Source organism: Leptodactylus fuscus, chromosome 7, assembly GCF_031893055.1.
Source record: "Leptodactylus fuscus isolate aLepFus1 chromosome 7, aLepFus1.hap2, whole genome shotgun sequence".
NCBI lineage: Eukaryota > Metazoa > Chordata > Amphibia > Anura > Leptodactylidae > Leptodactylus > Leptodactylus fuscus.
In genome coordinates this window covers 8831775-8945214 of record NC_134271.1, presented here as the reverse complement: position 1 = coordinate 8945214, position 113440 = coordinate 8831775, and the positions used below count along the sequence as shown (strand labels likewise).

The 113440-nt window shown below is 42.0% G+C and overlaps 2 protein-coding genes across 3 annotated transcripts; both read left to right on the top strand.

Moving 5' to 3' along the window:
• Positions 1 to 7751: 7751 nt before the first annotated feature.
• Positions 7752 to 40883, top strand: LOC142212856 (uncharacterized). The gene is made up of 12 exons (XM_075280932.1): positions 7752 to 7891; positions 17599 to 17937; positions 23116 to 23448; positions 24538 to 24645; positions 26360 to 26854; positions 28613 to 28972; positions 32165 to 32473; positions 33236 to 33547; positions 34050 to 34358; positions 37669 to 37983; positions 39149 to 39202; positions 40100 to 40883. Exons 1-12 carry the CDS (start codon positions 7837 to 7839, stop codon positions 40405 to 40407), a joined length of 3297 nt encoding a protein of 1098 aa, XP_075137033.1. The 5' UTR covers positions 7752 to 7836; the 3' UTR covers positions 40408 to 40883.
• Positions 40884 to 51239: 10356 nt separating this feature from the next.
• LOC142212857 (uncharacterized) lies at positions 51240 to 110828 on the top strand. Of its 2 annotated transcripts, none has more exons than XM_075280935.1 (12): positions 51240 to 51329; positions 54068 to 54406; positions 94996 to 95328; positions 98577 to 98684; positions 98853 to 99356; positions 100762 to 101121; positions 102305 to 102613; positions 105566 to 105862; positions 106326 to 106634; positions 108065 to 108379; positions 108571 to 108624; positions 109884 to 110828. In XM_075280935.1, the coding sequence occupies exons 1-12, from the start codon at positions 51275 to 51277 to the stop codon at positions 110189 to 110191; spliced, it is 3291 nt and encodes a 1096-aa protein (XP_075137036.1). In that variant the 5' UTR covers positions 51240 to 51274; the 3' UTR covers positions 110192 to 110828. The 2 variants fall into 2 exon arrangements, with proteins under 2 accessions (XP_075137036.1, XP_075137035.1); XM_075280934.1 differs by lacking the exons at positions 51240 to 51329; positions 54068 to 54406 and adding exons at positions 87278 to 87374; positions 92404 to 92742.
• Positions 110829 to 113440: the final 2612 nt, after the last annotated feature.

The following is a 113440-nucleotide window of genomic DNA, read 5'->3' as shown; positions in this document are numbered from 1 at the left end:
CGAGTATAATGACCAGCGGATCGGGAGAGGTAATAAACATAAAAAAATTGTTAGGGTGCATGCACACTGAGTAACGCCGGGCGTGTATGAGAGCCGTACACGCCGGCATTACAGCAGACTGCCGAACACTTCCCAATCACTTCAATGGGAGCGCTCGTAAACGCCGCTGTTACGAGCGCTCCCATTGAAGTGAATGGGAAGTGTTCGGCAGTCTGCTGTAATGCCGGCGTGTACGGCTCTCATACACGCCCGGCGTTACGTAGTGTGCATGCACCCTTACTTACCTGTCCGCGATCCTGCCAGGCCTCCGTCCTACTGTTGTCTGACGTCACATGAACCCGGCATGCTTCCCAGGTCATGTGACGTCGTACGTCATTAATGAAGGACGCGAGCGGTGGTCAGCACAGGAGGACAGCACAGAACAGGAGCCGGGGAACAGGTAAGAAACAACAGTGGTTTTTTTTTTTTAATGTTTTTATTCCCCGGGTCTCCGATTATTATACTCTGGGGTCTGAAAAGACCCCAGAGTATAATAATTGTTTATGGGTGTCCACAGAGGGACACTATTGGGGTTAATACTGTGTGCAGGGGCCACTATTGGGGTTAATACTGTGTGCAGGGGCCACTATTGGGGTTAATACTGTGTGCAGGGGCCACTATTGGGGTTAATACTGTGTGCAGGGGCCACTATTGGGGTTAATACTGTGTGCAGGGGCCACTATTGGGGTTAATACTGTGTGCAGGAGCCACTATTGGGGTTAATACTGTGTGCAGGGGCCAGTAAGGGACATAATAGAGTGCGGAGGAGGGGGTCGGTCGAGGTCTTCGGCGTCAGTTGGGATGGGGGGGGGGGCCCCCATGTCAAAAGTTTGCCACGGGGCCCCGCCATTCCTAGTTACGCCACTGGTAAGCACAGACTCTTTGATGTCAATCATACAGAAGTAAATGATAGCAAACGTTGACTTATTGATGTCTACAGACCTGAGGTAAATGAGAACACGCACCGATTCATCGATGTGTATGGTTTTGGGATAAAAGGCAGTGAGCACTTTAGTTTCCAGACAGAAATATATATATATATATATATATATATATATATATATATATACTCATATAACATAACTACTGGTATTTAGGTGATGTGTACCTTGCAACAAGAATGGACGAATGACAGCTGGCCAAAGATGAACTCGGGTAAAGGTAAACATTTAATAGCTGGATGCCAGCGCTTAGTTGAAAAATGGCGACTTTTACATCCACCCCCCTCCCCTATCCCTAGGAAACACAACTCTAAAGCTCAGACTGTGAGTGAAACTTGGGCATAGTTATTGATGGGGAATTGTCTCTTCCACCTGCCGAACATTGTGAAATTCAAACACCTTATTCCAACAAAAGATCTCTCAATGCTGGTCAATCCCTTAATAACCTCACATCTGGACTACTGTGATGCCCAACACATAGGTCTTCCACATAAAGAAATACACCGCCTTCAGGTAGTCCAAAATGCTTCAGCAAGGTTAATAACCAAACAACCGCGACATGCTCCCATTACTTCCATCCTCCATGGAGAGTAACTTTTAAAGTCAGCTTAAACACCTTAAAATCCATTAACCAGTGGCGGATCCAGGGTTTGCGGGGCCCTGGGCAATTGACTTTGGCGGGGCCCTACGCGCAGCGCGCCGCAGCAAATTAGGCCCCGCCCACTTTTATGTTGACTCTGCCCATTCTCATTAATTTTTCATGTGATTCCACACAGTATAATCCTCCTACAGTCACCCGTAAATTATATGTCCCCCCTCCATCTCTCCCCATTTTCATATACACCCTTCATCTACCCCTAGTTTCATGTCCGCCCCCCTCTATCTCTGTCCCCAGTTTCATGCCATTCTCCCCCTTTATCTGCCCAGTTTCATGTCCCCCCCGTCTCTGCCCCAGTGTCATGCCATTCTCCCCCCCTTCATCTGCTCCAGTGTCATGCCATTCTCCCCCCCCTTCATCTGCCCCAGTGTCATGCCATCCCCCCCCTTCATCTGCCTCAGTGTCATGCCGTTCTCTCCCCCTTCATTTGCCCCAGTGTCATGCCGTTCTCGCCCCTTCATCTGCACCAGTGTCATGCTATTCTCCCCCCTTCATCTGCCTCAGTGTCATGCCGTTCTCCCCCCCTTCATTTGCCACAGTGTCATGCTGTTCTCCCCCCCTTCATCTGCCCCAGTGTCATGCCGTTCTCCCCCCCTTCATCTGCCCCAGTGTCATGCTGTTCTCCCCCTCCATCTGCCCCAGTGTCATGCCGTTCTCCCCCCTTCATCTGCCCCAGTGTCATGCTATTCTCCCCCCTTCATCTGCCTCAGTGTCATGCCGTTCTCCCCCCCCCTTCATTTGCCACACTGTCATGCTGTTCTCCCCCCCTCCATCTGCCCCAGTGTCATGCCGTTCTCCCCCCTCCATCTGCCCCAGTGTCATGCTGTTCTCTCCCCCTCTATCTGTCCCAATGCCATGCCGTTCTCCCCCTCCATCTGCCCCAGTGTCATGCTGTTCTCCCCCCCTCCATCTGCCCCAGTGTCATGCTGTTCTCCCCCCCTCCATCTGCCCCAGTGTCATGCCGTTCTCCCCCCTCCATCTGCCCCAGTGTCATGCTGTTCTCTCCCCCTCTATCTGTCCCAATGCCATGCCGTTCTCCCCCTCCATCTGCCCCAGTGTCATGCTGTTCTCCCCCCTCCATCTGCCCCAGTGTCATGCTGTTCTCTCCCCCTCTATCTGTCCCAATGCCATGCCGTTCTCCCCCTCCATCTGCCCCAGTGTCATGCCGTTCTCCCCCCCTCCATCTGCCCCAGTGTCATGCTGTTCTCCCCCCCTCCATCTGCCCCAGTGTCATGCTGTTCCCCCCTCCCCTTCATTTGCCCCCCAGTTTCTTTGGGCCCCCTCCATCTTTGTCCCCAGTTTCATGCCGTTCTCTCCCCACCCCCTTCATCTTCCCCAGTGTCATGCCGTTCCCCCCTCCCCTTCATTTGCCCCCCAGTTTCATGGGCCCCCTTCATTATGTTCCACCATAATATTTAATACAAAACAAACACTTACACTCACCTTCTATCACTCACCTTCCATCGTTCCCCCGACGCTCCTCTCTCCAGTCACATACGCAATGCAGGAGCTGTGACCTCAGCTCCTGCTTAGCTGCGGCCCGGCTTGCGTGTGTAAGCGTGATGTGATGACGTCATCGCGCCTACACACGCAAGCCGGGCCGGAGCTTTAAAGCAGGAGCTGATCTCACAGCTCCTGCTTTAATCGCGTATGTATTCCAGCTCATCGGCGGATGGATGCCAATGAGCTGAAATCGTGACAGGCAAGTGCCGGGGGGCCCCCAGAGGCTCTGTGGGCCCCGGCACTTGCCCGACTATGCCGAGGCTGACCGGGACCATTTTGTTAGGGCCGGGCCGCGGGGCCCCGCTAAGCGCAGGGCCCCGGGCGGTTGCCCGGCTCGCCGGGCCCTGGATCCGCCCCTGCCATTAACATCTTAATCCTGAACTACGTAAAAGAATTTCTGAAGCCCCATAATCCTTATCAACCTCTAAGATCAGCAGGCATAAAGAAACTGTCCATCCGCAGGATCCACCATAAACGATTTGCAGCCAGAGCCTTTTGGTAAACAGAACCCCAAGTCGTGACTTGGAGAACAGTCAGGTGCAGAGGGCCCAAGCTGAACTGTTGTACCAGGACCCATAAGCCTTCAGTTACACCTCTGCCCATACACCAGACAGGCTTGCAGGTCTCCCTCACCACAATATGGCTCATTTATATTATCCTAACTCATCTTCTGACCTGTCAACTCACCTGGGTGTTCTGGGAGCCTCTTGGTTTTGGGGTCCGCTCACTCTCCTTCATTTTCACTGCCGTCTCATTTGTATTCACTGTCCTGTGACATCACCTCAGTGTATTGACTATTATCTCCCCCCTCCAGGATGCCATTCATTGATGGTACCATGTAGTGCCAGCGTAATACAATGAACTTCCGTGTATCACATATCAGTGGTCAAAGGAGTATCCAGGCTTTTGTATTTTAAGAATTTATAGTTAATAATATAATGGAAAGTACCATAAAAAATGTATATAATATATATCACCATTATTCTGCGTTTAACAATTCAACACATTTTAGAGGTACAAAAAGACACCCCCGTCCTCAGAAGAAACAAGTAAACTCTGTGTATTTATACCTCATATATGTGAGTGTGGGGATGTCATTTCCCTCTCCTACATGTCAAAGAAGTTGTCGTCTTAGTCTCGATCAGGGGCAAGGAGGTAGAATGAACCGATCCTGGCAAATGAGTATCGGCAGTGATGTATCCACAGCCCCATTATATGGTAAATCTCATTAGTTTACATTGCATTATGGGATATGTATTCTCTATGGCAGATGTTACAGATTTCCATATCACACCACACTTACTAGATCCTCAGAAACAAGGAAAAGATCCAGCTAACTCCGGCTGTGGTCTCACTACAGTTCGGTGACCGTCCCCCCATTCTGCTTAAAATATGCAGAGAGAAAAATCCTGCCAACAAGGCTTATCTCTCTGCTGATTTCAGACACATGGCAGATCCCATTAAAGGGATCCTATCATTAAAACTCAATTTTTTGTTCTCCTACCTTTAGATGTCTCCTCCGGGCCGCTGTTCCATATAAATCCCGGTTTTCGTTGGTATGCAAATGAGTTCTCTCACAGCACTAGGGGCGGTCGTCAGTGCTCAAACAGCACTGGGGCGTCCCCAATGCTGCCAGAGAACTCTCCAGCGCCGCCTCCATCTTCTTCAGGAATGGGTCTTTTTCGCGTCTTCTTCCGGCGTTGGCTTCAAACTTCTAGGCCTCAAGCAGTCAACTGTGCATACCTGCCGGCCACAAGAAAATGGCTGCTTACAATACTGTGTAAGTGGCCTTTCTATTACAGCGGATGCGGGGTTTGTATTGGCGGCCGCTCTGCTGCAGAGCGGCTGCCATAGCAACCGGGCTTCCGCTACACGCGGAGGTCGGAAGCTAATGCCCGCAATCAGAATGCATTCTACTTGCGGGCGTTAAAACGGAACCCCCTCCGGGCCAATCCCCATCGGCCCCATGCCTGTAAAGTTGCAGACCAGCTCCTGAGTGGTGATATCGCAGGAGCAGACCTGTTCTGGTGACTGGCGGGACCCTACTGAAGGCTCCCAGGCCTGTCATCGCTATATTACTATTGCGGCTAGTCTATGACCTTCCGCAATAGTAATATACAACTGTATTGCCGTCTATGGGACTTGCAATCAAATGACTGCAGTTTCAAGCCCCCTAGGGAGGGGGGAGTAATAAAATAGTTAAAACAAAAAGCTTTAAAAATATATAATAAAAAAATAAAATAAGTTCTAAATCACCTCCTTTCCCTAGAATACATATAAAAGTATAAAATTACTGTGAAACACATACACATTAGGTATCCCTGTGTCCGAAAATGCCCGCTCTACTAATAGTTTTCCTGTACGGTGAACGTCAAAATCAAATGTGCCAAACCGCCGGGTTTTTTTCTCACCGTTTTGCCTCTGATTTAAATAAAAGGTGATCTAAGCAATAGACATTTCCCAAAATGGTATAACTAAAAAGTACATTTGGCCCTACAAAAAAATGGTCTATGCGTCCCCGTACAGCTGCAGGGTCACCTGTCAATGTGGTCTTGCAACTGTTGCAAAACTACAACTCCCATATATTAAATATTTTACCATTTTTTGCTTCAAAATTTTTTCCCCTATTTTCCTCCTCTAAAACCTAGTCTTATATTCCAGTGCGCCTTATAGTCCGAAAAATACGGTAAGTTTTCACTTTTTTATTCTTCTTCACTATGAGTGAAGGCCATAGTGCAAGAAAAAAATCTTTTCTTTTTTTTTTTTTTTTTTTTTTTTTTAATATTTAGGGAAGATTGTAGAGGTTTTCCAGGATTGGAGCAACCTGTGTGGGGGCTGGGGGAGGTGTAAAAAAAAAAATTAAAAAAGCATACTCTAAAGCACTGCAGCGGTATCCCTGCACCCCATGTGACTACTGAGATTAATCAGTGGCCTCATCAGCTAATAAAGAACCACTGACGTCCAGTCCTTCACTAGTGATATCACCGATTGGTCCCAGCGGTCACGTGCAGTGCAAGATTTTCAGCAACACTGGTGGCGGACAACAAAGCATGGGGGATAGGTGAGTATACTTTTTTTTAAAAAAAAAACAAAAACATTTTACACCTCCCTCAGCATCCACATAGGTTGCTCAAATTAATGGACAACCCCTTTAGAAGAGTGTTTATTTATATACATCCATAATGTCATGGAGGTTCAGCCTACTAGATTGCAGACCTATGGAAAGCATCAACTTTTCTCCCCATGGCTGGCCCATTGGTTTGGATATAAAGCTGATTTTCACACTTGAAATAGCTGTCGGTAGGAATGACAGACAAGGCCTCACTAATATGTGATCAAGGGTCTTGGATATAAGTGGATCATAGAATTGAAGAAACTGCTTCACTTTCTTTAACATAAAGAAATTTACCCTGTGAATAGAGGACGCCAAACCTAATAATATCAGAAGTTACTGAACGGGTTTACACAATTATGTTGTTTGGAAAGATTAATGCGGTTACAACTGATTTCTGGACACTCTTTGATTTTGTGTGGTTTCTCTGGATTGATAAATCGAACATCCAGAGTCTGGCCTACGATCACTGACCCCATATCACAGGAGACAATGTTTTCTTATTTCATAACTCTCATTCAAGCATGTTAATTACAGACATGTTTGCCGATATCACTGATATTTTTGTTTATTGTTATGTTTTTCTTGTTTTTGTGTATTCTAAGTTTAAGCTTTGTTATAATAACACTTCTTCATATTGCTAGCGTAACGTTTCCTTCCCTGTTATTTTATCATTCAATAAATGTCTATGAAACTCAAATGGATATATTTGTGTATCTGTATTACGCTAGGGTCACACGTCAGGGCATCGACCTCCGGATATAACAGGCCGCACAAACATTCCAGTACATAGATGACAAGTGTTGAAGTGCATGTAAGGAATCTGTTGATGGAGAAAGTCTCATCTGGTTACAGTTTCTTATTTGTGTTGTATAGTTCTGCAGCACTTGAACATGAGGAGTTGCAGCAAAAGTTTCCAGTGGTCTTGGGGATTTTAGTAGTGAGTTTGATGGAGTTTTTGCAACCTTTAACATCCATCAACTACTGGATGCTAGAAAATTCTTGAAGGTTTTGGCACATTTAAATGTGACTTCTGGCCAGTGGGGTAACATATTTTTTAGGAAGGAGTCATTTAGAAGGATGGATAATGTCGTGTTAGTATAGCTCTGATTTGACTGTTAGGCATTAAAGGTGGTAATAAAGATAAAAATCTAGAAAATTATAGTCTATGGGGTCCGTGTGGTTTCTGAGCTAACAGTTTTTAATATGTTCGGTATTCTGTTCAGGGGTTTCCCAAGCGGACTCCCCAAATAGAATACCAAACACAGATGTGAACTAGGCCTAAGAGTATAGTGCAGTGTGTGATATACAGTGTGTAATGTCAGTATATAAAGGATTAGCTTATCTTAAATAGTGCAGTGTGTGATATACAATGTGTAGTGTCTGTATAAAAAGTGCAATGTGTTGTATACAGTGTGTAGTGTCTGTATACAGTGCAGTATATATCATCTGTCCATAGAGGACAGACTTGTTTTTTCCTTTAGAGATGAAAGTGAAAGTAATGTCTATGAGGAATGTGAGACTGCGCCGCGGCCATTACAGGGTGTAGGACAAGAACCAGGAAATACAGAGCTGTGGAGAACATGAAGGAGCCGACACATCCCCTCTACTCACTGCTGATGTTACTGGTGACCGCAGGTAAGTGTCAGGGTCTGGGGGTGACTACATGTAAGTGTTAGTGTCTGGTGCTGGGGGTGACTACATGTAAGGGTCTGTGTCTGGTGGTGACTACATGTAAGTGTCAGGGTCTGGTGGTGGGGGTGACTACATGTAAGTGTCAGGGTCTGGTGGTGGGGGTGACTACATGTAAGTGTCAGGGTCTGGTGGTGGGTGTGACTACATGTAAGTGTCAAGGCCTGGTGGTGGGTGTGACTACATGTAAGTGTCAAGGCCTGGTGGTGGGTGTGACTACATGTAAGTGTCAGGGTCTGGTGGTGGGGGTGACTACATGTAATTGTCAGGGCCTGGTGGTGAGGGTCTGGTGGTGACCACATGTAAGTGTCTGTGGACGTGGTTGTTTAATATCAGTAAATCTATAGGTCGCTTACTTTTCTAGGTTTGTAATCTAGTCTTTCATAGGTTGTTACTTTTTTACCATTTCCAGCTTATAGGGAATGTTCAAGAATTGGAACCACTGTAGGGTGGCCAGGGAAGGTGTAAATGATAAAGGTTAGTATAGTCATCTGTCTCCAGGAACTCTGTTGTCTGCTGCTGGTGTCCATTTAGTCTGGTGCCATATTGCTTAAGTCATGAGCCTCAGGTAAGAATCAAGGCCAAGCTGTGATCTCAGCGGTCACTGGCGTCGTGCTGAAGGATGTTGCAGGCAGCAGATTGCTCTCCATGCCATCTCCAGACTCTGTCGCATCTGGAGATGCCGTGGAGAGCGAACTGCTGCCTGCATGACCGGTTTGGTAGTGGGTAATGGTGTGGGATGGCATTTCTTTGGAGGGCCGCACAGCCATTAGGTACCGAGATGAGATCCTCAGACCTCTTGTGAGACCATATGCCGGTGCGGTTGGCTCTGCTTTCCTCCTAATGCAGGACAATGTCAGACCTCATGTGGCTGGAGTGTGTCAGCAGTTCCTACAAGATGAAGGCATTGAAGCTATGGACTGACCCGCCCATTCCCCAGACCCGAATCCGATTGAGCACATCCAGGACAGCATGTTTCGCTCCATCCACCAACTTCACGTTGCACCACAGACTGTCCAGGAGTTGGCAGATTTTTTAGTCCTGGTCTGGGAGAAATCATCCGCAACCTCATCAGGCGTTGTAGGGAGGTCATACAGACACGTGGAGGCCAAACACACTACTCAGCCTCATTTTGACATGTTTTAAGGACATTACATCAAAGATGGATCAGCCTGTAGTGGGGGATTCCAATCCAGGCCTCCATTGGTTAATAAATTTGATTTCCATTGATGATTTTTGTGTGATTTTGTTGTCATCACATTCAACTTTGTACAGAACAAAGTATTCAATGAGAAGATTTCATTCATTCACATCCAGGAGGTGTTATTGGAGGGTTCCCTATATTTTTTGAGCAGTGTATATTTCACTTTGATACAGAATTGTATGAAGGTGCCTTTGTGTGAGAGCTAAGTGTCACTTTGACAATGTGCCAGGTGTCTATTTACAGAAAAGATATGGTTATGGTGGATTAGTATGATTTTTTTCTTATGTTATAATTCAGGTTTTATCTGTTGATGTCAAAAGTGTGAAAACTGTCCTGGTTACCAGAGGTGCAAAATGGTCAAGAACTCTCAGCAGCAAAAGGGTTAATGACCCAGAGGATTGCTATTGATCCTAAGTGGCACCGAAGTGGTTAAACATAATACACTGCTGACAGCCATTGTTTCAGCTCCTCAGCCTGGGCCATTACAGCCCTGTAGATGTCTGGTCGCTGTTCCCTAGCTATACCGTATAAATGGTGCGTGCGTGTCACTGCAGGGCTGTTTATTAAGACAACTTTGTTTCCTTGTGGTAGTTAAGGAAGATGGTAAACAAGCCAGGTCAGAATGTGACAATGACCCATAACAACAAACAGAACGCTATTGTCCTCTCTTCCTGATCTGTAATGACAGACCTAGGAGCCTTTCATGACAACTGATAGCCGCCCCCTTATGTTGGGGGGTTTGTAGAGAGCTGGGAATCAAGTCTAGGGTGGTGGCAGCCATGTGCTTCAATGACTTGGTTTCCGCAGTCTAGTTGGCATGACTTGTGTCTATGACTGGTGGATGGGCTGTGTATAGAGAGGGCTCAGCTCCTAAGCTCTCTCTATATCCCCCACCTGATATTATGACATACATAGGCTAGGCCTACACAGATTTTGATCATAACTCTGGTCCTGCAACCAAGGTTCGGCAGGTCACCTTGCTTTTCCTTCACTCATTCAGTGCTAGTGATTGGAGTCACCCTGCCACCACTGCAACTTCAAATTGAACATTGCTGTAATTTGTTGCGATTAGAAGTTGTGGTTGTGGCAAACTAGTGGTTACAAAACAACTCCATTCACTAATATTAGTGGATCCTTGGTAGTACGACAAGAGTTGCAGCCAGAATCACTGTATAACCCTGGCCTTAATCCCGGAGTAAGGATGCGCTCCTCTATATATTGTATCATCTGAATCGATGTTTTGTAAAATATTGTTGTCACTGGGTGCGGGGGGTTTTGTCGCAACACTTCCCCCTTTCCAACCTTGCATCATATCTTGCTGTTGACATTCTCGCTCAACAGCCCAATGTATGGATCAGAAGTTATTTTATCTATACAACACTATGTGATCCTCAGCGTTATAACTTTATTTATGACATTACTGTGAACCGCACAAAATCTGAAACACAAAAATGAGTCCTTAAAGGTGTCTCCCGATCGTATTACACAGAGCACATTACTGTGATATCTCCCATACCTCTGTTAGGAGTGTACATTTTTTAGAAAAACAGGTTTGAAGTCTTATGTAAATGCAGCAATAAGCCATATAATATGCCATTCTTTGAAGGAGATTTCTTTGCAGCAGTCCCTCACTTACAGCACACTGATGATCACAGCTATCATCTATATGTAGATAAGACATAGAATCCACATGTCACCACTTCTTATCTTGTCCCATCTGTGTAATGACCTCTGTACAGATCAGAGCATGTCTAGAAAATACTCCCACAGACGTTAATAAGGCCTCGTTTAGACCATTGTCCATCTCCAGGAACAGAGTATTTTGGGCCTAGTGCCAAGAATTAGAATGATAAGACTTTAGTCATTATTTCAATATAAATAATAACATGGAGAATAAAAAACACATCAAAAATTCTTAAAAAATATGTTTAACATGAAAACGTGATTAAAATAACAGATCATTTCTTGGTGACACGTTCTCTATAGGACCAGGGCTAGCTCCAGGGGGGGCTTTTTGAGTCAGTTTGGGTCGACTGTGTCAGCTAAGTGTACATTTTAACCCTATTTCTGAAAGACAATGTGTTCAGAAAGTTAAATATATCTTCCATAAACTTCAGTACTGGGCTGTAGGACATCCCCATGTATTGTCAGACTGCAGCTGGTCTCTGCTATAAATAATCCCGACACCCCTGACTCACTGAGCTAGATTGTGGTGATAACGTCTATCCTTAGGGAGAGACCACCTTCTCAGGTGTGTGGAGACTTATACAGCCATAGTTGCTCCACTGCAAGGGAACATGGGAAGAATATGCAAATCTGTCTCAAGTAAGCACCCTGAATAACATGCCCGACTTCCCAGAAGCCTTTACTGCCTTTACTTACTATTGATTTGGTTATAACCTCGCATCATGCAGTAAAGGCTTCTGGGAAGTCGGGCATGTTGTTCAGGGTGCTTGTTATAGAGGGCAGCATAACAGAGGCACTGTCTCCCTGTTTACATCTTGGGAGACAGATTTGCATATTCTTCCCATGTTCAATGAGCTAGGAATACCTAGAGCAGATCAGAGACCAGCAGTTGACTTTGCATTTGCCCAACCCTGCCGGAGGCTGATACTGTTCTTCAATAACCCTACCACTAGTGTCCCATTACCATAACTATAAGAAGCAGCTGCTACTGGGCCAGGACCTCTGTATGATATAATCACCATTCCCTTCCAATCCTATTACTTACATTTACCTTTGACCCCAGCTCTGAGTCTCCACTGTGAATATATCCTCATTACCTCTTGTGTACTGATATCTAGTGGACTTTGTTCTCCATTTGCATAAAGTGATTCTCATAGTGGCTCAATGCTAGCTCTCCATGTAACATTAATATATCTTTGGAAAGAGGCTGCTATTTACTGTACTTAGAAGTTTTAGATGTGTAGTCCTGTATAATCCAAGACTCTACCTTGTGGGGGACCCTTTATGGTTACTCTTAGAGCATAGATATAACAAACCAATTCTCAGGGCATTATTGGTTGCCAGGAAATCTACAGGTAATACTGACCCTACTCTGAGTGGAAAAGACTGAACGCAATGGTTATAAACTGAGGGGTCAGGAATCCAGTTTTCTAGGACTTTGGCATCCCTGGTTTAGTCAGAGGACACAGAATCTAGTTATATTTTGATTTTATTATATTCCTTGCTCTCATTGGAGAATATATGGTGAGTGGAGCACATTTATATATGACTAGCTGGTACCCGCGACTTCGTCTGCGGTGATTGTAGCAGTGGGTATATACAGGCGAGGGTAAGGTTTTCGTAGTGTGTATAAGGTATGGGATATGAAATGTAACTTTGTATCTTGTTTTTGCTGTAATTCAGAGAATACGTGAGACTTTTGTGTTGAAGTTACTTTGTATTTGAGCTGCTATATATACGGTGTTGTGAGAAACTTTACATAGTGACTTTGGGACAGAAGTATTTGAATTTAACCCTTTCCCGTCTATGGCATTTTTTGATTTTGGTTTTTCATTTTTGACTCCCCTCCTTCTAAACCCCATAACTTTTTTATTTCTCCGCTCCCAGAGCCATATGAGGTCTTAATTTTTCTTGGGACAAATTTTTCTTCATGATGCCACCATTATTTATTCTATATAATGTACTGGGAAGCAGGGAAAAAATTCTGAATGGGGTGGATTTGACAAAAAATGCATTTCTGCGACTTTCTTAGGGGCTTTGGTTTTACAGCGTTCACTGTGCAACCAAAATGACATGTCCCCTGTATTCTGTGTTTCGTTACGATTTCGGGGATACCAAATTTATATGGTTTTTTTTACATTTTGACCCCTTAAAAAATTCCAAAACTGTGTTAAAACATTTTTTTTTGAAAAGTCGGCATATTCCGACAGCCGTAACTTTTTTATACGTCCGTGTACGGGGATGTATAGGGCCTCTTTTTTTGCGGGGCCGGGTGTACTTTTTAGTTCTACCATTTTCGGGAAATGTTATTGCTTTGATCACTTTTTATTCAAATTTTTATCAGAATCAAAAGAGTGAAAAAAACGGCGGTTTGGCACTTTTGACCATTTTTCCCGCTACGGCGTTTACCGAACAGGAAAAATATATGTGTAGCTTTGTAGAGCGGGCAATTTCAGACGCAGGGATACCTAACATGTAGGTGTTTCACAGTTTTTAACTACTTTTATATGTGTTGTAGGGAAAGGGGGGTGATTTGAATTTTTAATCCTTTTTATTTGTTTTTATATTTTTTTTAACTTTTTTTTAACTTTTTTTTTTTGCATTTATTAGACCGCCTAGGGGTATTGACATGGGTGGGCGGTGTCGCGGATTGTCAGAGCGGTGGGGGTCGGCAAACATGGCTGCTCCGGAGCGTTAAAGAGAACCTCCTGGAGTATCGTTAAGGTGAGGGGCAAAGTGGTAAAGTATATGTATATGAGATTGTGTGGGGTTAGGGGCGAGGCTGCAGAGGGCAATATGAATTTTGGGGCTTGCTATGGTCCAAAGTGTGTGAGATTGCAGAGATGGTGGTGTGAGTTTGGGTTTTGTGGGGGTCCTGGCACAAACGTATGTGTGCTATTGTGACGAAAAGTAGCCTATTGCGCAATCGGGTGTATTAACTATGTTTGTGGAAACTTTCAGCCAAATCGGTCGAGCGGGTTTTGCGTGATTGAGGAACAAACATCCAAACACACAAACCCACAAACATCCAAACTCACAAACTTTCACATTTATAATATTAATAGGATAATGAGGAGACAGAAATACATTGATATACCAGTTAGCTCCTCTGCAGGGTGCTCTGGTGAAGTATATGCTTATGTATCACTCCCTCTGTAATAATGTAGCCATACTGCACCAGCCTGAGATCTGACATTTATCTGTATACACATTCCTGGTATTCATTGATACATAACATACTTCCTCTATCTTCCAGTCCTCTGTTTTCACTGTCAGCAGTACAACAACTTTTAGTTCTCTTAAAGTCTATGTTCACACTGTACATTTTTGCCTCCAGTTCTAAACAACTTTTTATATGAATAATAATGAATAGTGAAGGTGAATATAAGAAACATCGTCATCTATCTTATTAAGGAGGTCTGTTCCCTTCTCCACTTATCAGGCTGCTCTCCTCCTCCTTATCTTCACTAGACTGTTTATTTACATCGAGATCCCTCTCCATATCTATCCTCCTACACAGAACTCCATGGAGGGGGAGACGGGAGGAGGAGGAGGCTGCTGCCCGCTGGTTGATTCATTTATTGACTCATTTTATGGAGTGATAAAGTCTGATAAGGAAGATACAGCAGTATCATAAGAGCTGCCCTTCCCTTATACAGTAGCAGTAGAAGTTATATGTGCCTCTCATCCACTTGGGAACCCCCCGAACAGAATACTAAACGCATTAAAAAGCGGTGAGCAATGAAACCACACAGACCCCATAGACTATAATGAGGTCTGTGTGTTTTCCGCTCAATGTTCGCACGAATCATGCGGAGAGAAAAGTCCTGCAAGTGCCACTTTTCTCTCCGCATGATTCGTGCAGACCACGAGCGGAAAACACACGTACCCTATTACAGTCTATGGGGTCCGTATGATTTCATTGCTGACCACTTTTTAATGCGTTTGTTATTCCGTCCGGGGGTCCCCAAATGGACTCCCCGAACAAAATACTGAACGCAAATGTGAACCAAGCTTTAGTCACCTATATATTAAAGCTATGGGGCTCAGGTCTATGAAGCCCTTTCTTTGATAGCCAAACCTCACTTGTTTCTTGGTTTGGTTTTCTCACTCTTGACGCTCCAGTATAGACAACTGGTGGTTTCCTTGTAGTATCGCCTGCCCCAACACTTTACCCCACATAACAAATACCAGTTATTTTCTGTACCTGTTTATAGCAGGTTTTCAAGGGTAATTTTAACCTAGAACTTTTGCCATTTTGCCTCTGCCTAGTTTAAATAATGTTATCTGCATGATCAGTGTTAGAAGATTTCTTCCCTATTTAGTTTCTTTTATTTCTTAGAAATTCTCAGAATACTTCTTCTTTTCTCTGTTGCCATTTCCTTGTGCAGATTCGTTTTAGCCTCTTATATTGATGAAAATGACAACAACTGTGTAACAGAAATCCAATCTGAGCCACTGTTTTGTGATAGGTACTGCAGGGCAGCTTAGAAACTTAACCTTGCAAAAACTGATCTTCTTGTGTTTCCACCATTTGCAAGCTAACCTAAGGCTATATTCATATCTGCATGGGGTCCATCAGAAGTCAAGCCTGCTTATAATCAGTGGGATCCCTTGGGCCCTGTTTGTGTCCATTTTGCGGCCCATTATTCTGTTCTCCCGGTCCTCTGACAGACTAGAAGAAAGGACTACCTGGTGCAGATGTGAACATAGACTAACACCTTTTTATAATACTGAGGTAGTACAATCCCTGCCGTTGTTTGACATCTTTCCTATATCCAATCACTCCAATGCTCCACCAACATCACAAAAACATCTCTACAATCAGCCATTTTTTAACACTTATTGTTCCCCTTTATACACTCTTGTCTTCTGTATCTTCCTCTTCCACTCACTATACTCTCCCCTACTAGTACACCAATGCCGCCAGCCTGTGCCAAGCACTATGCTGATGAGCCCAGGCTGCAGCAGTCACTACACTGATGCCTACAAGCTAAGCCTGTGACTACAATAATGCCTCTAGGCTGTGTCAGTCACTACACTGGTTGCTTACTCGCCATAGCATACAATTTCCTTGCCACCCGTATCCACAAAACTGTGCACAGTCCTGTACCTTCTTACATCTCCTCCCTCATCTGTGTCTACCACCCATGTTCTCTGTGTCCTGTCAATCCTCTTACATCTTCTATCATCGGCGCCTCCCACTCCCGTCTCCCAAGACTTCTCCCCAATTGCAGATAGATTAAAGGGGTTGGCCCATGAAAAGCATTCTATCTATACTCCTAGTTTATGTGGATTTAAGACTTTTCCTAAATGCATTGCTTTATCAAAACTGCTTTGTTTGGCCGCTATCTTAATTTATTCACTTCATTTTTGACACTACGTTTCTATGACCACGGGGCTTATCTGCTCAGTCCCCAAGTGACTAGCTACCTGCTCTCAGGGGTGGAGGGAGGGGCTGAGTGCTGGTAGCAGGTCTGAGCTGTGTATATCTGACAAGTAACGTAACGGAGCTCCTCAGATAGGGGAGGGGGGAGGTGATTTCTGAGCTCTTATCTCCTGCTCTTCCACTAATCAGTCGGTTTAATTGAATTTGGCTGATAAGGGCTGAGATAAGGAGTCCTGTACCTCTGTATGTATTGCAAGCTGACTCAAATCCAGCTCTGCTACATCAACCTCTACATCAGCTTCATACTGTGGTAATGCATTTACAACCAATCCTCATTACTGACTGCAAACATAGCAGATAGCAGAGCAAGTGAAACTCTGCCCACCAATGTGCCGAGAAAACCAGGAAGTGAAGAGAGCACAGAGTCTGCAAGGTGGTGAACAAGCATTATGGGAATACCCCTTTAACATCCAGTTTACAAAGTTTTCAGCCAGTCCGGTCACATTGCCTAATCTAACCCATCTTACTTTCCGCAAACTAACCCTCCTCTGTTCATTTCCCCACACATTATCCCACAGGACGTGACATCTTTATCTATGTGTTACCCTGCATACCCAAACAGTTTGGATCTGTACCACTGGATGGTGATATCTTGTACAGCTTCATTTATTTGTATTACTCTCTCTCATAAAAGTCTGGGTCATCTTATAAGCACAAGCACCCCCTCTACTTCTTAGATTACAAGCAGGACCTTCACTTCTATTGTGTGCATTGATTATTATGTTATGTCTCTACATGAACCCGATGACTTGTAAAATGCATCAGAATATGTTGGCGATGTATATAAGAAATGTATAATTATATTAATCAGAAGCAAAGTCACATAATTCTAGCGTCTTCACCTCTTGAAACTTTTTAGAGAGGTTTTCCCAGACTGTGATATTGATGACTGCACAGGGGAGGCCTTATTGGGACACTTTCTTTTTGAATTTCCTGTATAAATAATGCAGCAGGGTGGGTGCGCCTCATGACAAGTACAATAAATGTTGTTCAGTTGGTAGAGAATATCAGTCTCCAGAAAGCAATGGAATACAGCCCCTTCCCAGGGGTCAAGGTTTGATAGTAAAGCTGCATAAGAAGCTTTATCTGTATAGGCCTCCAGCAGTGCAACATGGCTGTCAATAAATGAATGAGGATGCTGATCCTATCTGCTAATGATAGTGAATGGCGCTGCTGACAACACCTTGTAAGAATAATGAGATGACTCTGTAAGTTCTGTCCTATTCTACACAGATATGCTAATAAGTGATTTGCAGGAAAAAGGCGTAAATATATGAGGTGGTAAAATACATTATTCTGTTGTTTTATCTTTAGATGGTCTGAAAATCACTATGAAGAAGCCGCTTATCTCAGAACTGAGAGGAGTGAATGTGACAATCCCCTGTGAATTTTCAGCATTTACTCCTGGAAAAAATATCAATGTGCGTTGGACTAAATCACAGAATGGACAGAACATTGAAGTGTACCATTATATACCTGGAAACCGGACTGCCTCCAGATTAGGATCTTACATGGAGGAGGACAGAGAAATTCAGAAAGGAAATGCCGCACTTCACATCCCGCAGGTGCAGTTCAGTGATGATGGAGAATACACTTGCAGTGTTATAGTCACTCCGGAGGGTGCAGAAGAGAGGAGCAGTCTGCAGGTGTCAGGTGAGTCAGACATGTACAGGGTAATACTGTCCTCCTTACCAGGATAAAAGACAAGACTCATTCACATCTGCGTCCATGCAACTTTAAGAAGCTGTAAAATATGAACAATCCTTTGTAATCCACAGGCCTGTACATGAACATGGTGGTTCCTCCTGCTACTGCGACCTCTCATTATGACTTTATTCACACAATTAAAAGTGCTCACTTTATGTCCGTGTGCACATGTCCTAAGTGTTACTGTTATGTCATATACTGTATTAACTTAGGACAAAATTGATAACATCGTAGGGGCCACACGGTGGCTCAGTGGTTAGCAGTGCAGCCTTGCAACACTGGGGTACTGGTGTTCAAATCCCACCAAGGGCAAAAAACCATCTGCAAGGAGTTTGTATGTTCTCCCCGTGTTTGTATGGATTTCCATCCCATATTCCAAAAAGACATACTGATAGGGAAAAAAATGTACTATGTGGGCTCACAATCTACATAAAAAAAAAAAAATTGATAACATTGTATAGCTCACATTACTAGTAAGTGACCCAATCATTTCCCTCACATAATGCCAACATCGGAGTGGGAGTCACATTAACCCCAATATTCATCAATGCTGGCCTGGCTGCAAAACAAATTCTAACACATCAAAAAGTCGTGTGTGAATCCAGCCTAAAAGAATACCAGAGTGATAGCAAATGTCAGAATCCCTATAAAATGCTAACAATCATCTGTGGGGTATATATATACATCATGGAAGAACATGCAAACGGGCCTTGAACAAATAGGACATGTATGTGGGGTGGGTGAGGAATTATGTGCAGAAACCAAAGTTAAGACAATCTAATAATGAAAGTTACTTAAGAAATATGATTGATCAGAGCTATGAAAACAAGTTAATTTCAGTTCATATCACAGGCCACATAAACACTCCTGTATTTGTCCCTTAGCCCACAGCATACAGTTCTGTATGCATCTCCCCGATATTGCATTAGTGACAAGGGGCAGTTTGGGTCAGGCACTGAACAGAGAACATGGTGAGCGGCAGCCGGTACAATGTGTTCTCTAGAGGAGCGAATGTTTCAGTACAATATCAATAGTAAAGTACTCTTAGTGGCAGCGGGTCCAACTGTCCTGGTTACTATACTTGTAGAAATTACTAGTATTGAGCCATGTGCTCCTCCAAACTACTGAAATAGTGTCGAAGATTCAGTACATCGTGCAACCCTAATAGGAACACATCCCCGACTAGTAACAGCCGCTTGTAAATTTTATCTATATACAGTCCTATGAAAAAGTTTGGGCACCCCTATTAATCTTAATCATTTTTTGTTCTAAATATTTTGGTGTTTGCAACAGCCATTTCAGTTTGATATATCTAATAACTGATGGACATAGTAATATTTCAGGATTGAAATGAGGTTTATTGTACTAACAGAAAATGTTCAATATGCATTAAACCAAAATTTGACCGGTGCAAAAGTATGGGCACCCTTATCATTTTATTGATTTGAATTCCCCTAACTACTTTTTACTGACTTACTGAAGCACAAAATTGGTTTTGTAACCTCAGTGAGCTTTGAACTTCATAGCCAGATGTATCCAATCATAAGAAAAGGTATTTAAGGTGGCCAATTGCAAGTTGATCTCCTATTTGAATCTCCTCTGAAGAGCGGCATCATGGGCTACTCAAAACAACTCTCAAATGATCTGAAAACAAAGATTGTTCAACATAGTTGTTCAGGGGAAGGATACAAAAAGTTGTCTCAGAGATTTAACCTGTCAGTTTCCACTGTGAGGAACATAGTAAGGAAATGGAAGAGCACAGGGACAGTTCTTGTTAAGCCCAGAAGTGGCAGGCCAAGAAAAATATCAGAAAGGCAGAGAAGAAGAATGGTGAGAACAGTCAAGGACAATCCACAGACCACCTCCAAAGAGCTGCAGCATCATCTTGCTGCAGATGGTGTCACTGTGCATCGGTCAACTATACAGCGCACTTTGCACAAATAGAAGCTGTATGGGAGAGTGATGAGAAAGAAGCCGTTTCTGCACGTACGCCACAAATAGAGTTGCCTGAGGTATGAAAAAGCACATTTGGACAAGGCAGCTTCATTTTGGAAACAAAAATTGAGTTGTTTGGTTATAAAAAAAAGGCGTTATGCATGGCGTCCAAAAAGAAACAGCATTCCAAGAAAAACACATGCTACCCACTGTAAAATTTGGTGGAGGTTCCATCATGCTTTGGGGCTGTGTGGCCAATGCCGGCATCGGGAATCTTGTTAAAGTTGAGAGTCGCATGGATTCCACTCAGTATCAGCAGATTCTTGAGAATAATGTTCAAGAATCAGTGACGAAGTTGAAGTTACGCCGGGGATGGATATTTCAGCAAGACAATGATCCAAAACACCGCTCCAAATCCTCAGGCATTCATGCAGAGGAACAATTACAATGTTCTGGAATGGCCATCCCAGTCCCCAGACCTGAATATCATTGAACATCTGTGGGATGATTTGAAGCGGGCTGTCCATGCTCGGCGACCATCTAACTTAACTGAACTTGAATTGTTTGTCCAAAATACCTTTATCCAGGATCCAGGAACTGATTAAAAGCTACAGGAAGCGACTAGAGGCTGTTATCTTTGCAAAAGGAGGATCTACTAAATATTAATGTCACTTTTCTGTTGAGGTGCCCATACTTTTGCACCGGTCAAATTTTGGTTTAATGCATATTGCACATTTTCTGTTAGTACAATAAACCTCATTTCAATCCTGAAATATTACTGTGTCCATCAGTTATTAGATATATCAAACTGAAATGGCTGTTATAAACACCAAAATATTTAGAACTAAAAATGATTAAGATTAATAGGGGTGCCCAAACTTTTTCATAGGACTGTATTTCCAGGAGGGATAACAGAAGGACAGCACAATACAGAGTCATTGGTCCAGAATTGTATGCTAAAGGGAATATAAGGATTTACTAGACATGTCAGGAAGGTAAACGCCAACAATTTACATGGGGCGCCAATCTAATAAATACGTGCAGATGTAGCAAACTTTGAGGTTAAGGTCCCATGCGGCAGGCTGCAATGAAAAATTGTCATGGGAAAAACCGCGCCAGAACTGCATTGCGGTTTTTCCTGCAGTGCTTTTCATAGGAAGTCCGCAGAGGTTACCTCTGCTGTTTTTGCCACATGTGAACCCAGCCTAAAGGGCTTTTAAGCTAAATAAATGTACTTCAGATTGGCAGGAGTCCAGCTTTTTAGACCCTGGCCAATCAGCTGTTTGAAGAGGTGGCAGCACTCGCATGAATGTGTAGACTCTTCAGTACTTACCAAGCACAGTGCTGTACATTGTATAGTGGTTGTTTTTGCAGCTCAGAGCACTTAATTGAATGTAATGTAATATATGTACACAGTGACTGTACCAGCAGAATAGTGAGTGCAGCTCTGGAGTATAATACAGGATAAGTAATGTATGTACACAGTGACTGCAGCAGCAGAATAGTGAGCGCAGCTCTGGAGTATAATACAGGATAAGTAATGTAATGTATGTACACAGTGACTGCAGCAGCAGAATAGTGAGTGCAGCTCTGGAGTATAATACAGGATAAGTAATGTAATGTATGTACACAGTGACTGTACCAGCAGAATAGTGAGGGCAGCTCCGGAGTATAATACAGGATAAGTAATGTAATGTATGTACACAGTGACTGCACCAGCAGAATAGTGAGCGCAGCTCTGGAGTATAATACAGGATAAGTAATGTAATGTATGTACACAGTGACTGCAGCAGCAGAATAGTGAGCGCAGCTCTGGAGTATAATACAGGATAAGTAATGTAATATATGTACACAGTGACTGCACCAGCAGAATAGTGAGCGCAGCTCTGGAGTATAATACAGGATAAGTAATGTAATGTATGTACACAGTGACTGCACCAGCAGAATAGTGAGGGCAGCTCCGGAGTATAATACAGGATAAGTAATGTAATGTATGTACACAGTGACTGCACCAGCAGAATAGTGAGCGCAGCTCTGGAGTATAATACAGGATAAGTAATGTAATGTATGTACACAGTGACTGCAGCAGCAGAATAGTGAGCGCAGCTCTGGAGTATAATACAGGATAAGTAATGTAATGTATGTACACAGTGACTGCAGCAGCAGAATAGTGAGCGCAGCTCTGGAGTATAATACAGGATAAGTAATGTAATGTATGTACACAGTGACTGCACCAGCAGAATAGTGAGCGCAGCTCTGGAGTATAATACAGGATAAGTAATGTAATGTATGTACACAGTGACTGCAGCAGCAGAATAGTGAGCGCAGCTCTGGAGTATAATACAGGATAAGTAATGTAATGTATGTACACAGTGACTGCACCAGCAGAATAGTGAGCGCAGCTCTGGAGTATAATACAGGATAAGTAATGTAATGTATGTACACAGTGACTGCACCAGCAGAATAGTGAGCGCAGCTCTGGAGTATAATACAGGATAAGTAATGTAATATATGTACACAGTGACTGCACCAGCAGAATAGTGAGCGCAGCTCTGGAGTATAATACAGGATAAGTAATGTAATTTATGTACACAGTGACTGTACCAGCAGAATAGTGAGTGCAGCTCCGGAGTATAATACAGGATAAGTAATGTAATGTATGTACACTTTACCAGCAGAATATTGAGTGCAGCTCTGGAGTATAATATAGGATAAGTAATGTAATGTATGTACACAGTGACTGTACCAGCAGAATAGTGAGGGCAGCTCTGGAGTATAATACAGGATAAGTAATGTAATGTATGTACACAGTGACTGTACCAGCAGAATAGTGAGCGCAGCTCTGAAGTATAATACAGGATAAGTAATGTAATGTATGTACACAGTGACTGTACCAGCAGAATAGTGAGCGCAGCTCTGGAGTATAATACAGGATAAGTAATGTAATGTATGTACACAGTGACTGCACCAGCAGAATAGTGATTGCAGCTCTGGAGTATAATATAGTATCCTATATAACTCAGGATCAGTACAGGATAAGTAATGTAACATATGTATGCATTAATTGTCTGTCCTTTATGCTCTCTATATAACTTGGAGATATAGGTGGATGTCAATCAATACACTGTGATATAATTATATATGTAAATGTCTCTGCTGGGATTTCAATGTGTTATTGTTTTTGTATAGCTTTGCCCTCCGCTGTCCTGATCCCTAGAGATGCCGTCACTGTGGAGCTGGGAAGTGAGAAAGTAGTGTCATGTGAGGTCAGCAACTTCTACCCTAAAGATACCCTAAACATCCGCTGGGTGCGACACGAAAAAGATTCTCCTAAATGTGTGGTCCTGGAGCGAGGAACCTGCACGGGGGAGAGCACTAATAATACAGATGGGACGTTCAATACTACCAGTCAGCTGACCTTATATCCTACACAGGATGATGACGGCTATAAGTACTCATGTGTGGTGAAGCACCGATCTCTGCTCCAGGACCTCATGATGAACTTCACCCTGACAGTAACAGGTGATTTAATTTATTCTCTCTAAAATGTCAGAACCCCATAGGGGGTAATATTATATAGAATACCATGTCAGATATAGATACAGCCGATGGAGATCTTGCTCTCTGGTCTGTCGGCTGCCATAATTCTATATCCAACAGGAACAGCAAAAAGACCTGAAAATCTGGGTGTGAATACAGAGGTGAACATGGAATGCACAGGCAGCTTTCCTACATCAGTCTCTTCACCCCTGTATTTATATTTAGGGCTGCCGTAAGGAATTTTGGAGTCGCATACAGGCAAATTTTGTAGATGGTGGTAGAGATGAGCGAACACTGTTCGGATCAGCCGATCCGAACAGCACGCTCCCATAGAAATGAATGGAAGCACCTGGCACGCACTTTGCCTTTCATTTCTATGGGAGCATGCTGTGAGCGTGCTGTTCGGAACGGCTGTTCCGAACAGTGTTCGCTCATCTCTAGATGGTAGAGATATCAACCTGAGAATACCCTTCACGTGCAGATTGCAACAAAATTGGGAGTGGCCTCCTTAAGGGGTGTGGTCTTTATAAAAGGGCACAGATAATTATATTCAGACTATATATATAATATCAGACCCCAGATTTTTACTGGTTGAATAAGGAAACCCATTGCACCATTTTTATTTACACCAATCATTGATCACCTTACATCTTTTGTTCATGTTATTGTTTGGGTTGTAACAGTTATGGAGATACCAAATACCCCTATGATACTTACTATGTTATGAAGTGTGTAAGGCAGGCAACCTGAGAGCTGAGCCACAGACTCAACCATTGTAAATAGATGGGGATACATGAATCAATACATTAGTATTTATTTTGGTTACTTATATAGCACGGACATATTCCACAGCGCTTTACAGACATTGTCAGTCACTGTCCCATATAGGGCTCAAAGTCTTAATCTGCAACAAATGATGGCCCCTTATCTGTGATATAACCAGGGGCCCCATGACAGTTACCCCTCACCCACACCACATTGCTTGCATATCAGATCTCTCAGCCTCATCCTCATATGTGATCACAATGTACAGTATTAACTCAACCTCATTATTTTATTTATTCCTTACAGAGCGAGAAGATAACTCCAGGACAGTTGTCGCTGCCATACTTGGGACGCTATTCGCTGTGATACTTCTATTATTTGCTACTTTAATTTACTTTCAAGTGTTCAAGAAAGGTGAGACCTGTGTAAGGGGCCGGGTGATCAGTAAGGGTAAAGGGTACATTCACTTAGGACTGCGACGCTTCCTAATTTCTTTGTGGAACTTCGCTTTATAGACTTTGCATTTTACATTGACAGCATCCGCACTCGGCAGATACCAAAAGGAAGCCAAATCTGCATGGGAATTCGTGTAGTGAGGATTTTAAGGGTATGTTCATCAAGTATTAAAATGCTGTAGATTTTTTTCGGCAGCCCAAAAATTGCAGTTTTTCTGTTGAAAATGTGCAGTAGAAAAAACTGCACTAAAGGATATGATTTTTGTCATGTTTTTCATTGCACATATGCGGCATATTTGCACTGCAAAATCTGGAATCCGCGCTAAAGATCTTCAATAATCAACTGATGTTCGTTTATTGAATGATTCTTGCGGGCAGTGCGTGGCAAGCACACGGACCCCATTATAGTCTATGCGGTCCGTGTACTTTGACAGCACAGTGTGGACTCCCCCCGGACGGAATACATACGCTATTGTGAACCAGGGGTAAGACAATGGTACTGAACTCCATCTGTCTAGACCCATGCCTCCCTGTTTTGCATAATGATAGTGATCTGGAGAAACACAGAGCTTCTGTCCACTGTCCCATTAGCACTGATACATTGCATTAGCGGCAGTGGGGATTGGTAATTGTCCATTACCTACACAAGAACAAGGCTATGTTGCTTGTAGGCAGCAGGGACGATCTGTGAAGCCGCTACTGTAATGTATCAAGAGATAGCAACCAAGAAGTCAGGGTTTCTTATGACTGCTGCCAGTGACATTGTGTGTGGGCGCACCTATGGGGTACTATTCCATGTTTAGAGGGTACCCATGGGGCATTATACTGCATGGAGGGAGAACTACTGGGGTATAATACCATGTGGAGGGGGGAATAATGGGAGCATTATACTGTGTAGGGATATTACTAACTATCATCTACTATGTAACCTGACTGCATTGTGCTAACTTAACTTGACTATCCGCAGAGAGCCCTGAGCTCAGCCCTATCCAACACCCAAAGGATGAACTAGAATGGAGATGGTGAGCTGGGCACTCTCAATGTCCAATATCAGGGTCTGACCTCACTAATGCTTTTTTAAATAATGGGCAAAAATTCCCCCAGACACCTCCAAAATCATTTAGAAAAGCAGGAGACTGGAAGAAAAAGGGGAACAACTCCATATTAATGCCTATGGATTTTGGATGGGAGGTCAAGAAATCTACTAGAGGTAGAATATGGAGGGGACACATACAGCAGACACTGCAGCTTCTACAATTGGTTAGTCTGTGATGGATCCCTTGTTTCCCCATTACTACTTGAAGATAAGGCTACATGGAATGAGAACAACTGAAGGGAAATTCTGCAGCATTTTCAACTACAAAATCATCAGGTGTTTTTTTTTTCTGTGGCTCACCTACAGACCTTCTCTAAAGCTCCCTGCAGTTTTCTAGCCTTTGCTTTACAAAAGTTGAAATCTTCAGGTAAAATTTACAACAGAAGTATCCACTATGCTGAAATGGTAAATCTCTGTGTATTTCTTTTATTAACTACTTGTGATTTTCGAGCAGCTACCGCACACCAATTTAGCAATCCACAGCGTAACTGGCCAGAATTACCATTCAGTCAGTATCTGCTCATTGGTTGTGATGGCTCCCGGTCTATTGTGTGTTTTATCTTTTTGCCTCTTATAGATCCCCCCGTCCTTTATGAGATCATCGGGAGCGATCATCTGACTGACATGACCAAGACGGCTCTGACTTGTCAGATTATGAACTTCAAGCCTAAGGACCTGGAGATCTCTGTCTGTCTGAAGAGACCTGGAAAAGAGATGAAGAAGATCCTCACCTGGACATCCTCCAGAGACCCAGAATCCTCAGCCCGAATGATCATGGATGGTGGGGATAATAGTGTGGCTATGGATGTAGAACGGCAGAGTCTGATGAATGGAGATGTCAGTCCTACACAGAGGCCTCTACAGCTGGACATGTCTCCAGTTATAACACCTGATAGACCTCGTCTTCTCCGCTGTATTCCATGGCACAGACTCTCCACTTATAGCTGTCAGTGTTCTGTTCACATCACTCCCAGCTTCTCTGAAGACAATGGAGCAGAATTCTCTGTACATGTATCACACCCGGCACTGACAGCACCGGTCTATCAGAAGAAAACATTGCAGGTCTCCGGAGGTAAGACACCTGTTATAACAGAATTATATAATGCTATGGTAACACAATATACTGAATATATGGATAGCATGGACATTGACATGAAATTAATACATCACATATATATAAATTCAGAATAAATCAGAAATTCCAATAGGGTGAGTATTCTTTAGGAAATTAGCTGGAAAAAAAATCCAAAGGATCAGAAGTAACACTCAGTTGTGACACTGTAAGGGCAAGTGTGAGCACACATCTCTGACTTTGTAAACAGTTGTTGTCTGTTCCCCTTATCTACCTGGCATCCAGCCACTTTGTAGTAATCTGTAGGGTTCATTGTCACCAAGACTTTACTGAGGTATAAGTGGTTCAGCCACAACCAGTTAAAGGGAATCTGTCAGTAGTACTTTTGTTATTAATCCCAGTACCTTGTAAAGGAGATTCCATAGTGTTTGCATATGTTATTCAGCTTTGGAGCCGTGATTTCATGTAAGTTGCAGTTTTATCCATATATAAATGAGGGAAAAAGTGCTAGAACCGAGACCAGTGCCCAAGCTAAGCCACCCCTCTAAAGCACTTTACTCCTCATTTATATATAAATACACCATTGATTTAAATGGAGCACCAAAGCTGAATAACTGAGACATATTTGGAAACTGTAGAATCACCTCTATAAGCTACTGGGATTAGGTTTATCACCTATTTACTCCAGACAGTCTCCCTCTAACAACTCCCAATCCATCAAGGGTCAGAACCTAACATTGTTCACTCACCTAAGGCCATTTTGTGGAATATGGTCATCTCTACCACAGAACTACCTTGTGGTGTCTTACTTTGTGCGCACGTTGCCGCCGCGGTCTTTCCCGCGGTGCTTTTCTGCTGCGGGACACTATGTGGGGCCTTAGCCTTAAGCTGGTTATACCCTACAGGTATCAGAGGTCTGTATTCTGAATGACATATTGTTCAGGGTTGATAGTGTTGTGACGTGTGTGGCATATTGCATAGTTCTATCTTGATCTGGGAGAGCTTCTGTTCTGATCTCTAATTCGGAGGGGGCTTCTATTGTTATATTTGACTTGGGCTAGGTTGTTTTCTGGAGTGAGCTTCCTTCTTGTTTTGTGAACTGGGCAGTATTAATAGTCTGTGACCTAGGAGTGGCTTCTGGCTTCACCTGCGACTCGTGGAGGGTTTTTGCCTTGATTAATGACCTGACCAAGGCTCCTGCTTTACCCTGTGACTTGGTGAAGGTCTCTGCCTTACTCAGTAACCTGGTCAGGAATGTAACCCGTAAAGTAACCTAGGTGGGCCTCTCTCGATATCTGACCCAGGTGGAGCTTTTGTCTTCATACACACCCTGGGGTGACCTGGGCTTTATATGTAACATGGGCTGATCTATGATCTAAGGGCTTTTGCCTTCTTCTGTGTCTTCTGCCTTAGTAAGATTCTGTATGTGTATGTGGCCGGATCTGGGTTCTTTCTTTATCTGTGATTGGGGTCAGCTTCTTTATTGCTTTCACATGGTTGGACCCGGGGAATTGTTTCTTAAATTTACAATATTGCCTAATGGGCAACAAATAACCCTACTTGCTTTCCACAGAACACTAATACTTTTTTTGCTTTACTTTATTATTATTATCCTTGGTATTTCTTGGTATTCTTCCTTTATAAAGACTCATACACAAGGCCTTCTGGTAACAATATTTACGGATGTTGTAACTCACTAGTGTGTGACCGGCAGATGAGGTGTTATAATCAGAAAATATTTTTTTATTGATTTTGTAGTTCCTCCAACATTATTGGAAATCTTTGATCCAGTACAGATGACCCATAAGGAGCCGATGACGCTGGCATGTTCCGTTACTGGATTCAAGCCCAAACCTTTACAGATAACATGGTTGAAGAAACATAAGAACAACCCGGAGACAGAAATCGTATCCTGGAATTCTGATGAAGGGACTGATGTAAGAAATAATATCCACAAAGTAACTGAGAATGAGCACAAAGACAAGTCCTACAGTGTTCAAAGTGCCCTAAAGATTACACCAACTGTAATGGAAGATAATGGAGCCACATACATATGTAGAACCTATCACCCCGCGACAGATAAAAGGGCAGAAAAACAACTGGCCATGGCGATAACAGGTGAGAGGTCAGGGCAAAAAGACATTGCAGAGGAGCAGGGGCGTAGTCATAAGGGGCCAGTGGTAGGAGTTACTACTGGGCCCTGCCTCAAAGGTCCCTCTGAAACATACAATATACTACTATTATAAATGACACAAGGTAGCGAGGGACCCTGTTACACATGTTACACTAGGATTTTCAGGAGCTTCAAGTAATGGCTCTGCAAAGGTGGGACGTATTTATAAGTCCAGTTCTGAGTACTGGCAGTGGCTAGAACATTGGCATACAATATCTTAGTCAAGAATGTATGGACATGGCTGCAACTGTTGGCAAAGTCCTCAATCTCACCAGGCGTCATGTAGGCATGGGCCAGCCCTGAAGATGCTTATTAGGTCCATTCCTGAAGCATCAAAGGGCAATTTAAATAGTCATTTCTATTACATAATGTACACACTATGCAGACATGGTCTAGGAGTCAGTGACAATATCCTCATTGAGAAAATATTCACTCCTCAACCCCTTAATGACCTTGGACGTACATTTTATAGAAAAAAAATGTCGCTTTCCCTTTTCCCAGCCCAATTCTGTGAAACTCCTGCAGGGTCAAAGTGCTCACTATACCCCTTGATAAATTCCTTGAAGGGTCTAGTTTCCAAAATCGGGTCACATTTTGAGGGTTTCCATAGTTTTGCCACCTTGGAGGCTCTGCAAAAGGGACATGGTACCTGAAAACTATTTTAACAAAATCTAGCTTCCAAAATCCCAATAGCGCTCCGTCCCTTCTGAGCGCTGCCATGTGCCCGTACATCAGGGTACCAGCACATATAGGGTATTGTCGTTTTCAGGAGAAATTGTGTAAGAAAATGTGGGGTGCAATTTCTCCTTGATCCCTCTTGTGAAGATGAATAATACAGAATAGACACAGCACAGAAGAAGACCTGAAGAGGTAATAATGGAGGATGTTGTAGAACAACAGGGGGGAAGATGGATATGAAAGTGGAGCTGAATGTATCACAGACTAGGAGGAGACTCATGGCAACTTGTGAATGGTTACAAAATAACCAGTGTAATAAGTGACAGAGATCAGTGGTGTTAGTAACCTGTGTAATGAGGAAACAGATCATTGGTGTTCATAACCATTATAATGAGGAGACAGAGATAAGCGGTGAATACTAGACAGAGAGATCACCCTGGTGGCTGCACTTACAATATATTGGAGTTAAAGGGATTCTATCATTGGAAAAATCAATTTTAAACCGATACCACGTAGGAATAGCCTTTATTAAGGCTATTCATCTCTTATCTCTACTTTGCTGTTCTTCGCCGCTGTTTTCAAATTATTCTCCTTTTTGTCTTTCTGCAAATTATGCTCATGGAGTGCAGTACGCTCGTGTAGTTATAGGGACCATCGTAAAATGGCCGACGGAGCATGTGCAGTTAGCTCTGTCAAAACCTGAAGTGTCAGAGCCGACAGAGCATGTAGGGGATTTCGATTCCCAAAGTTGTGCTCATCGGCTGCTGACGTAGTGAAGAGGTGGAGAAATTAAATGGAGACGTCAAACAGAAGAGACGGTGATGCGATGGAGAACGCCACTGTGCTCTCTGTGCATAATTTGCATAAAGACAAAAAGGAGAATAATTTAAAACTGATGGTGAGGAACAGCAAAGTAAAGGTAGGAGATGAATAGCCTATAAAGGCTATAATTACGTGGTATCAGTTTAAAATTGATTTTTCTAATGATAGAATCCTGGTACAGCCAGGTACACATGTGGACAAAATTGTTGTTCCCCCTCGTTTCATGAAAGAAAAACCCACAATGGTCACAGAAATAACTGGAATCTGACAAAAGTAATAATAAATAAAAATTCTATGAAAATGAACAAATGAAAGTCAGACTTTGCTTTTCACTTCAACAGAATTTTTTAAAAAAACAAAAACCTGATGACACGGCAGAAATTACGGTTCCCGTAACTTAATATTTTGTTGCACCTTTTTATAATTATTATTATTTATTTATTGAGGCTCTATTTATTTGTTTATTTATAGAGACCTTTTGAGGCAATCGCTGTGATCAGACGATTCCTGTAACTGTCAATGAGACTTCTGCCCCTCTCAGCAGGTATATTGGCCCCTCCTCATGAGCAAACTGCTCCAGGTGTCTCAGGTGTGAAGGGGCCTTTTCCAGATGCCATGTTTCAGCTCCTTCCAAAGATGCTCAATAGGATTTAGGTGTGGGCTCATAGAAGGCCACTTCAGAATACCACAGTGTTTTCCTCTTCACCATTCTTGGAGTTTTAGCTGTGTTTTGGGTCATTGTCCTGTTGCAAGACCCAGGACCTGTGACTGAGACCAAGCTTTCTGACACTGGGCAGCACATTTCTCTCTAGAATCCCTTGATAGTCTTGAGATTTCATTGTACCCTGCACAGATTCAAGACAGCCTGTGCCAGATGCAGCAAAGCAGCCCCAGAACATAACAGAGCCTCCTCCATGTGTCACAGTAGGGACAGTGTTCTTTTCAAGATATGCTTCATTTTTCCATCTGTGAACATAGAGCTGATGTACCTTGCCAAAATTTTTTATTTTTGTCTCATCTGTCCATAGCACATTCTCCCAGAAGCTTTGTGGCTTGTCAACATGTAGTTTGGCAAATTCCAGTCTGGCTTTTTTATGATTTGTTTTCAATAATGGTGTCTTTCTTGGTCATTTTTCGCCATGAAGTCCAATTTGGCTCAAACAATAACAAATCTGACAAATGTTCCTTGAGCTTGAAGTTCACCTTTAGTCTCTTTAGAAGATTTTTTCTGGGCTCTTTTGTTACCATTCATATTATCTGTCCTTTTGATTTGTCAACAATTTTCCTCCTGCGGCCACGTCCAGGGAAGGTGGCTACAGTCCCATGGATCTGAAATTTCTGAATAATAAGGTGTTGAGATCCGCAGTGGTATCTCTGCAATCCATAGAGAACTCTGATCAAATAAAAATACTCAAAAGACCTCTTAATATTTACTGGATGTGAAACAAAGGGTTACAATATAAAAACACAACATACTCAACAATAATAATAAATGATTCTAGCAGTGTTGGTGATGATGGGGTCTGGACGTATATCTTATATAATAGCGTGGTAAAGCAAATTTCATGGTAATAAATCTGGAGATAATGAGACTGAAAATATCCAGTAAACCCCAGCATGTGTTTTTGTTCCCTCAGCTGTTCCTGAACTGGACCCAATAAGGCTGGTAGAAGACAAGGTCCACGTGGGAGACAAGATGAACCTGTCCTGTAGGATTCATTCATTCTACCCCAAACCTATACAAGCTAAATGGTACACAGAAGATGGACAGTCACTGCCCTCTGATACCAAAGATGTCCTCTGTGACCCATCTGGTCTGTATCACTTCACCAGCACCACGACTTACTCCCCAATATTGAAGGACCTGGGAAAGACATTCACATGTGAAGTAATACAGGAGAGTACTGGAGCCCTGAGAAAAACTACATGGACACTGGAATATCTGGGTGAGTGGTAGACAGGAGTAGATGATTTTCTATTCATTATTACAGAAAATAGTCTTGTATCTAGAATCTACCTGCAGGCTGCTGTGGACTGATCTGATATTCTGTGTATAGGAGTATATATCAGACATATCATACATGAACCTTATGAATGAAGGATCACGTGTTCTGTTTCACCCAAAACAACATATCAATCTGAATTTTGGCCATATAGTATTAGCTTCAGTCTCTATAACTATTCCAGCAATGTAACCTCTTGGTCTGACTAAAAGCCTAGAACTTGTTCTCATACATATACAGGTTGTCAGTCTCTCCTATGTGTAGGACTTTCTATGGACCAAAGGATTACATTATCTTTTAAATCCCTCCTGGTTGCTCTTAATTATCGTTTATTTCACTTGGGGAAACAGCACCGTGGGTAAAAACCTAGGCCATAGGCCACTAGAAGGCTAGTCCACACTAGTCGTAATCCCCTGGGGGGCGCAATACTCTGCAAAGAGTGCCTTGCTGGTCACCCATTCCCCACTCGCTGCATCAGTGGCCAGAATGCCGATGACCCCACAACCATGTGCGAGGTCCACCGATGGAGTGACCCTGTGGCACCTGAAGATGCCAGATAGGTGAGTATGTGAATCTCACTTAACCCCCTCCCCCCCAGGGCATCTTCCAGAGTCCCCATACGGTACTGTATATGACACCGCTGTTATTCTATATGACACATGGCTGACTCCATATTGTATTGTAATTGTATTTTCTGTCTTGCAGTTTCTGTGCCCAGTGTTTCTGAGATTTCTTGTTCTCCTTCAACTCCTAATCCTGGTGACATGGTGACCTTATCCTGTGATATCACTGATATGTACCCTAAAGAGTTAGTGGTCCATTGGTATAGGGGTATAACTCGGTTGTCAAATGAAAAATGTGTTGAAAATGTTAAGAAAAACAAAGAATCTCCAGCATTCCAAGGAACCATAAAGGTGAACTTTACAGCAGATTCTGAATGTCATGAGGAGGATTTCCGTATGGAGATGATTCACTGTGGAAAGACTATTGAAAGAAAACACAGACTGATCCTGAGAGGTAACTATCAGACCGGTCATGTACTGGGGATGAACTGATCAATATGTTTTCTGCTATTCCTGCTGGCACCACAATGGTCATTATATAAATTCTGTCACCGTGCACGATGAGGATTGTAGTCCTGTGTCAGTTTATTACAATTAACAGAGGCTCCCAATTGGTACTTGCATCAATGGGGTCGTGGGTGTCTTTTATGTTCTTCCCGTCCCGTGTTCTCTTTGGTTTCCTCTGGGTTCTCCTGTTTCCTCCAATAATCTGAGACCATCCTGATCAGTGACGTCTCCTGCCCGTTATGTCACAGGGACAATGACCTGATGTGTCACACTGGAGCCTGATTATATTGTGAGCCAATAGAAAGTGACCCATGTAATAAGACAGGAGGGGGAGGGAGGCCGCACCTCATATAACCTACATTCAACCCCAATAGTAAAGGGAGCAGAGGTCAATGTTATATGAAATTTGTATGTTTATGCCAAATCTTCAAAAATAAATGTCTTCTCAGGAAAATCAAGTCTTCCAGTTCTTGGTGACATCACCAGTGACCCCACTAACCCCAGCTATGGACAGTCTGTGACTCTGCGCTGTAAGGTGACCAACTATAATCCTCAAGACACAGAGGTTAAATGGTTAAAGGTTGAGAAACCTCTGAAGATGGGACAAGGAGTAGAGAAGAGAATTCTCGAGAAGGACAGGTCACTATCCTGCTCACTACAGATAACAGCGACAGCTCTGGACTACGGGAGATCCTACACCTGCTGTGTGATACACAAGGGCACAATGCTCAAGAAAAACCACTATTTAACCCTCCCAGGTAAGAAACTGTTTTGAGATTAAGTCAATAAATGATATATAAATGTGTCTTGTATCTTCTCTTAGGGTGAAACATGATGACCATAGATAAAGTCCACTACACCCGCACATAACCGATTACATTATAGTGTCGGTGGTGACTCCTGGAGGCGTGACGGCGGCCACAGATATTGGGAAGTGGACAAGTCGGTCATTGATAACAGAGTGAAATAGATGTTAGACACCATATCACGGGAGAAATAACAGCATGAGGAAAACATTTGGCTAAGTTTACATATTCAGGATTGTGTCAGGATTTAGGCATCAAATCGGCACCAAAATGATTCCCTGATGTTCTGCAGCCAGTACATTGGGGTATTGTGAGTGAAGGTATGAGCAATTTTATAAGGGGGCTAACGTGTACAGAAATCACCATTATATATAGTCTGATGAGGATTTTCTGATCTGTTTATGAAAATGGCCTGAATAATAGGAAGAACATGAACAAAATAACCGGCAAGAACCACAACGTGGAACAAGGACACTTACACTAGGGCATCTCAATAAATTAGAATATCATCAAAAAATTCTGGACAGTTGCTCAGGGGTCAAAGGTGTTCTCAGATGAAAGCAAATTTTGCATTTCATTTGTTTGGTCCCAGAGTCTGGAGGAAGAGCGGAGAGGCCGCTGTACACAATCTAAGCTGCTCGAGGTCTAGTGTGAAGGTTCCACAATCAGGTTTGGGCAGTCATGTCATCTGCTGGTGTAGGGCCACTGTGTTTTATCAAGACCAAAGTCAGCGCAGCGTCTACCAATAAATTCTAGAGCACTTCAGGCTTCCCTATGCCCACAAGATTTTTGCAGATAGAAGTTTCATTTTCCAACAGAACCTGGCACCTGTCCACACTGCCAAAAGTACCAAGACCTGGTTTAGTAACCACGATATCACTGTGATTGATTGGCCAGCAAACTCGCCTGACCTTAACCCTATAGACAATATATGGGTTATTGTCAAGAAGAAGATGAGAGACCCCAGACCCGACAATACAGACAAGCTGAAGGCTGCTATTATACAACCTGGCTTCCATAACACGAGCTCTGCAGTGCCACAGGCTGATCCCTCCAGGCCACATTGCTGCATTGATGCAGTCATTCATGCAAAAAGAGCCCCGAGCAAGTATTGAGGGCTTTTGCTGGCCAACATTTCTGTGTCAAATAGTTTTTTTTACAGTTGGTCTTATATAATACTAGCTGCTACCCGCGACTTCGTCTGCGGTGATTGTAGAAGTGTATAAATCGAGTCGCGGGTGAAATTTTACGATCGGGTTTACGCGGCGTTAATGGCGCGTACACGCGACCGTAAATGCGCACCGTAAATAGCGCGGTGCAAACGCTCCCGTAACGCGGCGCTCTGCGTAAAAATAAGCACCAAATGAGTGCCGCGTTACGCTGTGTGAATGGACCCTTACAAATGTATTTGTAGACGTGTATTTTCAGCAAATACATGGGCGTTTAGTGTGTGTGAAGGAGAGCAGGGGGTGCGCTGAATAATGCAATGCATTGCCTAATAGTGTGAGTGTATGCAGGTGTAATGTTTAGTTTAGTTAGTAGAGTGGGGGATTTCGGAGGCGGGGATAGGTAATGTGTGTGTTTCACAGTATTGTTTTTTTTTGTTGTTGTTTGTTTACTTTTTTATTTTAATGCTAATGAGGTTTGCAGGCTGCATCCAGCAGCTTACAAAACAATACCATTGTACACCAGCAGGGGGTGTCCTGAACAATGCAATGCATTGCAATCGTAATGTATTGCTATGTATTGCATAATCGTGCCAGTGCTATTGCAGGCTACGTAGCATAGCCTGCAGCAGCCTGGACACACTGAGCTGTGTGGGAGGTGTGGGAGAGCTAGCGGCTGCTATAGGAACCTTCGCGGCGGCAGCCTAGCCCAGTGTAGGCGGTGGAGATGAGCAGGAGGATGCCTCCGCGCAGCGAGGGACAGACGGGAGCTGCGGGACAGGTAAGAGAAGGCGGCGGAGGACGCAAAGTTGGCAGAAACTGGAGACATAACGGGGGTAGCGCAGTGTATGCGCAATTGTGTAAGGGAAGGGCTATGGCGTACGTGAACTTACCAGTGTCGAGCTGGTGGATGGATCGTGCAGAGGAAACAGCAGGGAGGTGATAGCGGCGTCAGGTACTGTTGCGGGCTGGAGGCAGGATTTTGTGTGCTGCGGCCTAAGGTGGAGGCGCAAAATGGTGGTGTGCTAGTAACACGTTGTTTATGTGTGCACAGTGCGCATGCTCCTGTGAAGCTAGTGGAGTAGTGTGGTGGGCGGTGCCGCGGATCCTCCCAGCGGTGGGGGTCGGCAAACATGGCTGGTCCGGAGAGTGACAGAGGTAGCCTCCTGCAGTATGGTGAAGGTTAGAGTGAAAGTGGGAAAGTATATGTGAATGTGAGTGTGTGGGGTTAGGGGCGAGGCTGTAGGGGGTAATGTGAAGTTTAGGGGCTTGCTATGGTCCAAAGTGTGTGAGATTGCAGAGATGGTGATGTCAGTTTGTTTTTTGTGGGGTTCGTGTGGAAAACGTATGTGGGTTATTGTGTTCAAAATTAGCCTATTGCGCAATCGTGTGTATTAACTATGTTTGTGGAAAATTTCTGCCAAATCGGTGGAGCGGGTTTTGCGTGATTGACCGCCAAACATCCAAAGTCACAAACCCACAAACTCACAAACATTTTTATAATATTAATAGGATTCTAATCAAATTTTCTGAGAATAATGACTTTTGGGTTTTCCTTGGCTGTAAGCCATAATCATCAACATTAACAGAAAGAAACACATGAAAAAGTTCACTTTGTTTGTAATAACTCAATATTTTATATGGGGGTCATGTTTTCAACTGAATTACTAAAAAAATATATATTTTTTTTTTTTGATGATATTCTAAGTTATTGAGATGCACTAGTAATATACAGCAGGTAATGACTGGATGGAACATCTGCTGGATATTGATAACCCTTCTAATGAATTGTCTTACTCTGCCGGACTCCATTATTGCTATGATTGTAGCTGGTTATAGGCAGGAGATATAAGGGTTATAAATATGGGACAAGTTGTTGCCATCCATACAGAATATCATTGTGATAAATGGCGACTGATTCTATTGAGATCTGTCTGAATGTGGCCATTTGTGATATCAGTCAGAATGTGTGTGAATATCTGACGTGTGACGTATACAGCAGCCTGAGGATTACAGGGACGGCTTGTGAGGTCTCCTCGCCCCGCAGTGCACAGGTGAATGGACTAATCCTTCTCTTTCTTGGTCTCTTGTTACAGATAAACCTCCAGTGTTTTCAGCGATATCTGTGCGGCCGGAGACCCCTGTTGCAGGGGAGGAAGCCGAGTTTACAGTGACCATATCTGGATTCACACCAGACATTAAAGTGAAATGGTATAAAGACTTCAGCACATTTCCCAGCGATGCCATCACCACGTCAGATCTACAGATCGGAAGGGACTCTCTATGTACTTGTTCCAGCACCCTGAGGTTCACTCCACAGCCCAGTGACCATAAGGCGTCCATCCGCTGTGAGGCGACCCATTCTGTCACTAAGAAAGTCCATGAGCAGACGTACACCCTGAACCTCGCAGGTAGGATCACTATATGTCCACAAATTAGAAATACATATAGGGTTCCTTGTATGGTGGACAATCGCTCTATAATAATGTAATATACACATGTGGACATAATTGTTGTTCCCTTTTCTTAATGAAAGAGAAACCCACAATGGTCACAGAAATAACTGGAATCTGAAAAAGTAATAATAAATAAAAATTCTATGAAAATGAACAAATGAAAGTCAGACTTTGCTTTTCGTTTCAAAAGAATTTAAAAAAAAAACAAAACCTCATGAAATAGTCCTGGAAAGAAATAACGGTTCCTGTAACTTAATATTTTGTTGCACCTTTTGAGGCAATCGCTCCAACCAAACAATTCCTGTGACTGTCAATGAGATTTCTAGCCCTCTCAGCAGGTATTTTGGGCCACTTCTGATAAGCAAACTGCTCCAGTTGTCTCGGGTGTGAAGGAGCCTTTTCCAGATGACATGTTTCAGCTCCTTCCAATAGGATTTAGGTGCAGGCTCATAGAAGGCCACTTCAGAATAGTCTAATGTTTTCCTCTTAGCCATTCTTGGGAGTTTTTAGCTGTGTGTTTTGGGTCATTATCCTGTTGCAAGACCCAGGACCTGCGACTAAGACCAAGCTTTCTAATACTGGGCAGCACATTTCTCTCTAGAATCTCTTGATAGTCTTGAGATTTCATTGTACCCTGCACCAGATTCAAGACAGCCTGTGATAGATGCAGCAAAGCAGCCCCAGAAGGTAACAGAGCCTCCTCCATGTGTCACAGTAAGGACAGTGTTCTTTTCAAGATATTCTTCATTTTTCCCTCTGTGAACATAGAGCTGATGAGCCTTGCCAAAAAGTTCAATTTTTGTCTCATCTGTCCATAGGACATTCTCCCAGAAGCTTTGTGGCTTGTCAACATGTAGTTTGGCTATTATTACTCTTGTCAGATTCAAGTTATTTTGACTATTGTGGGTTTTTCTTTCATTAAGCAAGGGGTACCAACAATTTTGTCCACGTGTACACACACACACACACACACACATATATATATATATATATATATATATATATATATATATATATATATATAGAGATATATACACATGTATATGTTCCCTATAGAGCCATGGGTTGCGACTTCTTCTTTACATTAGTACATCTCCTGTGTTGCTCTTTCTGTTAATAGGAAGGACATCAGATGAAGCTGGAAAACATTCATCTTCAACCAAGCCAGACTTGGGTAAGTGACCGATGTGTAGAGATTAGGATTGAGAATTCACCAATCAGCGACCTCCACTGAAATCACAATATGAAGGTGAATCTGGAGAGGAAGGAGCCATGAGCTTAGCCCCTCATTCTGCAGGAGAAATATGAGATGCTAGGAGATTTTATGTGTTACATAAATTGTGACATTATATGTTAGGCTGAGAGATATAAAGAAATAACCAAGATAAGGAGATGAAGGTGAGAAATAAGAGTCTGTGATGAAAGGGAGAATCCACCAAATAAATCATCATGTTAGAAGGTGGCAGTGGTGGGGTCTGTGCAGGGACATGCCCTTCTAAGTGTAAGGCACGTTGACAATAGGATCTGGCATGGCTGAGATCACACACTAATGTCATGGCGTCTTACCTGATGGACTGATGGTGGATTTATCCTTTACCAGTAATGTCGAATGAAACATAATATCAGTCTCCAGTAAATGTAAATCCTCAGCTTATTCCTTACATCTGTTCCCCCGCTGTATTATGGCCCCCCACAGAGCTATCACTCAGTTTTCCTACAGGCACAAAAGAACTAGTCTGCAGGGTTTATACTTATTAGGTACATTTTAAGGTTGAGCGATCGGGATTGGAAAAGATCGGATTCCAATCCCAATCTTTTTAGACGGGATCAAGGTCTCATGTTAGTTCCCACAATGCTTGGCTACTGGCCAATCACTGTGAGAAAACTTCGTAAGACCTCGATTCCACCTAAAAAGATTGGGATCGGAATCCGATCTTTTCCCATCCCGATCGGTCAACCCTAATATTTTCTGTTCTTAGCAAAGAGGGCTCTTTAATAATGTAATAATGACTCCCTAGATGAGGAAATGAAGCTGCAGAATTTATTGTCCTTTCTCTTCTTTCCCCCTCAGGACCTCTAAAACTTCGACTGAGAACAAAAGGCATTCAGTGCCTGACGGAGAGTCCACAGGTGGGGGATAAAGTCACACTTACATGTTATGTCAATGGGTGTGATGCAGATTATTCTGAGTTCGCTTGGAGGAGAGGAATGTATCCTATTGATGGCGACATAAAGAACGAAAATCTAGAGGACGGATCTGGCAGCTTCTCTACAGTCACATTCACAGCACAGGAGACAGACAGAGACTGCAGAATCACATGTGAGGTGAATTATAACTATGAGACACTAGAAGAACATTTCACTCTGAAGCTTCTATAACGATCTACTGGAGTCAATGGGAGAAGCTGAACAATATCTATAGCGAGCGCAGACTCAGTGATGTCTATAGACTTGCAGTAAATGACAGCGAGCGCAAAGTCATCGCTGTCTGTAGACCTGCGGTAAATGAGAGAAAGCAGAGTGATCGCTGTCTTCTGTCCTGGGGTAAATGACAGTGAGGACAGACTCCGTGATATCTACAGTCCTGAGGTAAATGAAAACAAGCACAGAGACCAGACTACATCTGAAAAAGTCCAAAGGATCAGATCAGAATTTCCACACAATCGTCTTGTGGTCAGTGTCTAGCATTGTCTCTTGTGCCACATAAACAGAATGACTTGCAGCGTAAAATGGTTGGACTTGGACATGATGAGAGTTACAGATCTCCAGTGTATGGACAGCTGTAGGTCTCTGAGGACTTTCCAGGGCCTCGTGCAATAACACTGGCTTGTCCATCCCTACTCTTCTGTAATGTGTTCTGTGATAAGATTCTGCAGATATTCTGTGCCTTTTTTGCCTCTTTGTTTGATATGTACAAATAAAATGTATCATGTCAGAGCCAAATCATGAGAACCCTGTACAAGTGCAGCATGTAATCTGTACAAGTGTAGCCTGTGATCTGCATGTGGTCACATCTCTTCTGTGTGAGATCAGGGGATTTTTATGTCCATTAAGACTTTATTCGACCATGAATAACCACAGTCAAGACTTGAGTGTCAGGCACAGGCTAAGTATCTCAGGCACCTGCAACAGGTTATAGCCAGGACTGTTAAATATCTTGTATTTGCCGGTGAGACTTGTGTCCACTGTTAAATATCCGTACCTGGCCTTATCCATGATAGGAAGAAGTCAGCTTGTTATAAAACAGTGTAGAGGTTTATTAATATCTTGAAGGAAAACACAGGAACAGGGAAAGATGTCCAAATAACACAAATATCAGTCAATTGTCAATAGCTTACATCTTCAGAGAAGTTAAATCATCTGGATATCTTGTAGTTACAGCTTGGTTCATGCTTGTCATCTGGTTGGTGGACTTGGGCTGGTTACGACGTCCATGGATGTCCATCTGCCTGGACCACCCACCCTGGTGTTCCCAAAGACAGACCTCCTGGTCTTCCCCTGGTCTTCCCAAAGACAGACCCAGACATGTGTATTTCTTACTCATTTATATTCATGAGAGTGGGTGTTACCTTCCATCTTGTAGCTATGTAAGGAGATTTCTAAAATAGTGTACTCTAACCGCACCCATGTTCGAAGAATATAAGACTATGATGTCAGTAGAGTGTTAACCCCATGTCTGCTAGAGAATATTGTAAATATATAATATTTAACAAGGATGCCATGTTCCCACTGTGATGTCAAGACAAAACCATGGAGAAAAATGCACTGGCAGCAAAAGAGAAAGATTTGAAACTTAGGTTCTGGCCTACAGACACCAGTGATATATAACATATCTTCTTGTCAGTAGTAAATCTACTGTATAATGTGGCTGCCTGTATCTGATTGAAATATGGCCACCTGTCTCTAGTGTTACGGACATCAAAAGGGGTCCTCATAATAGAGTATGTTGCAGGGTTCCAAATTAATTAATTAACAGGCCTGGATAAGCTACCACCCATTGGGCCTGGAGAAGCCACACACACACACACGCAGCTGATAGTGTATCAAGTGAGTTCTGATTTATTGTTACAGAGAGGTAGTTTAAATACAATACAGACAAAAGCAGGTTGGACTATTCTAATGACATAAGGTGTGGCACATGACTATTGGATACGGCCTAATGCAATCTGCATCTCATTATTACTTCCCAACTGGGATGACCTTTCTCATGACATCACAGCAAGAGAGATAATGATCACATGCTGGTCTGACTATCAACAGGTTATAGAACCTGTTTTCTACACACACCCTCAAAGATGAGACCCTAACCACAAACAGATAAGGATTTATAACCCAACCATCAACATTGCACATGCCTTATCCCCTAAAGGGGTCTCTTAGACTCTAAACAGACATTCTCATAAAGTTTATATAAGAAAAAGGTTACAAGATGGCTGAAAGAATACAAGATGGAGGATGTGATCCTAACACTAGGTTATATATAGAAGATATATAACATGGCAGCCTGTCTCTAAGTGATGCATAACAGGACTGCATGTCTCTAGGACAGGGGTCTCCAACCGCCGGTCCGCGGACCAGTACCGGGCCACGGGGCATGTTGCACCGGTCTGCGTACCGGCAGTGAGGAGTCAGCAGCTGACTCGCTGACGCTTGGTTGTTGCTCATTGGGATAAGGTGAGCAAAGTGCGGGGTTGAGTCGGGACCCGCTGTATGTCCAGGATTCTAGTACTATGCAGGACATGCAGCGGGTCTTGGCTCCACCCGCACTTGCCTACCAAACTTTGGGCAACTACATTACACTGCTTAACCCCGCCCCATCCACACCCCTTCCCCGCCCCCATCCACACCCCTTCCTGCCCTCCCGCTGAGCCATAGAAAAATTGTCTTGCTGAAACTGGTCCCTGGTGGAAAAAAGGTTGGTAAGCACTGCTCTAGGACATGTATAATATTTGTAAGCGATAACAGAGTTGTCTTTCTATAGGTGATGAATAACATGACTGCCTGTCTCTAATCTAAAATATGGCTGCTTATCTTTAAGTAACATATAACATGGCTGGATGTCTCTAGATGATGCATAACAAAACCTGAGGTTGGCTATTTTTTTTATGACAGAAATCTGGCACACATAACTGCAGAGACAATGCTAAGCCCCCTAATTCAGAATTTCACCTGTCTGTGTTGCTTAGAGGAGCATTTGCTGCCAGGTACATGGAAGAGTCTCTGACCTGTCCATGATATTTATTTCTCTCATGGCAAGACTTTGCATTATTAGCAGATCCCACTAGAGATTGCTGGAGCATCTGCTGAAGATCTTATGTCTAAGGACCACTTAAGAATTAATTAAAAATGGTGGAGGGAAGTGATGTGTGATACCGGCCTGAAATATTAAGAGACGTCATCAACATAAAGAATGAAGACTGAGAGAACTACAGAGTGCTCACAATAGACCAACATTCCCATCAGCAAACAGAAGGGTCTATAATTGTGCCCCCCCCCCCCCCCCGAAACACAGTCCCTAGTGTACCTATAGACCCCAAAATACAGACACATTAAAAATAGACCACTAAACACGGTCCCCAGAATAACTACAAACTCCAAAACACATCCCCCAGTATACCAACAGACACCCTAAACACAGCCCCCAGATTAACTCCAAACCCCCTAACCACCACCCCTAGTGTACCTACAGACACAAACTACAATCCCACTATAACTCCAAACCCCCAAACACAGCACTTATTATAATTTCAGACCCCCACTTTAACGCCCTCACATTTTACTGCTGTTCTTCTGTGGATCTCTCGATGTGCCACCCTGTGCTTAAAGGACCTGCCTGGATGTGATCATGTGATTAGATCTTGAAGGTATTTCAGTAACTCCTTTGTGTGCCTTGGGATCTTTACATTTTTTTACTTTTATTATGGTGTTTGCAGTGCAACAAAACAGTTATTGATACTTTCAGTATAAAACTTATACCAGCGCCATCCTACCAATGTGATAACCCGCTGGGTAGCAATCCTATTAATACAAGACTCAGAGACCGTGAGGGCATTTGTGTCACATACAATAAAATCTAGAGGGATTTTGCCATCTATAGCAATTCATGTACACAGAGGACCTGATTGAATGCAAAATTTGTAATGGGACCCGAACTTGCCATGTGCTATGTATAATACTGGCGTTGTCTTATGTCGTAGAGAGGCCTTTGGCCCCCCTCAGGATCTAGGACCTAATACAGATTGCTACCTGTGCACCCCTCTAGATACACCAATGCACGTCCAAAATCATATACATTAAGACCAAATAAAAAGACAGTGGGAAATTAAGATGGAAGAAAGATGCAATGCTTGTATGAAAGTAATGGTGCTGTTGACCACTGGGGCAGATTTATCATACATTTTACGTCAGTTTTGTTGTAAAATGTATGATAAAAGTTTTTCACCAAAATTTGTGCATTTCACAAGGTGTGTTGGAGATGGAGCTTAATAAGATCGGAGGGGTGTGCTCACCCACGGCCTTTAATATTTTCTATAATTTACAACAGAAGCTGGAGGAAATTATAGTTAATTCTAACAGGTAAGTTTCAGGCCCACTGTGGGCAGGAGATGCTCCTAATTTATTAAATAAATATATATATATATATATATATATATATATATATATATATATATATCAAAACCTGTTGTGTGAATAAGTTTCCAGTTTCAATGCCCTCAATCTAACCAACACCTCTATAAAGATCTAATAAATTATGGTCATTATTAACTAAATGAACAAATTAGTAAATTTGTCAGAATTCTCAGTGGGTGGAGGGGTCACACTAAGTTTATATCTAGAAGGGGGCAACACAGTGGCTCAGTGGTTAGCTTTGCAGCGCTGGAGTCCTAGGTTTGAATCCTGCCAAAGACAACTTCATTGCCCAGCTAGTAGAAGAAAACACGAGAGGAACATCCATTTTGGACCTAGTCCTAACCAACAAAGAGCACATGGTTAAGGGACTACGGGTAGCAGGGACACTGGGATTCAGCGATCATGCTATACTTGAGTTTGGGGTTGCAAGAAGAAGAAGACCTGAGAAGACACAAACTTCAAGGCTCGACTTTAGCAGGGCAGACTTCAAGAGCCTGAAGGCAAGGGTTAGCAGAATTCCATGGTGCAAAATTCTTAAGCACAAAAATGCACATGAAGGGTGGGAAATCTTCCGTAGGGAAATCATTAAAGCACAGGAACTAACAATACCTAGAAGGAAGAAAAATGTGAAGCACCTAAAAATATCAGGATGGATGACCAAAAAATTATATAACCTGCTAAAAAGGAAAAAGGAAACATACAAAAAGTGGAAGATGGGAACTATACCTAAGGAAGAGTACACAGCAGTCTGCAGACTCTGCAAGACAAGCATCAAAGGAGCTTAGGCTGAACACGAATTGAAGCTTGCAAAAGAGGCAAAGAGTAAGGTAAAAGGATTTTAGGGATATGTTAAAAGCAAAAGAAAAGTGAAGGAGACCATTGGAGTCCTGAAGAATGACAAAGGAGAAACAGTTAACATGGTGGAACAGCAGGTGGAGCTACTAAATTCATATTTTGTATCCGTCTTCTCCCAAGAAACTAATGGAAATATCGACATTAATGGTGATGGAGATGAGGGGTAGGAGGACTCCAAGCTGACTATAAGCAAAGGTCTGGTAAGAGAGCACTTATCCAAGTTACAGGAAACCAAGTCCCCAGGACCAGATGATTTACACCCTAGAGTCCTGAAAGAGATAGCAGAGGAAATAACAGAACCCCTTGCTATAATCTTCGGTAAGTCATGGGAAACAGGAGTGGTCCCTTTAGATTGGAAAAGGGCAAATGTTGTCCCCATCTACAAAAAGGGGAAAAGGGACGATCCAGGAAATTACAGGCCGGTAAGTCTGACCTCGATAGCAGGAAAAATCTTTGAGCAAATTGTCAAGGAACATTTACTTCAGTACCTGGATGGGAAGGCATTAATTAACCAGAGCCAGCACGGCTTTATGACCAATAAATCTTGTCAGACTAACCTGATTTCCTTCTACAACAAAATCACGGAATGGTTGGACCAAGGGAATGCCGTGGACATAGTATATCTTGACTTCAGTAAGGCATTTGATAAAGTATCACATAACCTTCTTATTGAAAAAATGATTAAGTATGGCTTTGACAAAAAATCAGTTAGGTGGATTCACAACTGGCTTAATGATCGGGCACAACGAGTAATACTAAATGGCTACACATCGAACTGGAAGAAAGTCAAAAGCGGGGTGCCGCAGGGCTCTGTTCTGGGCCCAGTACTTTTTAATATCTTTATAAATGATCTGGACGATGGAATTATTGGGGAACTCATAAAATTTGCAGATGATACGAAGATAGGAGGAATAGCAACACTAGAGAGGAGAGAGAGTGTATTCAAAAGGACTTAGACACACTGGAACAATGGGCTGAGGCGAACAAAATGGTATTTAACAGGGACAAATGCAAAGTTCTACATCTGGGTAACAGAAATGTAAAAAACATATATAGTATGGGAGGAATAGAACTAAGTGATAGCATAGGGAAAAAGGACTTGGGCATAATAGTAGATCACAAATTCAACATGAGCCAACAGTGCGGTGCTGCTGCAAAAAAGGCTAATAAAATTCTGGGATGTATTAAGACAAGCATTGAATCTAGATCAAGAGAGGTCATTATTCCGCTGTACTCTTCCCTGGTCAGACCACACCTGGAATACTGTGTACAGTTCTGGGCGCCTCAATTCAAGAAAGACATCGATATATTGGAGCAAATCCAGAGAAGAGCAACCAAAATGGTGGAAGGTCTGCAAACCATGTCCTATGAGGAGCAGCTAAAAGAACTGGGATTGTTTAGTTTGCAGACGAGAAGGCTGAGGGGAGATTTAATAGCAGTCTACAAATATCTGAAAGGTAGTCACAGTGCAGAGGGATCTCCCCTATTCTCATTAGCACAAGGAAGTACAAGAAGCAATGGGATGAAACTAAAGGGAAAGAGATACAGATTAGACATTAGGAAAAACTTTCTGACAGTGAGGGGAGTGAGAGAGTGGAATAGGCTGCCACGGGAGGTGGTGGGCGCTCCATCAATGGAAATCTTCAAGCGGAATCTGGATAAACATATAGTTGGGATGATTTAGGAAAACCTGCACTCGCAGGGGGTTGGACCCGATGGCCCTTGAGGTCCCTTCCAACTCTACCATAAGAAAAAAAAACATCTGCAAGGAGTTTGTATGTTCTCCCTGAGGATTTCCTCCCATACTCCAAAGACGTACTGATAGGGAAAAATGGACATTGTCAGCCCTATATGGGGTTCACAATCTACATTTAAAAAAGACAAAAAAAAAAAAAAAAAAAGTTTCTATCTAGAAGATTTGCTGTTCTGGGGGCCTGGAATATCCAGGAGTGGCTCCGAACCTTTAATCAGATTGACCAGCTGATCTGCATCTTAAGATTCTTCTTGACTGAGCCAACACCACATCCTAGAAGATAGTAAATGGATCTAGATTTCGGGCATTACACTCTCCAGGATTTGTGCAGTGGATGATACATCGGGCTATAGCCATTTACTCACAAGGCGAGTGAGGTTATACATGTGTGACTGACCAGGTAGATGTTCAACAAGAGTCCAGAAGAGCAAGGACCTTGTCCCTTAGGGCCTGTGCACACGGAGTTAATGCGCGCGCATTTTAGCACAATACACATGTATAGAATACACGTGTAAAAATAACACTCCCATTGACTTCAATGAAATTTTATACATCTGTATTCTTTAAACGTGTATTATGCTAAAATGCGCACTTGTTAACTCTGTGTGTACAGGCCCTTAGACTGGAGTAGTCCTTGTCATCCTGATCACTATTCAAAGCATACATGGAATATTGTGTACATCACGGAGCATCTGTGTATAAGACAGAACTGAACTTGAGCTGAAGAGGGCGACCAAGCTCGTTAAAGAGATGGGTCAATTAGAGGTTGAAGACAGGTTATCAGATTTGGAGTTACTCTGTAGAAATATATGGCTTAATGGAATAACAATGCCCAAATATATCTACGGACAGAGGCAGAGATCTTTTCAATGATCCATTTACACCTAGAACTAGAAGGTTTTTCCATCATCGAAGCCTTGATTCTTTCCAGTAAGGGGTTGTTCACACTACCAGCTTTGTGAATACCCACTAAGATCATTGAGATTATGGAACTGGTTGCACAGGATGTTGTGATTGTACAAGTTCAGGAGAAGCCTGGAGTAACATAATATTACAAGTTATAGGTATTACTAGATTTTTGAGATGGGTAAGGGTATGTTCACCCAGAGTTTTTTTGCAGGCTGAAAAAATCTGCTTCAGAAATTAGAAAACAGTTTTTGATGCTTTTTAACTTTTACTCCAGCACAGTGTAAGGACCTGTAAAATACGCATAAAAAAATTAGTGGTTCTTGATGTGATTTTTTTTACAGCCAAAAATAGAACATGCTTCATAACTTGCGGTCCTGGGATACGCCACAGACAAAGGTGTGTGTATGGTCTCAGAGAAATGAAAGGCTCCGTACTTTTAGCTACAATTGCAGATGAAAATTACAATCATGCACATGAGACCTAAGCCTTTGTTTTTAGGGTTAAGGAAATGTATTGATCACCAATGAATAGTCCATGATCCATATCATGTATAAAGCAGCCATCATTTCCAGGAATCCCACAGTAGTTTCTGAGTTGTTAGCCTGAGTCCGTTTTTAGGACACTCCCTGTATAAATGGATGGGGAGTTTTCAGTAAATCATTTGAGACTGCCATGTATACATTCAATATTTGGGGACCATCGAAGCATGCCCTCAAAACTGGACAGGAGATCTGTCCTGAGGTTTGCAGGCTGGACTATTTATCTGCATACGGATCCATGTAATACACTGTCATGTGCATGGGCTGACATCAATTAATGGGTCAGTGTACTATCCAGGAAAAAACAGAATAGCACACTTTACTACATGCTCATATGCAAGGGGCCTGAATACTTTAATTTTAGTGCTTCAGATGAGTGGACAGTATTTGATTGAATACCTCCCTTTGCATAGTTATTGGTGTACTCGGTCAAATACCACGCAGGAAAAATTTGATTCCTCTCCCACCTTCCCTGGCGCTTTTTTTTTACAACAATAACCTATGCAGGGGAGGTATTCGATCGAATATACTCGCTCATCTCTAATCCTGAAAAAGTTGGTTCTACTTAAAGGGGTATTCCCACTAATGCAGAAACTTTCTATGGTCTGGGACTTGTCAGGAACCCAGCTATGATTTTCTTATTGTAGCTGGGTTACCAGGCAGGGACACTACATGTTAGAAGATATCCCGGTCACAATAAAGAATTCATGGCTGATTTTCTGACCTTAGAAAGTTCCTGCATTCATGGTCGTATCCACTAGCAACCGATCAAGACAACAGACTGTGACCACAAGATATTTAGAGAAAATCTTTAAAACGCTGTAAAATGTTTAATTACCGTATATACTCGAGTATAAGCCGACCCGAATATAAGCCGACCCCCCTAATTTTACCACAAAAACTGGGAAAACTTATTGACTCGAGTATAAGCCGAGGGGGGGAAATGCAGCAGTTGCTGGAAAATTTCAAAAATTTAAATGGTTGAAGTTTTTGGGTGCAGTAGGTGCTGGGGAAGGGGAGGGGGTGTTTTGGTTGTCTGTCTGCCCCTTCCCTGAGCTTGAGGACTGTTTTTTCTTCCCCCACTTGGAATTCAGTCTGGCTGAATATAGGGTATCTGCAGTGCTCCTATTAACCCATTCCCGACAGAACAGGAGCACTGCAGTACCCTATATTCAGTAGACCGGGCACTGTCAGATACAGGGATACCTAATGTGTTTGTGTTTCACAGTCATTTTCTACTTTTGTATGTATTCTAGGGAAAGGAGGGATTTAGAACTTTTTTTTTTTTGCACTATTTTATGGGAGATTCTATACATTAATATTGTGGCTGGTCATAGACCCCCTCCTAAAAAAAAAAAAAAAAAAAAAATATTTTTTTTTTTTTGCTGACTCGAGTATAAGCCGAGGGGGGCTTTTTGGGCACAAAAACTGGGCTGAAAAATTCGGCTTATATTCGAGTATATACGGTACTTATATTTGCAAAAATGTTTAACTTTTAATTATCTACATTTTTTTTTTTTTTTGAAAACTATGTACATGGTAATTCCCCTTTAAGGTATAAAAAGTTAGAAAAATATACTGAGGTGACTAGGGTAAACCTCTGAGGATTAACTTTGTTACTGGTTCAGATGCTTCACTCCAGTGATTTATTTTGTGTCAAATAAATTTGTTACAAATCAGATTTTAAATGGGCTTAAAACAAGCTCTATGACACTGATAGGGCCCCTAGAATCAATCAATCTATAATTACATATACATACATATAGAAAACATAGTGTATGACACTGTCAGGGCTCCTAGAATCATATATATTTTGTATACATACATACATACATACAAATAGAAAGCATAGTGTATGACACTGTCAGGGCTCCTACAATTTTATATATACAGGGTGGGCCATAATTATGGATACACCCAGATAAAATGGAAGTGGTTGCTGATATCACCTTACCGTTTGTGGCATATTATTACATGGGAGGGGGGAAACATTTGAGGCCAGGTGGTGGCCATCTGTAAATCTGCCATTTTGGATTTAACTTTACTTTTTTCAATTGGAAGGGTGTCCTGTGACACATCTTACACATGGAGAATTGCACAAGAAAAACAATTGTGTGCTCATTTTTAACGTAGCTTTATTCATTATAGAGTTATTGACACGTTTCTTATTGTTACAGCCACTGACATGTCGCAGAGGGTAACCGATGAGGAGCGGAAAGACATTGTGTTGATGTCTGGTGGATGCAGTACCCGGGTCAGTGTGTGATATACAGTGTGTAGTGCCAGTATACAATGCAGTGTGTGATATACAGTGTGTAGCGCCAGTATACAATGTAGTGTGTAATATACAGTGTGTGTAGTGTCAGTATCTAGTGTGCAGTGTGAGATACACAGTGTGTAATGTCTGTATACAGTGCAGTATATATGATTGATCTGTCCATAGAGAGCAGACTTACTTTAGAGATGAAAGTGAAAGTAAGGTTTATGAGGAAGGTGAGACTCCTTCGTGGCCATTACAGGGTGTAGGACAACAAACGGTAAATGAAAAGCTGTGGAGAACATGAAGGAGCCGACATATACCCTCTACTTACTGCTGATGTTACTGGCGGCCGCAGGTAAGTGTCAGGGCCTGGGGGTGACTACATGTAAGTGTCAGGGTCTGGTGGTGACTACATGTAAGTGTCAGGGTCTGGTGATGTGGGTGACTACATTTAAGTGTCAGTGTCTGGTGATGGGGGTGACTACATTTAAGTGTCAGTGTCTGGTGATGGGGGTGACTACATGTAAGTGTCAGTGTCTGGTGATGGGGGTGACTACATGTAAGTGTCAGGGTCTGGTGATGGGGGTGACTACATGTAAGTGTCAGGCTCTGGTGATGGGGGTGACTACATGTATCTCACACACTGCACTTCACTGTATATTATACACAATACTTTATACTAACCCTATACACACTATATATAACAGACTGCACTATATACTGACACTAAACACAATGCTGCAAATTTATTATCCCATTTGTGCCTTTCTAGCATAGATGCAAGCCCTTCTTGCACCAGATGTGTGGCACATTCCCTGGTCTGTGCCTTGGCTCTTGATATATCAGGTGCATCTTGGACCTTAAACCAAAAGTAACCCAGAGCACAAAAATATATTATGAAAGTATAAACAATTTGATAAATAAATATCCAAAAATAAACAAAACGTATACATCAAAACGGGAAGACAAACAGGGGAAATAAATCCCCCACACCGTGGCAGTTGAATACCGTAACCCTCCCACAAATGAAGACTAAACAAGCCCCAAATAATACAAATATATTAGAATAGAAAAAATAAGAAATATAAATCCATATATGGAGTATCTTGGACCTTAACCAACAAAATACGTGAGTATCCCTATATTTGAACGCACTAAAAATGTATTCTTTATTAGAACTGGTTAAAAAAATCAACCTAGATTGATCAATCATAAACAAAAAAGTGAAGGGTCGCATTGACCAGCACTGTGCGTTAGTCACACGACCACCATTACTGGTCAATGCGACCCTTCACTTTTTTGTTTATGATGGATCAATCTATGTTGTTTTTTTTTAACCAGTTCTAATAAAGAATACATTTTTAATGCGTCCAAATATAAGGATACTCACCTATTTTGTTAGTTTAGTTCATTAGGTGGCACGCAAAACCATTGCATCACAGTTTTTTTATCTTCGTATCTTGGATCAGGCTCTTGATTAAGACTTGTATACAAATTGCGAGTCTTAATAATCCTTCGTTCACATCTGCATTTGGTATTCCGTCCGGCATAGTCCGCATGGGAACCCTCTGAACGGAATACTGAATGCAACTGCAAGCGCTGTGCAGTAAAAGCACACGGACCCCATAGACTATAATGGGATCCGTATGCTGGCTGCACGCTGCCTGCACGAATCTACAGGAAACTAGATTGTGAACTACTTTCCTGTTCGCATAATCGTTGCAGAGATCTGGCGACAAGCACATGGACCCCATTATAGTCTATGGGGTCTGTGTGCATTCACTGGCACACCGCTTGCAGTTGCGTTTGGTATTCCGTTCGGGGGGTCCTCAAGCAGATTCCCCTGGACGGTATATCAACGCAGATATGAATGAGGCCTAATATAGCACTGTGTGTGTATGAAAAAAACAAAAAAAACAAAAGGGGTGGGCAAGCGGGGTGGTGGAGGTGACTCTTCCTCCACTAATATTTGGAGAATTTTTAATGTTAAAAAGGAATTAAAAAAAAAATGGCAGCACAGTGTAGGGTTAAACAAGCAGTTTGTATCCACTGCCTACCATCTATTTTCTCTCTCTTTATACATGTTATGTTAAGTTTACATCTGTATCCGTGTTTCCATTCTTCTTATGCATTGGAGAACCAGAAAAACTGGAAAAACTTGATCTGTTCTTTGCCACAAATGGAGTGGTAGTTGTCCATCAGATATCCATTCTTTTTAAGTGAAATTGCCTTACAAATATCTTGGAGTTTTCACGACTTTTTAGTCCAGAGAGCCCTTACAGTGTCATATACTATGTATAATAAATAGGTTCCTAGGAGTCCGGACAGTGTCATACACTATGTATTATAGATATATAGTCCTAGGAGTCCTGAGAGTGTCATACACTATGTATTATAGATATATAGTCCTAGGAGCCCTGACAGTGTCATACACTATGTATTATAGATATATAGTCCTAGGAGTCCTGAGAGTGTCATACACTATGTATTATAGATATATATAGTCCTAGGAGCCCTGACAGTGTCATACACTATGTATTGAGTCCTAGGAGTCCTGACAGTGTCATACACTATGTATTATAGATATATAGTCCTAGGAGTCCTGACAGTGTCATACACTATGTATTATGGATATATAGTCCTAGGAGCCCTGACAGTGTTATACACTATGTATTATAGATATATAGTCCTAGGAGCCCTGACAGTGTCATACACTATGTATTATAGATAGGTTCCTAGGAGCCCTGACAGTGTCATACACTATGTATTATAGATATATATAGTCCTAGGAGTCCTGACAGTGTCATACACTATGTTTTATAGATAGGTCCCTAGGACCCCTCACAGTATTATTCAATATGTTTTATACATATGTAGTGTGAAGAATTTGCTTTAAAAAAAAAAAGGCACCAAAAATTATACTATTATGAAAGCAGGTGTCAATACCAATATGTCTATTCTTATGGACATTGATAAATAATAACTCACTGTTCTACATTACCTTATTACACATGGTCTGCTCCTGACACATCTCATCTTTACATGTGATACCCTGCTTGTGTACACTGACATTATTATATTTTATTTCTTTAGATGGTCTGACAGTCACTATGAAGGCGCCGCTTATCTCAGTGCTGAGAGGTGCGAATGTGACAATCCCCTGTGATATATCAGGCTTTACTCCTGGGAATAATATTAATGTGCGATGGACCAAATCACAGAATGGAAAGAATCTTGATGTCTTCCATTATATGCCTGGAAACCGTCAGAACTTCAGACCAGGATCTTACATGGAGGAGGACAGTGAAATACAGAAAGGAAATATCGCACTTTACATCCCGCAGGTGCAGTTCAGTGATGATGGAGAATACACCTGCAGTGTTATAGTGACCCCGGAGGGTGCAGAAGGGAGGAGCAGTCTGCAGGTGTCAGGTGAGTGTATGCACTAATAACCCCAATATACAGTACATCCTGACCCCGATTATACTGAGCAGATTTACAAATCCAGAGAGGCACATTTCCCCCCACCCATACAGGACATGTACATCAGTGATACCAGCTATAATTCCAGAAATGAAGATGACTAGAATGATCAGATACAAGTCTTCAAAACACAAGGGTTTCAGGGGTCAGCAGCCCCTTTAATCTCACACCCCAGCACTATCTACAGATGACAGATATACAACCTGACACTGCACATGACTGCGATGAAATTATGTTCTAATTTAATTGTCCATATTCACCATTAACATAAGCATGATGTTTCAGCCCCCTGGCCCTTCCTCAGATGCTTGGGTAAAACAGGAATGTATGAGATAGTAGATAGCGCTGTATCCAGAAGCAAACTAGCTTCCTGTACGTTCCATCTGTACATCCCTATATGAAAGGGCTCCTTTTCATTTGGAGTCATTTGGAGTGTTCCAGTTTCTTTACATATCCATTTAGGAAATATATATGTAATTATGGTAAATGAACAGTGAATATATGTCATTGTAGTAGTTATATGTAGTTATAGTGAATGTACAGGATAAATATGCAGTTATAGTGTATTAACCGGATATATTATAGTGGAATGAAGCAATATACATGTAGTTATAGTGAATAAACAGGATATACAGATGTAGCAGGGTTATCCTGAACTTCTACAATTTGTTAATCTGTTGCAGTATGATATCTTATCACAGTAGACAACAAAAAACAAAAACAAAAAAAAAGTCATTGAAAACTTTTTATTGGTTTCTTTTCTTCTGCAATTGGTTAAACTTCTAGAGTATTATAGCTCCGAAATTCAGTTCTGCTACATCTGTAATTTTAGTTGTACACAATACAGGTGTGCAGAGTCTGCCAAAAGGGACACTGCTAGAGACTATAATGCTTTATTAATGTGAAATATGTTTAGTACTGCTTTATACTCTAATACTGGTCAATATGTGTAATCTTACTTGTAGCCATCATATTTTTCATTGCCATCATTTTAAGGTTGCTATGCCTGCTAAACTCTGGCTGGGCCTACCTTGAGATGTGTAGCCAATCATAGTGTTACCTCATCCAATCCTAAATTCGGTGGGTGGGGGGTGGGAATGAGGAGGATATTTAAGCTCTGCATTGAGACTCCTCAGATACTGTAAGGGAATTGTAGGACAGCAATTCCCCAGTAGCTGCTGGAAACCCTGGAGGAAGGGGCACAAGAGATAGTGAGCCCTAAGCTGAAGCCCCCCACTGTCCCTTCCTCTTGCCTGGTCCTATCCTACGCAATAGGGGGCAACTTGGAGACGATCCCTTCCTATATACTTGACACACAAAACGCAAACAAGACGAACAACAAGAAAGGGAGGTCAACAAGCCAAGGGTTCGGTAACAGTCGAGCAATGCAGTGCCAAATTGAAGTCCAAAAGAATAGTCAATAGGAAAAGCCATGGTCAGGATTAAGAATACAGGTAACAAACAGCAAGAAAACCGCTAGCAAGCACAAGGCAATAACAAGCAACAATGTGAATGCGAACCAAGAATAAATAGGGAGGAAGAACCCGCCCTGAACCTGATAGGACAGCAGGCTGTCAATCACAGGGCAAAACAAATTTAACTCTGAGAGGAGCAGAGGGAACTGAAAGTGAAGGAGATGGGTGTGGTGGAAAAATCAATTAACAAGGTGAAGGAATAGGACAGTGTTCAGACAATGCAACCAGAAACTCTAAGCAAGTTATCAAACTGCACACGCCTACTGCGCCGCAGCATGCGAGCAGAGGGTGGCGCAGAGACCAGAACAGGCAGAGATGTTACAGATACCTGCCATTACTGTAGTTGATTTGTGTTCTCAGAACTTATCTCGTTATCTGAGATTTTCCTGGTTACTTATTTTGACTTGCTTTCCTGGTTATCCGATTTCCTTACTTATTTGGCTTTATCTGTGGTAACATGGACTCAACCCTGTCTTGGACAGTAATTCTTCTATTGAAATGGATACTCCTGTGCCTGCCTAGTTTTGACCCATCTTGTAGGTTTCATTCTGTCTGCTGTAGGGTTGTTGGTCTGGTCTGTAGTCTGTAGATTCGATGCAATAACCTGGGCCGCTGATTGGTATAGTCCAACCTGCCATGCAGCATGCAGACGAGAAAACTAGGCTGTACAAGAGCACCTTCCGCTATAGTTAGCGCCGCAACAGGCAGTCCCATGTCACTGTATCCACTCAGTGTGATGATGAAATGTTCTGTTGTGCAGAATAATTTGAAACAGTGTACTCCGATTTTTTTAATTTGTAAAAAAAATTAAAAAAAAAATTCTTATGGGGGGGGGGGGTTTCCAATAAATATTTCATACATTACACTGACTTTCTGCATCGACCATATAGGAAAAATCAGTGGGGGGGGGGGGGGGGAGGGAAATAATTTGCATAAAAATTTGGAACGTGCTGTAGTTATAGTGAATGAAAAGAATGTACATGCCAAATATATATTGATAGGTAAATTGGCTTCCTGACCTTTGTGGGTGTTGGGGATGAGTCCCTGTACAGCAGCCCAACAGTACACAACACTCCCTTGGTGAGAAAAGCTCATTACAAATGTTTGTCCTTGTCAGTATAGTGAATAAACAGGTCATGGATGTACTCACAGTGAATGAATAGGCTATACATTAGAGAATAAACAGGTGATATATCCTATTTGTGCAATAATACAACACATCTGTAGGTATAATGAATGGCTAGACATGAATGACACTAAATAAACAGATTATAGTGTAATAATGGTGAAATGAAGTAGTAATATGAGTAGTTATATAAGAAGATATATGAGTAGTTACACAGGAATGTGCAGTATACTTGTATAGTGAGATGCCTCGTGTTGGTCTCACATCTGAGATTATTTTAGCTTCTTCTGGATATTTCCAGATCTATTTTTCACTCCCTTCCCTCTGGTTCTCTGCACTCATGTTACAATCTTTTCTTCAGTAATTATCTCTATGTCATCCACATGTAGGTGTTATGGATGTCGCAGTAATGATAGCAGATGAGCGCACCCTCTAAAACTGGAGCACAACACTTCTATATAAGACACAGGTTACACTTCATGGGAGGCCGTCACTTACATAACAGACAACAGTCCACAGGAGTGTCACAGTCTTTTATTATGGTGGTCATAAATATACTATTTACGTCTAGTCCACAGTCCATAGGTCGGAGTCCGAAGGGAGGGATGCATTGATGACAGTAGAGATGCCTTGGCTGAGATATCCTGCAGCTTGGGATGGAGTGTACGCTCCCATATAACTTGGTGGCATTAACCCTGGTCTGTCCCTGACTGTCTCACATTCAGAACAGACCCCCATCCCCTTCCTCCCTTCATTATTACTACCACTGGTTTACTTCTGTCAGAAGTAGCTGTAAAATAGCAAACAGAGTTGAAGCAGTTTTGTGTGGAGGAAAAGGCTAAAATTCCTCCAAGCCGACGTGCCAGACTGATCAACAATTACAAGAAACATTCAGGAGCCATATCACATACTGTAAGCAAAGGTTCACATACTTTTACCACACAGGCCTGCGCTTCATAATCCCTTCTGGAGCCTCTCCTGCCTTTCTCTAGAACAAACTGTATCACTCTACATGTGTGAATCCAGCCTTATACGTATGTAGGAACTGGAGACACTTGATTATACAGTAACATAATGAGGAGGTTTATTAATAGTGTCCTACATTTATACACCATAAAACTATACAAAACAGGCTTTGAATTACCCCAACTTCTTCCAGTCATGTAAGCGAAATGCTTGATTTGACTCATATTCCATTCCCTGTTGACTTAATATACAGTACTACACCAGTATCAAGTCCCAAAATGATGGTGCACATCCTACTAATATTATAAGTGTGAAAGTTTGTGTGTTTGGATGTTTGGATGTTTGTTCCTCAATCACGCTAAAACGCCTGGACGGATTTGCGTGCAATTTTCCACAAACATAGTTTTCCCTTAGGATTGAGTCACAGGCTACTTTTGGTGCCACTAAACAACATGGCTTCCTAGCAGGAGACTCACAAAAGCAGGATTCCTAGCCCCAGCTATAGCCTCACACACACTGCCTGCAATTTCCTGCCTCAACCTGCCTGCACACTCCTTACTGTCACCTCAGGAGTAGCCCTCACTCTACTCACTCACATTTACATATAGCTTTCCACTATAAAACACATCACATTGTCTGTATCACGACATACACAATACAACACATCACATTGTCTGACACAATACAACACAACACGTCTGTATCACGACATACACAATACAACACATCACATTGTCTGACACAATACAACACATCACATTGTCTGACACAATACAACACAACACATTGTCTGTATCACGACATACACAATACAACACATCACATTGTCTGACACAATACAACACATCACATTGTCTGACACAATACAACACATCACATTGTCTGTATCACGACATACACAATACAACACATCACATTGTCTGACACAATACAACACATCACATTGTCTGACACAATACAACACATCACATTGTCTGACACAATACAACACATCACATTGTCTGACACAATACAACACATCACATTGTCTGTATCACGATATACACAATACAACACATCACATTGTCTGTATCACAACATACACAATACAGCACATCACATTGTCTGTATCACGACATACACAATACAACACATCACATTGTCTGTATCACGACATACACAATACAACACATCACATTGTCTGTATCACGACATACACAATACAACACATCACATTGTCTGTATCACGACATACACAATACAACACATCACATTGTCTGTATCACGACATACACAATACAACACATCACATTGTCTGTATCACGACATACACAATACAACACATCACATTGTCTGTATCACGACATACACAATACAACACATCACATTGTCTGTATCACGACATACACAATACAACACATCACATTGTCTGTATCACGACATACACAATACAACACATCACATTGTCTGTATCACGACATACACAATACAACACATCACATTGTCTGTATCACGTAATACACAATACAACACATCACATTGTCTGTACCACGACATACACAATACAACACATCACATTGTCTGTATCACGACATACACAATATAACACATCACATCACATTTGCTAGCCCACCAAACTTTTTAAAGCACTTTTACAGTTTCACACGTCTGTGTCCGCCCAATTCTCAAATCACCGCAGACGAAGTCGCGGGTAAAAGCTAGTCACTAATAAATCAGAGACACTGCTCGGATCAGGCTGACTTTCCTGGACATTGTGGGATACTTCTCTTAGTAAATCTCCTCCAGTATATCTTCTTTGAATCAGAATAATTTTATACCCTGCAAAACAAGTACTTGGTGCAATCCGCCAGCAGCTCCACTTATTTTAATAGGACCGCCAAAAAATAGCCAGGCCCTCTGTTTCAGCCATCGCCAACAGTCCTATTCAAATGAATGGAGCAGCGTGCATTGTCCAAAGCACCCCAGTCTCTCATGATTGGTGGTGGTGGGGGGGGGGAGTCACGGTGGTCGGATCCTGTCTGGATTTTTAATAAGAAAAGATAATAAGCAAGCAAAAGCATAATGAAGCAAGTAAAAGACAAGAAGTTATCATTTAAGCTCAGTTGGGGAAGCCATATGTCATTCATGCTGAGGCTGGGTTCTCATCTGTGTTGAAGTCTGTCACAGAAACCACTAAAAATGTATGGAGAAATAAGTTCTGAGTGGAGGAAGAAACATCAAGAAGCAAAATTAACCCTTTCCAAATACAACCATCAATGAGCGCGATACCTCCTATCCTATAGAGGAGATAATTTGCTATGACCAGAACATTCCTTTAACCCCTTCCCACAGTAGCCATTTTTCGATTTTTTTTGTTTAGTTTTTTACCCCCACTTCCAAAAGCCGGACCTTTTTTATTTTTCTGTTCATAGAGCCATATGAGGGCTTAATTTTTGTAGAACAAATTGTACTTTGTAATGAAACCATTTAATATTCTGTACGATATACTGGGAATCTGGAAAAATATTCAGAATGAGGTGGAATTTGAGGAAAAAAAAAACACAAAAAAAACTGCATTTGTGTGACTTACTTGCAGGCTTTGTTTTTACAGAGTTTACTATGCAAACAAATGGCAATGCCAAATTTATACAGTTTTGTTACTTTTTTACACCTTAACCACTTCAGTACCGGGCCAATTTGTGGTCTAGGACCAGACACATTTTAGGTTTATTATGTACGTGCGATTTTGAGGTCTGTAAAATTTTTCTCGTATGTCTTAGTCAACTAATTTTTGAGTCTTTTTCGGGGACACATAGGGCTTTATTATTATGTTATTTTTATTTTCAAATGTGTTTTAATTTTTTTTATATCCAGGAAAATATAAACAAAATAGGAGGGAAATTGTGTCTGGTTTTCAATTTATAATTTTTTTTTAATTTAATAACACAAAGTGTCACTGAACAGCTTTATAAAATAGTTTTTCCTTTCCGTTACGGTAATTTTTATTTTGTATGGTGTCGTCGGGGGCGGGGCTATAACCTTTAATAACGGCGTTTTATTAGCGTATTATTTATTTATTTTTTATTATTATTTTATTTACATTTTTAAAAAAAACTTTTTTATTATATGTTTATTTTATTTTTTTCCAGATTGTGTCTCCATAAGGTGATAAGAGACCTTTGGGGACATCTGATCACTTTTTTTTTTTTGTACTTGAGGCTGATTTCTCCTATAACTGGGGCTGGTACATTTAACCTCAGTTACAGGAGGAATACAGACTCCTGCACACTGTATACACAGTATGCAGAGCTGATCTGAGTCCTGTAGGACCCAGCAGCTCTGGCAGGACACTGAGCCCGGCGGATCACGTGTCTGCCGGGTCAGAGGGCAGCTGAATTATGGCTGCGTCCATAGCCGTGTATACAGCGCTCATTGAGCGCTGTATACACAGCGATCGAGAAGGCAGGGGAGGTAATAAATCTGCCCTGTCTTCTTTCTAGGAGCTCCGGCTGAAGTTACAGCCGGCTCCTAGTGAAAGCAGCTACACGATCTCCGTGCAGCTGCTGTGTTCTGATGGACGTACAGGAACGTCCTGGCAGAACTAGACAACCACTTCCCGGACGTATATAGTCTATGGGCGGTCCGGAAGTGGTTAAAAAAAATCCAAAATATTGGAGTCACCATATTCTGACACCCGTAACTATTTGCACGCTGATTCCGCGTCAAAATGTGTCAGGTGTTTCGTTCTGCTGGGGAACATCCAGAGCAAGGTTCTACTCCCAGTCCAAGACATAAACAAACCCTAGGGCTAAAGCCACACGTTGCAGAAACACACCTTTTTTGTTGCAGATTTTGCTGTTCATTTTTTTAATCAAAGCCAGGATTGGACTGAGCAGAAGGTAGAAGTATAAGAAACTTCCTAAATATTTCCCCTTCCTTTTGTAGCCGTTTTTGGCTTTGGCTCAAAATACTGCAGCAAAATCTATAACAAAATAAGCAGCGTTTACGCAACGTGGGGTCTTAGAGCCGGTTTACACATGCTGATGTGTTCCGTCCAGAGGGAGTCCGCATGAAGACCCTCCCGGACGGAACACAAATGCAACTGCAAGCGCTTTGCAGTTCAAGTGCATGGGCCCCATAGACTATAATGGGGTCTGTGGGCTTGCCGCACACTGCCCGCACGAACGATTCGTGCGGGCAGTACGCGGAAAGCCCATGGACCCCATTATAGTCTATGGGGTCCGTGCGCTTGAACTGCAAAGTGCTTTGCAGTTGCGCTTGTGTTCCGTCCATAGGGGTCCTCATGCGGACCCTTACGGACGGAACACATCAGCATGTGTGAACCGGGCATTACTCTGTTCAGTAACCTTAAATATGTAGTAGAACAAAAATCCCTAAATGGAGTATAGGAGCGACCTCCCCACCAGATCTGTGGTCCCTCCTAAAACCTGGATCACTTCATCGAGGCAAGAGTCCTTGGTGACACATATAATGCATTAAGGATTCTTAAGATAGATATATACATACATATCACTCAGTACAACTATAACATAACCATGCAAGTATATAAACAATCACAAAACAACAACTTTTTTGCATTAGTGAGAAACATTAATTGCAATTCCCTGAATAATCCATGGGGCTTCAAAGGGGCATTCCATCATGTTCACCTCGGGAAGGTGGCACTTAACGGGCTAGTTCCCATGTTAAGGTATGTGATCATCCATCACCTTACACTTACAGGCTGGATGTTACTTATAAGTGTTATTATTTCTTGTATAGCTTTTCCCTCCGCTGTCCTGATACCTGGAGACGCTGTCACTGTGGAGCGGGGCAGCGAGAGATCCGTGTCATGTGAGGTCAGCAACTACTACCCTAAAGATACCTTAAACATCCGCTGGGTGCGACATGAGAAAGATTCTTCTAAATGTGTGGTCCTGGAGCGAGGAACCTGCACGGGGGAGAGCACTAATAATACAGATGGGACGTTCAATACTACCAGTCATCTGACCATATATCCTACACAGGATGATGACGGCTATAAGTATTCATGTGTGGTGAAGCACCGATCTCTGCCACAGGACCTGATGAAGGACTTCATCCTGACAGTAACAGGTGATCTACTTTATTCTCCCCAAAATGTCAGAATCCCATAGGGGGTAACATTATATAGAATACCATATCAGATATGGGCAGAGCTGATGGAGATTGTAGAACAGATCTATCAGCCTTGAATTCAGATGTGATTAGTAAATATAAGTGTCAGAGTGGCCCCTTATCTGTATTATAACCAGGGGCCCAAGGCAGAGAAAGACCCCACCCCCACATAACACTGAATGTAGATCGGATCTCTCATACAGATATGATCACTATGTACAGTATAATGTCGGCCTCATGTCTGGATTTTTTATCTCTTCCTTACAGAGCAAGAAGATAACACCAGGACAGTTGTCACTGCTGTAATTGTGACGCTATTAGTTATGTCACTTCTATTGTTTGCTGGTTTACTTTACTTTCAAGTTCTCAAGAAAGGTGAGACCTGTGTAAGGAGATGGGTGATCAGTAAAACAGATTGTCTATTGTTGGTTGACCGATGACTGGTTGGTTGATATTAAGATGCTGATACACCTTTAATAGGTGATGGGCAAATATTTTTCAGGCCAGCTGTTACTCCCATTGTCTTTCCCTTGCACAAGCAAACTTTGGAATGAGTTATCAGAAGTGAGCTTAGTATAAACTGCTGCCAAACATCTCTGCCCCGTCAGAAGCCTCTGTCCCCCAGACCCCTTTGTTCACTCCAGACTCTTCTATCCTGTCTAGATTTCTCTGTCCCCTCTATGCTCATTATTTTTTTCCCATCACAGAATATGACCCCTTTCTTATGCCATCCCCACAATATATGACCCATTTTTATGGCCCACACAGTATCTGACTCCTATATGTAGCTCCATGCAGTATAAGATAATATAAGATAATCCTTTAATAGTCCCACAGGGGGAAATTTCAGCATGTTACAGCAGCATAGTAATACAGATACAGGATAATACACAGTAATATATTACGGAAGTAGACACACATAAGCTGAGAAGAGAAGATATATTAGGAGTTTTATTTAGTTCTCTGTGATGAGTGATCTTCGCTTGGTCTGATGTAGATTATACAGCCTGATCGCGGTTGGGAGGAAGGATTTGTGATAGCGCTCCTTCTCACACTTGGGGTGAAGCAGACGGTCACTTACAGTTCTGCCAAGTGCCATCAAGGTCTCATACATGGGGTATATGATCCCCTTTTACACCCCCCCCACACACACACACACATAGTATATGAGCCCTTTTTTCCCCACACACAGTAGCGCACAATATTTTTTACTCCACACTGTCTGTGCTACAGTCCTGGCCACCCTCCGCTGCTGCCTCCAGGGTGTGCGTAATAACTCAAGAGTAGTGCCACCTACAAGAGGTAGCAGAGGGCGGCCAGGAAAGGAGCATGGACAGGTGAGTAAAAAGTATTGGCAGCTGCTTGTGGCAGTAACACACTAAATAGCTGCTGAAGTGTTGTCAACAAAATGTCTTGGCGTGTCACCTTTGGCAGGCATGTCATAGGTTCACCATCACTGACTCAACATATAATAGCACTTTCTCTTCCCTATAGCTGTTTATTAGATCAGTAATATATAAATATACATAACTGTTATAAAAGATTCCTCTTAGGAAGTGCATAGAGCAAGGTGCACCTAGGAAATGGAGTTTTTACTAGTGAAGCAGCAATATGTTCTGGACTGTTCTCTGTCTGGAGACCTGAACTTTTAGTATCTTAATAGTCTGTGGTTCGGTGTGTCACTGCTTCACTACAGGACTACTGTCCTATCATGCTTACCGGGCAGTGACGTTCAGCATCTTAGATGATTTTGATACTATGAGTTCAGGTCTCCAAACAGAGGGCTGTCCAGGATTTATGGCCAATATACAGAAAATTTTCCAGAATTCAAAAACTAGGGTGCAGTGGGCCTAAATGTTCCAAAATTATAAGATTGGGGAAAGGGGGGGTGTTAAGTTTAATACAATTTAAATCTGACCAAAGCCCTCTTCAGAAATCCTGTATATGCCCCTGTTTTCCTTTTCCTCAGTATTGGTTGTTGTGATAGTTCCCAGTCTATCGTGCAGTTTATCTTTTTGCTTATTACAGATCCCCCCGTCCTTTCTGAGATCGTTGGGAGCGATCATCTGATTGACATGACCAGCACGACTCTGAGTTGTCACATTATGAACTTCAAGCCTAAGGACCTGATGATCTCTGTCTGTCTGAAGAGGCCTGGACAAGAGGTGAAGACGATCCACACTTGGAGATCCCCCAGAGACCCGGAATCCTCAGCCCGAGTGATGATGAGTGACAATGGTGGGGATAGTAGTGTGACTATAGATATAGAACGGCAGCGTCTGATGAATGGAGATGTCAGTCCTACACAGAGGCTTCTACAGCTGGACATGTCTCCTCCAGTTATAACATCTGCTAGACCTCGTCTTCTCCGCTGTATTCCATGGCACAGACTCTCCATTTACAGCTGTCAATGTTTTGTTCAAATCACTCCCAGCTTCTCTGAAGACAATGGAGCAGAATTCTTTGTACAAGTCTCACACCCAGCACTGACAGAACCGGTCTATCAGAAGAGAACATTGCAGGTCTTTGGAGGTAAGAATCCTCTTATACCAGAAATGATGATTGGTTTTTCTACTTATTTGTGTGAATCCTTCTATGATCATCTTTGGCTCCAGTCAGACGGACCCCCATTATAGTCAATGTTGTCTGCCATGCTCAGTGTGTAACCAATGTTTTAGTGGTCCCCCCTCACTGTTGTTCAGGTCCTCAACAAACCCGAACAATGAATAGGCTGACACTAGTGTGAGCCGAGCATAAGAATGCTTTCACAAACAGAAGTGTTAATAGTTTATTTTTAGTTTTCTTATTTCTTTAATTTACTTTATTTTGTTAATTGACAGGCATAAACTATTAACAATTCTATTCCTGAAATTAATTTAGGTTGAGGCCCCACATTGCGGAAAAGCTACTTTTTTTGTTGCAGATTTGGCTGCCTTTCATGGAATTTAGAAGAAAGAAGTACAAGGACGTCCTAGATATTTCTTCCTGTTGTAGCCACTTCTGGCTTTGTCTCAAAAAAAAAACAAACAAAAAAAAAAACAGCAAAATCTAAAACAAAAAAAGCTGCCTTTCCATAACATGGGGCCTCAGGGTATGTTCACACAGTGTTTTTGCTTGCACTGCTATTCATTTCTTTGGGAGTCAGTAGCAGATTTTTTTCCCCTAGCTGTTTTTTTTTCAGTTAGGATAAAAAAAAAGGAAGAGTCATAGCCAATCGTGTCTTTTCAACAAAGTGTCATGGACCGATACCGTTTTTATATTGAAGCAGATATTCCAGGCCCATCACCAAAACAGTGTGCTGGGGGTAATAAACACAAAAAATTACAATGCGTCAAAAACCACATCAGAAAACAACTTCCTAATTCTTGAAGCAGGTGTTTTTCTGCCTTCATTAAGTTCAGTTTGAACTCACCTTAACTCTGCATCATTTTTTTCTTATCATTATTATGTGCCTAAAAATTTTGCACAGTTACTGTAGTTTTTGACCTTTTATCCTTGTCGGATTGTAATTGCCGCTCTATATACTGGCATCTTGTTGAGCCAGTCTAAACAAACAAACAAAGCTGCAGTGCAAAGTATGGAGAAGATTGAGGTGTGGCCTGAGTCTCAGATGAGTATCTCATAATACCTCAGACTCTTAGGCAGAGTTCACATGCAGTTTTTTAGTCAGGATTTTGAGACGGTCAGTTCTTTTTTCCGGGACCCATTTGTTTCGGCTACCGGAAAAAAAGAATGGACATGCTCATTCTTCAGGCGGATTCTCGGGGCCCATTCATTGGGCCTAATCTGGAGCGGAGTGCGCGACTGGATGCCGGTGCACTGCATCAAGTCGCAGCTACCCGTTTTCTGGTCCGGACACTGAGGCAGCCTCCGCCTCAGTGTCCGTACCAAAAAACCCCGTGTGCACTCCACCTTAGGTTACATTCAGATGACAGTGAATACTGGCCGTGTGACGTCCGTTAGCATTAATTTCACTATCAGTGACTGGGGGCTATTCAAATGACCATTATTTTTATGGCCCCTTATCACGGACCATCAAAATATAGGTCATGTACTATTTTTGGCCTTTTTTACGGATTCCTCCATACACTACCAAAGGCCCTGCTTAGTGCGGAATAAAGTGAGATGTTTAAAATATTTTGTTTCCATTTTTTAATCATTTGCATATCATTAACTTATCTATCCACCATTTGACCTCCATTATTTCAAGACTTTTCCTTCTGGGTGATGCAATTTCAATGTAGAGGGCTGTATATAATATTTTATCTGTTTTATATTTGTTCATAAAACATTTGCACATTTTTATTTTGGGCGTAAGAATTTTGTTTTGTAAGGATTTTGGCTTATGACAACTAATTATATTTTTACTTATCAATATATAGAATATTGATATACACATGGTAGTGTTTTTTATGTCTTAATTAATAGGCTGTGATCAAGGTCCAAGAGAACCAAAACAGTGCCTGAATTTCACCTATACTGTGGCTGTCAAATACATTTATCTACATCTGATTGATAAAAATTGGTGACATGAGTTTTCTGCTATTACTAAGATCCATGGATGATGCCCAGAATGACTAGAATTCCCACTGCTGATCAGACCTGTGTCTTAATATAGAGGAACTTTGTAGTGCCAACAAAGATGAAAATTCAATTCCCACATACCAGAGGGAGTTTAACCCCTTCTCGACATTTGCCATACTAGTACAGCGGATGCCGGGTGTTTAAACTATGTTTTATAGTATAAAATTTATACATTAGACACCCAGCACTAATGCCTGCGATCGGTGCCCACACTGATCACTGGCATTAACCCATCTGGTGCCTTGGTCAAAGCTGACTAAGGCACCATTTTCCCAGTGATCGCTGGCACCCGGAGCAAGCTCCGGTTCTGGGACCCCAGTGCCATGACAGCGGGGAGCCTTATGAAGGCTCTCCGGCCTCTCAGTCAATGGATTCTATTGCAGGCTACTCTATGTAGCCTGCAATATAATTGTTGTTTTTTTGCAAAGCATTGCAATGCATTAGCATTGTAATGCATGGCACTAGTGATCAGACCCCCTGGGGTTCAAGACCCCCTAGGGCAGTGATGGTGAACCTTTTAGAGACCGTGTGCCCAAACTGCAACCCAAAACCCACTAATTTATCACAAAGTGCCAACACAGTAATTTAACCTTAATAATCTGAGGATCCAGAATTGCACACAATTACAGACCTGCAAAATATTGTCATATGAATGGGGCTTTATAGAGCTTTCTGCTCCACTGTGACCCTCACACAGTCCAATCTGCTCCACAGTGACCCCCACACAGTACAATCAGCTCCACAGTGGCCCCCACACAGTACAATCAGCTCCACAGTGGCCCCAACACAGTACAATCAGCTTCACAGTGGCCCCCACACAGTACAATCAGCTCCACAGTGGCCCCCACACAGTACAATCAGCTACACAGTGGCTCCCACACAGTACAATCTGCTGCACAGGGGCCCCAACACAGTACAATCTGCTCCACAGTGACCCCCACACAGTACAATCAGCTCCACAGTGGCCCCCACACAGTACAATCAGCTCCACAGTGGCCCCCACACAGTACAATCAGCTTCACAGTGGCTCCCACACAGTACAATCTGCTGCACAGGGGCCCCAACACAGTACAATCTGCTCCACAGTGGCCCCCACACAGTACAATCTGCTCCACAGTGGCCCCCACACAGTACAATCTGCTCCACAGTGGCCCCCACACAGTACAATCTGCTCCACAGTGGCCCCCACACAGTACAATCTGCTCCACATTGGCCCCCACACAGTACAATCAGCTCCACAGTGGCCCCCACACAGTACAATCAGCTCCACGGTGGCCCCCACACAGTACAATCTGCTCCACAGTGGCCCCTACACAGTACAATTTACTCCATGATGGCCCCCACACAGTACAATCAGCTCCACAGTGGCCCCCACACAGTACAATTTGCTCCATGGTGGTCCCCACACAGTATAATCTGTTCCACAGATGGGTGCCCAAAGAGAGGGCTCTGAGTGCCACCTCTGGCACCTGTGCCATAGGTTCGCCATCACGGCCCTAGGGGATCTAATAAATGCATTAAAATTATTTTAAAAAAGTAAAATAAATAAATAAAAGTTCAAATCACCCCCATTTCCCTAGAACACATATAAAAGTATATAAATACTGTGAAACACCTACACCTTAGGTATCCCTGTGTCCAAAAAACGCTCAGTCTACAAATCTATAAAAATATTTTTCCCATACAATAAATGCCGCAGCAGGAAAAGAAAATCAAAAGTGCCACACCACCGTTTTTTCAATGTTTTGCCTCTGATAAAAATTTGAATAAAAAATTATCAAAGCAATAACAATTCCTCAAAATGGTATAACTGAAAAGTACACCTGACCCTGTAAAAAAGACGCCTTATGCATTCCCGTGCATGGAAGTATAAAAAAGTTATGAGAATCAGAATATGGCGACTTTTAGCAAAAAAATTTTTGACACAGTTTTGGAATTTTGTTAAGGGGTTAAAATGTAAATAAAACCATATAGATTTGGTATCCCTGAAATGTTACTAAAACATAGAATACAGGTGACATGTCATTCTGGCTGCACAGTGAACACTGTAAAACCAAAGCCTGTAAGAAAGTCGCACAAATGCACTTTTGTTTTTTTTTCAAATCCACCCCATTCTGAAATTTTTTCCAGCTTCCTAGTACATTGTACAGAATAATAAATGGTAGCATCATGAAGTAAAATCTGTCCTGCAAACATTCAGACCTCATATGGCTCTGTGAGCATAAAAATGAAAAAGTTATGGGGTTTGGAAGGAGGAGGGGGGGGGAGTCAAAAACCGAAAATCGAAAAATGCCTGCTGCGGGAAGGGGTTAATAAGACTGACATTCTGTACACCAGTCTGAATCAAGTCCATAACTGGCATAAATTTCCGTTTTCTGGCATGAGTTATAGTAAATTTGTCTCCCCCCTGGCCTACCTTGGTCTCTGCCTTTCCCACTTTCATAAAAATGGGCGAATGGGGCACAAAAAGAACAATGTGGTATATCTTTGGTGCAAGAGTGAACTTTGAGCCAAAGATGCACCACATTTGCACCTATATATGCCAAAAAATTGGCCCTAGATGGGTTAGTAAATTCCTCACACAATGTCTGATGTAGAATTGTAAACTGTACTTATTTATTTATTTATTTTACTTGTAGTTGCTCCAAAATTGTTAAGGATTGTCAGTCCAGTGTACATGACCCACCAGGAGCCGATGACGCTGACATGTCCGATTATTGGATTTAAACCCAAACCTTTAAAGATAACCTGGCTGAAGAAAGTTAAGAACAACCAGGAGACAGAAATCATAACCTGGAATTCTGATGAAGGGACCGAAGTAAAAAATAATATCCACAAAGTATCCCAGGACGAACACGAAGACAAGTCCTACAGATTCCAAAGTGCCCTGAAAGTGACACCAAAGGTGAAGGAAGATGATGGAGCCACATACATTTGTAGAACCTATCACCCCGCAACAGATAAAAATGCAGAAGAATCATTGGTCATGGTGGTAACAGGTGAGCGGCCGGGGAAGGGGGGGGGGGGGGGAGATCATTAAGGGGAAGGGAGAGGACAGCAGGAATATACATCACTATATACATCAAGTCATTGAAGTCAATGTTTTTTCAGTTTTTTCAGTGTTGAAATTTCACACCAAATTCCTTACCATTTTCCTCCGTGTGAATGGACTCATACACTTTAAGGCTAAGGTCCCACGGGCTGTATACGCAGCACTAAATCGCTGCAGGAAGAACCGCTGCGTGAACGCATTGCGTTTTTTTCTGCAGTGCTTTGAAGAGAATGTTCACGGAGTTTTCCTCTGTGGACTTTCTCTTCCCATTATATGTATGGGAAAACCGCCGGTGTTTCTGTAGATCTAATTGACATGTTGCGATTTACAAAGCCGCAACGGTTTTGCAAATCACAGCGTGTCCGCGCTGCGATCTTTTCCGCAAAGTGGAGATGGGATTCACACGAATCCCATCCACTTTGCAAGCACTGTACAACGCCGCTATTTTTCCCGCAGCATTTCCGCTGCAGGCAAATCGCGGCGTTTCCATCCCGTGGGGCCCCGGCCTAAGGGAGTTTTCCCAGAAAAAAACAATTTGCAGATGATTAAAAGTTAAGCATTTTTACAAATATACATTAAACATTTTGCAGAGTTTTAAAGATTTCCTCCTAGTGGTGACATCTGTTGTATTGATTGGTTGCCAATGGATATGACCACAAATGCAGGAACTTCCTGTTGTCTGGGATTTGCCAGAAACCCAGCCATGATTTCCTTATTTTGGCCAGGTTATCTTCTTGTGCATATACAGTCCCAGTCAGTTTCTGTGTTGCTGCACGAGAAGATAACTCATAATAAGGAAATCATGGCTTACTTTTAAACAAGTCCCAGACCATAGAAAGTACCTACATTTATGGTTGTATCCATTGGCAACCGATCAAGACAAAGAGTGTAATCATTAAGAGTGGTTAGGGTATGTTCACATGGAGTTTTTTGCAGGCAGATTTTGACGCGAATCCACCTGTAAAAAAGTCTCCCATTCATTTTAATGGGGGTCACTTGCTTTTTTTCCCACTAGTGTTTTTTTTCAGCTAGCAGGAAATAAAAGCGGCATGCCCTACCTTCACGTGGATTCTGCGGCTCGAGACACACTCCTGATTAGGCCTTTTCATTCGCACGGAAAAGTCAGACGGCAGAAAAGGTTTTCGCTGTGTGAACTTACCCTTAGAAAACATATTTAAAACTCTGCAGTATTTTATTTATTTATATTTGCACTTAGTTCTGTATTACCTGTCAAATGTGTAATGCTGTTGTGTAATGATATGCTATGGATCCCTACTGCACTATCCTTTTTTTTTTTTTGGTACTTTCCTTTACTTTCATTCCCAAAAAAATGAGTAGGAAAATGTAGACTGATACCGTGTCTGATAACTCTGTGTGATGCTCCCTCAGCTGTTCCCGTGCTGGATCCTATAAAGCTGGTAGAGGACAAAGTCCGTGTGGGAGACAAGATGAACCTGTCATGTAGGATCCATTCATTCTACCCCAAACCTATAGAGGTTAAATGGTACACAGAAGATGGACAGTCACTGCCCTCTGATACCAGTGATGTCCTCTGTGACCCATCTGGTCTGTACCACGTCACCAGCTCCATGACTTACTCCCCAACATTGAAGGACCTGGGAAAGACATTCACATGTGAAGTGAGACATGAGAGCACTGGAGCCCTGAGAAAAACTGCATGGACACTGGAAGATCTGGGTGAGTGTTCCAAAAGTATAAAATGTCACCTTTGGTCATTATGGTGTCTGTGATATTATTAAGTTTCTCTAAAATGATATAAAGTAGAACAATCAGACGAGCTCTACTGATTATAAATGTCCACATAGTCAGTAAATATAAAATCCATGAAATGTATCTCAATGGCTGACCTTTTTTTTTTTTTTTTATAATTTCATTCACATGATACATTGAAAAATATTAACTAAACACCCCCCTATCTACTTTATAAATTACTTTTATTATCAAAAGTGAATATTTACCATGATCACTGGGGTGGTCACGTGACCGCCCCCGACACAACTTCATAGTATCCTGTGACTCTTTCTCTCATTGCTTCCGGAGATGGGGTTCACATACTATATCCCCCCTCTCTTTCCTCCCGTCTCCAGCTCTCCCTTCCCGTCTCCTCACTTTAAAGCTAAGCAAAATCCTTCCTCTGAGATTGTGGGGATGTCTTACAGTATGTCTTTCAGGATCCTATACAATGTAATGGGAAGCTGGAAAAAAATTCAAAATGAGGTGCCGAATCCGCGTGAAGAAAGGGCAGCCCACTTCTTTTTTAGAAGTAGCCTGGCATTGTGAGGGGGCGGATTGTGACGTGGATTACGCGCCATAATCTGCCCCCTCTGTGCCGTGTAAACGGGCCCTTAGGGATACCTAAAGTGTTTATTATTGTTTATTCTTACAGTGGGGCAAAAAAATATTTAGTCAGTCACCAATAGTGCAAGTTCCACCAGTTAAAAAGATGAGAGGCGTCTGTAATTTACATCATAGGTAGTCCTCAACTATGAGAGACAAAATGAGAAAACAAATCCAGAAAATCACATTGTCTGATTTTGTAAGAATTTATTTGCAAATTATGGTGGAAAATAAGTATTTGGTCACCTACAAACAATCAAGATTTCTGGCTCTCACAGACCTGTAACTTCTTCTTTAACCCCTTAACGCTCTGGTCAGTAATAGTACGTCCTGGCAAGTAGCACGTTCGCGCTCAGGTCAGTACTATTACTGACCAGTAATGGCGCAGGCACAGAAGCTGTGCCTGCGCCATTACACCCGGCACTCGGCTGCATTACACAGCTGAGGGCCAGGACGAGCTGCCCCAGTGAATTACCGGTCGGAGCTCCGCTCTGATCGGCGGTATTAACCCTCCCGATGCCGCGGACACATGTCCGCGACATCGAGAGAGTTGCGATACATGTGGATCCCCCTGGCCACCGCCCGTGGCGAGATCGGGGGGTGCCCTGATGAATTTTATGTAGCCCGGGGTCTGGTTAGTGACCCCGGGCTGCTAGGACCCCTGCTTACCTGCTTGGATCCAGCCGTGCTGCAGGAAGTGAATCTATGCGTCTGCATAGATTCACTTCCTCTATAGTCTGCAATACATGTGTATTGCAGGCTATAGTACTGGACCAGCAATCAGAGTATTGCTGGTCCAAGTACACTAATAGGACAAATAAAAAAATGTGAAAAAAGTGTAAAAAAAATTAATGAAGTGTGTGAAATAAATAAATAAAGCCCCAAAATTCCCCATTTCTATATCTAAAAAATAATAAAAACAATGCATATTTGGTATCGCCGCGTCCGTAACAACCTGTACCATAAAACTAAAACATTATTTCACCTATATGGTAAACGTGAAGAAAAAAAAAAAGGAAAAAAAACGCCGGAAATAATGATTTTTTGCCATCTCACCTTAAAAAATTTGCTATAAAAAGTGATCAAAAAGTCATCATATCCCGGAAAAATATAAGCACTCATATGGCCACATCAACACAAGAATAAAAAATATAGCTTGAATAATGTGAAGACAAAAAAAACCCATAATCGCCAAATGCGTCAGGAGGGGAATATATAAGTGGTGCGAGCGTATGTCAGGGTACAGACCAGTTTTGCAGCTTACAAGAGAAAAAACAATAGAAGAGACCCCCAAAGCGACCTCCCCAATCATAGGAGCTATTTTGACATAGTAGGGAATTTGGTGCTCCCAATGTCCTCCGCACCGCTTACATATTACCTCTTCACCATCCGCTGTGCATTCACGTCTGGGATAGTAATACTCCCTGATAAATTCTTTGAGGGGTGCAGTTTCCAAAATGGGGTCACTTGTGGGAGTTTCCCACTATTGTGGTACTTCTAGGGCTCTGTAAATGCAACATGGTGTCTAAAGACCATCCTAATGAAATTGCTGCCCGAAATCCTTAACGGTGCTCTTTGATTTCTGAGGACACGTATTGTGTCACGTTGCACAGAAGGGCCACATATGGGATATTTCTAGAAACTGCAGAATCAGAGAAATAAATATTATGGTATGTTTTGCTGTTAACCCCTTCTTTGTTACAGAAAAATGTGGTTTGAAATGGAAAATGTGCATAAAAAAGTGACATTTGGAAAGTTCACCTTTATTTTGCATTAATTCCTGTGGAACACCTAAAGGGTTAATAAAGTTCCTATATACAATTTTGAATAGTTTGAAGACTACAGTTTCAAAAATGGGGTCATTTATGGGAGTTTTCTATTATCTAGGTCCTTCAAAGTCAGTTCACAACTAAATAGGTCCCTAGAATACAAAATCTTGAAATTTTCTTGAAAATCTACAATTTGCTACTAAAGTTATAAGCCTTCTAACATCCTAGAAAACTAAAAAGACATTGAAGAAACAATGCCAATATAAAGTAGACATATGGCAAATGTTAATTAGGAAGAATTTTCTGTGATAGGACTGTCTGTGTTTTCACGAGAATAACAGAAACTTTCAAAATTGATAATTTTATGTAATTTTCAGTACATTGTCTCTTTTTTAACAAACAAACGCAAAGTATAATGACCAAAATTTACCACCAACATAAACTACAATGTGTCACGAAAAAACAATCTTGGAATCACCTGGATAGGTAAACGCATTATGAAGCTATCCTCACATAAAGTAAAAGACGTCATATTTGAAAAACAGGGTCTGAGCCTTAAGGCCCAAAGTACCCTGCGTGCTTAAGGGGTTAAGAGTCTCCTCTTTCCTCCACTCATTACCTGTAGTAATGGCACCTGTTTAAACTTGTTATCAGTACAAAAAGACACCTGTGCACACCCTCAAACAGTCAGACTCCAAATTCCACTATGGTGAAGACCAAAGAGCTGTCAAAGGACACCAGAAACAAAATTGTAGCCCTGCACCAGGCTGGGAAGACTGAATATGCAATAGGCAACCAGCTTGGATTGAAGAAATCAACTGTGGGAGCAATAATTAGAAAATGGAAGACATACAAGACCACTGATAATCTCCCTCGATCTGGGGCTCCACGCAAAATCTAACCCCGTGGGGTCAAAATGATCACAAGAACGGTGAGCAAAAATCCCAGAACCACGCGGGGGGACCTAGTGAATGAACTGCAGAGAGCTGGGACCAATGTAACAAAGCCTACCATCAGTAACACACTACGCCGCCAGGGACTCAGATCCTGCAGTGCCAGACGTGTCCCACTGCTTAAGCCAGTACATGTCCGGGCCCGTCTGAAGTTTGCTAGAGAGCATTTGGATGATCCAGAAGAGTATTGGGAGAATGTCCTATGGTCTGATGAAACCAAACTGGAACTGTTTGGTAGAAACACCACTTTACGTGTTTGGAGGAAAAAGAATACTGAGTTGCATCCATCAAACACCATACCTACTGTAAAGCATGGGGGTGGAAACATCATGCTTTGGGGCTGTTTCTCTGCAAAGGGGCCAGGACGACTGATTCGGGTACATGAAAGAATGAATGGGGCCATGTATCGTGAGATTTTGAGTGCAAACTTCCTTCCATCAGCAAGGGCATTGAAGATGAAACGTGGCTGGGTCTTTCAACATGACAATGATCCAAAGCACACCGCCAGGGCAACGAAGGAGTGGCTTTGTAAGAAGCATTTCTAGGTCCTGGAGTGGCCTAGCCAGTCTCCAGATCTCAACCCTATAGAAAACCTTTGGAGGGAGTTGAAAGTCCGTGTTGCCAAGCGACAGCCCCAAAACATCATTGCTCTAGATGAGATCTGCATGGAGGAATGGGCCAACATACTAACAACAGTGTGTGCCAACCTTGTGAAGACTTACAGAAAACGTTTGACCTCTGTCATTGCCAACAAAGGATATATAACAAAGTATTGAGATGAAATTTTGTTACTGACCAAATACTTATTTTCCACCATAATTTGCAAATAAATTCTTACAAAATCAGACAATGTGATTTTCTGGATTTGTTTTCTCATTTTGTCTCTCATAGTTGAGGTCTACCTATGATGTAAATTACAGACGCCTCTCATCTTTTTAAGTGGTGGAACTTGCACTATTGGTGACTGACTAAATACTTTTTTGCCCCACTGTATATGTGAGCTAGGAAAAGAGGAGGGATTTGAATTTTTTGTGTGTGTGTTTCTTTTTTTATACCTTTAGGGTGCATTCACACGGAGGAAAGTGGAGCACAATCTGGCACGTATACACGAGTCGGCAGATTACGCACTCAAAATGCTCCCATTCATTTCAATGGGAGTTAGGAGCGTATACGCCGTGTTATTTTGCGCCCGTGTGAACGCACCCTTAAAAACTTTTTTTAAAATTTTACTTTTAAATGAATGGGCCTAGTCCGGAGGAGGGTGTGTCTTCAGGCTGAATCGCGAGGCGAAACGGCCTGAAGAATGAGCATCTCGCTTCTTTTTCCGGGAGCCAGCACAAGTTCCTGAGTGGCTCCCATTGATTTCAATGGCAGCTGTCTTTTTGGTCAGGATTTTGAGGTGAATACGGCCTCAAAATCCTGACCAAAAAACTCTGTGTGAACTTACCCTTTGTAAGCCGATGGCCAACCAGATAATGGAGGGGGTGTACATCTCCCACAGACTACTGAGGTAGGTGAGAAGAGAAAACTCCAGAAAGAATGTTTCTCAGCAGATAACTATTGTCTGCTGAGGGTTATTTCAAAGTTACAGTTACTGGGCTGGATTTTTAGGAATGGCAGGTAGGTTGGCAGTGGGACATGTCATTCCACCCCCCTCCAGTCCACAAATTGTGGATGTTTCTGCAGCATATCAGCTGCTGAGAATTGTCCTCATCAGTGAGGCTTAAGAGGTCAGCTCCAGCAGCAAGACTTGGGACAGAGCTTGGCTGGAGAGCCAGCAAGAAGGTCAGACTGTTGGAGCTGTCCTGTTTGTTGCAATTTACTACTAAGTCTGCTATTATAGGTGAGGTAAGCTATGTTCAGTTAGAGCGTAGCCAGGCAGGTATTTATTTTTGTATTGTTTTCTTTTATTGTTGCACCGCTTTGCTTGGAGTGAAAATAAAACTCTACCTTTTTTTGGACTAAAAATATGGACTTGTGTGTCTATGCCACCCCACCTAGCAACCCCTAGACCTTGACACCTTATACAGCCGATATCCGCCGTGTATCGGCTCAGTTCCTGAGTCCTCTCCATACAGCCCCTCACAACCAATGACATACAGGTTTGTCATTGGTAATTAAACGTGCTCTATCACTGGGAAAAGTCATTTTTAACTAATCACATCCTTGCAAATCCGTTAGAAAGGCTGTTCCACACCTACCTTTAGTATGTAGATTGCCTCAATGGTTTCTGAATAAGTTCGTTTTTATTCATATGCTAATGAGCTTCCAGCCAGCACAGGAAGTTCCCAGCAGCCTCCTCTCTGCTATTATCTCCTATGTGTGTGTGAAAACAATAGCAAAGGGGGTGCACGATGCATCGTGCACCAGTCTAATTAGCATATGAATAAAAACAGACTTATTCAGAAACCACTGAGGCAATCTACATACTAAAGGTAGGTGTGGAATAGCTTTTCTAAAGGCTATGCAAGGATGTGATTAGTTAAAAATGACTTTTCCCAGTGATAGAGCCCCTTTAAGGGGGTCAAAGATTTCATATATACAAAGTAGTACAGTGTTTAGATACAAAAAAAAGATACTTATGCACATAAGCAAAACAATGTATAAAAAGAGGGAATAATATCAAGAAAAAAACCCAGTACAGATGTGAGTTCTGCCTTACTAATTGGATTGGTTAAGAGTCTGGCCGTGCAGATCAGTGTGAAACATCTGGACAGATTACACACTCGGCTGCTTTTCTAGGTATCTGACAATAGTGTCCAGTTCATGACCAGTTTTTGAAGGAACCTTTGCTGAGCCTCCTTTTTGAAACCTTCCACCTGTGATTGGGCCGAGCTAATTACATGCACCAAGTCAGCAGTGATAGGTCTTATTTTTGGAATATTCCAGTATTCTATGTGGATGCCTTCTTTAGCAATGATACGCCTGGCAAATCATGCAGAGTGTTTTTACAAATCCAGGCATACCAAACATGAACATGAAGTAGGAATCAGTTTAGCAGATATGTAAATTTGGGTGGTTCTGATGGTTATCTGTCCTAGCACCTAGGCACAGGGAAATGTCTTTGTTCCCTGACTAGATTCCTGTTAGGTTTAAACCATCCTGCAGTTGTGATATCTTGTAACTCATACACAGAGGAATTTTTGGTTCTTATTCATCCATTTGGTTATCTACAATTGATTTAACATTCTGGCCCAAACTGCTCACTCTAGGCTCACATTAGGGACCCGAAAGGCAGAGAGCCTGTCCGCTTAAAAAGCAGTTACTTGCGGATCCCATAGACCATAATGGGGTCCGCCGGGTATTAGTTGGGTTTCCACAGTGTTATATTGATACCGGCAGAGAGAACAGTCCTCCTTGCAGGACTTTTCTCTCCAACTATGGAGACTCCAATTCAGATGTGAAGCTAGCCTTACCTATATCCTGGGAAGTGTATTGTGGCTTTAAATTAGCAAATACGGTACACCTTACACAACAAGACAAAACTACTAACAACTGCAATAGGATATATGCAACTCAATACTATTACATATACACATATTGAAAGTAATTGTATTTTCCTCCTTTTATAAAGACAATCACACATATTAAATATAGTAGAAACAAAAAAACAGTAGCAATAAATTCTCATCTTAAACTAAATCCCAGTACATGGTATCACACATTGTTGAAGCTATACTATACTACTGTAACTGTAATTGTATTTTCTATCTTGCAGTTTCTGCGCCCAGTGTTTCTGAGATTTCTTGTTCTCCTCCGACTCCTAAGTGTGGTGACATGGTGACCTTATCCTGTGATATCACTGATATGTACCCTAAAGAGTTAGTAATCCAGTGGTATAAAATGGAAACTAAATTGTTAAATGGCATATGTGAAAAAAATGTTAAGCAACACACAGAATCTCCAGCATTCCTGGGAACTATAAAGGTGACGTTTCCAGCAGATCCAGAATGTCATGAGAAGGATTTCCATATGGAGATGATTCATTGTGGAAATATTATTAAAAGAAAATACAGACTGATCCTAGGAGGTAAATATCAGACCGGTCATGTACAGGGAATGAACTAGTCATTATATATTATGCTATTCCTGTCTGAACCACACAGTGATCATTTTATAGCGAAGTTCTGTAACAGTCCATAATGGGGATTGTAATCCTTGGTTTGTTTATTATGCTGGACCTGCTTGGCACTTGCTGCATTGGGGTCCTGGATGCAACACTTTGTATGTTTTGTCTTCTCTTTGGTTTACCCAAACACTCTAAAACCATCCTAATCGTAATTGCTAATCCCCTTCGGTCATATCTCATAGGGACAATGTCCTGCTGCAGCTCGCTGGAGTTCAATAATAGTTTGAGCCAATAGGAAGTAACGTGTGTAATATGAGGTGGAGGGAGCCCTACACCCCATATAACCTACACTCCTCTCCAAGAGTAGAGGGATCACAGGGAAAGATTAAAATCAAGTTTCTTTTTTGATCAATATTCCTACTGATAAATTCTAATATCTTCCCAGGACACACGAGGCTCCCAGTTCTTGGTGACATCACCAGTGACCCCAGTAACCCCAGCTATGGACAGTCTGTGACTCTGCGCTGTAAGGTGACCAACTATAATCCTCAAGACACAGAGGTTAAATGGTTAAAGGGTGAGAAACCTCTGGAGAAGGGACAAGGAGTAGAGAAGAGAATCCCTGAGAAGGACGGGTCACTATCCTGCTCACTCCAGATCACAGCGACAGCTCTGGATTATGGGAGACCCTTCACCTGCTGTGTGTTATACAAGGGCAGGACAGTCCGGAAAAACCACTATTTAACACTCCCAGGTAAGAAAGTGTTTTGTGAGGACATATTATATAAGAATGTACCTTGTAACTTCTCTTAGGGGAGAACATGATGACCATAGAAAGGGTATAAGGACTACTACACCTGCATGTACCTGATTGTTATATGGCATCAGAAAGAACGCCTGGCTGCCTGAAGGTTGCTGACAATATTGGAAAGTCAACATTTTAAGTCTTTATATTTTTACAAGAATGAGATAGACCAAGAGCTGTAGATGCTGCTGGCGCCACTTATCTTAAGGTTTGCTAACGTGGAAAAGATTTAGTCCCCATTCAGACATCTATTGTTTACAGCTCTGTGTTCTATATGGAGAGAACACAATTCCATTGATTTTAATTTAGCGTTTGCATAAATCCATGCATCTTCAAACTATTGGGTTTGTGAAAAGAAAAGTAATTCTCTACTTTGACCCATTTTTTGGACCAATCATGCACATGAAAGTCTACGAGTCTGTGAAAATCACAGAGACTCCTGTGTTCTGTCCATTTTTAACAGACCAAACACATTGCAAAGATAATTCTGAAAAAAAAAAGTTTGATGAAAAATAAATCAACCTAAGACACAACACATTCATAAAAATCAATAGAACCGAGTGCTGTCCGTAAACATGGACAACAAGGGTCCATGATGAAAAGATGTCTGTATAAGGTATTACTGTGCCTTATATGTACAATATGAAGACTACAGTACAAATGAGACAAACAGCAAGGACCCCAAATACAAAACATGTACAATCTATACAGGACATCTGCTGGATGTCTACATCTATAGGACAAGCTGCCACCATTCACAGAAAATATCACAGGGGTAAATGGAGACTCTGATTGGTGGGTTATTGAGATCTGCCTGAGTGTGGCCATGTGTGTAATACCAGCTCTGACATATGACGTATACAGCAGCCTGAGGATTACAGGGATGGTTTGTGAGGTCTCCTCACTCCGCAGTGCACAGGTAATGGAGTAATCCTTCTCTTTCTTGGTCTCTTGTTACAGATAAACCTCCAGTGTTTTCAGCGATATCTGTGCGGCCAGAGAGACCTGTTGCAGGGAAGGAAGCCGAGTTTACAGTGACCATATCTGGATTCACACCAGACATCAAAGTGAAATGGTATAAAGATTTCAGCACATTTCCCAGCGATGCCATCACCACGTCAGATCTACAGATCGGAAGGGACTCTCTATGTACTTGTTCCAGCACCATGAGGTTCACTCCACAGCCCAATGACGATAAGGCGTCCATCCGCTGTGAGACGACCCATTCTGTCACTAAGAAAGTCCATGAGCAGACGTACACCCTGAACCTCGCAGGTAGAATCACTATATGTCCACAAACTAGAAATACACATATAGTGTAAGAGCAGATTATTGTATGTTCACACGGAGGGTGCTCTTGACTTCATGAGTTGTGAATCCACCTTATATACATTAGCACTTATCACACATTGCTTTCTGTTAATAGGAACAACGTCAGATTAACCTGGAAAATGTTCACCTAGCTGCAGACCAGAATCAGGTAAGTGACAGACACGTGTAGACAATTATTCAGGTGTCACCAGTCGGCGACCACGATCAGATCCACTAAAATCTGAGTATGGGGAGGAAAAGAGAGAGAGAAAGGAGCCATGAGCTTAGTTCTTCGGTTTCTAGGACAAATATGAGGACCTACAAGCAGACTCTTTACAGACTGTACTTCTTTATATTATATTTTTTACATAAATTCTTAAGTTGTTGGACAGAGCTACGAAGAAATAGGCAAGATCAGAAGATGAAGGTGTAATCTAGGTGATGGAGTGAAGGTGGGGTCTGTGATACAAGGGAGAATCTACCAAAAGTATCATGTTAGTAGGTGGCACTGGTGGGGTCTTTGACCCTCGGAGCATCAGGTCTACAGTACTTCAGAACAGGATTTGATTAGATCTGGGACCACACATCCGCCAGTACCATGTCATGTTATCTCATTCAGTGGCGTGATGGTGAAATTCTGCTGTGCCATTGATGGATTTAGCTGCTTCTCTATGGATATAAATCATATATGTAGTAAAATCTAATAGAAAACTTCAGGCTCCAGTGAATGTAAATCTTCAGGTCATCCATAGCTTCTGTTTCTTATTTCAAGGCCCCCACAGGGTTGTCACCTAACTTCCCCACAGAAGATTTTGTCTTAAGGGGTGGTCTATTATCAGGGGAGAGGGCTCCTTAACAATAATATGTAATAATGACTCTCTAGACAAGGAAATGAAGCTGCAGAATTTATTGTCCATTCTCTTTTTCCCCTCAGGATATCTAAAGAGCTCACTGAGAAGTATTCAGAGCCTGATAAAGTGGGGGATAAAGTCACACTTATATGTTATGTCGATGGACACAGATTATCCTGAGCCTGTCTGGAGGAAATAAATGTATGTTACTAATGGTGACATACAGAACAAGACGCTAGTGGACGGATCCGGCAGTTTTTCTATACAGTCACCTTTACAGCACATGAGACCGACAGAGAATGCAAAATCACATGTGAAGTGACTTATAACTATGAGACAATAGAAAAACATTTCACTCTGAAGCTTCTGTAAAGATCTATTGGGGTCAGTGCCAAATAAGAGGAGTAAAGGGGCAAATGAGAACTAGTACAGACTCATTGATGTCTATAGTGCGGAGTTAAATGAGAGCGAGTACAGACTCACTAATGTCTATAGCTCTGGGAACCGACTTGATTTGGCCTTCTATTTATAAAGTGCAAATTTGCTCTTGGGCATAAGTAAATTTAGAAGTATTACTAACAATTATGTGTGACAACATCTGGACATGTACAATATGGTAAATTTTATCACCTTGAATGAAATGTTATTTTTTTCTTTTCATCAATAAATATATTTTGTCATGTGGTGTTATTATTCTGCAAATAATCTAAGTCTTTGAATTTATGTGAAAATAGACAAAACTCATCTTATTAAAATTGTGTTTATGTCATAGCCAAAATGGCGATCACCTTGTATAAGCTTATGGTAAGTGTAGTCTGTCATCCACACATGGTCACTTCTATTCTTTTTGAGAGTGTAAGCCCATGGTCACATGGCGGAATTTTACACAGATTTTGGGGCGTATTCAGAGGCCTGGGGTCTTCTAGGTATAAGTGACCACAATATATGTTTTCATGTACACTTTAATAAGAGGATTAGTAGAGGGGGTGCAAAAACACTAAACTTCAGGAAGGCCAATTTTCACCAGCTGAGAGAGGAGCTTGAAAGCATAAACTGGGGCAATATCCTCAAAATAAAGGACACAAAGTAAGTGGGACATTTTCTAAAGCATTCTAAATGGGGCCAGTGAAAAGGATATATTGTATGAGAATAAGTGTAACTGCGCCCGGCACTCCGTTATGCAGGTTTCTGTTTCCTGCATAAAACAGAGCAGGAGACGGAAACCTGCAGGAGTCTTTCTCACCCATTCATTTGAATGGGTGAGAAAGCTGTCCGGCGGTGAGCGTTTTATGCTTTCCGCCGCGAAACCGGATTTTTAATCCGGACACAGAGTCGGACATGCAGTATTCTGTGTCCGGATTAAAAAAAAAACGGTTTTGCAGCGGAGAGCATAAAACACTCACCGCCGGACCCAGTCTGTGGTTTCCGTCTTCTTGCATGCAGAAGACGGAAACCACAGAATGGAGACCAGAACGCAGGTGTGAACCTAGCATAAGGCTGTTGCGGTTTTGAAAATTGCAGCATGTCAATTATATCTACGGAAATGTTGGCAGCTTTCCCATAGATATAATGGTAAGAGAAAGTCCGCGGAGGAAAACTCAGTGAACTTTCTTCTCTTCAAAGCACTACAGGAAGAACTGCAATGTGTTCACGCTGTTTACAGTCCATGGGGCCTTAGCCTAAAACAGTAAGGAGCTCATTGTGTCGAAAGTGGGTAACCCACTTAAAGAGGACTTTTCATGGTCCGGGGCACAGACAGTTTTATATACTGCTGGAAAGCCGAGAGTGCGCTGAATTCAGCCACTGTCGGCTTTCACGATCTGTGCCCCAGGTGAAGAGCTATCAGTGCCGGTACCGTAGCTCTTCACCGTCAGAAGGGCGTTCCTGACAGCCAGTCAGGAATGCCCTTCTTCACAGCGGCACCTATAGCGCTGTACAGTGTGAGACCGGGGCACAATATATAAAACCTCATGTGCCCCAACTCATGAAAGGTCCTCTTTAAAGACACAGGGTAGTTTGCTCGGTGACTTTTTTTTCATATTTTCTCTTCCCGTCTTCCAAAAATCATACATTTTTTATTATTCTGTCGACATAGAAAAATTATTCTGATGCCCATGGCATCCAGGGGGTTAATCCACCAGAGTCATAGCATCTTCTAACTATCACAACTAACACAGCCGAGTATTGGAAGTAATGCCGTGGGAACAGTGCCATACTATTAAGGCTCTGAGCATTAAAGGGGTCTCCCATGTCCATAATTATTTTTAAATTTGTAGATAATTAAAAGTTAAACATGTTTGAAAATATAAGTAATTAAACATTTTGCAGAGTTTTAAAATTTTTCTCTAAATATCTTGTGGTCACAGTCTGTTATCTTGATCGGTTGCCAGTGGATACGACCATGAATGCAGGAACTTTCTAAAGTCATAAAATCAGCCATGATTTCCTTATTGTGGCCGGGATATCTTCTGATACATGTAGTGTCCCTGCCTGATAACCCAGCTACAATCAGAAGATCATAGCTCGGTTCCTGACAAGAACCAGACCATAGAATGTTTCTGCATTAGTGGTCGTAACCTTTGGCAACTGATCAGGATAACAGACTGTCATCACTATTATTATTATGCTTATTTTTATAGCGCCATCATATTCTGCAGTGCTTTACAGACATTGACAGTTATTGTCCCATATAGGGCTCACAATCTATATTCCCTATCAGTATGTCTTTGGAGTGTGGGAGGAAACCCACGCAAACACGGGGAGAACATACAAACTCCTTGCAGATGTTGTCATTGGTAGGATTTGAACCCAGGACTCCAGCACTGCAAAGCTGCAGTGCTAACCAATGAGCCACCGTGTTGCCCTAGAGAAAATCTTTAAAACTTTGCAGAATTTTTAATTACTTATATTTGCAAAAATGCAGTGTGCACAACTCAAAAGTATATAAAAAAAAAAAATTATTGAACAAATACAACCCCCTAAAATTCCCCTACACAATTATTTATAAGGTAAAAAAAAAAAAAAAATTACATATTTGCTATCACCCTGTCTGAAACAACTCATACAATACATGAAAGCATTATGTAACCTGCACAGTGAAAGTCATACAAAAAAAAAGTCAAGAAATTATATTTCACCATAGCAGAGCACAAAATTTGGAATAAAAAAGTGATCAAAAAGTTTAACCCAGATTGGTGTGAATATAAAGCACTCAACTAAAAAAAATTTAAAATGTTATTCCTCAGGGTCCATTCACACGGAGGAAATTGGCACTTTATTTGGCGCTGAATTTTCAGTGCTGAAAAGAAAGCCCCCCCCATTGACTTAAATGGGTGCCGCTAGCTGTTTTTTTCCACTAGCGGAAAATTCATTGAGATGTGTAAATTAAAAATTGTAAAATGTCCTTAAAGTTTTCATTTTCAATCGTATTTTACCAGAAAAGATAGAACAGCAGAGAAAGTGTATGCTGTGGTGTGTGATATACAGTGTGTAGTGTCTGTATACAGGGTAGTGTGTGATATACAGTGTGTAGTGTCAGTATACAGTGCAGTGTGTGATATACAGTCAGTGTAGTGTCAGTATACAGGATATTGTGTGATATACAGTGTGTAGTGTCTATACAGTGCAGTATGTGATATACAGTGTGTAGTGTCTGTATACAGTGCAATATGTGATATACAGTGTGTTTTGTCAGTATATAGTGTAGTGTGTGATATACAGTGTGTAGTGTCTGTATATAGTACAGTGTGTGATATATATAGTGTGTAGTGTCTGTATACAGTGCATTGTGTGATATACAGTCAGTGTATTGTCAGTATACAGGATAGTGTGTGATATACTGTGTGTAGTGTCTATATACAGTGAAGTGTGTGATATACAGTCAGTGTAGTGTCAGTATACAGTGCAGTATGTGATATACAGTGTGTAGTGTCTGTATACAGTGCAGTGTGTGATATACAGTCAGTGTAGTGTCAGTATACAGGATAGTGTGTGATATATAGTGTGTAGTGTCTGTATACAGTGCAGTGTGTGATATACAGTGTGTAGTGTCTGTATACAGTGCAGTGTGTGATATACAGTCAGTGTAGTGTTAGTATACAGGATAGTGTGTGATATGCAGTGTGTAGTGTCAGTATACAGGATAGTGTGTGATATACAGTGTGTAGTGTCTGCATACAGTGCAGTGTGTGATATACAGTCAGTGTAGTGTCAGTATACAGGATAGTGTGTGATATACAGTGTGTAGTGTCTGTATACAGTGCAGTACATGATCTTGTCCATAGAGGGCAGACTTGTTTTTTCCTTCAGAGATGAAAATGAAAGTAATGTCTATGAGGAATGTGAGACTGTGCCGTGGCCATTACAGGGTGCAGGACAAGAACCAGGAAATGAAAAGCTGTGGAGAACATGAAGGAGCCGACACATCCCCTCTACTTACTGCTGATGTTACTGGTGACCGCAGGTAAGTGTCAGGGCCTGGGGGTGACTACATGTAAGTGTCCGGTGGTGGGGGTGACTACATGTGTCAGTGTCTAGTGCTGGGAGTGACTACATGTAAGTGTCAGGGTCTAACACCCACCCACACACTACTGCATTATATACCCACAGTAGATCACATACTGTACTATGTATTGACACTACACACTGTATATAACACACTGCACTATATGCAGACACTACACACTGTATATAACACATTGCACTATAAGCAGACACTACACACACTGGACTGTATACTGACACTATATGCACTGTACATTACACACCGTAGTATACAGTGACAGGGATGACTACCTGTAAGGGTCAGTTCACACGTGAAAACCGCCTAGCTTATTTGTGCGAGGTAAAAAACCTCGAGGAGTTTTTTTGACGCTGTTTTTTGCATTCCACGCGGTTTTTGACGAGGTTTTTGACGCGGTTTTCGCTAGGTTTTTTTTTCCTATATGTGCTATAGAAACTGCAGGCGAAAACCGCGCGGTTTTGTGTGCAAAAAACCGCGCGGTTTTTTACCGCGCGGTTTTCGCCTCCCATTCACTTCTATGCAATTCTTCAGGCGTTTTCCGCCTGAAGAAAGGTCATGTCGCTTCTTCAGGCGGAAAACGCTAGGAGGAAAAAAAAAGCTAGTGGTCTACATAGACCACCATGTTAAAGGAGAGGTTTTTGAAGCGAATTCCGCTGTCAAAAACCTCCCCTTTGCCCACGTGTGAACTAGCCGTAAGTGTCAGCGTGTGGGGATTATTAGTGCTGTATTACTTCCATTGGTCTTATCCCCCTTACATTGAGAAGATGTTTGGATAGATACTTTAATGTCAATGACCTGCTGGTCCTCATTGAGGTGATGTTCTGCCATGTCATGTAATAGCACAGAGGGATAAGGGTGATGCCTCTTATCAAAAGCTAATTTGCATATTGCCAAAACAAGGAGAGTGAGTGAGTTTGGGAGGGCTAGTAGAGGGTGGGATATCTATGAAGACAGGGAGGGGTTGTGAGAGAGGAAGGGGGGAGTGAGAGGGAGGTAGTGTGAGTCTGCCTACAACTACCATGATGCATTGCATTAGCTAAGACAGCGGAAAGCTACAACATATAAACAAATGCAGAAGCTGCCAGGAGCTCCCAGGGAAACCCAGAAATCACTCAAAACACTGCTAAAGGTATTTGGGTTCACTTATTAACCCATTAATAGCACTAACAAACCTTTTTTTAAAAAAAAAAATAATATATTTTTTCCTGATAAATCCCTTTAAGGCTGAGGCCCCAGGTTGTGGAATTGCAGCCTTTTCTGTTGCAGATTTTGTTGCGATTTTTGAATCCAAAGCCAAGAATGGCTACAATAGGATTTGGAAATCTCTGGGAAGTTTTTCTACTTCTCCCTTCTGCTCAATACACTCCTGGCTTTGGATTAAGAAAAAAAAAACAAACAAAAAAAAAACACAGCAAATCTCAGCCTAAAGGTTTGCTAACAGATAAAAAGAAATGACACTCAATTTTCTTAGATTGTTGTGAGTCAGAGCACGTCCATCAATGTGGGGTGCCAACTTGTGGGGTGCCAACTGGTTCGAACAAATGCTGAAGGATATCGAAGAGTTTCTATTCTAGAGAATCTCAGTGACAATAACCTTATAACATAGCAAGAGCTTGTGATTATAAGAACTGGTCCTGTCAGGCTAATCTGATCGGCCCCCATGATGCTTAAAGGGGTTGTCTAGTTTTAGACCAACATTAACCCCTTCATGCCACAGACAATTTTTTTTTTTTTGCATTCCTGTTGTTCCCCCTCCCCATTCCAAGAGCCATCTTTTTTTTTTTTTTTCATTTTTCAGTTCATAGAGTCACATGATGGCTTATTGTTTGTGAGACAAATTGTACTTTGTAATGGCGCCATTCAGTATCCTGTACAATGTACTGGGAAGCTGGAAAAAATTCAGAATGGAGGTGGAATTGGAAGAAAAACGTATTTGGGCCAATTTCTTATGGGTTTAATTTGTATAGAGTTCACTATGTGGTAAAAATGACATGTGACCTGTATTCTGTGGGTCAGTACGATGATGGCAATACCAAATGTATATAGTATTTGTAATGTTTTGCTACCTTCTAACCCTTTCCCAGCATCCACCATAATAGTATATGGATGCCAGGTCTTTAAAGATGGCGGCCGTCATAGCAACCGGGTCTCTGCTGCATTGTACAGCAGAGACCCGGCACTAACGCCCACGATCAGAGAACTCTGAGTGCACAGCTGCAGTGGTTTTGACTTGGATTTTTGTTTTTGTGTAATAATCTCCAATAGTCAAAATTTGTTCCATTCTTAGCAGTACAAGTCAGTGTGCATCAAGCGCCATGTATGTGTCAGGATACGGAGTCGCCGCGGTCTCCTTGCTGCGCGGCGTCTCCCTGGGAGACGTGTTAGGAGTTCTATTGGGTGTGCTTAGGTCATTAAGGGTTAATCTTTTCCTTACCTTCAGTCTCCATGTCATTAGCCATCAGGTGTGTTCTCTGCTGCTATTTAAACTCCACCCAGGCATGGATCCTTGCCAGCCATTCACTTTGTGGTTCCTGGTCCCTCTGCTCAGTCTGATTCCCTGTCTGTTAATATTCGGTCTGTTCTCTTGGTTAATCTGCCCGGCTTGTATTTTTTACTATCCCTTGTCTTTTGATTTGGTACCTTTATTATATCTCCTGGCTCGACCTCTTGCTCGTCTGACCTCGCCTTCTCTTCTGTGTCTTGCTGGGACTTGTGGTCCTCCCTGGTTCCATGCTATTTTAGTCTTTTGTTTTGCATTGCAGTTACACTGTGCTTTCTGTTTAGGTGTGACCCCCATGACTCCAGTCCCTAGGACTTTCAGGGCCTCCTCTCCCCTTATCCTAGCCGCCGGATAGAAGTGTCAGGAGCCTTGGTAGGCGCACTTCAATTAGGAAGTGCATGGTCTGCCTCATCTCAGATATTACAGCATAGTTATAGCTGCAGGGCCTACGACCCCTTTTGTCATTAGTTGCACAGTGTTGCTTTCCCAGCTGTGTCACTTTGCACTGCCTGCCCCTGACTCCAATCCTTACAGTATGCTCTTCTTGAGCAGTCTTTGAGGGGGAGTCACTAGCTTTTCTTTCCTGATAGCAATTTTTTTCAGCTAGCGGGGAAACAAAGCAGCATGCCCTATATTCACGCGGATTCCATGGCTCGAGACCCTCCTGCTTAAGCCCATTCATCCGGGCCTAGACAGGATGCCGATGCACTGCATACCAAAAAAAAAACAAATTTTGAAGAAATAGCTGGGAGAAAGAAAGAAAGGTCGGTGTAGAATAGCCTTTTTAAAGGCTATACCAATATGCCATTAGTTAAAAATGTATTTTCAAAAAGATAGACTCCCTTTAAGGCTGTTTGAACACATTGCGGTACTTTCCGCAGGACACTTTAAAGAGAAAGTTCATGGAGTTTTCCTCCACGGACTTTCTCTTACCATTATATTTACGGGAAAGCCACCGGCGTTTCTGTAGATATAATTGACATACTGCGATTTTTCCATCCACTTTGTACTGTATAACGCCGTGATTTTTCCTGCGGCATTTGCGCTGCGGGAAAATTGTGGCGTTTCTGGCCTGTGGGGCCCCGGCCTATATCCCCCCCCCCCAAATAAATAAAAGCTAAATATTAAATTATATGTTCTCAAATTGGTACAGAAAAAACAACTAATTCAACAAAAAAACAAGTGTCAAATACATAAGTCAACAAAAAATAAAATATTTATGGCTCATGGATTGCCATAGTGTGAACAAATTACTTGGTGTTGGTTGTTAAGGGGTTAAAGAGTAAGCCATTGACTTATAGCAGATCCTTTTCAGAGCTGGGTACCCTGCAAAACAAAAACATTTTTCTTGGGGCACAAAATAATTTTTACCAAAAGTCAAAATACAGCAGTTTTTAAATTCATAGCTGAAATGCGTGAACCCCTTCCTAAGGAGGATTTTTCGTGTCCTCTGATATTGGAAGTGTTATATACCACTGAAATCAGAGCACTGTCAGCTTTGCCTGTATCTGCACAGGTTCCTGAGATATCAGTTAGTTTTGGCACAGATATCCCTGCACTGTCACCGTCCTTACATCTCAGTGTCATCGCTGGGCAGGGGGCCCTAACAATACAAGGCTATGGAAGACTATTATCAGGGGTTGTTCCTCATCACTCAGCAGTGACACTAGATGTTGGGATTTTAATGAACTTGTACAGTTTCACTTTTGTATAATGAAAAGTTGTAGAATTTTCTGATATACTTTCTGTATCACTTATTTTTGGTTTTCTTGATCTCTGCTTGCTGTCATTCATTCTGCTTACTCCCAGTGGATAAAAATCAGTCCTTGGTCATGTGATGTACAGTCCATGGTCATGTGATGGACGCACAGGTGTATGGTTCGTTACCAGGCAGAGGTCTGATTACTGTGCTGTGACTATAACAAGCCGTGCACCTTTGTGCCCAAGTCAGTGCAAGAAAGGCATCATATTGATGATTGACAAGAAGTATTACGTTTTACCAGTTTGCTGCTGGAGATCAAGGGCCCACATACAATTCTGCACAGGGGCCTTCTATCATGGAATATGGCATGGGCCAAAATGACAGCATCAGCACAAGCCCTCCTGGTCCTGGGGGTCTCCTCCTTACAGATGTCTTACCTCTGCTATAAACATTAAATCCATATAGGACAGACTGGTAGAAATTCTTGGTTGTTTTCTACCATCCTAATTCTATGACTTGTTCAGACCTTATGGTAGTGTGAGCAGTGTCTGTCGCTGATACTAATGTCCACACTTGTAATCTCACCCAGTCTATTCTTGGCACTAATAAATAATCCTGTATTCTAGACAATGTCCCCCATAATACGCATGGTCTCCTCCTGAGGCATCTCATCTTCAGGTTTGAGACCCTGTTTATGTATTGTCATCTGCTCATATTGAATTCTCTCTTTTCATGGACACTGACAATATTATACTTTATTTCTGTAGATGGTCTGACAGTCACTATGAAGGAGCCGCTTATCTCAGTACTGAGAGGAGTGAATGTGACAGTCCCCTGTGAATTTTCAGCCTTTACTCCTGGGAAAACTATTAATGTGCGTTGGACTAAATCACAGAATGGACAAAACATTGAAGTGTTCAATTATATAACTAGACAACGGACTGCCTCCAGACCAGGATCTTACATGGAGGAGGAGAGTGAAATACAGAAAGGAAATGCTGCACTTCACATCCCGCAGGTGCAGTTCAGTGATGAAGGAGAGTACACCTGCAGTGTTATAGTGACCCCGGAGGGTGCAGAAGGGAGGAGCAGTCTGCAGGCGTTAGGTGAGTGTATGCGCTAATATTTCAAATATAAAGTACGTCCTGACCCTGATAATACTCATCAGAATTACTGTTCCAGAGGAGAACATATCTCTCCCCCATACATTATAGATAAGAAATAAAATAACAATGGAGTCTCTCTCCACCACATCCTTTGCTCTGTATTAACTTCTATGGACATGTACATCATTGGCACAAGCTACAATCCAGACAGACTACAATTATCAGATACCAGGTTTGACACACAAGGGTCAGCAGCCCCTTAAATCTCACACTCCAGCACAATCTACATATGACAAATATACAACCTCTCGCCTTCACTGAGAAAAGAATGAAAACAGTAAGCAAACACAGTATTACTCTGCAGGGATGTAACTTGAGGGGGTGCAGAAGATGTAGTTGTACCTGGGGCCAGGAGCCTTAGGGGGCCTTTAACCACTGGCATAACTGCAACCAGTCTGATAAGCCAGGGGGCCCACTGGTCACCCTCCCCACACTAGGGCTGATGAAATTTTTCTTCTCCTTTTTATTTCATCATCTTTATTTTTAATGCCAGCACTGATGGCTTTATAACAGGGACATGTGATACACAAAATCTCCAGTCCATAAGGACCTGTGGGAGGTTCAGTGTCCCATATTGCCCTGACAAATTCCCGTGCACACGGAGTTAATTGAGGCATTTTAGCATAATACACGTTTTTAGAATACACGTGTAAAAATAACACTCCCATAGACTTCAATGAAAATTTTTACACGTGTAAAAAAACGTGTTAAAAAAAGTTTCAATTGACGTGTTTTTACACGTGTAAAAATTTTCATTGAGGTCTATGGGAGTGTTATTTATACACTTGTATTCTATAAACATGTATTATGCTAAAATGTGCGCGTGTTAAGTCCGTGTGAATGACCCCTAACATGCATGTCTATGGGAAAATTGAGGGTAGGCAGTGAATACAGACATTGTAAAAATTATCCCGTTTCGGGGGGGGGGGGGGGGGGGAGATACCTCCTGTGTTTTTAAGTAATGCCATTTATAAGCTGTTCAAAAATTATCCTGTTTTTGGGACTTGTGGAAAAGATCTGGTGTTATTTTTGCTTGCTTGCCTTGTTCTTTAGTAAATATTTTCAAGTCATCCAGATGTATATGTTATTGATGGCAGATGAACGCTCCCTCTAAGACTGCAGCACACAACACTTCTATATATGACACAGGTTACACTTCATGAGAGGCCATCACTTACATAACTGACGACAGGCCACAGGAGTGTCTCTGTTTTTCCCCATAAAAGTACACAGTCCATAGGTCGGAGTCCCAAGGACAGGATGCAGGAATGACAGTGGCTGGCTGGGATATTCTGCAGCTTGGGATCCTTACCTGAGACATTCTATCATTCCCCAGTACAGGTATATAGGGACTGACACATAGGCTGGACTGTACTCTCCCATATAACTTGGTGGCATTAACCCTGATGTGACTACATCTCCCTTTTACTCCTGGACCTCAGCTTTCTTGTAGCCTTACAGCAGCAGTGGGAAGGCAGTCTTCATTTCCTTTTACATGCTCAATTGTGGTGTCACTTTAGATATGGTCTGAGGCCCTCGTCTACCCATCTATCCTGCAGCCATGCCAGTTAAGACTTGTTGGCAGCCTGATCCTTCTTTGGCACAGATACTTAGCACCTATCCTTAAAGGGTTTGTCCAGGCAAAAATGGACAACCCTTTTAACTTTTAAACCAACTGGGGGCATGGGAAAAAAATGCGTACTTTTCCCCAGTGCTGCGGTGTCTTCCTATGCATCCTAGTTCATCTGCTCTAGTGGCTTCTCCTGGGCCTCTTCCGAAGTCCCACTGAAGCCACTGATTGGCCTCAGCGGTCATGTGACACAAGTTACAAGTTGTTTGGACACAAATTACGCCACATTTATCATGGCTTCACTGTAAGTCATCTCTAGGGATGTTAGACAGTACTTTTCTTCCTCCTTTTTGTTGGATCACTTTAGTGAATGGGGCTACATCAAGCACAGCCACTATGATATGTACAGTGCTGTGCTTGGTATTCAGTGAAGAGATCACACTACCAAGTGCATGCTGCAAAATATTCAACCAGTTGATCTGTGGGGGTCTTGGGTGTTGGATGACATATTGATAACCTACCTAAGGACAGATTAACACTATATAAGTCCTAGAAAACCCTTTTTATACGTTATTTACAGACATGCAGGATTGTGCTGATGATTGTTATTATTTCTTGTATAGCTTTGCCCTCCGCTGCCCTGATACCTGGAGATGCCGTCACTGTGGAGCTGGGGAGCGAGAGATCAGTGTCATGTGAGGTTAGCAACTACTACCCTAAAGATACCCTAAACATCCGCTGGGTGCGACACGAGAAAGATTCTCCTAAATGTGTAGTCCTGGAGCGAGGAACCTGCACGGGGGAGGCCATTACCAATATAGATGGGACGTTCAATACTACCAGTCAGCTGACCTTATATCCTACACAGGATGATGATGGCTATAAGTACTCATGTGTGGTGAAGCACCGATCTCTGCGCCAGGACCTGATGATGAACTTCACCCTGACAGTAACAGGTGGTTTACTTTATTCTTCCCAAAATGTCAGAAGCCCATAGATGAAAATATTATATAGAATAACATGTGAGCTATAGCCACAGCCAATGGATATTTCACTCTCTGGTCTGTTGGTCGTCACTATTTTGTATCCAGCAGGAGCTGCAAAATGACCTGAAATCCAGATGTATATAGAGACCAAACTAGTCATAGCCCCCTGGAATCTGATTATTATATAATACTGCAATATTGTTCCCTAGTGCTCCAGATATCAACATACCCCAACATCCAACACAGACTATGAATGGTGTAGGTATGTATGGAGGAATCATCCAGCAACGAAACCAGGATATGAAATCAATTCCTTTCTTTATTTCATGTTCGTAGAAAATATATCAAAAAATAAAACATGCAGTCTACAAGGAATAGAAAGCTTGCGTCAGACTGACGCGTTTCGGATATGTCTATCCTTTCTCAAAGTCTGATCATTACTGAGACACAAACCTCCATTTGTAGTTGCTCAAGTCAGCCCTTCACCTGATGTTGATCTAAATTGATGAAGCTTGCTTGTGTGCAAACCACAAATGGTGCGGCAATACCGATAAAAACACACATAAATACAAAGAGTGCACAAATACATACTAGACAAAACAATATAAAAACTTTTACTACATCAATATTAAAAATACACATACTAATTAATTTGAGATTCATCTATCTATACGTATAAGTATTCATACTTCAAATATATTTAGATTAAAGACATACAAAAACGATCCAAAAAGATTTTTTATCTACTGAGCAAGATAACCATTTACAAGCTTCAAATAATTACCTAAAGTCCCTAGAAGCATATAATAATATACACCCCTATGGAATTAATGGATTTTGGTATAAAGAAATGTGCAATACCTAATTAGATCTTGCCACATAAATATCCTGTCTCACTTGTTATTAACCAAAAGACATTCCAAGCAACGGACATAAAAAGAAGAAGAGAATATCCCCTATGCTTTTATGAACACATAGCCAAGTTTTTATAATAAAAACACATATCTTATTGAACAGAATCACATATATCCATTCTTCGCTGTTTCTTGATTCACTGTATGGGTTATTGCCCTCAACAAAGATGGAACCCCAGTCATCATGTGTCCAATTGCGCATGCTCTTAATTCTCAAGGGATTCAACTTCCTGCCCCTAACAAATATGGGGCTCCGTCGGTTCTTAACATTACTGCGCATACTCCAAAAGCCTTCACAAGTTAACGAATCATTAGCCCGGAGCATGTATGCCGTTGTAGCACTAAAAGGTAAGTAAAACATACTGGAATCAATGTTAAGTATGCAGATATATGTATTGAAAGTTTTAAATATACCAACACAAACTACACTCAGTCATTGAGAGATCGTAACCTATGTCAGACCCTTCATGTATATAAGTGTTGACTGCACATGTAATTTAACAATTATGCATATTCTAAGTAAGTACATATGCTTTTAATTGACTCTTTATTGCCGTAAAAAATGCCATAATATATGTTGAAAAAAACCCCATCATAACTTTTTATATTGGTCAATAATGTGCAAGCTACACTTATACTGTTAAGTTACCCAAAACATGGAATACTGACACCAATCTATACATGGAGAACCAGATGTAATTTGTTTACAAATGGGCTGTGCGATTTTTATAGATGTAAACAGTACAATTATTACCCAGAACCATCAAAAGAGCTAATCTTTCACCAATAAACATGAATGTAGCCCATATTACATATCTATAGTTGGTAGATGTAAGATACATCGTTTCTTTGATTGAGACCTTTAGGGAATCGGGTACCCACTTTCCAAATCCAGTACACCTCTCTAATTCTTAATTGGTGTTCCCAATTCCCTCCTCTAAGAGGTTTTTTAACTTCTTCTATACCTTTAAAGTTGAAACCTGTGATGTCCCCAGCATGTTTGATTTTAAAATGCTGGGAGACACCTGTACTTCTGAAATTGCTCACACTCGTGATGTCCTGGATATGTTCGGAAATACGGACTTTCAACATCCTTACAGTACTACCTATGTAACATAGGCCACATTGTTCACAAGTAATCATGTAAACTATATGGCTACTCATACAGTTAATGAAAGATTTAATGCTAAATCTTTGGGTCTGCTCCATATTAAAAAAAATGGTTAGACTTGTTTGCCCATTTACAAACTCCACATCTGTTTGATCCACATTTATGAAATCCCACTAAAGGACCCCAAGTTACAGTTGCAGTTTTGTTGTCTCTTCTAATCAAACTGGGTGAAATGTGATTGCCTATGGTTACACCCCACGATGGAGCAAAATTGCATCCTTGTTTAATTACATTTTTCAATATGGGGTCCTGATACAAAATCGGTAAGTTGTTTTTTATTATGTTGACAATCCTGTCATACTCCAAGCTGTATCTGGTGGTAAAATAAACTCCTTTATCCTCATCCCGTTTATTCTTTCTCTCCTCATAGAGTAGTTTGTCCCTATCGGTACTGTCCGCTATTTTCTTTGCTCTTTCTATAGTCCACTTTGGGTAATTCCGTTGTTTCAACCTTTGTGTTACCACTGCCGCTTCTCTTTTGTATGCCCTCTCAGCTGTGCAATTCCTTTTTATTCTCAAATATTCACCTAATGGCAAAGATTTTTTAGTATGTTTTGAATGCATGCTATTTGCATGCAATAACGTGTTTCCGGCTTGTGGTTTTCTATAATTTTCACTTAGGACTTTACCTGCATTACTGTCTCCTCTCAGGGTGATGTCCAAAAAGTTAATGCTACTGTTACCAATGTTAAATGTAAATTTCAACATACCCCAACATCCAACACAGACTATGAATGGTGTAGTTACTATTATGACCAGATAACAATGGCTACCATCAATTCAACCATCAGTCAGATCTATCTTTGTTTTCATATCAGATTTCTGTAGCTGCACAGTACCAAATACTAACCCCACTCATCTGTAATATATCCAGGAACCCTAGGACTGCTAACCCTCTCCCTCCAGTGTATATATAGCTCTGGATTTATCGGCCTCATATCCTGATGTGATCATTAGATACAAATACAAGTGTCAGTGTGGCCCCTCATCTGTAATATAACCAGGGGCCCCTCCCCCACACTGCACTGCTTGTATATCAGATCTCTTAACCTCCTCTCCAGATATGATTACTATGTATCACAGTACAATGTTGGGCTCATGTCTGGATATTTCTTTCTTTCTTGTGATTACAGAGCGAGAAGATAACACCGGGACTGTTGTCACTGCCGTACTTCTGACGCTTTTCGCTGTGACATTCCTATTATTTGCTGTTTTACTTTACTATCAAGTGTTCAAGAAAGGTGAGACCTGTGTAAGGAGCCGGGTGATCAGTAAGACAGCTTGTCTGTTGCTGCTGTGTGAACACTGAGCAACTATGTGATATTTTAGTTGTCCTTCTCTGTTAGTGTATTCATTGGTTATGATGTATCTCAGTCTATTGCATGGTTGTGTTTTTTTGCTTCTTACAGATCCCCCCGTCCTTTCTGAGATCGTCGGGAGCGATCATCTGACTGACATGACCAGGACAACTCTGACTTGTCAGATTATGAACTTCAAGCCTAAGGCCCTGGAGATCTCTGTCTGTCTGAAGAGAGCTGGAAAAGAGGTGAAGACGATCCACACCTGGAGATCCCCCAGAGACCCAGAATCCTCATCCCGACTGATAATGGATGACAATGGTGGGGATAGTAGTGCGGCTATAGATGTAGAACGGCAGAGTCTGATGAATGGAGATGTCAGTCCTACACAGAGGCCTCTACAGCTGGACATGTCTCCTCCAGTTATAACACCTGATAGACCTCGTCTTCTCCACTGTATTCCATGGCACAGATTCTCTACTTATAGCTGTCAGTGTTCTGTTCACATCAGTCCCAGCTTCTATGGAGACAATGGAGCAGAATTCTCTATACATGTCTCACACCCGGCACTGACAGCATCGGTCTATCAGAAGAGAACATTGCACGTCTCCGGAGGTAAGACTATTCTCCTGTCAAAATTATATAGTATTTAGTTCATTAAATTGAACCATCTCCTGCAATTAGCTTTGGCTCCATAGTCAGTAGTGAGCCTGGTTGTTGACTGTTTTAAGTCAGCAACAACACTATTTTTTTTTCAGTACAGTATAGATGAAAAAGAAAATTGAAGAGAAAAGGTAAAACAGCAAAAAACTAAAGAATCAGAATGATATAATCTCCTGAGTATACAAATATATGGTAAAACTTCCTACGTTTCTCCGAAAATAAGACAGGGTCTTATATTATTTTTCTGCTCCAAAAATGGCTTAGGCCTTATTTTCAGGGGATGTCTAATTTTTTTCCATGAAAAACAATCCACTCACTAGATTGCCCCAAAACAATTAGACTCTGCAAGTGCCAATGGTGGATGGGCTCTCACATACAGATTTGCCTCATTTCTGTCAATGGCGTGTCACTGCCAGGCCCTTGCCATTGCATCAGCATTCCACTGCAGCCAAGTGTAGCAGTCGGCTGTCTCTGGTGACCGGAAGCAGCCACAACGGAGTGATGCCAGCAGGACTACCCGATCTGTATGTGAGCCCAGCACTAGCGGTATACAACCCTTATTGTTGTGGAGTACTCTCTCACTACAGATAGCCCAGCATTCACTATGACTGCTAGCTGTAAAATAATTAGACATATCACCAGTTAAAAAACAAAATTGGGAATGTGATTTTATATGCTGCATGAACGGCTGTATATTAAGATCAAATTCATGATAATGTTTTTAACTAGTTCTGTTGTAGCGAGTACGGCAATCTTAGCAGCACATGGCAGCTCAGTTTTTTTTGTGATTCCAGTTCTTTTAGGAGGTATAAAACCAGAGATCCAGCCATTTGAGCTGACCATATTCTACATATTCACAATACAGATGTGTATGGACTTCCCTAGTAACTGCTCAGAAAGAGGGTTGCTAGGGAGAATATTATAGCCTGTTTTATGATTAACAAGGAAGATAGGAAGGTTAATAAAGTAAATGACTAAAATGGTCAGCAAACACACCCTGCCACAATAGCAAAAAAAAAAAAATGTGAGTTACACTTTAATAATTTTAGTTTTCTCATGGTGGATTAGTTATTTGTAGATTAATATCTTATGTTCTTGCTGTAATGTAGTAACCCCATCATGTAGTGGCTTCTTACGGAGCTTCTGTTCATACACAATAATCAGTCTAAATGAGCAAAGCAGCAGTATAAAACATGGATGAGATATTGTTCAGCAGCCTGAGTCAGGAAGTGGATCTTATAATACCTGAGGTTCAAACACACAATGCGGCTAAGACTCAGTCCACGCACCAACAATGAGAAGATATTTCACAAATGCAGCGTCTTAGTTTCATCACCAAACTTTTGTCTCCCTGTAGTTGCTCCAGCATTATTAAGGATTGTCAGCCCAGTGTACATGACCCACGGGGAGCCGATGACACTGACATGTCCGGTTACTGGATTTAAGCCCAAACCTTTACAAATAACTTGGCTGAAGAAGGATAAGAACGACCAGGAGACAGAAATCATAACCTGGAATTCTAATGCTGGGACTGATGTAAGAAATAATATCCACAAAGTAACTGAGAACGAGCACGAAGACAAGTCCTACAGTGTCCAAAGTGCCTTAAAGATTACACCAACTGTAATGGAAGATAATGGAGCCACATACATATGTAGAGCTTATCATCCCGCAACAGATAAAAGGGTAGAAGAAGCATTGGTCATGGCGGTAACAGGTGAGAGGTCAGAGGATATTAGGTCTTTATAGGAAAGGATAACAGGGACTCATACAAGTGGATGAAAGACGTGAGAACTACACTGGTGCCAGGGGTTACATAACTAATAGCATTAGTGCACGGGTCCATTTAAAGAGAGTGATGGGCAGGTCACTATTTCTATCAGAGCCTCACAAGTTGTAATTGGATCCCCCCCTCACAGAGGCTCATCCCCCAGTCTGAGTCTGGTTTACCTCCAAAACTTATTTTGCTCACTGGTGATTTAGTTATAATTTCTGTTCTTGCTGTAGTGGTCAGAAATCATTTCCATGCACCAGTTTCCAATGAACCAATGGCTGCTGGAAAGGTATGTCTCTATAGTATATCTCAAAACGATACTTTAGCCCGATAGAAGCCCTCATAGTCATATACAGACATAGACATTAAAATCAAAAAGGTTAGACAGCACAACCAAAGTAAATAAATATGTACAGGTCTGCATGCTATATACAATAAAATGGACACCGCAGCACCCTGTACAGTGATATGCAAACATTGAATACAGTTTAGGGTTCCTGCTAAAATATATATATTAAAATATATATAATATATAATAATATATATATATTATAATATATAATAAAATATATATATATATATATACTTTGTTGTGGTGAATGGGCCCTCAAAATTTTATGAAAGAGTACACTAAGTGACTATAGCGGTAATGAAATTCGCAATTCATGTATTCACCATTTACATTTTATGAAAAAAATGAAACCTATAATAACTGATACAGATTCAGGGATACACCTCTGCAGATGAGCTTCAGGTAAAGCCGCAGACAGTGGTCTTTAGGTTGTTGAATGGGGGCAATGATGAGCCTAAAGAGGACAAAATTGAGAAGATGATGCTGTGTCACTCGGATGCCCTTTACTGTGTTTCTATTCATTGCACCCTTGATGTCCATTTGTCATTTATTGCCCCTGTAGTTTTCTGTGATAATGAAAGCTAAAACAACAGCAAATGACCATCAAAGAGACACTGAACAAACAAACCCCAATCCCAATCAGCCTTTTTTTTTTTTATTGGTGACCTATCCTGGAATTTACAGATTGACCGATCATAATGCAAATCACTGGAAGAAATAACAGGAGATGTAGACTGATACCGTGTCTGATAACTCTGTGTGATGTTCCCTCAGCTTTTCCCGTGCTGGATCCTATAAGGCTGGTAGAAGACAAGGTCCACGTGGGAGACAAGATGAACCTGTCATGTAAGATACATTCATTCTACCCCAAACCTATAGAGGCTAAATGGTACACAGAAGATGGACAGTCACTGCCCTCTGATACCACTGATGTCCTCTGTGACCCATCTGGTCTGTACCACGTCACCAGCTCCATGACTTACTCCCCAACATTGAAAGACCTGGGAAAGACAATCACATGTGAAGTGAGACATGAAAGTACTGGAGCCCTGAGAAAAACTACATGGAAACTGGAGGGTCTGGGTGAGTTAAGCAGAGTAATAATCCACTATATACTGTGTGTACTCACTGGTGATAGAACTGAGGTCCACAATCTTTTCTAGATGGTGAATCATTATCAAATATGGAAGGGGGCCATAGTGAAAATTACCCTAGGGTCACATATAAGTAAAATCATGACATCTCTAGGGCTCTGCCATTTCTGCCTCTGTGATCTGGGTGCAACTATAAGGTGTCAACACCACAATACTGCTCAGGCTTGTATTCACTCCTAAGTCTGCAAAGTAAGCACAACACATTGCAGTACATGGTCTATACACCCAGAAATAACAGTACAGGCATGACCAAAGAAGAAAAGGGGGAGGATATGTGTCCAAAACAACTTAAATTGATTTTGGAGTCATGCGAAAGAGGAGATTCTCATCTTTTATACGTCACTAAGTTCTAGTGTATAATACAGTTCTACCTGTGTCGTTTTCGTTTTATCTCTGGTTGATAACACAGGCAGGATTGGGATATTTATGTGTAGGGAGCAGGTTATAGAGCAGGAGGAGCGGAGCAGATTGTATATAGTCAGCTGAAAAGGTTTGGCTTGTTTCTCCATAGTATTAATAGACCTACGTCTACGCCCTTCAATGGTTGGAGTGTGATCCTCCTCTTTCCAGGGTCAGCCCATGCAGAGGACACTTCACTGTTTATGCTCAGTACCACCTCTTCTTCCAGACAGTTATGAGATATGATAATATTATATATTGGTGCTGGCAATAATCCGCCTAGGTTTGCGTTCTGGTTCTACGACATCTAAGTATATGCGCAGTATCCGCAGGTGCGGCCCGGCTTCCCCAATTCCTCCAGCCACCTGCGCGCGCACAACACCCACTTCTCACGCATTCTAGGAGGCCCCCACAACCACCCTTCTGCGTCCCCACATTTCCAGTGCACCCCCCAGCGGACTGACGCCCCCCCTCCAGCAGACTCCCGGACCCCCCCACACTCCATTCTCCCATCTCCAGCAGTCTCCCGGCACCAACCCCCCCCCCCCCTCTCCAGCAGTGTCCCGGCACCCCTCCTCCCCCCTTACCACAGTCTCCAGGCAATAAACCCCGCTCCTTTAGCAGGCTCCCGGCATAGCATTAAACCCCCCCACGCTGTCGGCTGCAGAGGCACTTCCCCCGTCGTACTCACGCAGTATGTGGAGCCGTGAAATGCCGCTACTGTCACTCCCCGCCAGCAGAAGCTAAATAGTGAGGAGGTACGCCGTAAGCACACAGCCGACAGACGCTGCGGAGTCACACACCAAGGCTGCATGGCGGCGGCAGCCCGGAGCAGCGCGACGCCATGTTCCTGAGCCGGCACACTACTATATAGTGCCGCCCACACACTCACGCGATCCTATGGGTGAACGTCTGAAGGGCCTGAGATGACGTCATCTTGGGTCCTTTAGCCCAGCGCGAACATGAATTCGGCGGCTCCGGTAGCGAGGTACGGGTATTTAGCCGCATAGTAAGTAGCCTATGTTTCCTTCCCAGTTCCACTGTATGTGTGTGCAGATTGTGAGGCTAATCCATGCAGGCGTTTTGGTGTGATTGAGGAACAAACATCCAAACTCACAAATATGCAAACATCCAAACACACAAACTTTTACAGTACAGACCAAAAGTTTGGACACACCTTCTCATTCAAAGAATTTTCAGTATTTTCATGACTATGACAATTGTAGATTCGCACTGAAAGCATCAAAACTATGAAGTAACACATGAGGAATTATAGACTTAACAAAAAAGTGTGACACAACTGACAATCTGTCTTATATTCTCGGTTCTTCAAAGTAGCCATCTTTTGCATTGTATACTGCTTTGCACACTCTTGGCATTCTCTTGATGAGCTTCAAGAGGTAGTCACGTTCTCACTTCACAGGTGTGCCCTGTCCGGTTTAATAAGTGGGATTTCTTGCCTTATAAATGGGGTTGGGACCATCAGTTGTGTTTTGCAGAAGTCAGGTGGATACACAGCTGATAGTCCTACTGAATAGACTGTTAGAATTTGTGAGTTCAGCGCACTGTCAGTTTCCCGATCTGTGCCCCAGGTGAAGAGCTAGCGGTGTCGGTACCGTATCTCTTCACAGTCAGAAAGGCGTTCCTGACAGACTGGAACGTCCTTCTTCACAGCAGCGCCTAAAGCCCTGTACTGTGTGATCTGGGAAGAATGCCCCCCCTCCTGATAATATTCGTCTATGGATGACTACTGTGAGCAGAGGGAGGGGGCAACGTAGGGTGCTGTCAATAAAAAGCCTTAGGTTAATTTACAGTCAGTGAATGGGGGCTACTCTCACGACAGATATTTTGACAATACGTGGTCATGGACCATGGTCATGGTCATGTCCCATTTTCTGCTGTTTTCACGGATCCCTCCATACATTGAAATGTATAGGGGATCCATGAAAACAGCCGTGAAAATGAAAGTTTTTCATGGCCATTTTGCACTACTTTCGTGTACATCTAGCCTTAGGGTTCATTCACATGCTTTTCTGCCTGTCAAAAAAAAATACATTTTTAACACTGATTGAAAATGCAAAACGTGTGGTGTCATAAACTGCATGCGTTAAACTTATGTCACAGGTTTGCAATAGTTTTCGATCAAGGTTTGAGGCAGACTTTACCCCAAACATTGCCAGCTGAAAATGTAAAGAAAAAACAGACATGCTGCCGACTTCAGATCCGCCTTGTGTGGCAGTTTATGAATAAAATATTTTTTTTTACATATATCTCTGATGGATGAAGTTTCTTTTAAACAGCAAGCGATTTATATTGATTAGAAAATTAGTTCACTTATATTATATATAATATGGTTATTGCTTCGCATCAAAACACGTGGCCCATTCTACACTATATGACATCACTGTTATACTATATGGTATATCACACATGGCTGACTCCATACTGTACTTTATACGTAATTTTATTTTCTGTCTTGCAGTTTCTGCACCCAGTGTTTCTGAGATTTCTTGTTCTCCTTCAACTCCTAATCCTGGTGACATGGTGACCTTATCCTGTGATGTCAGTGATTTGTATCCTCCTGAGTTTAATGTTCAGTGGCATAAAGGCCGTGATAAGATATCACAAGATAACTACAAACAAACAGAGTCTAAGCCCTACCAGGGACCCATAGAGGTGAAGTTTCCAGCAGATCCTGGATGTCATGAGCAGGATTTCCGTATGGAGCTGAATCACCAAGGAAAGACTATTGAAAGAAAATACAGACTGATCCTGGGAGGTAACTATCAGACCTGTTATGTACTGGGGATGAACTGGCCATTTTATGTTTCATGCTATTCCTGCTGTTCTGATCATTGTGTAATGAAATAGTGTAACAGACCATGATGGGGATTTTAGTCCTGTGCAGGTTTAGTACGCTGCACAGAGGCTTCTGCTTGGCATTTGCAGCGCTGTATTCCCATACAGAACATGTTTTGTATTATCTTCACATGTTCTCATTTCCTCCAAACACATCAGAACGACCCTGTTCTATTACCTCTTCTGTCATACTTCATGGGAACAATGTCCTGCTGCATCTCACTGGGGGCAGATCATATTATAGAAGGAAGTGACCTGTGCCATATGGCAGAAGGGGGAGCTAGGCCTGCACCCCATATAACCTGCAGTCAGCCCCAAGATTAAAGGGAGTAGTGGTGAATATTTAAGTTACTTTTTGACAAAAAATGTAAATGTCTTCTCAGGACATTCGAGTCTTCCAGTTCTTGGTGACATCACCAGTGATCCCAGTAACCCCAGCTATGGACAGTCTGTGACTCTGGGCTGTAAGGTGACAAACTGTAATCCTCAAGACACAGAGGTCAAATGGTTAAAGGGTGAGAAACCTCTGAAGAAGGGACAAGGAGTAGAGAAGAGAATTCCCGAGAAGGACGGGTCAGTATCCTGCTCACTCCAGATCACAGCGACTGCTCTGGACTACGGGAGACCCTACACCTGCTGTGTGATACACAAGGGCAGGATAGTCAGGAAAAACATTTATTTAACACTCCCAGGTAAGAAACTTCTAATTGTCTAAAATGCAGAGCCCTAGAGGTGGCTTTGCTGCACTGTTTGTGTAATTATAGGGTAGTAAGGAGATTTTGGAGGAAAGTTCAGGACTACATTCATAGAAAGCTTAAAATACAGTTTTGTTTGAGACTGGAGTGGGCTTTATTTGGTATATGTACTCAATGTGACATTCATAGAATTGCAAAATATCATAAATAATAGCTCTTGCATGACACCTTCAAACTTACAGACTGGTATCTGAAACTGCTCATAAATGTGCTTATAGAAATCTAGGGAGGATCGTAGATAAGAAACAGGCTGAGCCGGTCCCCGAAATAGTAAAGGGTTGGAGGGTGACATTCAAAGTTAAGTTATGTTGTCTATTTGTTTTCTTTTTGAATCCTGAGATCTTATCTTGCCATTGTTCTGTGAGATATGCACAAGACTATTTTGCAGGTATGAAGAGTCCTGTTGTAGGATCTCTTGGACTATAGATGATACGTAGCATAATTGGAAATGGACTCGCTTTTACATGTACATGTACAATATTGTATGTGCTCACAAATGGTTATAGCCTTTTATGTTGTTTGTTATGCTTAGAAAAAAAATACCTTGTACCTTACCTTATGGGAGAACACAATGATCATAGAAAGGAGAAGTAAAGATTACTATGCCTGTATGTACCAGATTGTTTTATGGCACTAGCAATGCCTAGGGGTCTGAAGGTGGCTAAAAATATTGAAAAGGTAAACATCTAGGTATCTTCGCTTATAAAGGGTGTCTGCCACCAGGGTGAAGCATGTTAAATCAGCAACACACTTAGATAGGTAAGGCTTACTCAAATACAACTCTTTAATACCCATGAAAATGTGTGCCTCCATTGCAGAGATATTCATTTATTTTAGAATATGCAAATGAGTCATCTGGAGCACCAAGGGCAACTCCATTGCTACACCCCATTCTGCTGTAATATATCCTGCTTCCCCCTCTCTTCTTTTAGTGATAGGGCCAGGGAGCTATGCTGAACTCTTGCCTGGCCATGTGGAACATAGAAGTTTGGAGCAGTGGCGCACATAAGATACATATAGTTTATCACCTTTTTTTAATAAAACATTTAGAACTTTTTTTTTTCAACGCAAACTATCTTGTAACACATGTATGTCCATCCAAGAGGAAAGGTAAGTAAGGACACACATGTGCAATCCTGCAGATAACCATAATCATAATAGGGACAATTAGATGGATATCATAATTTGCCATGACAAATTGCTTTACTCTGTCAGCCTCCATTATTGGTATTGACACCCCTGTGCCTATAATATCAGCAGAGTAATTACTGTGTGAGAGGATTACAGGCACGGCTTGTGAGGTCTCCTCGCCCCGCAGTGCACAGGTGAATGGACTAATCCTTCTCTTTCTTGGTCTCTTGTTACAGATAAACCTCCAGTGTTTTCAGCGATATCTGTGCGACCGGAGAGACCTGTTGCAGGGAAGGAAGCCGAGTTTACAGTGACCATATCTGGATTCACACCAGAGATCAAAGTGAAATGGTATAAAGACTTCAGCACATTTTCCAGCGATTTCATCACCACATCAGATCTACAGATCGGAAGGGACTCTCTATGTACTTGTTCCAGCACCCTGAGGTTCACTCCACAGCCCAATGACCATAAAGCGTTCATCCGCTGTGAGGCGACCCATTCTGTCACTAAGAAAGTCCATGAGCAGACGTACACCCTGAACCTCGCAGGTAGGATCACTGTATGTCCACAAACTAGAAATACACATATAGTGTAAGAGCAGATTATTGTATGATCACACGGAGGGTGCCCTCGAGTGGACAGTCTGTCCATAAAAATGCTCTATATGTCTCAAGTAGATTCCTGGATTGTCATCTCATATACTTTAGCACTTCTCACACATTGCTTTTTCTGTTAATAGGAAGAACATCAGATGAAGCTGGAAAACATTCAACACCCACCAAGCCAGACTTGGGTAAGTGACAGACATGCATAGATGATAATTGAGGTGTTACCAGTCAGCGACCACCATCAGATCCACTGAAATCTGAGTATGGAGGGGAATCCAGAGAGGAAGGAATCATAAGTTTAGTTCTTTGTTCTGTAGAACAAATTTGAGCGGATGGCAGCAGACTTATAGAATGAAGTTTTATGCTTGGCTGAGAGATATAAAGAAAAAACTGAGATAAAGAGATGAAGGTAGAAACAGCATGTCAGTGATGAAAGGGAGAATGAAGCATTATATTAGAACAAGGTATGGTGGGATCTTTGTAGTGATATGCCCGTAACTCACAGAGAAGGTCAGGAAAGGTGAAACACTATTAAAAAAAGCAAACCAAAAAACATACTCACCCAGCTCCAGTGTCCATTGCCACTGTCTGTTCAGGTGTGTGCTGCGAATTTGCTGCCAGTAGTCCTGTTCCACATGTGACCACCAGATGGAATGGATCAGGTGACGTCACTCACATACATCACCGGGCCCTTTCTTGTGGCTGCTGAGGCCAGTGATTGACCTCTGCAGTCAGGTGCAGCATAGGACTTCCTGTGGCTACTTCACTCCACACACCCAAACAGAGTATTTATTATTATTTTTATTTTTTTTATGGTTCACCTTTCACGTCCTCCTCTGTGAATTGTTAAATGCCCTGATAACTCCTTTAAAAAAGTCAGGTCTGCTTCAGTTTATCACACACCCACCAGTACTGTCATGTCATCTTACCTGTTGGAGCAGGGGTAGGGAACCTTCGGCACTCCAGCTGTTGTAAAACTACAACTCCCAGCATGCACACTTACTTTGCTGTTCTTGGAACTCCCATGGAAATGAATGGAGAATGTTGGGAGTTGTACTTTCACCGCAGCTGGAGTGCCGAAGGTTGCTAACCCTGTATTAGAGTATTGATTGGATTTCTCGTTTACTTTTGATAGAGTATAGCTGATAACTTGTGGATTATATATTACAGTAGAAATATCAGTCTACAGAAAAGTCCTCCGTATGTCCATAATATCTGTTCCCTAGCTGAGCTGCATTATGGCCCCCACAGGGCTGTCACTCAGATTTCCTACAGGCAAACAATGAAGAACTTGTCTCATTGGTTTATACTTATTAAGCATTTTCTGATCTGGGGAGAGCACACTTTATAATAATAATAATAATAATAATAATATGTAATGATGACTCTAGACAAGAAAATGAAGCTGCAGAATTTATTGTCCTTTCTCTTCTTTCCCCCTCAGGACCTCTAAAACTTCGACTGAGAACAAAAGGCATTCAGTGCCTGACGGAGAGTCCACGGGTGGGGGATAAAGTCACACTTACATGTTATGTCAATGGATGTGACACAGATTATTCTGAGTTTGCTTGGAGGAGAGGAATGTATCCTATTGATGGTGACATAAAGAACGAGAATCTAGAGGACGGATCCGGCAGCTTCTCCACAGTCACATTTACAGCACAGGAGACTGACAGAGACTGCAGAATCACATGTGAGGTGAATTATAACTATGAGACACTAGAAGAACATTTCACTCTGAAGCTTCTATAAAAATCTACAGGAGTCAATGAGGGACACTCATCACTGTGTATACACCTGCGGTAAATGACAGTGAATATAGACAAGGGGACAAGGCCACCTGAGTACTGCAGAAATCTTATCCAGATCCGTGTGGAGCCTTTTTTAGAAGTTATTTCTACAATCTACGGTAAAGGTGATTTTTCCAGACCAGCATTGCCAAAACAGTCCTTGACACGGAGTCTAGTGTAGCTACAACCTCAGCTTGTTATTTCTTGAACACTTCAGGAGAATCTACATATTGCTCTGGTGACTACTCAGGTCTTGTTTTGCTGGTCTTGGGGAGGAACAGACAGTAGGTAATCATTGAGGTTGTGATTGTGATGGACAGTCCTATAGATCGGGGTAGAACATTCCACAGTATGGCTGATGTGCAGGGTAAATAATATCCATTTGAAAGTATTCCACCTTTGTCATACAATTGCAAGACATTTACTGGATGTAGACGAGCAAACAAAAAACGACTCTGAAGTATCTTCAAAATTTTACAGTAATAGTGACCCCTTGTGGCAGCCTGGCAGAATTACCAATATATGAGAAACACTACTGTAAAATATGCAAATAAGACCTCATTGCTGAAAAGAGAAATTTGCTCTTAGTGCCACCTATTGGAAGGTGGCTCCTTATAACTTAAAGGGGTATTCCCATGTACATAATCATATCTATACTTGTTTTTCAGAGAAGCCAAAGGACATAATCGGGGAATTATAGTCAAGCCAGTATAAGTACTCTAAGAGTAAGAGGTTCCCAACTGTAGATAAGCGTTTCAAGATTTTTGTTGATGATGATTCTCATCAGTGCAGAGCAGGGTGCTACCTGGCAGGGTGAGAGTTCCTGACGTGGGTCAGAAGGGGTAATGTCTAAGATGTCCCTCCACCCCTAATGAGAGACAATAGTGTGTTGATAACAACATGTGCCCAAAGCAGTTGGCTCCATGCCCTGTATATTGGCCAGCCCCAGTACTGCAGTTGTGATCGGTCTTTGCTGCGGCAACTGCCAGTTTGCATCTCCAGAGTAGGTGGAGGCTTTTTAACCCATTGATTTCAATGTGTAGCGCGCGTAAGACGGCACCCATTGAAGTCAATGGGATTCTGTTTTACAGCGCTCACTCTGACACGTGTTTACATGTCAGAATGAGCGGTGCGTTACTCCGTGGGAACGGAACCTTACTTTTTAAGGGGTATGTTTAGCCAAAGACTACTAAATTAGCAGCAACATTCATAACATTTGCATTTCTTCAGATAAACCATTACTAAACTTGTCTTTCCTGCAGAAATGGTGAATTTAGGCAATTCTACATTTCTCTTACATCATAGACTGAACATAAGTCTTAAGGCTGAATCCCTACCTTTCTTGAACGGTGAAATCTTCCATTTGGGAAGCAGAGGAGGTAACGTTGATTCAGCACAGTCACTAAGAGATGAGCTGGAAATGTAATAATCCAAAACAGCACAAGGATGAAGCTCTTACAGTCTCAGCATTGGGCCGCTATGATGGATACAGCCTGCGTGGGTTTTTTTTTTCTTGCAGAGAGTAAATGCTGCCTGAGAATTATAATTCCATTGAAAAGTATTGGAGCTTCGGCAGCCCTTCATGAAGCCATTGCATGGAATGAATTTCTTTAGGTGAGGTGTGACCCCGCTCTAACATGTCTTACATATTCTTGTAGAACTGTGAATATATCCATAGAGCATAAACACCAATAGAGCGGACCAATGGAGATGCCACATTAATGGAGGTATTATGTGCAAGTTTTTTCCTACACCATTGTACCTGCCTATTACCACCGCTGCGTGGTCACTACAGGATTTGGGGAACAGTAAAGCTATTTTCTCTAAAAATATTTTAAATTGATTAACAATGACATCCGAATAAGTCAGCACAAATGTACCCGTGGCCCAGCGCCATTATCTGTACCATTTCCTGAGTCTCTGTGATATCGGGAGATCACACACCGACCTCTGTATCCTTCATTATCTGTGCCAGACGCAGATGTGCCCAAGAGTGTGAGGATGAATATTCTCTTCTGTGATTTCATTACTTCCGATGGATTTCATTATTGTCATCACAGGTTTCAATCTTCATTCAGACATTTTTCTTTTACTTTTGTATACATTGTCCTGAACAGATTCGGGCCCAGTATTATTCAGATAATGATGCCTTATGCTCCACTAAATGTGTTCTGCATCTTCTTACCATTGTTACTGCCAGGCTTGTTGGACTCACTGGATCACAATCACTAGATCACAGTCGCTGGATCACAGTTGCTCTTACTACTGTAGGTGTTATCTTCACGATCACGGAGCATTACTAGTATCTGCCTTCATCTTTTCGCTATTTCTCTCACGTAGTGACTTGGCATTCTTACAATATCTGAAGACGCTTGCTTGCTTTTTTAATAGGCTGAGACTCCATAACTAATCTAAAAAAACACAAAATAAAACTGCTATCACATAGATTAGAGATGGAAATCCTATCTATATACCTGCATTAACAGACGAGTCCTGGCATCTTAACAAATTGGTCTTGCTTCTGAAATAGCCCCTAGGAGAGGCAAATGCAGAGCAGCCACCAAGCAGGTATAACAAAGGGCACATGTTCATGTAGTGATAGGCATATGTGGCCGACAATACTGTATATATACTCTATAACTGTGCGAGGATTGTCAGCTGTATGTACCTAAGGCTACACGACTATACACCCTAAGCAGTACAGAGTAATTATTGTGCCGGTGTATCTGACTCTGCCCAGACACTAATAAGCCACTTAACTCAATTACAGTATCTGTTAACTAGGTCCTGACTAATGGCATAGAACAGGTTAACAGACAGTAACTGTGACTGATGTCACTAAAAATAATAATGCACTTGTTGTACAGCGTCTCCAGACAGACTCGCTCCTCAGCCTGTACTACAATATAATGTAAAAATGCTGCTGCACACACTGATTTGCTAAGGGTATGGTAAGTTTATTTACATAAATTAGACAATCGTTGTGCCATGGACATGTAGCAATAAGCAAAAAGGAAAACAATAGATCAAATAGGTAATATATCTATATACCAACACAGTGCAGCGGGAGCCTAAGCCCGGGGTGGTAGTGCTACTTGTAGTTCACCACAGTGACTTCTAATGCTGGGAAAAGAATTGTGCAGGTTGGGGTTTTTTTGTGTTATTTGCTTCTACAGGCATCACTGCGCCCTCAGCACAGGACAGTCACTGA

Coding starts and splice junctions, on each gene's coding strand:
- LOC142212857 (XM_075280935.1), top strand. CDS start 51,275: ATGAAGGAGCCGACATATACCCTCTACTTACTGCTGATGTTACTGGCG. Junction 98,685..98,852: donor CTATCAAGTGTTCAAGAAAG/GTGAGACCTGTG, acceptor TGCTTCTTACAG/ATCCCCCCGTCCTTTCTGAG. Junction 106,635..108,064: donor CATTTATTTAACACTCCCAG/GTAAGAAACTTC, acceptor CTCTTGTTACAG/ATAAACCTCCAGTGTTTTCA.
- LOC142212856 (XM_075280932.1), top strand. CDS start 7,837: ATGAAGGAGCCGACACATCCCCTCTACTCACTGCTGATGTTACTGGTG. Junction 28,973..32,164: donor ACTGGCCATGGCGATAACAG/GTGAGAGGTCAG, acceptor TTGTTCCCTCAG/CTGTTCCTGAACTGGACCCA. Junction 32,474..33,235: donor ATGGACACTGGAATATCTGG/GTGAGTGGTAGA, acceptor TCTGTCTTGCAG/TTTCTGTGCCCAGTGTTTCT.